A 106,119-nucleotide genomic window follows, 5' to 3' on the forward strand; every position below is an offset into this window, starting at 1 on the left:
TGTAACTATGTAAGGTGACAGATGTTAACTAGGCTTACTATCATAGTGTTAACTTGACAACGTATACAAATAGTGACTCATTATATTGTACACTTGAAACTAATATAATGGCATATGTCAATTATACCTCAGTTTAAAAGAAAAAAGAAGAAAGAGTTCAGAGAAAAAAAAAAACTCCCAGGACTTGATCAATCAGACTAGGGAAATAAGAGAAAATCATCAAAGGGGACTCAGATTTCTAGCTTAGGTGGCTTGGTATATATAATTCAATGTTCCATTATAGGAAACTAAAAGAGAAAAGCAACTTTCAGTAAAACAAACCACAATAGGCTCAGTGCTGCTAATATTGAATCTGTAATTGGACACTTAGGTTGGGGAGGAGGGGTTACAAATGAACAGCATACATCTTGATTTGAAAGATGTATCTTATTCATTTAAAAAATATATTTCGGAATTCTCTAAAGTTGCTAGGAATGTAGACCATTACATTTATAAAAATGAAAAATAAATGACCACTGCCCTTGAGGGACTACCGGTAATCCAGTAGAGAAATGGAATCTATCTATAAGCAAAGATTAGAGATTGGTGGAGCAAATTCTCAGAAGATGATGGGTTCATTCTCAACCTTGGCCACACATTTAGCATCACCTGGGGGAACTTCTAATGCTCAGTCCACACTCTGAGGGTGGAGTCTAAGCATCAGTGGTTGCTTAGACTCTCCAGGTGCTGACAATGTGCAACCAAAATTAAAAGAACAGTATCTTGACTCAGAAGAGAACACCTGGGATACCTCTTCCTTTGAAAGATTCGGCAACAATGTGGAGAACAGTGTCGAGAAAGACAAGAGGTGGAAATAAGGGAGTATGGTTGAAGGAGCTCCTACCTCATAGCTTGATGATTTATCATTCCTCTAAAAAGAAAAAGTGCTAATGGCTAAGAATAATGTAAGCATGTTAAGGAAAGTGACAAAGTTTTATAGAAGGCTCTGCAAAGAGTATGAAAAGGAGTTGATTAGAAGAAGTAAAAGCATTTCTAGGGAGTTATAAAGGTTCAGTGTAAGTAGGCAATCTTGCATTAGTAGGTAGTAGCATCCATCTACAAGGTTGTACAATTTTCCCTAACAACGGTGGGAGTCCGAGAGCAGAAACCGAAAATACTCATTTGGAAATGTAGATTGATGAGTCAGAAGGATGGAGGCCATTGAGAGTGCTGATTTGAGAGTTTTTTAAAAAGGAGAGAGTTAAAATGAGGCATGAAATTACAGGCCTTAATGATGATGAAAACAAACTAAATGAGCCAAGAGGAAAGAGAGATCCAATGAGAGGGAATTTGATCAAAATGAGAATTCCAATTTTAAATAGCAAAGTACAGAATGAGTTATGGCAACAGCCTCCTATCAGTTTTCCTACCTGTCTTTGACCCTCTCCAGTCCACCACCCTGACCAAAGAGTGATCTTTCTAAATTAACATCTGATCATGTCTTCCCACCCTCAAACTTCATTTTGACAGGGATTCAATCAGAAGCCAGCTCAAAGTCTTAACTATCACCTCCTCTATCTGGATAGTTAATACCCTACTCCTCCACATTCTTACTCTCATCCAATTTTATAGAAGCTTTCATGGTTACAGTTCTCATGCTGAGTTTTACTTTACAAACTCTTTCCCACATTACAATCTAAGTTCCTTTAAATCTGGAACCAAGTTTTAATCATCTTTAAATCCAAATTTCAAGTCTACCTGATAAATCTAACAAGTAGCAGTATCAGCTCTGGCATTTCTTGTCTTCTTATACTTGTATTATTGCCTTTAATGATGGTTTATTTGGTGAAAACTCCCTAGGCTGACTTCCTGTCAGGATGGCAGCACAGACAGGCATGGCTCACTTCTTCGCACAACCTCATCAAAATTACAACTAAAACAGAGAATAACCATCACTCAGAATCATCAGAAATCGAGTTGAATGGAAGTCTGATAACTAAGGAATTAAAGAAACCACATCCATCCAGACTGGTAGAAGGGGTGCAGATGTGGAATGGGCTAGTCCTACACCCATGTATGGAGGATAAAAATTCAGAAGAGAGATCTCAGGAGCAAAGAATCCAAGACCCGCACCAGTCTCCCCAGCCCAGGGTTTCAATGCTGAGAAGATAAATCCCCACAACTTCTGGCTGCAAAAACCAGAGGGGATTGGGTTGGTGGAAGAAAATTCTGGAGCCTCAAACAGTTCCTCTTAAAGAACCCACACACAGTCTCACCTACTCAGATTCACTCTGTTGGAGCTCTAGCACTGGGGTGGGAGCTTGAAAGGACCAGTGGTACACAGGGAGCAACTGAAGCATCTGGCATCAAGGAGAGCAGAGGCCATTGTCCCTTTGCTAAACTCACCACCCACGCACCACAGAGTTTGTAGGCTGGTGCCATATCTGAGACTCCATCAACCTGGCTAACACTGCATGACCTAATTTGGAGATCTACAAAGGTTCTGCTTCACCCAACTTACAGGACCAACCAAGCCTCTTTTCCATAAGAATGGCTGGTCTTGGCTCCTAAATCGGATCAAACAAGAAACAGCTGGCTTCGCTGAGCCCTAGTTGTGGCCAGATTGGAGTCACAGCTTGACTTCACCTGGGGATCTCTAAGCCCGGCATAAGTAGCAACCATCTCAGATTGCTTTGCAGCTCAGGCAGGGTGCCCCAGGCAACACAGAGGTGGGGGCTAACCATGGCCTGCACTATCCAGGAAACCCCAAGGCCAGCACACCCAATGGACAGCTACAGACCATGTCTGGGCACCACCTTGCTGCCCCTGCACAGCTGATCCTCCATGGAGGATGGAGCTTGGTGGTCAGTGGTCACAGCCAATAGTTGCAGCTGACTGGCCTGGGTAAATTCCTCCCATTGATTTTCTAACAGAAACCAATGCTCAGCTATAAGAGGAGGCTATACTCAGCCCATGTAAAGGGTGTACCTAAAGTACTCAGCTTGGGTAATAGGGGAGTCTGTGTGATTGGACCCTACAGGACACCTACTGCATTAGTCCAGTCCACACTACAAAGACATGGAGGCAAAGCAGCCTTACCTAATATGTAGAAACAAACATGGGGAGGCTGCCAAAATGAAAAGACAAAGAAACATAGCCCAAATGAAAGAAAAGATCAAAACTCCAGGAAAAAAGCTAAATGAGATGGAGATAAGCAATCTAATAGATGCAGAATTCAAACCACTGGTTGTAAGGATGCTCAAGTATAGCGGAAATAGAGTCAGTCAGTCTCCCTCACCAGGCCAATAAACAGTATCTGCATAACCTGGAGAATGGGCCTGATAAGTAGCAGTCCCATAGGTTCATGAATGGGCCCACATACACAGAATCATGCTTTGTTATATAATGCCTTGGCACTCTGTCTGCTTTGTGTGCATTTGGTATATAAGGGAGTTGGGACATCCCACAGCGTGACAAACAGCTTGCAGCATTCGTGCATCGCCCCACCCATGAATAAAGGCATGCCAAGTATTCCCACAGCTTTGCGAGTTTTCTTCCATCTGCCTGAATCCCAAGTGAACCTGTCAAGCCTTGAAAGGCTGCAACCAATTGGTGCTGTCAGCAGGATTCATCACAGTACGATATGGAGGAGCCATTGCCCCCCTGGGAGGGGGTCCTGGAAGGGTGGCTGGTCACGGAAATGTGGTATCTAGTGACAAGTCTCTTGGCAGCATGGGCCCCACCCTGGAATTGGCCTGATGTTAATGGTGCACCTGACACAGTAGAGGAGGCCCTGCAGGTGGTAGAGGAGACCCTATGAAAGCCAAGTGCCCAGGCAGCCACCGGGACTGTGGAATGGGTGTTTCTTTCAGCTCTGCAAGCTGAGATAGAGACTATTCTTTGTGATGCAGCAAAGTTACGTGAACTTCAAAGAAGAGAGGAAGCCTTGGAGGCCCAGGTCTGTGCGTGGAGGAAGACCTCTAAACAGCAGAGCAGCAACAGTCCCCCTCCCCCATCATATCAGACCAGTCAGAGGAGGACAGCACTGAGGAACAGGGTTACCTCATGACCCACCCAGTGGTGTTACAGGAAATGAAGTCACAGCAGACTCTGGTGCCTGGGGGAGACACAACTGGCCCCGCCCAGATGGTTGAACACATGACCTATCCGCCCTATACACAGGCTGAACTGGCTGATCTCACAAATCAGTTTTGCTAGCCACCCAGGGAGCCCTTAGCTGTGTGGCTCTTATGCCTTTGGAACTTAGGGGTGGACAGCATCATGTGCACTGACAATGAGATGGAAAAGTTAGTTTCCATCAATACTCACCCCTCTCTGCACCAATGGCTCTACAATAGCCAGTGGCACGGATGGGGGCAGGGATCACATTCTCTGTTGGAGTGGGTCAGGGCAGTTATCCGTACAGTCTGGGCTAGATGTGGGAGATGTGCCAGACACTGCGAGCAAATGGCAGTCCTTTGCGGACTTAGTGCAAATCCTGCAGAAAGTGGGCATGTGCAGGCTATGTTTAATCCCAATACCCAGGGCCCTGATGATGAATGCTTTATGGCAGGGATGCAGGATCTGCGTTGCAACACAGCCCTTCTGCCTCTTTTGGATCCCTCATGGAGATCTTGGCTTTGTATTTCGGCGGTTGTGTTAATGACATCACCACAATGGTGGTGAGTCTGGGGGAGGCGGCCACTTGCTAGCAGCATAAAGGAGTGTGAATGGTGTCCCCTGCTTCCTCTTTCTTGCAGTCAAACAGCACCCCCATGCAGGTGACCAGGACATAGATGTGGTCAGACCTTTTAGGGGTTGGAGTGGATCAAACTAAAACTGATAGGAAGCCAAATGCTTATTTATTGGAGCTCTGGAAATAGCCACAAGCTGACCAACTCCTCCTGAGACCCCAGAAGAAGGTGGTGGGGAGGAAGCCCAGGGGTGCAACCCGAGAGGCCCGTCCAGTCTGGCTGACCACCTGGCTATGTCAACCTCCTGAGAAGAGGTAGGAGATATCCTTTTGGACATTCAAATAGGGGAAAGGCTGGGGGACCCATCTACAGGGGATGGGCAGGCACTGCAGGCTGCATGTAGAATTGGCTACCCATTGTGTTACAGAACACACCAGGGCTAAGGGGGGCATGATATACAATTACCAACAGGACCCCCACTAGGTTCGCATTGTCCGCCGCCAGGGGAAAGATGTCTCTCAATGCCAGAGATTTGTGAAAAGGAAAGGAAATGTTTATTTAAAGCTATGCAGACTTAAAGTAGTGACCTAATGTCTTTGTTAAGATATCAAAGTCCTTTAGGATACTCACAGACATACACAGTGTTTCCTTCTCCCTCTGCCCTAATTTGGGGTACCGTATCTCAGGAAAAGAAGTAGATTCAGACTCCCAGCACCATCAGCTGTGTCACCATCCAGGCAGGATCTCTAATTAATCCAAACCCATGTGGCACCTTCTCATGGCCTACTGACAAGAGTTCTTTCACCCTTCTTCCAGGAAAAGTCTCTCTTGCTTCCCAGGCCATGTGGCCAAAGGGAGCACCCCAAAGTCAAGTGGTCTTCTTCTACCAAAGCTGTGGGGGTCCCCACACTGGCAAAACCACATGGTTCTCCCCAGCAAAGCTGTGGGGAGTGGGGGTTCGCCACTCTGGCGAAACCATATGGATCTCTCCACAATGGCTGTGAGGAGGGGATGTCACCATTCTTCCAAAGCTGAGTGGTGGTTCTCTCCTAAAGCCACATGGTGATTCTCCCCAGCAAAGCTTCGAGGGTTTAAATCCTCGCGCCAATCTTCCTCTGTACTCCCATTTCCAACTCCTCCCACAATTGGCTACACTTGCCAGCTCTCCCCTATCCTTCCAGCTTTACTGGGCTGCCATAGTGGGTCTGGGGAGGTGTGGCCCCATGATGTGGAGCCAATCATCTCCAAGCTCTCATGCAGGGCTGTAATCAGGGGGAACTGCCCCCAGTTACATCTTGAGTGGAAGTCCCTCCCTTCTCCCTGGCTCAAAGCATGGCCACAGCTGTTTAGCATATCTATGAAACCAGTTAAAGGTTATAGATATGTTAAATGACCATGCCAGAGGTTAGCTGAAAAGCTGTTGCTGTACCAAACAGCTTTGCATGTTCCTGTTCCATATGTCCCTTCCCCCAACTCAACCCTGTGGGGGAAGGGGTGAGGACATCCTAATATTTCCTGGACACATTGAGTTCTGGACCCTATTCCAAATCCCTATTTGGGGCCCCCTTTTGGCTGCACCCTGTTACAATTGGTCCCCTACAAATGTCCAGCAGGTCCTGGCTCTAGTGGACACAGGAGCAGAGTGTACCCTCCTATATAGTAACCCTAAGAAGTTTCCAGAGCCTGAGGCCTCCATTGATAATTATGGGGGACATAGTGTAAAGGTGAAGGCTGTGCAGCTCTCTCTGGGTATCATGTGTTTGCCACCCCCGTGAGTATACTGTTTGTGTATTCCCTATTCCTGAGTATATCCCGGGTATTGATGTGCCCCAAGGACTGGCTACACACAACTGCAGGAGAGTTTCCCCTAAGGATGTGAGTGTTAAAAGCCCTCCTGCAGGCACATGCTGACATACTCCCATACAGTTGTCACCCCCACAACAGGCAAAGGCAGTGAAACAATATCGGTTGCCTGGGGGATATGAAGAAATCACGGCAACTATAAGAGAGTTGGAAAGGTGGGGATATTTAGGGCCACTCACAGTCCCTTTAACTCCCCTGTGTGGCCAGTGAGAAAGCCTGATGGCACATGGAGAATGATGGTATATTACTGGAAGTTCAATAAAGTCATTTCTCCAATACATGCTGTGGTCCCTTCTGTGGTAGACCTGATGGACTGGTTAACTAATGAGCTGGAACTTATTGCTTTATAGCTGACCTAGAAAATGCCTTTTTCTGTATTGATATTGCTCTGGAGAGCCAAGATCAGTTTGCCTTCACATGGGACGGTCAACAATGGACATTTACAGTGTCCCCTCAGGGGTACTTGCACAGCCTGGCCATCTGTCATGGGCTTGTGGCTGAGGACTTGGCTAAGTGGCCACAGCTCACAGAAGTGCACCTCTTCCATTACATGGATGACATTTTGTGAGCCAGTGATTCTCTTACAGAGTTAGAGAAGTTGGTGTACAAGTGCTGCCACACCTGAAGTCGGGTGGCAGGGCAGTCAGCAAAGCCAAGCTGCAAGGGCCTGGATCGCCTGTCAGATTCTTGGGGGTTGTCTGGTCAGGTAAGACAAGAGACATCCCTGATGAAGCAATATATAAAGTTCAGGTATATCCTACCCCCAACACTGTGAAACAGCTCCAGATATTTTTGGACCTGCTGGGATACTAGAGTATTCATGCCCTACCTCACACAAGTAGTTCGCCCCTTATATACTTTGGCAAAAGAGGGAGCAAAATGGGACTGGACTCCAATCTCAGAACAAGCATTCCAAGGAGCAAAGCACACCATTAAATGTGCTCAGGCCTCACGTGCTCTGGATCCAGTAAGCTAGCTCTGTGAGCTGGATGTACAAGTGACATTAGAAGGCTTTGGGTGGGGTTGTGGCAGTGACCAGAACAGTTACACTAACACTTGGGTTTCTGGTCCCAACTATGGAAGGCAGCAGAGGTATTGTACTCCCTGATTGAAAAGGATTGAAAAGCAACTGCCTGCGGTATATGCTGCCCTGTTGGCCATGGAGGCTATAACAGGAACTGCCCCCATGACAGTAAGGACCCCTTACCCCATTGCAGGGTGGGTCCGAGACTGGATGGCCAAGGCTCAAAGTGGGACAGCTCAAATGTCCACATTGGCTAAGTGGGGGGCTTATCTGCAACAAAGGAGTACTCTGTCAACTAGCCCCCTATGGGACTGAGTTGCAGGAAGTGTTGGGCCCTGTCACCTATGTAGATGAAAAATCTGCTCCTGCCCCTATAGAAGAATTGGAAGCTAGCCCCTTCCATGAAGGGTGGGCAACTATTCCCTCAGATGCCTGGTACACTGATAGGTCCAGCAGGGGTCAGCCTGCTGTGTGGGCTGCTGTGGCAATTCGACTAGAAACAGACATGATCTGGTTTGACCCTGGAGTAGGTCAGAGCAGCTAGTGGGCAAAACTGCAAGCTGTGTGGCTCATGCCTGCCAATGAAACACCACCCCTAACTATCTGCACAGATAGGGGATGACATTATACAATAATATGGCATGTAAATAAATGGATGGTTATGCATAGGGCATTATGGGAGCAGGCTTTTTGCAAGACATCTGGAAATTAGGCCACTGGAAACAAATCACTGCATATCATATGACTGGGCATGCACCCCTTGCTTCTCCTGGGAATGATGAGGCTGACACTCTAACCAAGGTGTGATAGCTGGAACAGTACCTGCCGGCCTGTCAGAAACAGAAATTGCCCAGTGGCTACACCATCCTCTCTTTCATGCTGGACAGAAGACCATGTGGTCTACTATAAGAACTTGGGGATTAACTGTCACCTTAGCAGAGGTACAGGAAGCTCGTGAGGCCTGTGTTTTCTGCTTGCAAGAGCATCCCCAGAGGCCTGCTGGAACTACTGGGCAGGTGGTGAGGGGACAGGCACCACTGACCTGGTGTGAGGTTGCAATTGGACCCCTGGCTAGTTCAGAGGGGTATAAGTATACCATCACATGTGTGGACACGGCTTCTGGACTTTTAGCTGCTCACCCCGTATGGCACCCGGATCAGAAAGCGGTAGGCGTTGCGCTGGAGCCTTTATGTGCTGCCTGTGGGCAACTCTTGATCATTGGAAGTGATCAAGGGATGCATTTTACTGGGGCCTTGGTGCAGCAGTGGGCCCGAGACCTGTGGATTGACTGGAAGTTCCATGCAGCCTATTACCCACAAGCTGCCAGAATCATTGAACGGTACAATGGTCTCTTAAAGCAGAGCCTGTGAGCCACAGCTGCCACCACTATGCTGGGGGTGCTGGACAAAACACTTGTAGACTGTCCTCCAGACGCTAAATGAGAGGGGTCGGAGGGGAAGGCCCAGCTCCAGTGGAAGTGTTGCTCCACCAGACTGCTGCTCCAATTCAGCTGCAGGTACAGACTAAGGATGCTTTGCTGAAACCACACATGGGAAAACAAAGAAATGTTCTCTTGCCTGTACCTGAGGACCTGGAATGAGAGCAAACAGCCACTTAGATGTGGCCTTGGGAAATAAAAGCTCCCCACATGCGTTGGGTGGCTCTTGTTGCCCCTTGGGGACAAGGGGTGGAGAGAAACTTGCAAATAGTGCCCTGGGTGATTGGAACACGTCCCCAATCTTAAAGATAACATACCCAGGGCTAGCAGACCACAAAGTATTTCTCCGTGGCATCTTTGTGATATCCTTTTGGCACATTATGAGTTCTCCATTGTACCTGCAAGTAGATGCTAAACCCCCAGTTGAGGCGTGAAAGGCATGGTATTTGCACCCCACTGTCTTATCTGCTGACCAGAAAATTGCTTGTATATCGTCTGAGAGTTATGGTTTTCCATTGTTAGTGCCAATAACTGCTCTGTCTTTTCACCACTAGAGTGAGAAATAACACCTTAGTGGACTGGGTTCATACCTGTGCCTCGGTGGCTAACCAATCAACATGCTGGGTCTGTACTAAAATCCCTCTGAGCACATCTGCTGGCCTCCCATGGTGCATTTCTCCAACTTCTGTCTCAAATTGGACTTGGTTACAGTACCAGTGGAACAGTGCACATCCTTTATGGAATGCGACCCGGACTGACATCTACACTGAGACAATACAGCGGTACGACTGGCCCAAGCTGTTAGTCAGCTACTCCATATGTGGTAGCTCAGGGTGGCTCACAGCTGAGGCTGTGGAGCTGGCTGAACCAGCATCCTTTCACATTGAGAACTTCAAAGGACAAGCTCAAGTGGGCTGGACTCCAACAGGTCTGTGTCACACTCAGACTCTGAAGGATTCCTGGGAAGCACATAATGAGGCATGGGCTGCAGTTCCCACTGGGGCCCTCTGGGTGTATGGCTCACATGGGTGGGTGTACCTGCCCAGAAATTGGACTGGCCATTGTACCTGGGGATGGCCCTATTTGCCTGCTTGAGTTCAGAAAACTCTGGCAACCAAGCCAGTCAATTTGGAAGTGTTTAAAGTGAGCCACCGGGTAAAGCACATTCCCTGGTGGTATTACCCACTAGCTATTTTTTCTCCTCAAGCTGCTTCTATAGTCACTGAGACTGAGATAACTGTTTTGGCTTTGCACACTGCTTGTGCATTAAATGCAACATATGATTCCTCAAGCCTCTTAAATGAGGAAGTGTATCACTTAAGAAAAGTAGCCTTACAAGATCATATGGTCTTAAATATGCTTACTGCATCCCAAGGTGGGATTTGTGCCCTAGTAGGGGCTGAATGCTCTGTGTACATTTCTAATGTCCATCCAACATTAGTCAAGCTCTATGGGCATTTGCTTCTGAGACCCATGCTATTGAACACCTGACAGGTGATTCCCTGCATGAATGGTGGGCATCCCTAACCACTGAATGGCAGTGGGTCCTTGCTGTCTTGGGTGGCAGGACTTGTGTTTTGGTTGTTTGTTGCTGTAGTCTATACAGCTGTTGCAGTACATGAGTGCAGGGCTTTGCCCTCCTCGCCAAGTGACCCTTGCAGAAGATACCCTCACTTAGACTGTATGGTGAGGAACCCTGAAGGGGTGGATTGTAGCAGAAATTGAGTCAGGTAGGCTCCCTCACTAGGCCCAATAAGCAGTATTCCCATAGCCTTGAGAATGGGCCTGCATGTGCAGAATCATGCTTTGTTATATATCTTGGTACCCTGATGGCTTTGTGTGCATTTAGTATATAAAGGATTTGGGACTTTCCACAACATGATACGTGGTTTGCAGTGTGCATGCATTGCCCACCCATGAATAAAGGCATGCCAGTCAATAAAGGCAGTAAAGGTGTTCCCATGGCTCTGCCAGTTTTCTTCTACCTGCCCAAATCTCGAGTGAACCTGCCCAGCCTGGAAAGGCTGCAAGACATCAAGGAATACTGGTTATAAGGGTGCTCAGCAGATGGAAAGTGTCCATTCAGAAATAAAGGATACACTAACTGAAATGAAGAACAATTTACAAGACAACAGGGGGAACATTGAATGTGGGAGGTAAGGGAAAGGTAGGGCAGGGAAGAGTAATGGGGGGGGTATGGGGACAACTGTAATTAAACAACAATAAAAAATTATTTAAAAGAAAAAGAACAATTTACAGGGAAACAATAGTAGAGTGGATGGAGCTGAGAACTGAATCAATTATTTGACACATAGGGAAGCAAAAAACAACCAAGCAGAATGAAAAGAAAAAAGAATTTAAAAAATGAGGATAATACAGGCAGCCTCTGGGACAACTTCAAGAGGTCCAAATTTACATCATAGGGGTGCCAGAAGGAGAAGAGAAAGAAAAAAAATTGGAAATCTATTTGGAAAATTAATGAAAGAAAATTTCTCTAATTTGGTGAAGGAAATAGGTATGCAAGTCCAGGAAGCAAAGGGAGTCCCAATTATGATGGGTGCAAAGAGGCCCACTCCAAGACACATCATAATCAAAATACCAAAGGTTAAAGATAAGGAGAGAATCTTAAAAGCAACAAGAGAAAACAGTTAGTTACCTACAGGGGAGTTCCCATAAGACTGTCAGCTGATTTCTCAAAAGAAATTTTGCAAGTTAGAGGGGATTGGCAAGAAATACTCAAAGTCATAAAAAGCAGGGACCTATAACCAAGATTGCTCTTCCCAGCAAAGCAATCATTTACAATCAAAGGGCAGATAAAGAGAAAAAAACTAAAAAAGCTTCCCAGACAAGAAAAAACTAAAGGAGTTTATCATCACCAAGCCATTATTATTTGAAATAATAAAGGGACTTATTCAAGAAAAAGATCAAAACTATAAACAATAAAATAGCAAAAATACATATCTATTAACAATTTAATCTAAAAAACAAACTAAGCAAACAAAAACAACAGATAGAATCATGAGCATGGAGAGCGTTTTGATGGTTGCCAGATTAGAGGGGGCAGTGGAAGAATGAGTGAAGAGGTGAAGGGATTGAGAACTACAAGCAGGTAGTTACAGAATCTCCCTGGGTGTGTAAAGTACAGCACAGGAAATGGAGTAGCCAAAGAACTCATACACATGATTCATGGATGTGAATAATGGTGGGGGTAGTTGCCTAAGGGAATAGGGGTGCTGGGTGGAGAGCAGCAAAGGGAAAAAATCAGGACAACTGTAATAGCATAATCAATAAAATATAATTTTTAAAAAATCAAAAAATCCTTTCTAAACTATTTTTCCATTTTTGTTAATATTTATTTAGTTAAAACTAGACAGATAATATAATCTTCAAACTTAATCAGCCATACTGCATTATATGATCATATGCTGAAGCAAATAAGGGGAAGTACTTTCAACTCTTCCAGGCTGTGGAATTCCCACTCTTCCCTTAGCATACCTCACTTACTGTCTTTGACATGTCTATCTAAATGCAATGTGAAGGTACCAGTGTTGATCTGTAACTGGGCAGCAAGGGGTCCAGCTGCTTACTGTCATTTGTATGCATAACACAAAGATTTGTGGGGAAGGAAAGAGGTTTTTATTAACAGGGTACCAAATTTGAGGGGCCTGGAAGCATTCCTGTTCCAAGCCAACCTCTTGCACAAAACACAAAAATTCCCATGTTCCCAGAAAAACTGAAATCTAAAATCATGCCCAGAAGTTCCTCATCATTCCTTATCTGTCCTTTTGGAGCTGGAGATTTCTACACAAACAGGTCTCCATACTTAAACTCACTCTTTCTAGAGTGCACTTGTGGGTTTCAGCATCACCATGGTCTCATGCAGCTCCCTCCAGCTGGGTCATGAGCTGTTCATCTGCCAGGGCCACTCATGCTATTTACTGCAGCCTCCTCCTGTAGCTCCCTCTCCTGCTGGGCTGCACTGTGCTGCTTGGTTGCCTTGCTAGGCAATTCATGCTGGCATGGCTTGGTGTTGTCTGTGTTGGCCTCCTCCTGTGGCTGTTTCAATCTACCACCTCAGGGTTTCTCCCTGCCCTTCTGTAGGGGATGTGTTAGCTCTGGTGGATCAGGGTCTCTTCTGGATTGAGACCCTTTTGAGACCCAGCAATTTGGCCTGTCGCACCCTGTTACAAATCCATATATTCTTTTGATTGATGAAAGAAATTTACACTTAGTAGATTAAAATAATTACAAACCAAACTTCTAATATTTCTTTCTGAATGTCAGTGTATCATTTTGCATAGCCCATGAAGAATACAACACCCTCACTTTAGATGTCATTGGTCTAAATATGAGGTAATGAACTCCTTATTGGCCACTATTAAAAAATTAAAATACATATCATGCTACCTAAAATGCCATTTTAGTAAAAATTTATTTATTTTTTTAACTTCTAAAGGTCAGATTTATTGAAGTATAATTTACATACAATAAAATTCACATTTTTCAGTATTGACAAACACATGCAGTTGTCTAACCACTACCAAAATTGAGATATAGATCAATTCCACTGCCTCCCAAAGCTTCCTGCTTTCTATTTATTGTTGACTCCTCACCATACCCTGAATCCTAGAAAACTATGTGATTATTTTTAAGTATATTTTATTAATTATGCTATTACACTTATCCCATCTTTTCCCTCCCCTTTATCACCCTCCGCCCTGCACTCCCCTCCTACCAGAATCTCCCTCCCCCTTAGTTCATGTCCATGGTTTATACATATAAATTCTTTGGCTTCTCCATTTCCTATAGTATTCTTAACCTACCCCTGTCTGTTTTGTACCTACCAATTATGCTTCTTTTTTAAAATATATTTTATTGATTATGCTATTACAGTTGTCCCATTTCCCCTTCACTCCCCTCCACCCTGTACACCCTCTCCCACCCACATTCCCACCTTTAGTTCATGTCCATGTGTCACCAGTTCTTTAGCTTCTACATTTCCCATATTATTCTTGCCCTCCCCCTGTCTATTTTCTACCTACCGTCTATGCTACTTATTCTCCATACCTTTTCCCCTTCCCTCCTCCTCCCACTCCCTGTTGCTAACCCTCCATGTGATCTCCATTTCTGTGGTTCTGTTCCTATTCTAGCTGTTTGCTTAGTTTCTTTTAGTTTTGTTTTAGATGTTGTTGATAATAACTGTGAGTTTGATGTCTTTTTTTACTGTCCATATTTTTTATCTTCTTTTTCTTAGATAAGTCCCTTTAACATTTCATATAATAAGGGCTTAATGACGATGAACTCCTTTAACTTGACCTTATCTGAGAAGCACTTGATCTGCCCTTCCATTCCAAATGAAAGCTTTGCTGGATAGAGTAATCTTGGATGTAGGTCCTTGCCTTTCATGACTTGGAATATTTCTTTCCACCCCCTTCTTGCCTGCAAGATCTCTTTTGAGAAATCAGCTGACAGTCTGATGGGAACTCCTTTGCAGGTGACTGTCTCCTTATCTCTTGCTGCTTCTAGAATTCCCTCCTTCATTTTTACCTTGGCTAATGTAATTATGATGTGCCTTGGTGTGTTCCTCCTTGGGCCCAACTTCTTTGGGATTCTCTGAGCTTCCTGGACTTCCTGGAAGTCGATTTCCTTTGCCAGAATGGGGAAGTTCTCCTTTATTATTTGTTCAAATAACTTTTCCACTTGTTGCTCTTCCTCTTCTCCTTCTGGTACCCCTATAATTCGGATATTGGAATGTTTCAAGATGTCCTGGAGGTTTGTAAGCCTCTCCTCATTTTTTTTAATTCTTATTTGTTCATTCTTTTCTGTGTGGTTGTTTCTTTTTTCCTTCTGGTCCACTCCATTGATGTGAGACCCAGCTTTCTTTCCATCACTATTGGTTCCCTGTGTATTTTTCTTCATTTCACTTATTGTAGCCTTCATTTTTTCATCTAATTTGCAACCAAAATCAACCAATTCTGTGAGCATCCTGATCACCAGTGTTTTGAACTGTGCATCTGATAGGTTGGCTATCTCTCGGTCCCTTAAAAGGATGTGTTCTGGGGCTTTGATTTGTTCTTCTGTTTGAGCCATCTCTCTCTCTCTCTCTCTCTCTCTCTCTCTCTCTCTCTCTCTCTCTCTCTCTCTCTCTCTCTTTTTGGTCTGGTCATGCCTGTTATGGTGAGGGGCAGAGCCTTAGGTGTTCACCAGGGCTGGGCACCCTAGTCACTGGGTTGTGACGTTGTATGTGGGGGCAGGGTCTAGAGGGAACAATGGTGCTTGCTCAATTCTCTGTGGGGCCTCAGTCCCTTCTGCCGCTTCCCTCAAGCAAACTGGGCCCCTCTGGTGCCAATTCCCATGTGGGTGGGCTGGTGCACGCCATGGGACCCTCCAAGGACCTCTCCTGTGAGGCTGGGTGTCACTCCGTGTGCCTCAGCTCCCACAGGTGTCCTCAATCAGTGTCCTGAGGCTCTATTTCCCAGCTCTGGGATCCTGGGTTGCGCACACTGCCTCACTTTACAATCGCCGCCTCACTGGGTCTGGGTCTGTTGCTTGCACACTCAGGGTCCACCCACTGTGGTCTTGTGCACCCTGCATGCTTCAGGCACCCCCAGATGCCTTACACACCCGGTCCCAACTCTCTCTGCTCTCAGTGCCACAACCCACACCTGGCTGCCTGACTCTGCCCCTCCTACCAGTCTGGATGAACGGGTCTGTTTCAACTTCTTGGTTGTCCGACTTCCATTCAGATCAATTTTCTGTCAGTTCTGGATGTTATTCTGTTTCTAAATTGTTTTTGTCCCTATCTTGGTTGTGTGAGGAGGCATGGTACGTCCACCTATGCCTCCATCTTGGCCGGAAGTCCTGTTTATTTTTTTTAAGCTACAAACTTTTAAGAGAATTTCAGATACTCAGCACTTTGTATGAGCTTAAAAAGATTGCTTTCCTAACAACTTGCACTATTGTAATAAGAAGGCAGTATAGGGGAGAGAAAAAGAAAACATTAAAAGGTGATTTGGAACCCTTACAGAAAGATCAAGCCTACAAATTAGAATTCAGGTTACTAGGTACAGGCTGGAAGTGAACTTTTAAGTATACACTGGATCTCTTCTTGGCATTTTGTTGAACTTGTAAGTACTTATTCAATTTCTGTCTTACCATATTAGTTATAATTTCTCATGACAGCAAGAATTGCCTTTTTGCCTACAATATTCCTAGCCACAAGAATAATGCCATGTGGTACAGAATAGATGTTCAAAAAATATTTACTAAATAAGTGAATGAAAGAAGTAGTATAAATGAAGCCACAAGTAAGAAACTAATCACAGGGAATAGAACCAAAAAGAGTGCTAAACACTGAGCTTTGTGAAATCCCTACAGTAGAGCCACCAGAAGTGACATAAGTATAGAATGAGAAAGCCCAAGGGGTAGCAGGAAAACCAGGGGTGTGTTGATAGGAAGGGGTAAGTAGATTCAATACAGAAGTCTGAGAAAAGTTCATTTGGTTTATCAAGAAGATAACTGACAACCTCAAAACAGGTATAGTTACAGAAGTACAAATCAACTGCATGAAATTAGGCAGGAAATGGATAAAAATATAAAATCATATAAACAAATCAACAAACAACAAGTGCTAGCAAGGTTATGGAGAAAAGTGAACCCTAGTACACTGTTAGTGGGAATACAGACTGTTACAGCTGCTGTGGAAAACAGTATGGAATTTCCTCAAAAAACTGAAAATGAAACTGCCTTTTGACCCAGCAATTCACTGCTGGGATTATACCCCAAGAATCCTGAGACACCAATTCAAAACAACCTAGGCACCCCAATGTTCATAGTAGCACAACTGACAATAGCCAAGTGTTGGAAGCAACCTAAGTGCCCATCAGTAAATGAGTGGATCAAAAAACTATGGTACATTTACACAATGGAAAACTGTGCAGCAGAAAGACAGCAGGAACTCCTACCCTTTCAAAATAGTGTGGATGGATGTAGAGAGCATTATGCTAAGTGAAATAAGCCAGTCAGTGAAAGACAAATACTATATGGTCTCACCTATAAGTGGAATGTAATCAACAAAACAAATAAGCAAGCAAAATATAAATAGAGACATTGAAATAAAGAACAAACTGACAGTAACTAGAGGGGAGGGAGGAGGAGGGAGGGCCCTCGAAGTTAAGGAACGTGTATAAAGGAAACATGGACTAAGCCAAAGGGTGTTAGGATCGAGGGTGGGAGGTGGGAATGGGTGGGGAAGGGCATGGGAGGAGGGACGGGAATGGAGACAACTGTACTTGAACAACAATAAAAAAATAAATATAAAAAAAGAAAAGAAAATTAGTACACTAATCTTATGAATTTGTCCGTGAAGCAAGAGAAACAGTATTATCACTGTATAGGGTTCAATAGGAATAAGATTTTTTTCAAATCAGGTAGATCTCCACCTTTGAAGAAGAGAATCCAGAGGGTTTTTTTCTCTAATAGAGGATGTGGTGCTGTGATCCTTTTGCAGAAATGGACAGACTATGGCAAACATATTTATGGTAAAGATAGACATCTGCAAAGACAGTAAGTGCTTAAAATCTAAGTATGGACAATAAATGAAAAAGAACATTCCTAGTATATATTTCTTTTTACATATTTCTGAAAAAAGAGGCTGAGATGAAAAATGCATGTGTATTTTTGGTCTAGGAGATTATTTTATTGGAGTTGTCTTAGAAAGAAGTGGTTGTTTCTGTCACTACCACAAAGAATGAATGCACACAAACATATCTTTATGTTATCTGCTGTTCCATACGATGCCTTTAGGACCTCATCTTTAAGCCTTTAACGACAGGCACTGCTTCTGTTACTGCTGGTTCAGTAAAACACTGAAGCATGAATGTGAGCTCATTTCATTGCCTGTGGGTCCCACATTTTCTCAGCCCTAATGTAACAAAAGGGCATAGCCCACACACACAAAAAGTAAACAAACAAGTGTTTTCTTGAAATACAACTCTCCTCGCTTGCACGTATTTTAATTTAGTTCAAACACAAGCTGTAATTATGAAGACTGCTTCCTCGGAAGCAGTTACTCGGAATTACGGCTTTTTAAAAAACATTTCACATCATAACCTCATTTATTGAAATTCGCCATGCCTAAACCTTAAGGGTTAATTCTCTCGCGCTCACCATTTTAGAGTGTGTGTGTGTGTGTCCTCTACTATAGCACTTTGTGTCCCGGGCATCATATTTTGCACACAATAGGTACCTACGGCAGCCTGTAATCCGGAGTGTGCGTGCTACCTTAAATGAGTCACAAAGTCCTTGCAGCCGCAAATAGTTACAGAGCTTCCACTGCAGGTGAAGTCTCTTAAGGTTTTCAAGTAAAGAATCAAGAGCTTCTTGAAGGCAAGGACAGTATTTTTCAGCATGATATCCGCAGCACCTGATTCAGTTCTGGTACACAGTAGATACTCAGTAATACTAAATGAATGAAAACCGGCTAGGTAGGGACTTGAAATGAAATCCTGCTCAACAACATTCGCCGCGGAGTACCTTCCAGGCGTCAGAGATCAGCGGGCGTGGTTTCTACAAGATGACAGGGAGCTGTTCATTATAATTTCACAAATATTGCAGTTCTATGCTCCAATATCTCTATTTTTTAATCCAAACAAAAAGGGGGGTTTGAGTTGTCTCTGCTCTTAATTCTCAGGGACTTAACTACAAATGTGCAGGGTCGCTGCGCGCTCCTCGCAGCAAACGCGACCTTCCTTCGGGCGGATCCGACCGAGCTCGCACAGCGCCCCACGGCTTTGCCTCGACGATCCTGAAGGGGTCGCTGTTCCCGCGATAACCTCCTTCAAGGCTCCGCCCCGCGGCGGCGCTCGCTTCCTCCCGGCAGGACACCGACCCAGGCCAGAACGTCATTCCCTGTGTTTTCTGCTCGCCCTCGGTGGCCAACGCCCACGTTAGCGGGCGCACACCAGCCGAGATAGGCCCCGCGTTTCGACGGTGGCCGCTCGGTCGCGTGGCCCGCTGAGAGGCGCTGGTTCTCTTCCCTCGCCCCACCCTCTCTCCCCATTGACGGAAACAACAGCTGCGGCAGCGGGGCTGGCGCCGCCTCCCTCCACCTACCACGTCTGCCCCCGCCTGTCCCGCCCGGCGCCACAACCCGGCCCTGGCGCCTCCGCCTCCCCGCTAGGTCAGCCGGCAGCTCCGCCCGGCTGCCGCCCAGGATGAACATTATGGACTTCAACGTGAAGAAGTTGGCGGCCGACGCGGGCACTTTCCTCAGTCGTGCCGTGCAGGTACTGCGGTGGAGGACGGGGTGACGGCGCCCCAAAGGGCCAAGGAGGGAATGCAGGAGCGCGCAGCCCGAGGCGGCGGCGTCCTCCGTTCCCGGCCTCGCCGACGGCACGGCAGGCCTGCAGTGGCCGAAGGCCCGGGTGATGGGCGCGACCTGGGGACCCTCTGGGCCCGGCGGCCGTTTTTTGTACTCCTCCTACCCGACCACTGTCACCCGGGAAGTGTGGCGGGGAGGAGACGGGGTCCGGAGCTTCCTCCCGACCCTGGAGGACACCTGATTCGGGTCTGGAGCGAGGCACAGAGCCCCGCCCGCCTTTCTGACCCCAGGACGCCGGTGCTCGGGTGACCTCCCTCCCGGGGCGGGCGGAGGCCTTGAGAGTTCCGCTGGGTAACTGAGCGACACACAATTCTGGCACCACCCCCACCCTTTCCTCTCTCACCCTCCCGCAGTCTTCGAAGGAAGTTTTCTTTTCCTGCCCCTCAACCCAAAGAGCTGCCTGCCCAGTTCCTTCCAGCCTCTCTGTCTCCCGGAAAGGACGGTCCTTGGGCTTGGCCGTCCGCGGGAGAAATGGAGATCGCCAGTTGGCATCCAGAGTTTGCTAAGGCCACGGGCAACCTGGAGGTCGGGGGTTCCCACACATTCTCAAAATGGGAAGTACAGGCTGTAGGGCAAGGAGAGAGAGGGGGGAGATTCACGTAATGCCTATAGTCACTGTGGGATGTTTCAGATACACTTTTAAGGGAAAAAGTTAACTATCTCGTGGGGCTTCTCAATCAAGGAAGTGTCAGAACTAGAGAACTTGGACGGTTTTCTACAATCATCACCCACATTATTGCCAACTCGGTTAAATCTATGAACAGATGTAAATTTCACCACATGAATTATAAACAATCTGGTGTTTAAGTTAATGACATAGGCACAGTAACAACAACATGATTCTTTTGTAAAGAAAACAAAACTTTTTCTAATATGCATACGAAATTGATACTGAAATGTAAAGCAGTTGTATTGCTTTACTACTTTATTCTGGTTTTATTGGCAGAGTCTATCTTACATTACAGTATTCTTGGCAAAAAAGTGGTGGAACTAGAACAAGGTAATAGCTACCTATATTAATGAAGAAAATATGTCAAAACATTTTGCTAGAAATTTGACAGATTTATCTCCAGTCCTTTCTGTAATACTGCCAGATAGATGTTATTAACCTCCTTTATATATGAGGAAGCAGCTTCAGAGAGGTGAGTAACTTGCTTAACTTGCATGGCTAGTAAACAGCAAGTGCTGTCTGACCTGCTACTTATTACAAGCTGCTTCTCTCTTCGTGGATAAGCATTGCAGGTTTAGGATATATAGAATAAAAGACTGTTACAGTCTAGAGAGGGCTTAAAGATCATGTAGTACAACCTGAGCATTTCAGTAACACTTAGGTAAATAATGCTTAGGAGATGGGAAATTCTTTCTAGGTCTTTATTTCCAAGTTCCAAAATCTGCATGGTGAATAATAAGCTAGCTGCCTTAATCCTCTTCTCCCTCTCCTCCACTAAAATACAAGGTATATTATAAAGTCATTGAGCCTTGTAGTTAAAATAATTTTAAATTTAAATTAGCCAATTTCTAATAGTTCAAAGACAAGGTGCAAGAAGAATGAGTGAGTGAGGATCTGAAGTGAATTTTGATTTGTGACACTTAATGTTGACTGAAGAGAGACAGAGACTTTGGTTATTGTTTCAGTGCTGATTCCCTGTGATTCTAGATGCTAAATGCAGACTTGACACTATATAATGCCAGTCACTTAAATACAATTAGATATATTTTTAGGTACATAATCCACACTGCTTAAATATGACACATACTAGAATTTGATTTAAATTGTCAGTAGACTCAATTTAAAAAATTTATCAAAACTCTCAAAAGATATACTACTTTCCAGATGAATTTTAATTACTATTTCAAATTCTTTATGAGTTTTAAAATTCTGATCTAATCTGTTAGCTATCAAATAATTTTCTGTCTTAAATACTTAAAAGTGTGTACTCCATGACTGCCTGTTACTTATTTTGAACACTGATGATAAAGCAATGAATAAAATCCAGAAAACATCTCCTGGAGCTTACAATCTAGTAGAAGAGGACAGACTAGTAAATCCATCAGGTAGTGATGGAGAAAAAGGCCAGCACAGGTAGGTTAATGGCAGAAGCAGTGGTTGTTGCCATGTTGTATAGGAGTGATGGGCAGAGCAAGCCTCTCTAATAGGATCAGATTCGAAGGGGGCTCAAGGAAGTGACAGTTTACAGTTTTTTTGAAGGAAAAATGTTTTAGTCATAGGAAGCAAGTGCAAAAACTGAGGTTGCATAAGATACTAGGGAGACCAGTTAAGGAGCTGTGTACATAGGACAGGCAAAAGTACAAGGTAATATGACTTAAGAGCAATAACAGGCGAAGTGCAGAATTGATTCAGCATTGCTTGTTAGATTGGCTTTGAGTTATGAGAGAAAAATGAATAAGTCAAGGATGATTCCAGTGTTTTGTCTTGAGCCATTTATTTCAGGAGGAGCAGGCTCATTTAATGTGTCTTTAAGTTTCTACCTGTTAGAGATACATTCTGAAGTATATGTGTATAAACTATATCATGTCTGAAAATTGCCTTAAAATAATTTCAGAAGAAAAAAGGGAGGTAGTTAAAACGACATTGACAGAATGTTGATAGTTTGAAGCTGGGTTATGGGTTCATGAGATTTCAGTAAACTATTATTATTTTGTATATGTTTGACATTTTCTACAATAATTTTTAAAAATAAAATATATAAGAAAAAAGATGGTTCCAAATTTGTAACATGTGAAATTTGAAATACTGTGTAGTAATTTTCAACAAAACACTTTTCTCCCCCCTCCCCCCAGTATTTAGTCAGTAACTGAATTCCTACTCTAAATTGAGTTGACATCAGTATGGTGCCAAAGTGCCAAGTTTCATGCTAAGAATAGAGTAAAAGGTATCTCTGCCAATTACCCATTATAAGTAATAAGAACAGTAGGAATGGAATTCAGCATTCACATTTATACCTTAAGGAATAAGCCATTTCTGGTTGACCAGCTGCCATACTTGGTTTTTGTTTTTTGTTTTTTCATTTTACTTTAAAACTTTTTAAATCAAAACTTGAACATGTTTTTTTAAAAGTAAAATCAAACTATTAAAGCATATATATGGATTTCATCAGTCTATCCAAATCCCTGTAAAATTTATGTGGCTTGATACTTTAAAAAAGTATGTTATGGTAAAATGTATAAATGAATATACATGTTCATTCCTTAACAGTACATTTGGGTGGTTTTGTTGTTCTTAACTCTCTCAAAACAGTAGAATACAAAAACATCAGGTTATTTATCTTTGATCAATTGTTTATTAGTGTCTTGAAAGCCACTTATTAGTTCATGGAATCTGTCTTTTCAGTCCTTAGCTGAGCATTAAATACTCCCTTCTTGCCTTGTCTTTTCTCTCACTCATATATAATCCTATCAGGCTATTACTTAATTTCAAAAATATCTTGTACTTTTCTAACTCTAGTCTTTTGTTCATAAGGTAAACTCGTCTTGAATGCCCTTTGCTGCCATTCTGTATTGTCATTCTTGCTCTTAAAATATAACTTCAAGTCCACCTCAGACCACACGCGCTTGGTGTGAAATCCTGACTCATTTATCCATTCCATATGTGGCATTTTTCTCCTAATGAACTATTATGTGAGGTTCCTTGGAGATCTAGAAGTCTGTTACTCTGTCCAAAGATGGCTTTCACATCTTTGATAAGATTGTATGTCTAAAGAACTGACTATGCATCTTTCTTATTCCCTTCTTACAACATCCAACATGGTTCTTTTTAATTTTTATATCATTTTTGCCAAGCAAGGTAGTAACCATAAATTATATCTGCTAACCTTGAAGTTGATTAATGCCAGTGTAAAATATGCAACTGTTAAATTCGACTTATTAAGTACATCCTTAGGTGCTTGGCACTGACGAATTCAAAGATAAATGAGACCTAGTTGTTGCCCTCAAAAACGTAATAATCTAGTCCCAATTTGTAATAATTAAGTACTTTACTCTTTATAGTAAATATCCATTTTGTAAATTACTCTTCTCTTGCTTGGTTTAATATTTCAAGTGGGAACATTGTAAATTCAGAATTGATATTGAAGCAAAACTTTGCTCACTGTCTTTAAAATAAGAGTGTATACTTAAAAAAAACCTCTCAAACTAAATTGCTTAGGGAGGAGGTTTAATTTAATTTTCTAACCTTTCCCTTGAACTGACTACTAAAGTTACACTATGAACTTAATGACTGCCAGCTATTTTCTGAGGCAGGGATAGTCTATAAAATTTAGTCTTTGATCTCCCACTTAATTTAGCAAGTATTAATTGTGCATCTAAGCTGTAGATGTAAAGATGAATATGATGCCACCCTTAACTAGCTCCTGTCAGGTGCTATTTGGATGGAATTTCAACTTGCCCAAATACTTTCTCTCAAGCCCTTCTGAAATTCCATTTTCTTTATAGAATTTAAACTGCAAATAACTTCATCATGTCTCTCAAAGTCTAATAAATAATAAATGCCACATTCAAGGTCCATACATTTACTCATTATGTATAGCTAAAGGATTAAACTTTCTGTTCTCATGTCATTTTATTGTATTAATGAAATATTACAAAAAAGTTTCTAATTAAATGGTACATTTAAAACTAAAAGTTTCTTTACAATTAAAAATTTCTAATTGAATGACACATTCATTAAAATACATGCTTAAAATCAACTATAGTTTCTAATTAACAACTACTAACATCAAAAGACTACAAAGTCAGTAATAATTTTGGACTGAAAGATGTTGGAAACTAAAATTTTTAAGGATAAAATTCAAAGTGTTTGGATTTTATCCAAAAAGGAAGAACAGGGTTTTTGTTTTTGTTTGTTTTTTTTTTTTAAGGAAGAAATAGATTTTTCATCTTCTGAAAAGGGTGCCAGTATTATAATTTTGTTTGTCTTTAGAACCATGTTGTATGTTAATTATACCTCTCATGTACAGTAGAAGAAAATACATACTATATTCTCCATAAGTATTTATATTAACAATCTAAACCTCTTTGATACATTTGATATAGCTCATCATTTTATGCATTAGATGCATTCTTAGAAATGTTTTAGAGAAAGATGTATCTATTAAATATTGTACTATTTTGTTATCTTAATATGTCCTACCTTCTGATTAACAGTGGGAAAAATTCTTAAGCCCCACAGTGATAAAATCATGGGAATTATTAAGCCTTTACAAAACACATTTAAGTAATAAAAATTTATAATTTCAATTTAAATATATAACATTAGCAATGTGCGTATGTCTCCCTCCACCCCTTTTTTCTTTGTTTATTCTACATAGGATTAAGGTTACCCATAATTTGATGATTATTGATAATCATGTAGAAAGCAGACATAGACTGCTTCCTACACAGGGGCAAGGAAGCATAGAATATGCTTGGATAATGGTGAGAGAAAGTAATAATTTTTGGACAGCAAGTATTTACTGTACAGGTAGTATCATATAAGACTGTGATTCAAACAGATGTGAGATCAAATCTCAAAATTGACAACTTGGGCAAAATGTTAAACAGTTTCAATCCTCAGCTTCTTTATCACTGAATTATGATTCCTACCTAAGTAATGATTTTTTGAGTGTTTGATATAAATGCACTGCCTAGAGTATGGCATATTCTAATACCATAATAAGCTCTGACATTGGTAATAATACAGATGTATAAAAAAGGTCTTGTAAATGATCTTACTGAGAAAAAGAACTGTAAAACAAATTAGAGGATAAAATGACCATATATAATGTACTGAAATATGAAACAGATGTAGTTAGTTAAAAAATGCAAATAAACATCAGATAGAATTTTTTACTGGTAGTTAAATACATTGCTCATGTGGACTTCTCTACAGAACGGCTATTTTACAGTTTTTGTAATCAAGTTCTGTTTTACTCATTGCTTAAGCATTCCTTATGTTGTTTTTGTTTTTGTTTTTCTCCTTTGTGAATTAAAATAGTAAAAAACCTACTCACTATGTTTATAAAATCTTACTTTGTAAATCAATTTACATATTTTCTTTGTTTCTTGCTCAGGCTCATACACATAAATGACTTGTTGCGAATACTCACCTTTGCTCTATTACACTTTCACACCAAAAAAAATGTGTGTTTAATGAAACAAACCTGTAAGGTAGTGTCATGATAATCACAAAGAAATATTAAATAATTAAGCAAACAGGTCTTTGACCTGAAGATTGAAATGTTTTGTTTTCCAGCCCTAGCCCGATATGGCTCAGTTGGTTGGAGTGTTGTCCCCTAGACTTAGAGGTTGAGGGTTCAATTCCCTGTCCGGGACATACGCAGTTTGCAGGTTCCATCCCTGGTCCTTGGTCAGGGAGCACACAAGAAGACAACCAATCAGTATTTCTCTCCACATCAATGTATGTGTGTTTCTCTCTCTCTCTCTCTCTCTGTTTCCTTTCCTCTCTTTGTAAAAAGGCAATGAAAAAAATGTCCTCAGGTAAGGATAAAATTTTTCTTAAATGTTTTGCTTTCCACATAATCAACTTTCTAATGGTCAGTTCTTGGACTATTATTGGGAAGAAACTTAGAAACTTGCTCTGAAACCTAACCAATATCAGATACACTTAATGACTATTTCCTATGTCATTATTAATAAAAATTATTAATAATGTAATTTTAGTAATTTCAGCCCCTTTAGTAATTTTTAATTTTTTTTAGTAATTTCTAGCCCCTTTGTTTAATTCCACTGTGTTTCTAGAAACATCTATTAAAGTTTTAACATGATTTTATGAACTGAAAAAATAAGTCTGCAGATTTATACTGTTTGGATAATATTTCCCATTTAGCTCTTCTATAACAGAGACCATGTCTTCTAGTTTTTAGCAGAGTGCCTTGCACAAAGACTGACCTCATAAATACTGATTTTTAAATTATGGATCTACTTATTGTTGTATTAATCTGTTCTTGGTTATTTAGTATAAATTAAGAACTCTTACCAAGAAAATATTTTGTATGTATAAAGGTGGTGCTAATGATACTCTAGAAATGCAACTGGAAGACAAATCATCAGAGAGTACTCTTCCCTTGGATCTTTCAATAGCTCATATTGTATTCCATCTCAGGTTAGTTGTTACCTGCTCAGAGAGGCTGTTTTTCTTACCACTCACATCTGGTAATGCTCAAACTCTGGCACCCTCTTCCAGGCCCAGTGTGCATATCACTCTGCCTTTGAGGCCTTCTGATTCGCTTGCTCTTCCCTCTCCCTGCAGAAAGAATTCTTCCTTCCTGAACTACACTTGAATTCATTAATTCAAGCAATTAATCATTCAGTAACTCACTCAAGAAACACCTATGTTGGTCCTCTTTCTACCTTCTTTTTACCTCTGTATCCTTATTATCAAAGTATTTATTTACCTGTTTATTTTCTGTCTTCCCCATTAAAATGTAAGCTTCGTAAGAGCAGAAACCTTGTCTGTTTTTTTGGCTGCTGAAACCCATGTGCTTAGAATAGTGCTTAGTACATATGTGGGTGCTTAATAAAGATATTACTTGTTGAAGAAATGAACACAATGAACAAATAGATGTACTTGCTCATTGAGGTACTAAGTGAAGAATTTTGCTCTACTGGTAAGATCATCCTTTATAGACAATGTCCTGTGTATTTTGCCTTTTTTTTCTGCCTATTGGTTGCTTTATCAGGAAGATAATGTGTTTAACCATTGGAGGTAGACTTTGAACACAGAAAATTATAATTTATGCCTCTGTAAGCAGTGTATTGCTTAGAATCTCAGGGATCTACAGAGAAGATTAGAGTTCTTTTTTAAGAATGAGATTGCATAGTTATCCAGATGTCCTTGGGATTGGGGTTTGATCTTTTGCCCAGTTCCTCTCCTGTCCTCAGTTACAGTATACTGCAAGTTTGTGCACTTATGGAATAGCTTTGGAACTGCTTTTCTCAGTCCCACCCTTTGGATCAGGGCTGGCTACAGGCCAGTCTCAAAAAGACCTAAGACTACAAAACTAGTAAAGCTGTTATTTCTAGCCCCTGAGCAAGACCTTTGGTAGGGGTTATAAGCAGAAATCTATAAATAGCATTCTAGGGGACCTTTCAGCTAAAAGTGCTGTGATAATCAGTTGAAAGTCTTAGACCAAAAACAAGGATGCTGGGAGAAACATAAAACTCAGAAAAGTGGAGCAGCAGAAGATATCTTAAGAAATGAGAAGGGGAAGAAAAACAAAGTGAATGTTATGTTCTGTTAGCCAGAAGTGAGTCATGAGTAGTGAGCAAAGAATTAATGCTAGTCATGGTCTACCTATGTTATGCAGGGGAAAATCCACATATTCTAGAAAAAATATATAGGTAATAAGCAGCCTGAGCCATCACTTCTAGATGTGATTATCTAGAAGATGTGATTATCTTAAAATTATCTAGAAGTCTCCATAAAGTCTACATGGAAATCTTTTTGCTTCTTTTGTTACTTTATGGGCACTGCTGCCTTTCCTCAAAAAGTAGTGCAAGGTGATGTACACTGAGTACTTTTAACTACATTTTATGATCTTTAAAAGTTGTCTTTATAGTATGGTAAGGATATATTCTAAAAGTTAGTCTGTAAATCAAGTACTGGAACATGTCCTGAGAAATAACTTAAATGATAGTTGCCCAGAACATCTCATAAAAAGCCTATCTAACCAGGTGTGATTAAAGTGCCAATAATACAAAGCCACATTAAACATAAACAGCCCTTTTTAAATTCAACATAATAATTACCAGGCACTGAACAAAGTGATTTACATACATACTTTTAATTCATTCTCAAAGCACTATGAGATATATATATATATATATATATGTATAGTCTATACTCATATATATATATATATAGTCTCTCTTTAATGATAGAGGATACCTAAGAAAAAAGTATTTGAAAGCTTACTTGGGTCACAGCATTGCCACCAGGATATGAATTCAGATCCAAGTGACTCAAAGCTCTTACTGGTTACTACTATGCTACCCTAACTTTATAAGTCAGAAATATTTGTGTACTTTATATACCAGACAGTGTGCTAGATTTTCAATAGAATTCATACCATATATTTTAGCGGAACTAAGGATATGTGTTCACTGTAAGATAGGATCATAATAAGTGCTACAAAAAAGGTAGATATAAGGATAAAATTACTGTGGGGGCAAAAAAGTGGCATTCATATGCAGTGGTTTACAAACAGTTGTTTATATGGTTGGGATTGTTTGGATTTGAGTTTCTTTTTAATTATTGATACAAGTTCGTAAAATGTATTTGAGGTTAATTTTTTTTTTTAATAATCAATAACAGTTCACAGAAGAAAAGCTTGGCCAGGCAGAGAAGACAGAATTGGATGCTCACTTAGAGAACCTCCTTAGCAAAGCTGAATGTACCAAAATATGGACAGAAAAAATACTGAAACAAACTGAAGTGTTATTGCAGCCAAATCCAAGTAAGAAACATTTTATCTTTTACCTACTTTATTGACTAATCCTATTAAAAGATACTGTTAGTTTTTTTAATGTTGGAAAAAGTTTTCATTGCTATTAGAAAACACTTTTTTGGTTTGTGGCTTTGAGGTTTATGGTTATTTTTTACATGACTTGGTGAAGAAGAAGGTGATAAACCCTTCTTTGTGTATCCGCAAACAAATTGACAAATACCATTTTTCAGGAGTTTGTAGAATCTTCTGTCAAACCCAATTTCAAACAGTGACTTTAAATTTTAAGACTTATAAAACACTGTGAAAATAAATTAATTAATCTTTTTCATCTAAGGGAGAATTATCCCTAAATAATTAAGGGGAAAATTATAGAAAGTTAAATAGTTACCAATTATTTTCTTTTTTAAGATTGTATTTATTTTTAGAGAGAGAGGAAGGGAGGGAGAAAGAGGGAAAGAAACATCACTATGTGGTTGCCTCTCACACGACCTCTACTGGGGACACCTGGCCCGCACCCAGACATGTGTCCTGACTGGGAATCAAACTGGCAACCCTTTGCTTCACAGGCCAGCACTCAACCCACTGAGCCACACTAGCCAGGGCATATTTGTGTTAATTTTTATGTTTTTACATAAATTATTCCAATTGATTTTCTGACGACTCCAAGGTTTTCCAGAACACCCAACTAAATAATATTGCAAATCAGGTGCACAATAATTGTTTATTAATTGAAACTCACAAGTTAGCATTTTGTCCAATGTAGTATAGCTAATTAAACAGGAACTTGCTAGAACCAAGTGTATCTACACCCAGTCTTTTCACTATGGGCTTCACATATCAAAACTGAAGGACAAAATAAATATTGCATGCTTTCCTTCCCCTTTTCCTCAGTGTTATTGTGCCCATGGTGTAAGTGCCATAAACCATGGCACTTACTTTTAGATACTAACTTAAAATTACAGTTTTGTTGCTATTACATAAAACTCAAGCACTACACTGTTAGTAATTCTGTGCCGGTTTATTTAAACTGCAGTGACTTCTTAACTAAGCCTTTTACACTTTGAGTGAGGCCTAGTCTTTGGATACCATGTGGTATTTGTTATTCATTTAAGGCTATTTAAATTATATACCATAGAACCTAAAAAAATAATAATAGACAGTTTTCCTCTTATTCTTTGCTCTGTCCAGAGTTCCTCACATGTATAGTCTGTTCTAAAATATGCTTTCCAGATTGGCAAATAAATTCATACACCACTGGTAAAAGGAAATGATGTCATTATAAAGAAGTTACAATGGTTTATAAATACCATGTTATATTAGTGTTTTATGTTGGAAGTAGTAACAGAATTCTGTTTTTTGTTTGTGCTCTGGTTACAAAATTACTTAGATTTTGTGTTTTCAAACCCAACTCTTTTCCTGTAAGCCCTGTCATTTTTAGTATATGATTTTTCAGAATGTAGGGTTTTTCAGAAATATGTGTTGAATTGGAGCAGAATTGCCTACATATATTTAAGACTTACTGAAATGAAACATGTATTTAAAATATACCAAAGTCTTACTAACTGAATGAAATCAACATGAGATTTATACTTTTGACCAAATAGATAGAAAGCAGCAAAGCTAAGCATTACTCTCAGTCAGAAAAGGAAATTCTGAAATTTAGGCAACACCTTTTAAATGATTAGTTTTGAACTGACACTTTGGTTTTAACTAAGTTAATGGTTTTTAAATTCCTGCTTAAAAACTCTTCTGATGCTGCACCATTGCCACAAAAGCAGGCATTGTTCCAACAGCCTGTTATGTTTTTATAATTAAAACTTTTGCCAGCTCCTCAAGTGTTTCTCTATTGGTTCAGTTCATCTTTGAAATTTCAGTGCACTGTGTAAAAACTTATACTTAATACTTATGGAGGAATTATATAAGATGCTTAAAGGGACATATTTAACTTCTTTTTGGATTATAATTTTAATTTACGAGGTCTATCCAGAAGGTATCCAGCCATGTAATATGAAAAATAGAGATATTTATTGAAGAAGGCACAATATACAAGAAATGTACATAGGACAAGGACATCTCAGTCCCCTTCAAAGTAGGCACCTTGGAACCTCACACAGTTCTCCCAGTTGCGTCAGCTGCCCTATCATATTTCCTGAATCTCATCCAATGTCTGAAATCTCTTCCTTTTCAAAGGTGATTTTAGTTTTAGGAAAAGCCAGAAATCACAGGGTACCAAATCTGGGCTGTAGTGGAACTGAGTCATCTGGGTGGTACGATGTTTCACCAAAAAACAGCACAAGACATGATACATGTGCAGGCATATGGTCATGATGAAGCTGCCAATCACTGAGTGCCCATAGCTGTGGCCTTGTGAATCATACGAGTAGTTTCATTAGAGGAATGTTGAAGCTTAATGCAAAATTTGATGGGGATTCATTGCTCCACTTGCTCAGTCATTTTGAATGCAACAGCCACACAGTACACATGCGCACTCAGTGGCATCTGTGGCCCCCAATGACTAGTACAGTGAAGTTGTTCATACATGCATATTCCAGTCCACTCTCCTTGGCTGCCAGGTTACATTGATGTAGTGCAAACCATTCTTGTTATGTTAATAATGGCTGGACTTTTTCTAGACAGACCTTGTATATTTTAATCATTGTTTCTGGAAATATGGACTTCTTATTTGTCTCTGAAATACCTCGTTGTTACACAGCAATATAAATGTGAATTTCTTGAATAGTACACTAAAACGTTTATTCATATTTTTTGTTTCCATTTATACTAATGTTCAATAATTGCTTTAACCTTTGTCTTATATTTTAATCTTATTTTTAATGGTGAAATATTTTGAGTGAATACATGCTCAGAGGTATTTATATATCTATATACTTTACATATAATAAAATAAAGTTAAGCCAAGACATCATATTGCTGATCTCTGTAGATTATTCCAAGCCTGGATTACTTTATTCTTAAACCCCCATGCCTATATTTAGACTGTAGGAGGGAGAGAGAGCTTTTGAAAAGCAAAAGCCCAAAAAAGGTGTCAGAAATATGTGACTCTTGGTTCTTCTAGGTATCTTATATTCATATTTTCATAGTTGGGAATCCCTGCTTTTGAAATTATAAACATATCTTCATAATTATTAGACATATGAATGAGGCAAAGGCAACTTCACTAGATATTAAGTGAATACTAACCCTTTTTTGGAACTTAAAAATCTCATAAATTACTCATATAATAGTTTTATTTTAAAATATTTTTGTTCTAAAATATTTTTATCTTTTTTTAAATTTTTTAAAGCTTTTATTTATTTATTTTAGAGAGAAGCAAAGGAAGGGAGAAAGAAAGGGAGAGAAACATCCATGTGTAAGAGATACATAGATCAGTTGCTTCTCACACACCCCCAACTGAGGCCCTGGCCTGCAACCCAGGCATGTGCCCTGACTGGGAATTGAACCAGTGACCTCTTGATTCACAGGGTGGCACTCAATCCACTGAGCCACACCAGCCAGAGCTATATTTCTAAAATACTAAGTTTCTTAGAGCTCTATAATACTCTAACATATAAATAAAAAATTATATATTAAGATAAGTACTTGAAAGCATGCTAATTTCATGTTAATTTTACAGGGTGATAAATGGGTAGCAGTGGAACAAAGCACTCTGTTAAATAGTTTTGCTTTTTTGAAATTATTGGTGATTTTAAACCTTTCTTGTAGATGCCAGGATAGAAGAATTTGTTTATGAGAAACTGGATAGAAAAGCTCCAAGTCGTATAAACAATCCAGAACTTTTGGGACAATATATGATTGATGCTGGGACTGAGTTTGGCCCAGGAACAGCTTATGGTAAGCACGAGGCAAAAGATCTGTTAACAAATATCTTCACTTTTAGATTTTTATGATTTAAAGACATCATTAACATTTACCTAATATTAGTGGGATCACTTTTAACTTCAATTTTTTTATGTCAAAGTTTTGGGTGAAGTGAGAATTATGAGTTATAAGTAAGTATGTACAGTTCAGTTTAATATGTAATATACAGGGCCCAGCAGAAGTAACGCCTGCTTGAGTGTGGTTGGTAGGATAATAATATGGGTATAATGATTTATAGTTTTAATTTGAACATTTCACCTAAAATGTCATAGGGTGTGTTTGAGTGTGATATTGTTATATTAAAGAATTACATGCTTATGATTTTGTAATAAAAGATTTTGTAATAAAAAAAGGGCATTATTTGTGCTGGACACTGTATTTAAGGATATATTGTTCTGAGATTTCATACAGTCTTTCTAGGCCTGAAAAGTTAAATGAATCCTTAGTTGCACTCCCACTGAATCTTGCAACACCTCTGCTGTGGTACTTACAGCATATTGCCATTTTTGTTTACATGTCTCCACTATTTTTTTTTTTAAGTTTTCTTGAGGGCTTATTTAGTTCTATAGAAAAGTACCTGGCACATAGAACTGAGTTTGAATGGATCAGTAGTTCTATTAGTTTGAGGTTCAGAATATACCCAAACCAGGACCAGCATCTTGGTAAGGGCTAGGTTGGGAACCTGAACAGAGTATGAGTATGTGCAGGTCGCATCCCTGAGGATCCAGAGCTTCAGTGGACCGTAAGTGTTCCACCAGCATAACTCACTAAACTGTCTTATACAATATTGGCATTAATACAAAAATGTTAACAGTGGTTATCTCTGGATGTTTGTACTACATTTCATTTCTATTTTCTTCATACAGTTTATTTTTTATAATTATGTTTTACAGTTTCTCCAGCTTTGTTGTTATACCGACGTTTTTAATGTATAACTAAAGCTCAAAGTTTTATACAACTATCCTGCAAATTGAATTCTCAACATAAGACTATTTTAGATTTCTGTAGCTTTTTCCCTATTGTTCATGTCTAATAATTCTCTTTATTAAGACTTCTGCAAGAAATTGGTCCTTAAATGAATATGAAATGATAAATAAATGATTTTCTACATAAAGTCCTGATTTATGAAATAACTCATACATTCTAGAACTAAATGAACTTAAACTTTAGTAGTTTCCTTTTGTCAAATAGAAGTAACCTCAGTACTGTGTATTGAATGCCACTTAATCTAGTGACTTTAATCTAGATGTACAACTTTAAAATTTTTATGTTGTGTTCTTCAAAATACAATTTTTTCAGAAGTTGAAAAATAATTACAATTTCTATAGTTTTGTTTCTAAAGTATAGCTATGAAATTTAGAAAAACTTTATACATTAAAGAGAATTTTTATTGCCTGCTTGTGCCACAGATAGATGCTGGAATCATAAAGGTATAAGAAGGAAACCCAGCCCTTTTCCTTCACCAAATTGAAGGCTTAGTGGAACATGATCATTTGAAACGCTTCTAAATTTTTTTCCTTTTTCAGTTCACTTAATCTGTGTGCATTTCTAATAATTCTGTTGAATGTATCCTGATTATTGGAATTGGGCTTTGTGAATCTGTATTATTAATTGATAATTGGCTGACAATTGAGTATTCTAAGCATTGAGCTAAGCACTATACAATATAAATATTCAGTAAATCATCACTTTGTATTCTACTTATAAGGTAAATTCTGTTATCTGCATTTTAACAATAAGGAAACTGAGTTTTAGAGAGGTTACATAATCCACCCATGATCATACAACTACTAATTCAAATGTAGATCTGTATCCAGAAATTGAGCTCTTAACTACTACTTTATATTATTACCTTTTTGATATTACTACCTTTCTTACCAGTCAGATCTAATCTCATCCTAACATGAATTAAGGTCCATAAAATTAAAGTGTATTAGAGAGAGAAACTGGAAGTAGAATCTTGGTTTTGTGGTTCCCTTTTCTTTCACTCTGTTTTCCACAGTAGTCATCTTTCAAAACATGATTTTTCTTTAACCGAAAATACAAACATATACTGTTATTTATAGATACTTGAGATTAGTGCATAAATATTGAAACAGGTCAAATTTTGACTTGATCTACTTATAAAATTTTAAGCATTATACTTCTATAAACGTATCTATACTATCTGAGTTGTGACCGTACATACTTTTTAGTATATCCATCCTCTTTTGTCCCACAAATAGAATTAGTACAGTTAACTATGATAAGGAGTTTAGATTTGTCATTTTTAGGTCAATATTTGTCATTTTAAATTCACTTTTAAAATAAAACTGCCATAAGTACAGTTAATTGTATTTGATTTTTACTTAAGTAAACAAGTGACAACTATAAAGCAGATCAAATTGCTGATTTATCTTAACATGATTCTGTTTTCTGACATTACCAGACAATAGTAAAAAAACTTTTTTTCCTTTGTAGGTAATGCTCTTATTAAATGTGGAGAAACACAAAAACGAATTGGAACTGCAGACAGAGAGCTGATTCAAACATCGGCTTTAAATTTTCTCACTCCTTTAAGAAACTTTATAGAAGGAGATTACAAAACAATCGCTGTGAGTTGAAAAGTGTTTCCATTTTTAGTAAAAAAAATTTAGATAAATACTTACAGTTTTTAATGAATAATTTGCCATCCTCATGACTGTATAGATACCATAGATTACAAAATTTAAATAAGCTAGCTAGTTGTATATTAAACAGAACACAAACCTAAAAGAACAAAGGACTGTTGATGATATGGACTCCTTTTTTGTGTCCCTCTAGTGTTATTGAAATACCCTTATATCCATTCTTGTTTATTGCCAGCACTAAAATCTGCAGAGTGAGGTTTCTGCAATGATTATAAAAATATGGCACAAAATATCTTTGTAGTATAACCATGTAACTATACATTTAAATTGGGAGCCAGAAATCTAATTATTAGAAGCTATATTTCTGGCTTTTAGACTTTCTATTATTTTTCAGTTTAATTTGTTTTTTAAGTGATGGAGAATGGAGATTTAGGTGGGGCTTGTTTTGGTTTGTTTGTTTTTTTAGATTATTGCAAGACTTTTAAATATTAGGTCAAACTTTGCAGATTTCTTATTATAAAATATTGCAGAAACATGTTTATGATGAATTTGTCTCGAGGTAAAAGTATTTGGCCTGAGACAAAGGAAAAATCACCAAATTGAAATATGATTTAAAAGATAGTAGATTGTCAGTAGGATGACATTTGATGTATGAAATCTAAGAATTAATAAACAGTGCATTCTTATAATTTTATCTTTTTTATAGAAGCTTGACATTCCCATGAGGAATTCTAAGATACCATACAAATATTTGTTCATTATTTATCTATACATTTAAAATTCCACTTAGGAGTAATAGAGCTGCTTTTGTGATCATATAAGCACATGTGATCATACAGGGTATCAAGCATCTTTACCCTAGTCCCACACTTCCTTCAGCATAGGCACTTTCTAGATAAACTGTAGCAGTTTGAAGTTTTTCAGCCTGGGCACTTACGATATTTGGGGCCAAATAATTCTTTGTTACGGTAACTGTACTGTACTGTGGGATGTTCAGCAGCATACCTGGCTTCCCCCAGTGGATGCTAGTAATATCCTTCTGCCAGTTGTGATAACCAATAAGATGTTGCTAGATATTCCCTGTGGGGCAAAATTCCAAAATATTAAAATTAATACTCCTTTGTTTCTACTGTCACCTGCCACCTTTTCAAGATATCTATATGTTTCTATCAGTTTAAAATTGAAAACAGTAGGAAAAGGGAGTCAGATATTCAAAATGGTCAATTTAGGCCAGTTTTGTAATTATAAATCTTAGTTTATCAGATGATTCATATCTTTAATGGAATATAATACTTTAAAGGTGTATGCTTTTAGTGGATTTCAACATCATTAGCCTTTATCTTTTTCTTTCCTAAACTTACAGAAAGAAAGGAAACTATTACAAAATAAGAGACTGGATTTGGATGCTGCAAAAACCAGACTGAAAAAGGCAAAAGCTGCAGAAACTAGAGCTTCAGTAAGTAGTGTTTTTTAATTAAAAATGAAAAATTTAGGTTAATAACTTTCAAACTTGAAGAATATCTTACTAACATACCACACAAGCTACAGTATGTCATTAAGACTAGAATATGACTTCAGAGTGTTGTTTTTGTATTTTTAAACAGACTACCTGAACTCAATACATCCAAATCAGTGCAAAGTAATCATCAAAAGGCAATATTCTTATTTCAGTGATACCCGTGTTGCTAAAAAAAACAAAAAGTATGAACTCCTCAAGATGTGTCATGTTATTTAAATATCCTGACTCACCACGGATGGCAAATAGTTTTTTTGGAGATAGATTTATTATATTTAAAATAGAAAAACAAATAGTAATTAAGATGAGAATGAATCAGATTTGAGAAGGCTGGTGTGTGGCTTAAAAAGTATATGTGACTTCCATTCCACATGTGACTCAAACCGACTAAAGGAGTTGACACCAAGAGTAGTTCAAACAACATTCAAACAGTGACATCATAAACTTACAAGTGGCTATTTTGGAGAGGAGGAAACTTATTTGGGTAAATAAGTTCTGGTATATTTTTCATAAAAATAACCTCTGATAAAATTGAGTGGGTATATATTAAATATAGTAATTCAGTGATTATGTATATATGATTGTTTCAAGGTTTTATTTATAAGCTTCTTATTTAATCTAACATTTGTACTGTTTAAATCTTTATTCCAAAGTTTGAAGAGGTTAATCAGATATAAATTGAAACACCTTTAAGATAGTACAGTATAAACAACTCTGAATTTATTAGCTAGTAAATTCATTCTTAATTTGAGCTAAGGGATATGTTAAGAGCCTGATATCCCCAATGCCCTCTGTTCCCAACTCGTTACCATTTCCACCATTAAGAATCACTCATTGCCTTAAGGAGCATATTAGCACAATGCTGGTAAGTCTGTCATGGCTCTCTTGTTTTGGGAAAGAAAAGGTTGAGACTTGGTTTTGAATAAAATTTAAAATGGATACCTTGGTTTTAGACAGTGATGTCTTAGGAGATTACCCCAGTCAATACCTTATATATGAGCAAAATATTTTCTTCTATGTGGTTCCCCTTTTGGAGATCCTGAATTAATTATTGCAGGAGAAGAGCTATCTTTGACAGGACATAAATTTATAATTCACTATCTTCTCACAGTTATCCTGACATCATCATCAAGAACAGTCTTAACTTCCTTAAACAGGTTTTTTGTAGAATCAGAACTTTAAAAATGAACACTGTAGTTAGCAAGAGACTCAGGATATTTATTTCTAACTGCTAATAATAAATTTGTATAGTAAAATATAAATTGGTTTTTAAGATACTAATTTTCTAATCAGGAAAAATGTTAAGATAAATAAGGGTCGTACTTGAACAATGATTAAAATTTTAAAAATTTTTTAAATATGTCATGAAAAAAAAACATAAATAAGGATCATTTGGAAATAAACGTTTGACCTAGAACTGAATCTCTTTATTCAAATGGCCTACATGTTCCCGGTGATGATTGTGGAATAAGAATACCAGTACAAAACTTCCTTGAACAAGTGCTATTGCAGGATAACGATAGTCTACTTTTTTACCTGTAAATATGACAGGAAGCTCATAGATTTAACAATATGCAAGGTCCTTTGATTATTCTAAGTTATTTTACCACTGCTATTAAAATATATAAGAACTAAAAATAATAATAGACAAATTTGAGGGATGTTACCTTTTGGTATATCCAAAGAAGATCTTCTGTCAGTTTTTCTGTCCTGTGTATTGTTGAGGACAAAATTTTTTCTATGAGAATTTACATTTAAACTAAAACTGAAAGATTATACAGATGATTTTATTCAACAATTGCATATATACACAGCTTTTCTAGAATGTATGTATTGCATAAAACAAAATTTAACTGTAACCAACTATTTAAAATATTAGCCTAGACAAAATTTATACTTCCTGATTTTAGTTGTGTTCTCTCCCCCTAGATAACCAACTTATTTTCTTCAGAGACTTTATAGTAGCAAGTCTGAAATACTTTGAAAAGGAAAATTCCTTTTAGTTCTTTACTGCATAAAGACTTGAAGCATGTCTTTATTTTGTGGAGTGTTTTTCTGTATTTCTCTTTTGGTTTTTTTGTTTTGGATTTTTTTTTTGAGAGAGAGTACAGAAAAATAGAAACTGCTAGAAGTTTGGGGATTTGGGGTTTTTTTTTCCTTCTTTGACACATTTCCTGGTTTCTAGTTGGCAGCTGAAGTGGTTACTCTAACCTCAAACTTTCTTTGATTTCACTTATTTATAAATTTCCATGGGTTATTTTGTGACTAGTTATTCCTTTACAATTAAAGTTTGGGATGTGTGCATATCAGTACTTTTCTTTTTTAAGATTTTATTTATTTTTACACAGAGGGGAATGGAGGGAGAGATGGATAGAAACATCAATGTGTGGTTGCCTCTCACACGCCCCCCTACTGGGGACCTGGCCCCGCAACCCAGGCATGTGCCCTGACTGGGACTCAAACTGGCGACCCTTTGGTTTGCAGGCCTGTGCTCAATCCACTGAGCCACACCAGCCAGGGCTCAGTACTTTTTAAAAAGTATCATTTACTAGTTTTTGTGACCTTTTTAAAAATCTTATATTTACTGCATGTTAATTTTGTACAGGGTGCTTTGTTGAGGAGTGTTCATAAATAAATAATGCAAAATCTTTGCTGCCATTTGTCCACAATCTCATAATAGATTGAACTTTTTAATAATTTAGCCATAGCTATAAAATATTTATGCCTGTATCCAATATTGCTGCTTTACTAACATGTTTTATTAGCGTTAGTAACTAATGGTTACTAACTACTAATGAAAAATGGTAAAACAACATCAAAGGCATTTCTGAAATATACCAATTGAGAAGAAACAGAAAACCTATTTGAATGTTTCTCAGTGAACAAAAATAGTTTTGAAAAGAGTATAAAATTTATGTCAGAGAAACAAAGACACATATAACTTCTGTAATTAAATTTTGAGGCACTGATATTTATTAATCTAATCCTTGTCTTTTTTAAAAATTATTTTAGCCCTGACTGGTATGGCTGAGTGGATTGAGTGCTGGCCTGTGAACCAAATCATTGCTCGTTCAATTCTCAGTCAGGGCACATGTCTGAGTTGCGGGCAAGGTCCCTAGTTGGGAGTGCATGAGAGGCAACCACACATTGATGTTTCTCTCCCTCTCTTTCTCCCTCCCTTCACCTCTCTAAAAATAAATAAATAAAATTATTAAAAAATTATTTTAGAGTTTTGTTAATGGTAGAGAAAAATCTGGTTTCAAAACTCAACATTTTAGAGGTTTAGACCTCTGTTACTTTTGTGTAGGCAAATGGAAAATATGTCTTCAGGTAACATAATGCAGCTAATTCGTCTCTCTGCTCACTTAAGTATTTCCATAGCAGTCTAAATCTTTAATCTGTAAAATAAATGAATTTATAGTACCATCATATAACCTTAATTTTAAGGCACATATATTAGGATCTGAAGTTTACTAAAAATACAAGGGTTGACATGCCTTTCATATTTCTTCAGGGTGTGCCAAGATCTGGCTGAGGCAGATTAAAAGAGAATGTGGTTGATGGTATTATACATTCATAAAATAGAAATGATCTTTAAATAGGAAAACTGTGGGTAGGCATAAGGGCTTTCATAGGTGAAAATTTAATAAAAATAATAGATAGTGGTGGCAATTTTTGAAGTGATTCATTATCCCTAAATGATTCTAATTTAAAATCAAGCTAGCAAAACCATGTTTTTAATCTTTGTAATTTGAATCTTATGGCACATCGAATAGGCACCCCTATAAGCAATTCCATAGAACAATATAGTTTTTTTTAAGTAGAAAATAATTTTATCAGCTGTTTTAATACCTGTTTGTGTGTTCTTTATTGTGCAGAAATAACTTGTTTCACTGTGTTCATTGGTATAATGTGTTCTTTGTCTCTTACCTATGTATTTAAGCAACTAAACTCAGCTCGTCTTGAAGGAGATAACATTATGGTAAATTTCTCTTACATGCTCAACTTCCTGCATGTAAAATGGCTAAAGGTTTGTTGGCCTACTGTGTTTTCTATGTCTTAAATAAAGTGCCTTCTCTTGCTATCATCTGCATGTAAAGGTCTAAAATATTCATAGCCATGCATTTATTAGTTTAACAAAACATAGGGAATACCAGCTGAAGTATACTGGAACTAAAAGAAAAGAAAGCATGTGTTTTTCTGAAATTTGTGTAACTGACAGATTCAGCTATGCCAAATTCAGATTTTAGAATCTGAGTTTTCACATAAATTTATCATACCTTTTATACACAATAAAAGATGTTAATTTAGCTGGCACTTTATATGTTCACTTTGGCAAAGAAAATTAACAAAATTTACTTCCCTCTAAGAAAGGTATAAAATATACAGATTTATTTTGTTTTTCATCGCCTTTCATGTTCCTTTAACCTTCCCCCAAAGTCAACATAGAATTAATTTCTCTTTCAATTTCAGGCCAAGACAAACCCCAGTAGGTTAGGTATTTCTGTGGTGGCCATTCCCATTCCCCATAGAGTGCCAGTTCACTTAAGGAAGTTGCAGAATAGTGATAACCTTGGGCAAGAACTGAGAGTGAGAAGTGTTATATAGTATCCAGTGTATATATTAGGCTTGATTTGAGGAAATTTTAGAGTATTACATCTTATTATTTTTTTAACAAAATAGAAATATGAAAAATCTGAACATTGCCCAAATCTTATAAATGTTAGTTAGCCAAAAAAGATTTATGAGTATTTGGTATTATACTCCTAAATACAGTACATCCATAGAAGTGGCTTGGAAACTGCAGTGTACTTAATAATAAATTGGCAGATAACTGACTGCTTTTAGGCCTAATATTAGCATTGAACTAAAAGCAGCGGGGGTTGCAGGGGAGAATATATGAAGCCCTGGCTAAATGAGGGCTTTCCTTAGATAGCAAGAGAATGCATTCATTTATTTCCATTCTCCTATCTGTAGGTTAAATTGAAAGTGTAGGACTATTTCTTCTAGTCATTGGTAATTTAGTATATAAATCATAGATTTTCTTTTGTAAAAATATCCTAAACAGTTAGCAAGACTGTTTCATTTATTAGGCATTCGTTTTATTACTGATATCATCAATTTATAGTAAGATGTATTTAACTGTGATAATTTTAAATTTATTATATCTCTAGTTTATTGCCCCCATCCCCTGCCCCAATGGCTATGCCAGTGTTCAGTGTCCATTTATCCTTGCTTTATTTTAATTTCTTAAAGTTCTAGAATTTTAAGCCTAAGTGAAGAGTTACAAATCATATGGTTTAAACTTTTCATTTTATAGACAAGAAAACTACAACTAATACAGGTTAAATATTCCCCATTTTAGAAAACTGTTATTCTTTCCAACTCAAAGAATTAGTATAAGATTCAAAAATTCATAATATTTATATGTTTGAAGGCATACTTTCACAATATATTAAGTTCTAAATTAGTTACTACTGTATTTAATCTGCCAATGTTCTGGAAAAGGAGTATACCATTTGAATTAAAAATTCACATTTCTCTATACTAGTTGTAGAAAATGTTAAATTCCAACTTTCTTTCATACTGTATATTTCTCTCTAATTTTTAATGCTGGCTAGATTTGGGCAGAGGAAGTGACAAAAGTAAGTAAATTATTAAACTACAGAATTATAAAACAAAAACTTAATTGTCATTTATTCAGAAAATATTGGTCAGTAACCATGGGGCCAGTCACAGTCTTTGTTACTGTCTTACAAAATCTGAAAATGATTATGGAACACTCAGGTCCACAGAGCAATAGAACAATGCTGCAGAGATATTGTTCGCACATACTATTGATAACTGTTATATTAAGTGGTAATCTTTACAGTGCCTTGCCAGAAGACAGTTTAAATACTTGGTTTACTTGTATGACTATTAGTATAATATAGTTAACACCATGTTGTCTGTCTTCAGAGGACTGAATGTCATATGTCACAGAAATGAGTTTTCTGGGTAACTAAAGCTTGTTCTCCTAGCACCAAAGCTAATTTTTCTGGCATTTTAGTTGAAAAAATTTGTAAAAAAAGTATTTTACTGTTTCATTAAATACAGGATAACATATACTTAATTTTACTTAAAGTTAGGGTCTTTATTGTGAATATCCATTATGTGTAAAAATTGGATCTGTTGTTTGGTTTTGAAGTATGTTATCTTCTCCCTCAGTGTCATATTGTGACTTTAATTTTTTTCTTTAATTATATTTTATAGATTATGCTAATACAGAAGTCTTGATTTTTCCTCCTTTGTCCCCCTCCACACAGCACACCCTACTCCCTCAGGCAGTCCTCACACCATTGCTCATGTCCATGGGTCATGCATATAAGTTCTTTAGCTACTCCATTTCCTATACTGTACTAAATATCTCCAAGGCTATTCTGTAACTGCCTATTTGTACTTCTTAATCCTCTCACCTCCTCCCTCCCATCTTGCAACCATCAAAATGCTCTCCGTATCTATGATTCTGTCTCTATTCCTCTTGCTTGCCTAGTTTGTTTTTTCGATTCACCTGTTGACAGATTGCCATTTTATTGTTCATAGTTTTGTTCTTTTTCTTGAATGAGTCTTTTTAACACATCATATAGTAATGGTTTGGTGATGATGAACTCTGTTAGTTTTTTCTTGTCTAGGAAGCTCTTTATCAGCCCTTTGATTCTAAATGATAGCTTTGCTGGGTAGAACAATCTTGTCTGTAGGTCCCTGCTTTTCATGACTTTGAATATTTCTTGTTAGTACCTTGTAACCTGCAAAGTTTCTTTTGAGAAATCAGCTGACAGTTTTATGGCAACTCCCCTGTAGGTAACTAACTGCTTGATGCTTTCAAGATTCTCTTTTATCTTTAGCCTTTGGCATTTTGATTACGATGTGTCTTAGAGTGGGTGTCTTTGCATCCATCTTGTTTGGGACTCTCTGTGCTTCCTAGACTTACATGTCTATTTTCTTCATCAAATTGGGGGAGTTTTCTTTCATTATTTTTTCAAATAGAGTTTCAATGTCTTGCTGTTTCTCTTTTCCTTCTGACTCCCCTATGATGCAAATGTCTGAATGCTTGAAGTTGTCCCATCCCAGAGGCTACTTACACTATCTTCATTTTTTTGGATTCTTTTTCCTTCTTGCTGTTCTGATTGGTGTTTTTTGCTTCCTTATGTTCCAAGTCATTGATTTGATTCTCAGCTCCATCCACTCTGCTGTTGTTTCCCTGTAAATTGTTCTTTATTTCAATTAGTGTATCCTTCATCTGACTGGATTTTTTTTTTACATTGTTGAGGTCCTCACTAAGTTCCTCAAATATCCTTATAACCAGTGTTTTGAACTCTGCATCTGATAGATTGCTTATCTCTACTTTGTGTAGTTCTTTCTTGAGTTTTGACCTGTTCTTTCATTTGGGCCATGTTTCTTTGTTTCCTCATTTTGGCAGCAGCCTCCCTGTGTTTGTTTCTGTGTATTAGGTAGAGCTGCTTTTACTCCATATTTTGGTAGTGTGACCTAATGTAGTAGGTGTTCTACAGTACTAGTGTTACAGCTTCCTCTATCACCCAAGCTGAGTACTTGAGGTGTGCCCTTCTTGTGGGCTGAGTACACCTTGCTCTTACAGTTGAGCCTTATAGCTGAGCCCAATCAAGGCTCAGCTGTGCGAGGGCATGGTAGTGCTTTTTTTACTCAGGCCAGTCAGCTACAAAGACTGGCTGTGACTGCTGACCACCAACCTCGTCCTCTGTAGTGGATCAGCTGTGCGAGGGCAGGGTGATGCTCCAATGTGGTCCATAGCTACTAGGTTCTCCAATGCGTGTGCAGGCTCTGGGATTTCCCAGCTGGTGCAGGCCAGGGTCAGCCCCTTACCTGTGTTTTGCCCAGGGCCACCTTGCCTGAGCTATAAAGCAGTCTGAGATGGCTGCTATTTGTGCTGTGCTTGGAGATTCCTAGGCAAAGTCAAGCTGTGAATCTAGGCTGGCTGCTACTAGTGCTAAGCCTGGAGCCACTTAGCAAGAGGTACAGGGGCTGGGGGTTTACTGAGGCTGTCTGTTGCTTGTTTGATAGGTTTAGGAAGTTGTAAAGAATGAACAAAGACCAGCTATTCATATGGAAAAGTCACAGTTAACAGTTTGGGTGGGCCCATAAGTTGGGTGGGACAGAGTGTCAGGGGATCAACAGAGTTGGGCAGTGTTAGCCAGGTAGGTGGATAGAACCTGCCTTCTGGCTCTGTGGCTCTCAGGGGATAGGGCCGAGGAACGGGACAATGGCCTCTGCCCACCTTTCCATCTGGGAGAAAGCTGTCCACCTGGCTCACACCTTGATGCCACACATGTAGGTTCCTCCCTGTATGCCACTGGTGCCTTTCAAGCTGCTACCCCAGTGCTGACCTCAGGGGGAGTGAGTCTAAGTCCATGTTCTTTAAAGGGAACTGCTTGGAACTCCAGAAATTCTTTCCACTGACTCAATCTCCACTGGTTTTTGCAGCCAGAAGTTATGAGAGCCTCCCTTTCTGGCACCAGAATCCTGGGCTGGGGGGCCTAATGTGGGGCTGGGATTCCTCACTCCCGAGATATTCCCCCCAAATTTTTATCCACCACATGTGGATGTGGGACCAGCCTGTTCCACATCTCCAACCCTCTTACCTGCCTGGATGAATGTGGTTTCTTTAATTCTGTACTTGTCAGACTTTCATTAACTCAATTTCTGATGGTTCTGAGTGATGGTGGTTCTATATTTTAGTTGTAATATTGATGTGGTTATGTAAGGAGGCAAGCCGTGTTCCTGTGCTGCCACCTTGACTGGAAGTACACTGCTCTCAAACTGTCGCTTTTAGAAGCTGTCCATATGACTGCTACCAGCCTGTGTTACCATTTCTAATCTTTTTGGGCTGGGTAGCCCAGGTAACTAAGAAATAGTATAATAAATAATGACTTTAGTGCACATTTTTTTCAAATGTCATTGGAAGTCTTCTGAAGCATTTTTCATTTCTTTTTATGCTCAGGCCTACCAAAATCTGACCTCAGATGAAGATGTACTGGGGATTGAGGGCAAGTGGTAATTGTGGCTCCTGATTTTTAATAGTTTTATACACTTTAAATTTTCTATTTTCTTCACTCTGTAGGATCACTGACTATACAGTCTGTTCCATGCATAGCTTATGAAGCTCTTGATTCTGTGACTTGGAGATCCAGTGTGAAATTCTTGGCATACGCTCTCATCCCCCTTCATAGAATCCATTCATCAATTAGTTATAGTTTCACCCAGGCCTCTGATTTCTTCCTGAACACCTAGCATGAAAAGATGGCAGAGTAGTAACATGGATGAGAAAACAAGTTAACAAGAAAACCAGGGTCTCTTCACTTTGGTTAGCATGCAGGTGTACCAAAAAAATTCTGATTTGATTCTGCAGTCTCCACAAGTTTGGGAAATATTTGATGTAATGGGAAGAAATTCATGAAACAAATATTTATATTACTTGCGTATATAAGTATGAAGGAACTTAAAAAATATATCAAAATTGATTTGGGCAGTTTTCTCCTATAAATCTCACTTTTGTTATAATTTTAAAACGTTTAATTTTAAAAATTTATATTTCTGGAATATTTCAAGTGTTAAGCCCATAGAAAAAAGTAAGTAACACTGACCAAGTTTGTCACTGCAAATGTATGACCTAAATTTCTAGCTGATATCACAGACCAACAAATTCTTGCCCTTTTTCCAATTTGCTTTGGAAAAGAACTCTTCTTGCTTTTTTAACCCAAGTTACAGTATCATATGCTCTAGATCAGTTAGCCCTGTAGCAGTAATTCAAAGCATTAGGTCTTTTTCCTAAAACTCTACATCTAAATTGTAGAATTTAAGATAGGGAATGAGATCTTCTGCAGGACAGAATAAAAACCCTTTAAAGTTACTGTCTTTCTTTTAACCCTTTTTACCTGTCTAATATGGATCATTTTCTTTCTAGGTAAATTGATTACACCAAACCTAATTTCAGTTAACCTCAGCCTCTCAGATTATTTATGACGAATTATGTGTTGAAGTAGGAATGATTTGGGACTTTCATCTGTTTGCATACACTGAAACTTGTTTAAAAAAGAATTGAGATTCTTTTCCTTGCTGTCATTTTCATTTTCTAAATATAAAGTCTAGATGCTACTGAAGAATGACTTCCTAGGTTTTGTAACATAGTGCCTTTCTTCACAATTAAATAATTAAATTTTATTCAAACATGGAAGACTGATCTCTTGTCCTTAAGATCATTTTATATTTAGTGTTTTGGCTTTAAAACATTATTTCCACCTCAGACTCAAGCTTCTGGGTCACTTTTAATCTGCTACCCAGCATCCTTGCTTATACCTTGTACAGAAATATTGTCATTTAGTAAGCTTTTCTGCCCTTACTATTAAAGGCTATTAAAATCAAGTTGTACTTGCACAAAGATCTACACAGAACTCACCTCATTTACTTCCTGTGGATTTGTTATGGTTACTTCTATTAATCAAAACTTTTTTTGTATTCAAGCAAGCAGAACAGTAAATACTACAAATGTAACACCGAAGTGATTGGTTATCCTTAACATTCCCTTAGGAAAAACATTGATTTTTTTCATCTTCTGGGGTTTTTTTCCACTTCGGACTAGCTTCCAGATGAAGCTTACTTCAGCCCACTTATCAAAGCATCATGTATTCTGGCTTCAGTCTAGTAACACTTAATTTAACACTTAATAATTTAAGTTTATAAATCCAATCTAGTAGTCAATTCTTAGTCCCCTCTGCCAGCTCTGTTGCCAATGAAATGAGTAATTATAGCAACTGGTTATCTAATTTGCTGCTACTTCTGGTTGACTGGTTCACTAAGTTAATTATTGTCACCAAGGGTGAAGGAAAGGGAGATGGGGTGTGAAGGAAAAAGTTCAGTCCTTGTTTTTATACTTAAGTATTGTAATTACTTGGTTGGGAGTGGGAAGCTATTTTTTCTGGAGAGGTAGAAAATATCATTATAATGACATTAGCAATGATGATTCCCAAGGAAAGAAAGCTAACTATTTTGAGTGACCTCCTCACTTATACCAACCAACTCTTGCTAAAGGTCTAAGAAGATGGTTTTTGCGAGTATTTATTGTCTTTATGTCATGCTGATTTTTTAGTGAACTGTTTTGTCCCAGCACTAAACCTTCCTTAATGGTTGAAGCTAGTAGTGTTGTACTATTACACACACACCTTTTTCCAGCTCCGAGTTTAGGGACTTTATCTAGGTAGGAATATTTTACCATGAAAACCAACACATTAGTGCCTTTCTTTCCTAGAAAGCCAGTTTACTTCGGCACACCACTTATTAAAGGTCACCTAAAACTTGGCACCTAGGGTATCTTACAGATGATATTTCTGCTTAAAACATATTTCATGCAGAGTTTGGCAAAAAACTAAAAAGAAAGACATTTATGGAGAAAAAAGAATGCTTTGAAGGAACCTAAAAACTATATTTCTAGAAACAAATGTATGTTTGGTAACTAAACTCAAAAAGTTAAAATCCTGTAATTTCAGTCTGAAGTAGTTCTTTGAGATTAAAGGCTATCATTGACTTCAAAGTAAAGTAACTGTAGTAATAATTGAGAACTTTTAGAAATACATTGATTGTCCCACAGTAGTTTTTCTAGGCTTTAATGTGTATGTCTTTAAGCTTTGACATTAATAGAGTCTTTTGAGTCAAGTACTAGTAAGGAATCAGTTCTCTCTAGGTTGAGTAATACAGAAAAACTAAGGTCTAGAAACCAGGAACCAGTTTAGATACAAAGCACAGTCAGGGAATTGCCAGAGTATCATTTGGGGTTTCTTTGGGGGATTTTTATTTTTTAAACAGTCTTCACAAATGTATGTAAAATGGACTAAATCCTCTAATTGGGGTTCTAAAACTATGTTCTGATTTAAGTCTGAACAGGAATTAAGAATAACTCAAAGTGAATTTGATCGTCAGGCAGAGATTACCAGGCTTCTGCTCGAGGGAATCAGTAGTACGCACGTGAGTGTTTATTTATTGGAAATTCATTTGGAACAAAAGACTTTGATAATTCTAAGGCATTTTGGGGGAGAAAACCTGAATTTCCTTTTTAGTCATTTATCAGAAATTTAAACTGTGATACTTTTATGATATATAAAGAAATGTTTTAAAATTTTGCTTATACCTCATCACCTAGTTCTCTCACCATAATCAACCAGTTGTTGGTTTTTGTTTTCTAAAGAGTTTGTTATTTCACTGTTAACCAAGGTTCATCTTAATAAGTCTAGTGGTAAATTGCTAAATAGTAGTGATTCTCCTTGACTGCAGTGTTGTATTCTGTTTCCTCTTATGATTTACCACTTTAAATAGATTATAAAGCTGAAAAGTGACTGTCTTTCCTCTACAGGCCCATCACCTCCGCTGTCTGAATGACTTTGTAGAAGCCCAGATGACTTACTATGCACAGTGTTACCAATACATGCTAGACCTCCAGAAACAACTGGGAAGGTGGTAATTTCCTTTCACACATGAAATTTCTGGTAGAAGAAATTCGGATTTTTGCATATAAACTAATAATAGAAGTGAAGATTAGAAAACTTAAAGGCTTTTATTAGCTTGCTTAAAATCAGATTTTTAAAAAGAAAGTATGTATCAGACTTCTGAGGTTACAAAAACATTTTGAGCTCTTTTGGCACAGAAGAATGTTAAGAGGTATGAAAAGATAATTTAAGTGAATACCTTTTCAGTGTTACAGAAAGAAAGCTTTAAAAGTATTTGAAGTTCACTTTTCTCTTGAATATCTTTGCATTGGTTGAGGAAGATAAAGTAAATTGACACATAGCTGCCCCTAGAGATAAATTTGTACTTACTCACTACTCACTTGTTCACTGTTTTTTAAAAAGGGGGATTGGAATACAATGTAAGACTTCAAGTCCATTGATGTTACTACTTTGAGCATCATAATACACATTAGCACAAGATGACAAAATGTAAAGCATACAGCTCATTCATTCATTCAAATATTTATTAAATACTTGCCAAATATTTACTCCATATTTAAAGTTCAAATATCATTGAACTATTCTATATCATCAAAACTTGGCAAAAAGAAATGTTAAAATTGCTTATTACCCTTATGCAGCTCCTTATATTATAAGCTGACACTGGAAATACAATGATGTATAAGACAAGTATAGTCTCTGCTCTCATAACACAGGACATAGGTGGGCAGACCATGTGATAACTGGCAAGGTAAAAGTACAGGTTACTGTGAGGGACATCTAACTGTGACTCAGGTGGTTCAAGCAAAGTTTTACAGATGAAATTATTTTAATAAGAATAACCTAGATGGCCCTGGCTGGCATGGCTCAGTGGATTGAGCAAGGGCTGCGAACCAAGGTATTGCAGGTTCGATTCCCAATCAGGGCACATGCCTGGGTTGCAGGCCACGGCCCCCAGCAACCGCACATTGAGGTTTCTCTCTCTCTTTTTCTCCCTCCCTTCCCTCTCTAAAAAATAAATAAATAAAATCTTTTTTAAAAAAAAGAACCTAGATGAACACAGGGACAGGGATGTACAAGGAGGGGACCCCAAAACCCTGGGATTTATGTATTAAAAATTGTACATTTACTCTTACATGTTTAAACTTTAGTCACCTTCAATGGACTCTCCATTTGATGCAATGTTCCTATGAAGACATTTTTTTCCACAACTCCAAACAGGTTTTGAACTCATCAATGTTGATGCCTTTTTAGTACTTCTGAGGTTTTTTTGTTTCACCTATTCCACATCAGCAAAACATTTCGAGGACTTTTTCATCCAGGGAAACAAAAAAAAGTCACTTAGGATGAGATTGGGTGAATATGGAGGATGGGGTATGGGCGTCACACCATTTGTGGTCAAAAACTGCTAAATATTGAGCATGGTATGAGCCAGTGCACTCATAAATCACCCATCATGAAATATGCAAACACATTGAGTCTTCAGACAGCTTCTCAGAACAACACCAGGTGGTACACTGATAACAGATGGGTTCCTACAACACTCACCCAGCAGGGGAAGCCTGTACCTCAAGGGACCAGCCCTCCAGAAGATAATTCCTGGGTTATTTGGGTCCCCCTTCATATGTTCCAGGCAAAGGAAGAATACAAGGTGGAGCAAAAGTAGGTTTACAATTGTTCATATGGAAAAATAACACAATAATTAATAATACAAGAATAAATTTCCATATACTCAAAACTGTACGTGTATAAAAGGGGCAGAGGAAAGTGTGGCAAGTTCAGGGAACAAACAGGAGTTTATTCTGGTTGAAGCATAATATCCCAGTTAAGAATGTGATGAGTGAAAGCAGGGCCATGTCATGAATGCCCTTTAAACTAGGTAATGTAATGAGTTTAAGATTTATATAGTGAGCAACTATGAAAGCAGGGGAATGATATGTAACATTTGAAGAAGGAATATCAAGAGAGCATATTTCAAGGAATTAGACGAAAAATGCCCTTATAACTTGGGTGTTCCTTTCTGCATATTTATCTTTCAAAACTAGACTTAGAACAAAATCAGGCACATTTACAAAATCCATTTTAGATCTCAAATATGAGTTGCAGCGTAATACCAGTAGTTATTCTGATAGGATTTAGAGAAGGATTTACACTTGTGTTGTATCTGAAGTTTTATTAGTGGTATTAATATCTGAAAGCACATACCACTTTCTTCCCCACATCATTACAATTATTTTAAGCCCAAGGCACTTTAGCACTTCCTTTTCACTTTGTCCTAATAGCCTGGGAGTGTGGCAGAGGTGTTGCTATTGTTACCATTCGCACTTGCTTTCTGTGCTTAAAGCCACACAAATGCTTGGAACTCAGCCATTCAAACAAAATCTAGTTACTGCTGCACTTTAGGATAAGCACAAACATTACAAAGTGAAACTAGTGCTATTATTCTAGGAAATAATGTCTAGCTTGTCTTTTTGCCCTCGGAGAATATTCCTGGTAATGGCCAATGACAGAGTGTGGGAGAAATTTTAGGTCTTTAATTTGTTGCAGGTTATGCTTTTTAAGACAGTATATAGAAACATTCAAATGCAGAACTTGAAAATCATCCAGATCCACACTTATTTCTGAAGAGTAGAACCAGGTTGTCATGCCAATGACTCTATTAACAGGGTTAGTAGTAAGTGAATAACAGCAATCACTTACTAAGGGCTTTTCTTAGATACCTCATATGTAATAATGTTATCGTTCTCATACCAGGGAGGTAGGTATTATTATATAGAGGAGAAAACAAACACGACTCAAAAGAAGAGTAAATGTATATTATCTTTAAATAATTGGGAGTTTTTAACATATCAAGTTACACCAGGAAGTCTATGGTTTTTTAAATGTTTCAGTAAAAGTTTTTAGAAGGTTAAATTGGCCTTTCAGGTTTTTTGGTTGGTTGGTTGGTGTTTGTTTTTACCATTAATTCCCCAAAATTGACATAGTTAGACCTCACGGGCTAAACAAAGGCTAAAGATACTAATAAATTTGGTTAGAGACTTTAAAAACCCCTCTTGTGGGGAGAGAAGGCTCTTCTTCATCTTCAGAAATGTGTATATTTAATCACCACTGAGGACTGAGTTCACTCAGGAAGGGATGCTGGGAAATGTGTTCTTTAGAGTGACACCTGAATTAGAATTTAATTTTTTTATCATTAGAACTCTTTTTCCATCAGAGAAACATTTGCTTTTAATTTTTAAAAATGCATTATTCTAAGTATAAAGGATATAATGTAAACCAAACAGACCAAATCCCTGCCTTTGTGGAACCTACATTTTATCTGTGGGTAGAGGGGAATAGAAAATCAGTGTATATGTGAATATATTAGGAGGTGATAAATGCTATAGAGAAAAATACAACAGAGGGTACCTTGGTTAGGGGCAGAGGTTTTCAGGAGTTGGAGAAGATACAAAGAAGCTGTAAGAAAACCAAGTGTACAGACATCTGAGAGAAGATGCTCCAGGAAAGGGGTACAGCAAGTACACAGACCCTGAAGCAGGAATATAGCTGGTATGCCCAAGCAGCAGCAAGGAGGGCTCAGCTAGAAATGAATCAGGGATACGGAGCTGAAACACATAGGGCTTTGGAAGCCACTGTTTGGACTTGGGCTTTTACTCAGAGATGAGGATCCTTTGGAGAGTTTTGAGCTCAGAAGTGACATGATTTGATTTTAGCCTCCTACAGGATCATTCTTGCTGCCACGTTGTGGATAGATGTTAGAGGGCAGGGTAGAAGCTGGCAGGCCTGTTTGGAACCTGTGGGATGATTTAGTCACTCAGAAGGTGATTGTGGCTCAGGTCTGTGATAGTGGTCACTTCGATGGAAGTGGTCAAACCCTGCTTGTGTATTTTAAAATAAGTAGAGCCAGCAGAATTTGTTGACAGAGTTCATGTGTGTGAGGCTTGGAGGAGTCACGAATTACTGTAAGAAGGGTAAGCTGACAGCACACTTTGTCATTAAAATATTAACATCCAAAAATCTTTATCCACAGGGGAAGTTGGTAGAAAGTAAATACTGCCATCAAGTGGTGGTATTCAGGAGCTTTGGTTGCTTGGAAAATAAGTAATTAGCCATTTCCTTTTCAACAGTTTTCCATCCAATTATCATTGTAACAACAATCAGACTTCTGTGGCACCTGTACCATCTGCTTCATCAAATGTGATTGGGTCTTCTGCCTTGACTTCAACAAGTGGCCTAGTAATGACCTCTCCTTCTAACCTTATTGATCTTAAGGAGGGCAGTGGCAGCAGGAAGGCCAGGGTGCTGTATGATTATGATGCTGCAAACAGCAGTGAATTATCACTTCTGGCAGATGAGGTGAGTAATGTGGGTATAAGAAGAAAATTGTGTCATAGATTGACATACCTTCTAGTATTATAACAAAATGCAAATTCCTTACTATTTCTTGGAAGTGGTTTATCTTGAATGATTTCATAGACTTCAGATGTTTATAATAACATTTGATGGGACTTGAACTACTATTCTTTAATAAAATAGAATAACAAATATTTTAAGCCTTTAACTGATAAATAACTGGAAATTTCTAAAACTGCCTGTAAAATAATCCTTTAAGCAAAATTGACAAAATGTTGAAACTTCTTTGATAGTGAATATTTGAATTAAATACAAATCTAATGAGTTTTCTATGTGTTTATTTTTAATATAGTAACTGGAAACATTTTTATTTTGTAGGTGATCACTGTGTTCAGTGTCGCTGGGATGGATTCAGACTGGCTGATGGGGGAAAGGGGAAATCAGAAGGGCAGGGTGCCAATTACCTACTTAGAGCTGCTCAATTAAGTAGGTGGACTGTGGAAAGGCTATCCATCGTGACACCCTATTTATATACAATTAACTCTAAATAAAACAGGTTTAGTATCTTCCATGTTAATGTCTTAAGAGACTGAAAAGAGAATACCAGCCATCAGAAACTGGCTTTCTGCCAATAAACTTGCATGGTAACTATTTCATTACAGAATTTATGTTAGAGCTTTCATGCCAAGAATGTTTTCTTACAAAGTTCTCTTTCTACTGAGGTTTCACTAATAAGCAGCTTCTACTTTTGAGCCCCAACTTAAAGCAGAACTGTTTTCTACTGAAGTTTTCATTAATGGCAAGCTTTTTCTTCTATGTAAAATAAATTTATTGTGAATTGCTATCAGTGACTCATTTATTAGGGATAGCCAAAGAATAAAATTAAAATTTGTTTTTAACTATTGGTTTGAAAAGACATCTAAGATACAAACTTCTTTTATGAAGAATATGTTTCTGAATGTGTCAACGAACAGAAATGCAATTATGCCATGTTTACCTTGTTTTCCAACAGAAATTGAATGATTTCTGTTGGAAATCATTTTTCCAAGAGAACAATGTACCTTGTTTTGATAGGTTATTTGGGGGAGCTTTTGTTTATTTTATTAAACACTACTGAATGATTTCTTTTAAATTTAAGAACAACTACTCTTTGAAAAGCATTACCATACTTCTGTGGTATATTTGCAGTAAAGATTCTAAAACATCTGGGACACATTCAGTTCACTGAACAATGTTTTAAGGTTGTTCGGTTGGCACAATTTAATGCGTGACCAGAACTGGACTCATTAAGAACATACTGCAGTAAAGAGGAATTGTTCTTACTGAACAACAGATCTTTATAAAAATACAGAATAGTGCAACTCCATTCATCATAGAGTAAATTGTATACAAACAATCCACTTTTGGTTACTCTGAGCCTACTAATAAAATTTTGAAAATTTATCAATGAACTTAGGTTATCTTGATCAGGATCTCTAATTATGAAACACACACTAGTAAAATGATTAGTGACACACTTTGAATCAGAAAACTGCTATTTGGACCATTGCTATGAATCAACAGATCATTTCCATGATAGCACTTATGCAGTCATTCGGTCCAGGTACGATATTGACCAACTGGGGATACTACCCTGAAGAAGATGCAGAATCAGTGTTGATGATATCACAGAGGAAATATTGTGATTGGGACTGTAGGGAGTCACCTAATTTGGGTTTGATGAGTGGGAGATGATTTGGAGAGGAAGTGTTTCAGAGGGAAAAAGATATGCCAGGCCTAGAGCCAAAAGAGTAGCATATTCTGACTGCTAAAAGTAGTTCACTCTCTCAGACTGCATGTGAAGTACAAAGATGTAGCTCATGTCTTCAGGGAATGTTAATGTAGCAAAATGATAAATATTTAACACAAAGGATATTTGAAAATGGTGTTTAACAGGTCCTAATAAGAGCTTGGTAAACATGTCGATAATTTAGTTCACAGTCCAAACTTCAACAGTAGTTGTTACCCTTTTATTTCGGTGCTATGAGACAAATTCCTCTGCAATTTTATAGTTGTATAAGACACTTTGATTCATACCATGAATGGCCATATTCTTAACCCCAAAAGCTGCTCAAGGTGGTTAATTAACTACTGAACCAAGTGAGCAAAGCTTTTTTCCCCCAGAAAGGAAGTTCTACAGACAGCCTAGTTATCTGTTACACTGTATAAGTCCAGATGTAGGCTTTAAAAAGATCATTCAAAAAAATTCAGGTCAACTTAAACAGGAGCTCTCAGTTTCAATGGAGGTAGAGTAATGGAGGGGAAGGAGTATGGACACTGGAATGGAATGGTCCTGGGTTCAGACCCCATCTTACATACTGTGCTCATTAAACTTTGGTTCAAATCATATATAAACTAGTATCCTTTTTAGTAAAATGCAGATAATTATGTTATCTTGTGTGCTGGGCAATTTTTAGGGAAAGTTTTGGCACATCGTAGAAACATTCTCTAAATGCTATGTTCCCTTTATTTGCCCTTGTAGCTTCCTGGCCTTCCAAGATTAGGCCTCGTTTATGACTGTGCCAGAGATACCTCTTATATACATGTGGTCTGATGTCTTCCATCCTCCACCCTCCTGTAAATCAGACTCAGATCTAGTTTAACCTCACCACAGTCAGTGTAAGTTTTTACCAGAAACTTCTGCTTCCCAGGAAGTGAATATTGATTATAGTAACCCAGTAATGTACACTAGCCTTCAATAATATTAAGGCTCAAAGGCTTCTTGTGCCTTTGTCTATCACAAATCTACCACATGTGAACTTGTTCTTCTGTTTATTGCTTTCTTTATTTTAATGGGGTTGTGTGTGATTGTTTGTGGGGGCTGGTTGGTTTTATTTTGGTTTTGGCTTATATAAAGTCATAGGTTTAATTTTTACTCAGGTAAAGGCCCAAAACTGTTCTTAAGCATGAAAAAAAAGCTTGGGAAGCCTATTAATTCATGGTGCAATTTAGAAATATTTAAATAAACATTGTGCCTCTGAGCTTGGGTATAGTATATGCATTTGAAAGTTATACATGTGAATAAGATAAACTTGGAAATAATTGTAGGCTCTTTTACAAACCGAAAAAATAAGTGATTGGATTGTCTCTACATTTGTTCTCAAAGTAGTCTGACCTAAAAGGCCATGGTGTTAAGTAGCTTTTTATGGTGCTAATTAGAATTCATATTGTAGGAGATTAGGTCTCAAAAATGAGAATGTGCCTCATTCTAGGTAACATGAGAAATAAGAAACCTGAATCCAGTAGGTTAGAATCCATCCTCATAGTCTGCTGTTACTTATCACCAGAACAAACGAACAGAATGTGAATGTAGGAGCTGGTGATGAGAGGACATTTCTGAGATAAACTGGGGATGGCGATGGAGTGCGGGATGAGAAACAACACCTTTGTTTATTTAGGCTCAGCTTCACTCCATGCTTTGTTGACAGAGTTCCTCAAAAATCTCTACTGTCTCTCCCAAATGCCTGAAATTTTTAAACATGTTGCCTGGGTGAGGAGCCATAATAGATGGGTGGCTTTGCAATTTGACCTACAGCCAGCTTTGTCTCAATCCTTTCTCCGGATGAGTAGTAGCTCTTACCTCATGAGACTCGAAAGGGGAGGAGGTATTTTCGAGAGCACACCTACGATTTCCCCCACATTGTCCTGATTAGAAAGTTTACTTAGTAGGACAGTGGTTCTCAGTGTGAGACCCCAAGACAGGCAATGTCAGCATCACCTAGGAACTTGGTAATTCTTATTTCCAAGTACTTTTTCTGCCTTTATTTTACTGATATTTTTGTCTTCAAGGGGCTGTAGAACTAGTCTTAGTTCTTCGTGCAACATTTTTTTTTAATCCTCACCCAAGAATGATTTTTTCATTGCTTTTTTGTAAAGAGAGGGAGGGAGGGCCAGAGAGAAACATCAACGTGTTGCCTCTCGCAAGCTCCCCAGCTAGGGATCAAATCTCCAACCTTTTGGTGTGTGAGACGACAGTCCAACCAACTTAGCCATACTGGCCAGGGTACGTTTTTAAAATTCTAAGATAAAAACTGTCTTGACTGTGTTCTAGCACTAGTCAAAAGTATAATTATATAGTTAGTTTTATAATTTATTTGTTTAGTACATATCTATCACTTCAGAATGTAGGCTCCCTGAAATAGAGACCATAATTCTTTTGGTCACAGTTTTAGCACAAGACCTAGCATATAGTTATATACTCAATAAATGCTGAACAAAAGAAAAAAACGGAATTGCTGACCTTTATCCAAAATCTACCAAATCAGACCCAGGGGGTAGGACCTCGCAATTTGTTTTTACAAGGCACAGGTGGGATTGTTCCACTGTAGAGAACAAAGAAAACTTACCTCTCACCTCCAGACCTGTTAACTGACATCACTTGAGAAATTAGTGCCTTCTGCACCTGCACCAAAAACAGTGCTGTTCTAAGTTTAGAGGAAACTTGCTAGGTTATATTATAAGTGGGTATGAAGGTGGAGGTACCATTCCCTTTCCTAGCTAAGTAAGGGAAATATTGCTTGGAATACCAGTACTTGGTGGTTGTGGGGAGTTACTAGAAATGGATTTCTCAGTCTGAAGAATGGTAAGCACTACTACCACCCATGATTCCAGTCAGGATAGTGACAGTTTGACATCCAAGCACCCTGACAGCCACTAAGGTGGTATCAGATTAACATGTACATCACTGTGACTCAGGTTGCCGAGCTCTGCTCTCATTCCCACTTCAGAGGAGACTTTTTAAGAATTGTTAGTGCTTTTGTAATAATACAAGTCAGATGCATTGATGAAAAAGAAAAAATGTGAAAATTCAGTTTAAAAGGTAAAAATCACCTATAATACCACCATCCAGGGAGAACTGTTATTTAGGTCTATAGCCTCCCAGACTCATGCTTTTATAGATTTTTTTAAATGGGATCAACTTGTGCATACTGTTTTGTAACTTTTTCACTTGATAATACCCTGACTATCCTTTCATGTCAAATGTGTTGCTACATCTTTTTAGTGGCTGCATGGTATTCCATCATATGTGCCACATTTTATTAAACTACTGTTGATTTTTAGGTTGTTTGTAACTTTTCACTAATAAACTGCTTTAAAGAACATTGCGTTACTAATCTTTTATGTGTTCTTAATAATTCCTTAAGAATGAACACTTGGAAGTAGAACTGCTAGTGGAGAGAGCAGGCCAGTTTTAAAAAGCCTTTGTTACTGCCACTTTGACCCCTAGAAAACTTAACCAATTCACACTTTATCAGCAGTGCATGAAATTGTTTCTTTTTGGAGGGCTTCCAATGGAATGTTTTTAGAACCTTCAGTTTAAAAATAAAAGGTAAGAAGAAGATAAAAAGACCCTGCAAAATTGAAACCACGATCAGTCGGACCAGTGTTAAATTACTCTGGCATTGCATTGTTTACTGTTCTACCTTCTATTATGTATTTTGTCATACTTTGGGAATGTTTGTACTATTAGCCTGCTTTTATTCAGTCTTTTGCTAAAATAGTAAGAGCACAATCTTAAGCAGACTGGAATCTTGTGATTTTGATGTAGGCTTACTGTTGGTCTTAGGGAGCATAATAGGGAAAGCAGAAATGTGGGAGGGCAGGCAGAACACTAGCTCTCCAACTTGGTTGCCTGGCTTTGTGTCTGTCAACTCCTTTGAGCTTGTTGGCTTCTCTCTAGAAACAATATTGTAAGCCTATATGATAGGGTTGAAAGGATTAGTCATTTTATGGACAAAGTGCCTGCTACCTAGGAGACAATAACTTGCTAGGATTTCCAGCTGAGTGTGTTGGAGCAGTTGCTATGAACCTCTGTGGAGTAAATAGCACTGCCCTGGCCAAGTGAACTCTGCCTTGATAGCTGTCACAATAAATGGGCATTACCTCATGCATCCTGCTGCACCTACAAAATCTAGTTCTTAAAGATTTCCACACTCCACTAGTTCTCATCTTTCCATGCCCCAGTATTCAAGTAACCAAACAAGATAAAACTCTGACAGGGATCTAAGGGCAGTCTGTCAGAGTGATAATCGTTACTCTAAAATGGTGAGGGGGATGTGTCAGTTGGGATCTCCTGACAGCAGGGCTCAGCTCAATAAAGGTGGTGATAATTAACTAAGTCCCAATAGCATCTCCAGAACTAGAGAACGGAATTGATTAGTCCATATGAAAGAAGTTTATTTAGAAAAGTAATCCTAAATTCTGAATTCTAAAATTGTCTCAGCAATACATCCAAAAGATATACGTTCAGGGTAAATAGCTAAGTAATCATAGCAGACAAAGCCCCAGACAACCCATTTTCACATTTGGATGAATGCTGATAAGTTTATACCAGCATCAGGTTTGTTGATTATTGCTTGGAACTACTTAGCCAGTAAAAAGTGAGTAGTAAAAAAGTTAAAAGGGGCTAAAAATAAGCAAGGCTATACAGGAAGGCTTCAGGTTTGTGAGAGTAAAACAAATGACTGATTATGAGGTAAAGGAACTTTTCTGGAAGCCTGATGCACTATGGTTTGGGGCACATGCTTCTGCCTGGTCCCATGTTCTAGTGAAACGTGAGCTATAGTAAGTAGTCCCCAACATCCACCTGCTTTGATGCCTGCTTGCCTTTAGTCTATAGTTTCCTATCTTCAACTCCACCCCAGGACCTTCATTTGTTAGGAGTGAGCTCTATGAAAATATTCTGTACGCCCTCAGGCAGAATTCATTACTCATACATACATACATGTAACTCAGCTATGGCATTTCTAGCCTAGACCCACAATTGCTAACAGAGCTCAAGAACAGAAACTTAGTGTCCCCTAGCCCCTAGCATACCTAAAGCAGACTTTAAACAGTCCCCATAGCTGCTTACTGCATTCTAATTTCTATCGATGTCCTATTAATGACTGAGATTTGGTGTTTGCCCAAAGGAGCATTGCCCCTTTTGAACATCAATATAAACACATTTACTTCTCTTGAGAGTAAATCCCAGAATCTTTCATTATTATTACTTCACATTGACTGGTTCATTTTACACAATGCTCAACACTGTCTCTCATTTGACAGAACAGTAATTTATTGGGGAATGGAGTTTTTGTGGGTTATATCTATATCTCAAGTTAATTTAGTACCAGTCACCTCTATTAAGTCAGGATAGGCTGTTTATATTAAGCTTTTCCATATAAATGTCCTCTGTAAAATGTGTTAACTTTCTTGCCTTTCTCCTCCACCTCTCTCCCAAACTCCCTTTTTTGCATTCATATATGTATTCCCTCTCCCTTTCAAAAAAGATGGTTAGAAAAATGTATAGCACATAACAGGAGAGGAAAAATGATAGAGTAGTCAAAATTCATAATAGATCTTGCTCAATTGTTATGTGTGAGTGACTAATCTAACTCATTTTCTAGCAGCCAAAACTAAGAAAGAAGCAAAGCATTATCAAACTTCAAACTCACTGGTCACTAAAAGAACCGTGCTGATTCAGGTGAAGGCCCATCACTAGGGAGGACTCTGACAACACCAAGCACCAAAGCACAGAGAAGAGACTACAGCTCTGGCCCTGATTAAGATGAAATGTTACATAACTGCCGTATTGCAGTTTTCATCAGCCTGGGAGTACAGATGAGCACGAAGTGCCTCCCTTCAACATCCTGAAATACAGTGACAGAGACTTCACCCGGCAGGTCATGAGGAAGGGGAGATTCCCTTCTGTACAGACCTCTAACAATCTCCAGGGATCCTTAGGTCCACAAACCAATCCTCCTTTCTTCCTGCTGATGGAGGGGGGATTCAAGGGCCACCCACCTGCCACATTGCAGGACACCTCACAGTCCCATCCCAGTTGCCTCGCAACCTTTCTGTGGCCAGTCAGTGTAGCTAGGTTTAGCAGGCTCTAAGTTAAAATCGGCAGGTCGACACTGGCCTCTGATGCAGCATTCTGCAGACACTGGTATAAAATGCCATTTTAATTAGTATGGTTTAAGCACCAAAGTTGCTCATGATAACTCAAAGTCTTACAGCGGTTACATGATAGAGCTCTTTTCCTCTCCTACACAACTCGTGGAGACCCACCACCTGAGCAATCACATGGTGACGGAGATTGTCCCCAAACATCTGTGCTTCTTGCTAACCCCCAACCCCACTCCCTCCCTCAATGCCATCTACAGCCCCCAGCGCCTGGGTCACTGCTCCCTCAGACAGGGGTGGGAGTGAGAGCACTAGAGCATGACAAGAAGTCATTTCTTCCCTCCCTATGATGTTCCATCAAGGGCCCCCAAAAGCACACCCTGCTAAGCGCAAGAGTTTTTCCGCTTTACACGCACATGCTAGTTCTTTCAGGAACAAGTCCCAACAAGGATAGCGGTGGGAGACAAACTCCACTCCTAGACACTTTTCGGACCTGGAACCAAGACTCCACTTCATCCCACAGCCTCTCATGCAGCCACCAGTGTAGTCTATTTGTACCGTCACGTAAGTTCCCTCTTAGGGGCCGTATTAATCTATCCGACAGTCCAGCCTTGATTAGAACCACCTCACAGCATCCACATTTTTTATCATATTTGAACCTGAGTATTGAGAGCAATGAGTCCTATCCTATTGTTAGGCTATAAAACATTATTATCACTCTTCTGCTCAGACAGAATCTAATTGCAAAATCACCTAGCACAGAAACATTTTGAAATCAAAGAAGCAAATTTTTAAATCCAAACTCAGCCAATTATTAGCCATGGGTTGGGCAGTTTACATAAGCCTCAATTCCTGTTTCTTCACCGGTAAAATACAAATTGAAATACCTACTTCCCAGGTTTGTGGCAAGCAATAGTTCTCAAAACACGGCCCCCCCAATCAGCAGGATCAGCTCACTTGGAATTTATTAGCAATGCCAACTCTCAGACCCCTAGTGAATCAGAAACGATTTGCTTTGACATGCCCTCAGGTCATCCATCTGATGCATGCTGAACTTGGGGAATCACTGGTTTAAATGAAACAATGCATGAATGGGCTTGCCTCAGTAACCAGCACATCCTAAACACCTAACAATTTCTCTTGTTGTTGCTACCAGAAATTCTAAATGAATGAACTACACACCCACAAGCAAAATTCCATATATGTTTGCCATCACCAATCTTTTCATAAGAGTTTGGCAGCCGAAGGTTTGAAATTCTCTTATGAGAATAAGAAGTGCAAATCCCAATACTTTAACCAATCATGTAGAAAATGAATTGAAATAATTTTTACCAAAAATTAACCAACTTAAATCTGTACAGTCCTCCTATCTCTCCAAAAAGGAGCACTTGAAAAAGTGTCAAGGTTTTTCTCAAAACACAAAAATCCAAATTATGCTTGTATACATGGAAAAATTAGACAGTGAAGCTTAACTGGTATCTGCCAAGAATACCACATGATCATTTTGATTTGAAATTTTTCACAGCATATGTTACCAATCACATGTTGTGGTTATAAAATAATTTCAATCATGAAATTAGAAATGACTAAATGTATTTCATATAACTTCCTGATGAATGCCTCTAGATAAATTTGTTTCATAATGCAATCCTAGGACACTAAATGAATTTACCTTTACATAGGGTACTTGGACATAAACCAATTACAGGTTGCAGGAGACTAAAGTAATTGCAGTTTTGGAATAGTTCTTCATAAGCCATTCTTTCTCAGAGCATTTATATAGCAAGTCCAGTACAAATTAAATTTGTGGTTATGTACCCTCAGGCAAATTACTCACTTAACCTCGAAGGCCCACAGAGCCTCCTCTGTAAAGTGAAAGGATGAAACCAGATGGTCTCGAAGGTCTAACTCTCGCATCCTAAGATACTCCAGACAAGGTAAAGTTGCTCATGTTTTAATAGTAACAAATGCTAAACCTTAAATTATTAATTAACTTAAAGAGCATGATGGGACCATTTTCTTTACATTTAATTTCAGATAACAAAACTTCAGTCTAACTTTTCTAGAAGAGACTGAATGATAACTTGTGAGAAATTCCTTTGGAAACCCCTCTCGACCTGCACTGATGAAGCCTCACTGCCCTGGGACCTCCGAGCAGCCACTCTGTGCTCAGATTTTCTGAAAGGTTCTAATGAGCAATTAGGAACAGCGGCACTCACAATCTTAGACATGATTGAGTTTTTACATCTCCTTAAAAAAATTGCTAACATTGATTAAGCAGTTTACATGCATTACCTTTAAACCTGACCAGAACATAAGTATCCTTGACCCCTTTACAGAAGAGGAAACAGAGTGTAGGGATTCAGAGCTAGGTCTCATTCCTTGTCTTCCCAATGTCAAAGCCCAGGCTCTTAATCTGTGTCTAAAACATACACCATTTTTTCAATCCTCACTCAAGGACACATTCATTGATTTCAGAGGCAGAGGAAAGAGAAGAGAGAAACATCAGTCAGTTGCCTCGATATGCACCCCAGCCGGGGGCCACACCCACAGCTCCGGCAAGTGCTTTGACCAGGAATCGAGTTCACAACCTTCCAGGGTACAGGACAATGCTCCAACCACTGAGCCACACTAATGAGGGCAACACCAATTTTTTATGCATGCCCCCGAAATATGGTCAGTGGCCCATTATTTCCTGTACCCCTTCTGGGCTACTAACTTTTCTTGGGGGCATAAAAAGGTTCTTAACATAAAATGACTATAAGCTATGGCTTAACCAACTTAAAAAAAATCTGCAAAGTTTATTAAGCCAAGTAGGGATCTTTCAGCCCCACTCATTACCACCACAGCTGAAAGGGCAGAGAAGTCAGCCTTGGCTTAAAGCAGGGGTTCTCAAGTGCGCTTGCCATAATCTCAGGCCTGGGATCCAGCCGTCTTGTCACTCAACAGGCCCTCCAGCTGATTCTGATGCACATGTTTGAGAACCACCTGTTCAAAAAAGGGAAAAAACAGAGAGACTACCTTTTTTGTTTTTCAGTTTAAAACTGACTTGCTGCAGAGCCAATAAAAGAGAATGACAGTCCCCAAAATATTGCTGCAGCTATTAAATAAGCTAAATTGTAATAGTATTTGACTGGATACTGTTAATTAAATAGGTCATTGCTAATAAGTAATGTGGCGAGCAAGTAAAAATGCTTAGAATATAATTTTGCCAGGAACAAGGAAAAGAGCCCATGGCTTGAAAGAGTTTATTCCAAAATTTAGCCATAGGGGAATATATACTCTATAAATTTGTCTTTTTAAAAAGTAACAAATCTATATAATCTTTATTGGTCTTCCTAGCCAGAGTTTTAGTTTCCAAGTGGTTTATGTGCCTGGTTTGGTGGGACAAGAGAACAACATTAAAAATAATAGGGCCACTCATTGGCATTTATAATATGTCAGTCACTGTGTGGAGCATGTGACACGCATTTTCTAGTTCCATTCTTACAACAGCACTATGACATGGAGATTGTTGTCCTCACTCTGCAGATGGGACAACTGACGCTTAGATAAAAAACTAAGTGGTGAACCTGCTATGCTTATTTCAAGGTCCCAGAGTCTCTAGAGATGGTAAATCCTCTAAGCCTACCTCTCCCTTCTCTAACACTAACCCCCCCCCCCCACCCGCCCTGCTTTCCTTTGCTCCCAGGACTGCCAAGGCACTGGCGGCCAGTGCTCTTCCTTCACAACCCAGTCCCACTGTTACTCTACCCCACACACGACATGCCCATTGTGGCTCATTTTAAGCTCAATTGCTGCAAACTTTAGCCTTCCAACTCCCAGAAAGCTGATCTGGAAGGACTGCTGAGACTCAAGGACCCAGGAAGGCTGGGAGACAAAGAGTGCCTCCTGGGAGGAGAAAGAAAGAAAAGCAACAACAGCAGCAGGAGGTATTTCTTAATAGAATGTGGGGAAATGTGTCAATAGTGATACTGAACAGAGAGATACTAACAATTAGCCAGGAGAACTACTGAAAATACCATTGGTGGATAGGGAAATCATGGGAAGTATGGTCATTTTCATAAACAGCTTACCATATCTACCTCTCTACCACATAACAACTCAGCTGGCGTGCAAATTATTAAATGGGTTGGAATAACTTCACATATGCTTTGTTGGAATAGGGACTTCTGTACTGCTGTGGCAGTGGCACACTTGAGTTTGCCAAGCACACAGCACAGTTGTCTGCTCACTACCTCAAAGTTGCAAGAACCACCAGTCATACATGTATTTCCCTAAATTAGAGAACACGTTTCTACCAACCAACAGTGCATACATTCCGAGGCAAAAATATAAAAACTAAATCCCCTTGGTTTGGTAATGGACTAACATTGTACCGATCCATAAATGTGTAAAGCTCCTAGCAGCCTGGTGTCTACCTCAGAAACCCACCTGGATGTGGGAAAGAGATCCCCTTCCATTTGTGGTCACTTGCTTCATTTGGATAGCTTTGAAACCAAGGATCCTTATGACTTTGATTAAATGTAGTTTTAAACCCTAGCTCTAGAAATTATATGTCTCTGTGTATCCCTCAGAGACCTAGCTTTTCCCCCTGGATGCACAGCAACCCCGAAGGCAGCAGAAGACAGCAGCCTGGGCCTGACCAGTGGTCACAGGCTCCAGAGCTCTGGCAGACTAAGGATAACATCTTGACCTAAGTTGTGTTTCAGGTCCTGAGCCCTAAAGTGAAACACTCGGCCCCACCCCTGGCTCCTTTCCCATGAGACCAAACAGAGGGACACTGGGAAGGACAGAGCTGTCGTCAAGACCCGAAGACATGATTCATTACCCTTACCTCACCTCCAACCAATCAGCTTCCAGCATGACCCTGAACCCCTAACCCATGGTGCCTTGTGATTTTGCCCTATATAATCTGTAACCTATATAATCACACCATTGGGAGTTTGAGCTTTTGAGACACCATTCATAATAAAATAGCCAATGTTTCCCTGCTGTAGTTTTCATTGTTTGGCTCTGCCAGCCCCGGGAGGGGCCACTCCTTCTCTTCTCCAACAGCTTCACGTGGCTGATCCCAGAGAGGTGCTGGGCAGGGATCCCTTTGCCAGCCTTCCCCACCCCTTTCCCGGCTCCCTTTCTCTCGAAAGTCCTATCAACAGGGACCTTGCCACTTGAGACAAAAAAGTGAAATAATAATAGCTACAATGATGTAAGTGCTGTCTGCATGTCAGGCACTGTGCTAGAAGTGATTTGCATCATTATCTTATTCTAGCCACCTGTGAGGTGGGTACGGCCTTAGCTCCATTTCACAAAAGGGGAAAGGAAGGCTCTTAAATCACACAGCTAACAGAGCGGCAGAGGCTGGGCTTTGACCCACAGCTCCCCACTTCCAAAAGCCTTGCCTTGCTTTTGATTTCTACACTGAGGGTCCCCCTAATGAACTATTATACCATTCGGCCTAACCAATGTTTAAAATGAATAGGGGCAGAGACATACCCTTTTATAATCAAGAGAGAATGCAGCTTTTCAAGTGCAGCTAAACACCAGTACCACCAGCAAAACACATCATGCATTGGCTTGAGTCCCTCCTCTTCGTTTCTGCTTTGAGCTCTCAGAGGTTCGGGCTAAGAAGCTGTGAGATGGAGGAACGCAGGTTGGCAGGGGGATGAAGGCAATCAAGCCAAACAAACCCAGAATAATCAGGCTGGAGAACAGGCCATAATTGACTCCGAAATGGTCTCTAATGGCAAAGGCGGGGGTGGGGGAAGAACAGAGAAGGGAAAACAGATGCCCCTTGACGTTTTTCATCAGAAATCTAATGAACCATACTTCATGAATGCAATGGTGTTTTATGATCTGCTCTGCAATTCTTTAAAGTGTCTAGGTCCAGAGCCAGCCCTCTCTGTTTGCTTCCAGCCTGCTGCTGAAAGAAGCATTGCTGTTTGCCACTGAAGTTATTCTTTGGGGGAAAAAAATAGAGCCGTGATGGATGGCTCCTAAACTAACATTTGTTGTTGCCTCCCCCTGTTATATATTAGCTGAAGAGTCTTTTGGAAGACATGACAGAGACATTATATGTAAATCAATAACAATTTTTCTTCTGTATTCAACCCATGAATACTGACTAGCTAATTTTCATGACTTCTCTATGAGATAAGTGAGTTTTATTATCCTGTTCCCATTCAATTCTTCTTGAGCGTTTTAATCAGCCTAGGCAATTTTATTTTAATTCATCTCCATGAAACGATTTTTACTGGCACCCTACATTTTCATCAGATTTTCTTGTCATAACCAGCTACAGCTGGCACAAGCAGTCAAGTGCTGCAGAGTGGGGCAGACTGATGAGGGCGGATGCTCGAACGAGGCGTTGACACAGGCCACCGTGGATGGTTGGATGGCCAGCTGAGCGGACACGACCCAGCTGGCGGTGTCAGGAAGAAGGGTCTAGTTGGTGTCAGTACAATCTACAGAGATGTTAGCACAGATGAAAAGGCAACAGTCACAACAGTTGAGGATACAGAGCATTTGACAGATGGACAGGATTGTCCCCCAAAATGAGCATACCCCTTTCCCTCACCTCCATGGACTGCCTCACCCCATTAATGCCAAGCTTGGTCTTGTGACCTGCTTTGTCTAATGGGTGCTAGCAGGCACATAAGCAGAGGCTTGTAGTATGTTCAAACACTGAACTTTCCTTCCTAGGCTTGTACCAGCACCATGAGGAGAGTCTTCCCCCCATAGCACTAGTTTAAAGGAGATGAGACAGTGGGGCAAACCCGGACCACACCTCCAGCTCCGAGCAAGCCCGAGTGGATACACATGATTAAGTACATATACACAGGAAGTTCTTTGGAGCTTCAGGGCCTTGAAAAATGCTATCTCCTATGTCTACATTATGCTTGCCTGCATTCTTACAACAGAAAGTTCATGCCTTCTCATCCATCCGGGCTCAACTTCAATGTCACTTTCTCAGAGACCCCTGCCCTTACTCTCCTTCAATCTCAATTATGTCCCTCTGTTAATTCTTTCTAAACACACCTGGTTCTTTTCCTTCACTACCTTTACCACAATTTATTTGTTTAGTGTTTTTCATTTCCATTAGATTGCATTCCTTGAGAGCAAGGAGTATTCCTTTAACATCATTTACTTTGAGTACACACATAGTGGATACTTAGGAAATATTTGTAGAATTAAATATACCAAGCACTGTGGTGGGGGATGTGGCAAGAAATACTACACTGAGCCCTTCTCTTAGGGAGATTTGAATCTACAGGGCCGGACCAGGAGCCCCTGCACTGTGGTGAACTGGCACTACTTAATCCCCTTCTGCCTATTGTCAGAACTGACCAGAGAGATTGAGACAAAGTGATTGAGTGGCCACTGCTGCATAACAAATTATGCCCACATTTAGTGGCTTAAAAAAATGCAGATCCTCCAGGGGCTAGATAGATAATTGTACCTACGTCATTGCCGATCTCCCTGCCTCCACTTCCTGTGGCTCTGAGGTCTCCCCGAGTGAGGCTGTCAGTGCCTTCTCTTGGAAGGCAGCCTTCCCCCTCGAAGGTCTGCCTGCCCCACTTAGCCCTTCATAACCCGACCTTTTCCTCCTTTTGCCTCCATCCAGTCTTAACCTCCTTTGTCCTATTTCTTTAGGCTTAGAGCAACTCTACAACAAAACAGATAGATGTGCCTGGCTTTCAGAGAGATAAGGACCAATTGTATCTTAATAGGGACTTTCCATTCATTAAGTCTACAATGATAAATGCATGCCAAGCTTTCACAGGGGTACTGTGGGATATTTTCTGTTTTAGAGGGAAACACACAGACATGTGTCAGATTCTGCATGAAGTTCTACAAATTAGCTATTTGGACTTGACTACTTAATAAACTGTTAGATATGTATTTTGTCCTAGAAAGGCCCTGAAAAGAAATAAATGTGCCATGAACAGAGAAAGTTTGGGAAGTTCCACCATAGGCCAAAGAAGTTGGGAAGGGTGACACTTAGAGAACTTTAGCAAGCTCTGGGGAGAAGTATTTGTGGGGAGAAGGACTGTTTCAGGAGCCTAAGTCACACCATGTAGGTGAGTGTCCCCTCATCCAGTGGCTCAAGATGCCCAGCTTTGTCAACAAATTTCTGGTCTCATCCTAGTGACAGCTGACCCCAGGACCACATGCCTCCTAAAAGGAAAGCTTGATCATAGCCCTGGGGACAAAGAGGCATGTATATAGGGATTATGAGGTTCGCTGGGTAGAGATGGGGAGAGCCTGCCATTTAAGCCCTTCTTGTTGGGGGAATGAGCAGAAACCAGCCAGATCCTAGATCCATTTCCATATAGCCTGACCTCCCAGACATGCTAAATAGCCTCCCCTTCCCTCCCTGTGTCCAGATCCCATCTCTTTCTTTAAGACCCAGGTGTAGTACACCCACAACTAATATAATATTTATGCTAACTATAATTAAACAAATAAATGGGAAAAAAGGCCCAGGCATATAGCCTGCATATTGTTTACATGTCTGACCCTTGAACAACATGGGTGTGAACTGTGCAGTTTCACTCACACAGCTGTTCTTCAATCGACCTGCAAGGTTCAAACCTGCATGCTGCTTCAGGGTCAACTGGAGGTCGGGAATCTGAGTCTGCCAAGGGCTGACTTAAGTTACATACAGATTTTCAACTGCAGGGACAGTCAGTGCCCCGAACCCCTGTATTTTTCAAGGATCTAATTCATATATATGTATATACACACATATACACGTACATACACATACACACATACATACAACCCCCCCACACACACATATACACACACATACATATACACATATATGCACATATATATATACAGGGTGGGGCAAAGTTGGTTTACAGTTATAAGTACACAAAACATAAAATTTATTCTTATTATTATTAAGTATATCATACATAATTAGTATTATTATTTACTACTTATTACATTACTTTCCATACAAACAACTGTAAACCTACTTTTGCTTTTATATATATATATATATATATATATATATATATATATAAATAATCGTCATCCTGAATCTGAATTCTCCACTAGAGTATAAATGCCATAAGGGGAGGGACATGTTTGGTCCACTGCTATATAACCAGTACCTGTAAGAGTGTCTGGCACTCAGTAAGCCTTCAATAAATATATTGAATAAACACACACACTATAGTTACATGAGACAATGCCCATCACCCACTGAGTGAATGAACTTTTCCTCCATGCATCAAGAATGGCACTGTACGTCCCCTTCCTGAAAGAAGAAAATATTTAAGAAAACAGCCAGTCAAGTCACCTTCTGTGTGCTGTGGTACAGATGAGAAACTCTGAGTTCATGAGTGAATGAATGGATGAGACCTCCACTTCTTCCAACCCACCTTCTTCTCTGATCCATTTCAGGATCAGTTAATGTGTTGACATGATTAAGAAAACTTTTTATTCCTGCACAGATTTAGTAACTTTCCCCGAATCTATTAAATATATATTGGGTTGGAAATGGTTAAGAGTACAAGGCTTCTGCCTAATGATTGGTGTGCACTTAGGAGGGGGTGCTCAACCATCCCTGTAAGGTGACTTTTGGGACTCCAAGTTAATGGCTCTGTAAGCAGATCCAGCCTTTTAAAGATTTCACAAAGGGCACACACAATCCAGGCTGCCGTTCTAAGTACTGTCTGGTCCTGATAAGGCTGGCTGGGAACGCCCTGTTCTATCCTTTCCCCAAATCAAATGCTCTTTGAGAGCCAGCCAAGCATTTGAGACCAACCAAGCAGTACTAAGTGCATTATCTTGTCTAAGCAAAGCATGAGAAATAAATTAAGATTCTTGCTGACCTCACCAGCTTAAAAAATATCTCTGCTCTTACCTAATGTCTGGTCCATGTCCTAAAGAGAGTCTTCTTCCTTCCCTTAAAACTGTATTTAGCCTAAAGAGATTAGACAGTAAGTCCCATTCCATAAGCATGCTCCTGTTTAATGTTCCCTGGCCATTTTTTTAAATAATTTTATTTTAATTGTTGTTCAAGTCTCTGGCCATTTTTAAACCAAGCACTTGCAAAGGGAACAGAACTTTCATAATTAGTTTATATTGTATTATCCTAGGCGCTGGGGAGGCAGTTCCCTACGTCACGCAGGGCAATGATAGATAACTGAATAGAAAATCAAGGTTCTCTTAGCAAGGAAGCAAGGAACCAGTAATGTCCATTATGAAAGATTTCATAGAAATAACAGATTTTAAGGTGAAAATAATTTTTAAGTACTAAGTAAAAGAAGGAAACAAATTATTTCTCTAGGGTTGCACTTTCAGAATGTTCTATGTCAGCTGCAGTGACCCAACAATTATTACAGGAAAAATAATTTTTTAAGCCAAGTCATTTCCTGAAAGTAGGGCTTTTTAACTACTGCATGTCATGTATTTGCAAATCACAAATATCTGACTTCATTACCTAACAGCACAGTGGAAACTGGTGACAAACAGGTGTTCACAGGGAGCTGACAGTGCAACGCTGCGGACAAAGCCGGACAGCTGATTGGAGGAGACGTTTTCACCAGGCTGGAACGCCCTGGGGGACGGGCGCGGGCCCTGGTGCACGGGGCTGTTGCGCTGTTAGTCCCCTTTTCCTGGCCCGTTCCTCTTCACCTTCCTACTGAATTTCTTCTGTTTATTATTTCACTTCTTTTTTAAAAAATTATTAAGATCCTCTCACTAAAGAGATGTGCTAGGCACTAGTATGACAAAGATATACAAGAAATAATCCATGTTACTGAAGAGTTTACTGACTAATCAGGGAAGAGACCAACATGTAAATAAGTAATTGCCATGGTGAGAGAAACATTCCACAATGGAAAAATTGAAATAATTTTATGGGAATTAAAAAAGGTGAGAGATTAACATTGATTAAATCCTGCTTTGTTCATGTGGCTTAAAATCCAGATTTCTTCAAGGGGCTTTTGAAGCCTTTTCCAACTTTCTCTTTTCCAACTTGTCCAATCTGCCCTCCTTCTTCCCCCCAGCAAGAATGATATGAGATCTTTCCAGCCTGAGAGAGGTGGCCAGTGTTATGGTCCCTGCCATTCCACTGACTCTTATTCTAAGGTGACACTTATCACATTGCCATTGTGCCCATGGACACATTCCGTACAATCTTGAGGTCTTTGCACATGCTGTCAACATTGAACAAATAACCAGACATCCTTCTCCTGCCTTTGCAGTTTTGAGCCATTCTAGCGTGCTCTGACACCCAGCTGCTTTCAGTTCTGCAAATCTCCTCAGGTTGCTCCAGACTCGCCTAGTCCCCAATGCTTCCCAGAACAGTTGTCTTCAAGTCTTCTTGCATATTCCCTTACAATTAAAAAAATAATAATCTATATACACCCTACATAATTTTAAAGTGAGATCAAAAAATTTTCATCATATGTTTAATTTCCTACATATTCTGTGATGCCTATGGTCTCTGCATATATTTCTGTCAAAATCTGGAAGCTACATACTTACCTGGTTCAGTTTATACACAATATCTACCACAATAACTCAGCAAACCCAGTCTCATTGTCAAGTCAACTATCTCAATCAGAATCACTTTCTGTGAAAAAAAATCTTACTTTATTTTTCAATTCAAATAAGTATATTAATGCCACTCCTGTGACAATCATCTCAGTTTTTAATTCTAAGTAGAAGACAAATGGGTGCATGGATGGATGGGTGGATGGATGGATTGATGGATGGATGAGTAGATAGGCAGATAGATAAACAAGCCCTCAGAGTCTTAACAAGACTTTGTCTCTTGGATAAAATAAGGGACTGCTTCCTTCAATATTTTCTGCTGACACTCACAGGACTCCCTTTGGCAGCAAGACATCTGGAATTGCCCCTTTGTTTGGTGCCCTGGGTCAATCAGATTCATAAGACTTAGGATGGCCAAGAGATTTGTCTTTCATTTGCAAAGAAGGAGATTTAAGAGAGGAGGTGGGCAGACCCAGCAGACCACAGACTAGGCAGGAAAGAGTACAATTGGAAATCAAGGATCTAGAAATTGATTCCCATAAAATTAATTTAAGGGCCCCATGAAAGGTCACTTGTTCTCCTCCAGCGGGTAGCCCGAGGTCTCATGAGGAGGCTCAAAACCCAATTCCACACGTGGATTTGAGTGTATCAGAGCATTACAGCTTGCCAGACTTCTGATCCATATCTTGGTTTTAAGAAACTCTCTAATGGTTATACACTTAATTCCTCCAGATTTTCTATTGCCCATTAACTGTGACTTATTTTCATTATGTTTCCTGAATGAAGGTTAAACTCCTTGAATGAAGAGGCTGTGAAAACTTATTTTAGCTCCTCTTCTTCTTTCCTCTGAAAAGAAAATCCTGTCTGAGGCATCTCTTTCTTGGCTGAAGTTACCTGGAAAACTACCTTGGTGATTTAAGGGTGGGTTGGTGAGTGTGGAAACTGAATTTGGAGTCTGATGATCTTACTTATGAATGTTAGTTTAACCATAGATTTGAAGTTATTTCACGCAGCTGTGAAAAAGCCTGAATAGTTTCCCCTGCCCCAACCCAGACCACATACCGCTCCGTAGAGGTAGGAATATTTGTGGAAAAAATATGCTTCTTGTTCCAGGGAGATTTCAGCCTTCCATTTTATGAAAATCTCCTACTGGACTGGCTAGGAAAGTAGAAAATGTTGTATTTGCTGTAGTCCACAGTAGTGGGAGATGTCAAGCCATCCACCAAGTTAAATTCAGTTCATCCACGTTTATACATTCAGTGTACCTACTACTAAAATGAAAGATACAGGATTTTTGCCCTCAAGGAGCTCACAGATTATAGGTGAGGCTAAGGTTTATACATTCATTTGGAGTTATAGTGGCTGCTATTCTAACCACCTACCCAAGAACTGTCTAAAAGTGATTTTCAAGAGCCATTAGAAGTTGTCCATTTGGCTCCACTCTCTGGGTCTCACCTGGTTCTGGCCCAGTTCTACCCACCTCAGTAAGTATCCAAGTTCAATTCTCCCTTCAAAAGCAAATAAGTTCTCCCTGACTGGTGTGGCTCAGTGGGTTAGGCTTGTCTCACAAGCCTAAAAGTCCCTGGTTCAATTCCCAGTCAGGGCACATGCCTGTGTTGCAGGCCAGGTCCCTGGTTGGGGTGCATGACAGACAACCAATTGATGTTTCTCTCTCTCTTTCTCCCTCCCTTCCTTTCTCTAAGAACAAACAAAGCCTTTTTTTTAAAAGTGCAATAAGTTCATGAAGAACTGCCCAGTTGCCCTTTAGTGTTGCTTCATGGCACATTCCTGGTAAATTAATCTCAAACCTACTCTATCCTGATAACGAGATACTATCGCTACCATGCCATAAGCCAAATTTAGGTTTTTCATCTTGCACTATTATATATGGTGAATAACATACGTTAAGTGATTTCTGAAGTAATTTCTCTTTCCTACGGGCATGAGAAAGTTCGTTTTGGGACATGAATCTGGAGCTTTGGGACTAGCAGGTGCTCCCAGACTTAGGGTTCGATGTAGTGACAGTTGCTACAGTTTTCACCTGCTGTCCTTCCCACTTGGATGCCTGTTTATCCTTTGAAGGAGAGGAAGGTTTGAGGAAGTAAAATCTTCCTGTTTTAAGAACCTAATCAGAATCTGAATAAGAATACTATTTGGCAATACCTACAGGCATGGTTCTCTAAGGCTAACAAACACATTTTGATGAAACAGGTGAATAGTTTGCATTTTCTGCCTAGGTAACATTTTTTAAAAACTACTGGAGTCATAGTCAAAGAGTAGAATGGAAGCACTTATGACCCCAGATTCCTTGTTTAAAAACGGAGATTAGTACTGAAGGCAGGAAGAGATATTTGCACCTGAAAGCTCTGAAACACATATGAGTGAGCCAGAATTGGGGCCTTATTCTGGCTGACTTTTTTAAAAATTAAATTTATGGGGGTGACACTGGTTTACAAAATTATACAGGTTTCAGGTGCAAAATTCTACAACATGCCATCTGTACATAAGTGTATCAGATATCTTAGAGTAAATTTGACTTGATTCAAGCACAGTGGAAAAGTCGGGGGTGGGGGACATGTATGTATCAACTAGGAAAGATCTTAGCCTTCCACCAAATTAACAGTCTAGAAGCAAAGATGGGATTTCCCCACACTTTTTGAGGATAAACATGTGCATCCAAGGGGAAAAAAATGAAAGCATTCTCTTTGCCAGCACAGCAGCTGAGAAGGAGCCAGGTGCAAGCTCTGGCCGACCAGACAAGACTCATTTCTCTCCTCCCCAAAACTATCCTTTCCCAACTCCTGCACCCCATCCTCCACCCCAACACTCTTCTCCACTTCATCCCTATTAAAAATCAGCAAAAAAACACACAAAAAACTGACAGTTGCTATGATTAATGGCAACTAAATTAGAGCAGATGTACAACCTCCATACATTTTAGGTTTGAATCAAATTGACTGTTCTCAACTCCTCTTCCTAAAGCCCTACAGTAATCCTTCATAACCTGCCGCCCTCCTCCCTGTTCCTTTCCCAGCCATGCTAATTAAAGTGCCACAGCCAGGACTGAAGAAAGACTTGAGCTGGCTCTCTGATGGATCCCTTACTACCTCAAGCCCCTGCTTCCTAATTGGACATGCCTGCAGAAATCAACGCAAAGCAGCTTCTGTAGGAGCAGCTGCCAAGGCTGGTTCCCCTCCCACCGGTGCCCCTCATCCTTCCTCAGAGAGGGTATTTTTCTGCTGTCACATTCTCAGGCAGTATTTCAGAAGCTTACTCATCCCGCCACTCACTTCCCCCACCCCCATTCCTCTGCCCCCAGAACAAGACATTAGGAAGGAAACATGAGAGACTTTATTTTATCCTTATTGAACAATAGCCCTTACTTCATCTTGAGTAAGACAAATGTCCAACTTCACTTCTCACTTATTTGTAATGAGCTTCCTCTCCCAACTGTTTACTAAAGTATTAAAAAGCACTTTGCAGCACCTGCTGGTATATTCCATCAGAGGGAGTCAATGGAACAGATGAAGACATATGAGAAAGTCAGGGAGATAAGGTGCCTTTTGTAAAACTTCAGGTTGCAGAACTATTAGAAAGAACTGCTCCCCCAACCCCTACCATAAATTCAGTGGCAAAAAATGGTGTTTTTCTCTTTGGCAGCAAAGTGGTTTCTATAGGGCAGCACAGCACCTGGCAGGTTTTCCTAGGTCAGACCAAGGTGGATAACTAATTGCAGTCATTAACATCCAGGTGGTAAGAAACTGGCTGAAATGTGAGATCCTAATAAGCCACTAGCATCACTATCCTGGATGCTCTTTGTGGACCCTTCTCCCACCCACGGTGATGAAATGCATGTCTGTTGCAGCTCAGGCTCCCTCTCCAGCTGTTCCTGGAAGAGAGGGGGCACGTTGGGATGCTGACTGCTACAACGGTGGGTGAGCACCCGGAGCAGACCTGCTCAGGTTTACAACACCGAATGCTGTGTGACCTTACGCGAGTCACTGAACTTCACTGCCACATCATTTCTTCCCTCACTAAATAGGGAGGAAACATTTTACCCTGACAAGCATTCCTGTACAGGGAATGAACAGCCATCTGTTCAATGTGTTGAGATTTTTACATAAGAACTAAGTGTGGACACTTCATAACACTACAGCCACAATCCTGTTCAAAGCTTTTATTCGACAACAATTTGAGGGCTTACTGCACAGATACAGGTATTGGGAAGGGAGAGATAAAACACAGGAACATGAAAAGTGAAATAAAAGGCCTAATTATGTTCGAATGGGAAGTCAGATTTCTGCTCCTCGTCCCGGACCCTGTCGACGCCCTCTCCTGAGTACCTGCCTCCCTTGGAGTCTAAGGTTCAACTGTTCATTCTGCAGCTGGTCAAAGCCTTTGCTGCCTTCTGCTGTCATCTGCCTGTGTCTCCTCTACTGACAGCTTCAAAGAGAAAATTCGGTGCCCCATTCATTTCTTACCCCTAGTCCCTAGTGTCACTCCTGATACACCATAGGCAAGCAATGTTTGTGCATTTGTAAATGGACTAAATGCCGATTACAGACCATAAGTTTTGAAAGAAAGGCAGTTATGCTATGGTTGGAAAAGTCCTAAAATGGGAGCCACAGACCTGGGTGTAAATCACCAACCAAGCTGCCATTCTATAAAAGCCTGACTTTGGGCTCTCTGAGCCTCAATGTCTGTCCACATACGAAAAATAGGTATGCTAAATACCTGAACAGAACAGGGTTATTACAGGAGTTAAATGAGATAACATAAGCAAAGCACTTGTACATAAATTTTAACTTTCTTATCCTTTGCGCCTTTACCCCTTTAATGACTGGAACATAGCACTGGAGTTCAAGGAGAGACCCAAGATGCAACTACACATTTCTATGTTATTAATGAAGTAAAAAGTCATAAGCCACGGGAGTAAATAAATTCTCAGGGAGCAACAGAAGAGAAAGAGCCTGATGAAAACATTAAATTAAATACCAATTGTTGGGGACCGCCCTGCCTGGTCTCAGGAAGCTGTAACCCCCCGAGACTTAGGCTGAGTGAGAGACTTCCAAACCAGAAGCCACTAAGGAGACAAAACTTATTTCCCTGGCATGAACACTGCCTATTCTGTGCCTGGCCTCCTATGCTTGATCAGTTAGCCAATGACGGGTAAGATTTCCCATGGGGGGAATCGCCTAAGACAGGCATGATCATGTGGAGGCCTCAGGGGAGAGATTCGGCGCTGTGGAAATGAAGGGGTGATGGACATCAACCCCTGCCCCCTCGGCTTTGTCAAAGCCTGAGTCCTTGTTCTTAGATGTGAGAAATTCAAGTCTCCTGGCTGCCTTTGTCACCTCTGCCCAACTCAAGCCTTCGGAAATAGCAGAGGGGTGCAGCCCAGACCAGAGACAGCAGACCCCGGGATAATCAGGCCTGGGACATAGAATATGCAAGGTCCTATGAGATCTGTTTGCTGGAGGATGTTATTGAATTAGAATTTAAAGGCACAGACAGGAAACCAAAAACAGCCCTTTGGGCCCTGTAGTCCTATCAAATGATAAAACTCCAAACTCTGCCCAGAATCCCAGCAGGGGTTCTGTCAGCATCTTTGAAAGTCACCTATTTCTTTTGATCTTTTCTGCCAGACTGTGAATCCACAAACTAAGTCTGTATTCTTAATAAAAACCTGCTTGGAAATGGATGTGGGGTGTTCCCCACTAGAGAGAGTGGCCGTTCTGTCCCTACTTCCCCACAGGACCTGGTTGTCTCTGTGTATGTTTTTCTCATGTTTCAACGAGCCATCCGCAGAGTTTCAAGATCACTGCAGGCCGGTGAGCACATGACACCAATAATTACAGGGGATGGCGTAGATGAAAAAGTATTCTGATGCTGGTTAAAATGATAAGAAAGGCTTTATGGAGACTCCTGCAGGGGCATCAAAACCTCACACAGCAGGGAACAGGTAGGACTCACTACCAAATACAGCAACGGCAGCTGGCGCCGGGGGGTGGGGGGGGGCGGCTCTGAGTGTGGAGGGTCAGTGTATGGGAAAGTACTAAAGGGAAACAGCAAGGGGAGGGGCAGTCTTGCTAAACTGACCTAGGATTCTTCCTGCAGGCAAGCTGGGTGATCAAGGGGACTGGCGTGGAGAGGGCATAGTGGGGAGGAATTCTCCCAAAACTGACTAAGTAGGATTCTCATTCTCGCTGCAACTGGACTAGGCAGGTCATAGACAGGGCCCAAGGACAAAGCCTAGTTGAGAAGAAGGCTCAGAGAGGCCCAAATAACATTTTGTCAAGGTGGGAGACTTTGTCTGAGGGGAAATCATGAGCTAAAGGAAAGACTAAAGAGGACAGTGGGTGCCCGGGCAATCCAGGGAGAGGCTGGTGAAATCCATGGAAGGCAAAGACAAGGTCCGGGAAGATAAAGACTAACCTATCAACACATCCGTGAGCATTTTGGCTTCTGAATCTTAAGTCTGAGTCATTCATTAAAACTTTTTTAGGTTTGGTGATTATCAAAATTCTCAACACATTTTCCACAGTATATGTATCAATAATGAAAGATACACTTTATGGAGAAATAGGTAACTTATGAATATATCCTTCTTAATGTGTCCTATTCAAACCTGTACATGGACACCTGTTCTCTCCAAGCAAGACCAGACAAGAACGGTGACAGCGGTGGTACAACTTCCCTTGTTCCAGATGTGCTACTTCTATCTCCTCGTCTGGTTGCAACCATATGTCGCTCCTGGCTCATGCTGAGTCTGTGGTTGAATGAAACAACACTACTTTTTAAAAAAATAAACTAAATCAGAGGCTCTTTAACAGTATACTTGCCTCACTAATTATTTTGAAACTAAGATTCAATGTGGACCTAATGAGTCTGATCTGTTAGAACTTTTCAAAAGTATCGATTCAGATATCCAGCCTTTTAGTTACCCCTTCCAGATTTTTGTAACCTCAAAAATCCAATTGTCATGCCTCTGTGTCTCCATACTTCTGATTTTTTAAAAGTCAAATAGCACTACACTGAAGTAAAAATCCAGTCAACTAGTCATTAATCCACCCACCTTGTGCTATTTTTAACTGCTTGGGACCAACTGAACCAAAACCCTGCTAAACCGAGAGCTCCTTGAGGGCAAGGACTGCGCTCACTCATCTTGACCTGCTGCTCGCCCAGCCCAGGGGCAAGCGAACAGCTGCATCCAACCCACATTTCTCCCAGCCTGTGTTTCAGGAAGTCTTGTCCAGCTCTCTGGAATCCAGGCTGACCAGGTCTATAACTTCCCATGGTTTCTCATTAAGCAACCAACCTTTCTTTATAAATGCCCCATCTGTTCTTGCCATGTTCTTTTTGGCTCAGAGAGGTGCACTTTCTTTTCTTGGTCATTACAAAACATCTGTTTAATAATCATACTAGAATCCTGCCATACTTGTATGCAATATAATATTCATAAACAGTTCAGAAATATTTTTAAAGAACTAACTTTACTTCTAGGCTTTACAAAATGGAGACCAAGCTTTTCTGAGATTTTTTTTTTTTTACTTTGCTTTATTTATTTTTTCTAACATCACAGGATGGACCTAATCATATGGCTCCATGCAGTTACCTGCTTGCCCCAGTCTTGCCCCAATGTTCAAACAAAAGGGAGCAGCCGATGTGGAGGGTCATGTGGAGGAACAAGTTCATGGTGCCCACAGCACCCTCTGCTGCAGAGTCCTTGGTCTGTCCCTCACAGTCCTGCCCTGGGGCTCGAAGGCCATGTTGCTGAACGGTGATAATGGTTCTGCTGTTCCTCCTCTTCACTCTCAGATCCAGCCCAAGCCCTGTCCCTGTGCACTGCTTCGTCCCGGGCCCAGCCCTCAGCACCACGGACACATGCTGAGTCTCACAGCCAACGAGGAGCTCATGAAGACAGGAGCAGAGGAGGACACTTCAGCCAACTCCACCATCAGGTCTCTTTGGGAAGCCAAAGGTTCCTGTGGCCTAACTTCAAATTCCAGGCCTATCCTGGAGGCCTGCTCACCATCGGCAGGGAGTGACTTTTTTCTGGTCACAGTCTCTACTTTGTTTCTCTTTGGGAAGTGGAGAGAACCGTGGCCCTGTCACCCATCGTAACTCATGTTTATACAGATCATGATGCAGTTTTCAATAGAGTGGCAATAAATTCACACAATAGTCTAATTCCTGTTTTCAGACACAAAACTGCTGCACTGCAAAGTCAACCGACCACTCCCAAATCACCTAACTGGTAAGTGGCCAAGTGACAGACTCTACTGTCTGACTCTAATGCCTTGCTCTTCTCATCACACTACCTACATTACTATTTATTCAACAAATATGATGGGGGACCCAGAAAACTGGAATTTATATATAAAAAATTGTGTATTCAATCTTACATGTTTAAACTTCAGTCACCTTCAAAATACTCTCCATTCGATGCAATACTCCTATCAAGAAGTTTTTCCACTGCTCAAAACAGGTTTTGAACTCGCTGATTTTGTGCTTCTGCTGTTTTTGTTTCCCCTCTTCCACACTGGGCAAAACATTTCTCTTTGAGGACTTTTTTCATCAGGGAAACAAAAAAAAAACGTTGCTCAGGGCAAGATTAGGTGAATAGGAAGGTGGGCTATGGGGGTCATGTCATTTTTGCTCAAAACCTGCTGAACACTCAGCGAGGTGTAGGCAGGTGCACTTGTAAATTGCCCATCATGAAATGGGCAAATGCGTTGAGTTTTCAAAAAAAATTCACTGAAGCCAAATGCAGCCTCTCACAACAACGCCAGGTGGTACATGATACAGATGGGTTCTAGAACACTCACCTAGTGGGGGAAGTGTATACTACATGGGGCCCACTCTCTGGAAGATAATTCCATTTTGGGGGGATCCCCCCTCATATATTTCGGCTGTGATGATATAGGACTTGGGCTAAGTGCCAGGATATACTAGTGAACAAGCTGTGGGCTTTCAGTTACACAAGGAAGACACAGAGTAAACACATGCTTACCAATTGTTACACCTGCTAAGAAGAATTAACACATGGTTAAAAGTTTAGGCTCCTAACCCTATGCCTGCGTTTGAATTTATACCAGCTGTGTGATCTTAGGGAAGTTAATTAGTTTTTCTGTATCTTGATGTCTTCGTTATAAAATGGCATTGATACTATTAATCTTATAAATGCTGAGGATTAAATGGTTTTATACAGGTTATGTGCTCATAATCAGTGCCCCGTTAATATTAGCCATGATTACAGGAATCTCTGAAAGAAAGGGCATCTTAACCTATGGGGATGGGTGTGGAGTAGGGAGGTTGGTGAAGGTTAAGAAAGTGTTCATAAAGTAAATGGAGTTTAATCTGAGGCCTGAAGAATGAGAAGGAGTAGGGTCCATAGGCCTGGGAACATGAGAGAGAGGGGAGAGAGAGAGAGAGAGAGAAAAAAAAACACATTAAGAGCAAGTGTAGGGAGGAGAAGAAATCAGGTGAAGAGAAGAGCAAGTGCTTCAAATTCATCAGACTATAAACTGAGCTAAATGTTGCCATATGTCATAGTTAGGCCCGTTCCCAAATCTCACTAAAATACTTGTCAGGGTAAAGGATGGGGTGTTTATCAGGGAGAAAAAAAATGTAAGCTTTTTAGCCCTTGTCCAATATCTATTTATCTCCTCTCTTCTCTCTTCCTTCTTCTCCCTTCTCCCTTCTCTCTTCTCCCTCCTCCCTCCTCTCCTCTTGTCTCTCTCTCCCTCTCTCTCTCTCTCTCTCTTTCTCTTTCCAATACATAATGGAAAGAATACCAAACTTCAAAGAAAACACTAAGCTGATTCTCTGACTCCATCTTCTATACCCCATGACCCACCCTGGAAGTTCCACCTCCTCTCCAAATGCCTCTGATTCCTCCTCTGTAAAAACAATGACAACAATTTCTACTGCAAGCACTGTGAATTCACTTTAATAAAATATAAAATTTCTGTAAACCTACTAAGCTTGAATTCCCAGCTTTGCTATTATGTGACCTAGAGTAAGCTACTTAACCACTCTGAACTTCAGTTTTCTTATCTGTAAAGTGGGGATGATTAGGAAAATGTCTCATACAGTTTTTCTCCCTAAATATTTTTTAAAACTGTGAGATGTTTAAAGCATAACTTTATAACCTTGATATAGATTCACCAATAGTTAACATTTTGCCACATGTTTGCTCATTCTGTGTGTGCATTGCAGACATCACGACATTTCCCCCTTAAATATTTTAGAATACATTTCCTAAGAACAAGGATATTCTTCTATCTATTCACCAGTATCACAACGAAGAATTTACCCCTGATTTTTTTTAAAAAATCAGTTCATATCCGAATTTCCTCAATTACACACAAAGTGATTTTTGTGGCTTTTATTGAGGTTCAAAATCTGATCAATCTTCATGCACTGCATTGACAATCATATCTCTTTTGTCTAGCTTAATCTACAACACTTTCTATACTTTTTGGGTGTGCTAGGGAGGACTTTGAAGAAGTTAACATTTTTGAAGTATTCATGCTAGACTTCTTCAGAATGTTTCTGGATTTGTTTGGTTACTTCCTCATATTTAAATTCAGATTAGACATTTTTAGCAAAAACACTGAATATGTTATGAAGTGACATCAGCAAGATGACAGAGTAAGAAACCCCAGACCTTGTTCCCCATACAGACACTCACTTAAAAACAACACACAGTTAGCCCTGGCCAGTATGGCTCAGTGGGTTGGGTGAGGTCCTGCAAAGTGAACGGTCACTGGTTTGATCCCCAGTCAGGGCATGTGGCTGGGTCATAGGTCAGGAGCAATCAAGTGATGTTTCTTTCTTACATCAATGTTCCTCCTTCTCTCCCTCCCTTCCCCTCTCTCTCAAAATAAATAAATACGATTTTTAAAGAAAAAAAAACAATATACCATTTAAAAGCTTTATGAGAACTCTAGAAACCAATTTGGAAATAATAGTACCTCAGGCAAGTTCAAAGCCAAGAACAGTCAGCCACATTGAAATGGGTAAGAAAAGCTGTTTTATTTCAACTGCATCAGTAGGTCTTGTAATAATGAACCTCTTCAGGTTTCATTCATCTGGAAGCTCCCTTGTACGTGATAATAAAGCAACTCATCAGTTACAAGGGAACTCCCATAAGAGTATCAGCAGATTTCTCAGCCGAACTGTTCCAGGTCAGAGTGACTGGACTGATACATTTAAAGCACTAAAAGAAAAAAAAGTCAACCCAAAATACTGTATTTAGCAAAGTGTCCTTCAAAAATACAGGTGAAATAAAGACCTTCCCAGATAAATAAAAGCTGAGGGAGTTCATGATCACTAGACGTGGGGGGGGCGGGTGCTCTGCCCACAGGCCCCACCCTCCCCCGCAGCCATCATGGATGAGAATAAGTCTACCAAGACATGATCTGCTTGGGAAGGAAAGGTGGCCGATCTCTCAAAGGAGAAGGACCAAGAGCCTTTTCCTCAATGGGCTTTTATTGGGTTCATTTACACAAGAATTCAGGTAAAGCTCATTAATCATTACCAGGCAGTAAGGATCAAACAATAGATAACAAAGAACTCTGAGGGCCTATTTTGAGTCAGGGTCAGATAGCTAAAGAGCTATAAAACTTTGAGGAACAAACTTACTTCTTGTTTGGACCCTTATCATTTACTTGAGGGCATTCTAACCAAAGCAGGTTTCACAGGATTTTACATATTCTTTCTTAGGCCTGGTCATCTGGGGAACCCACCCTTTCCAGCACAGGGCTGCACCACCCTCTGTCATTGTTTCAGGCTTAGGTGGAGCAAGGGAAGTAAGGCAGCCAAGAGATTAGGAGATTTTCTCGCAGACAATAAGGACTCAGGCTATGTCAAAGCTGAGGGGTGAGGGTCTATCACCCCCTTTTGCTGTAGCCTCCAAAGTCCTTCCTTGGGGGCCTTCCACATGATTGTGCCTGTCTTAGGTTGTTCCCCCCTTTGGGGAATCTTACCCATCATTGGTTAACCAACCAAGCATTGGGGGCTAGTTATAGATGAAGTAAAAGAAGCAGAAGTGGCGCTCCTTCCAGGGAGATAAGCTTTTGTCTCCTTGGTGGCTTACAGTCCAAGGTTGCTCCCTCAGCCTTAGCCTTGGTGGGGGTTACAGCTTCTGAAACCAGGCAGGGTGGTTCCCAACAACTAGACCTGCCTTCACAAGAATTACTAAATGGGGTTGAAACAAAAGAATTCTAGACAGCAATATGAAAGCATATGAAAATATAAAGCTCTCTGGTAAAGGTATATATATATATATATATATATATATATATAGACACACACACACACAAATATATTATAATACCATAATCATTTAGCCATAGAATTTAAAAGATAGAAGCATAAAAATAACCATAACTATAAAATTAGTTCATTGATACAAATTTCAAAAAGATGTAATTTGTGACATTGATAACATAGAGTTTGGGGGAAGGTGTAAAGGATTAGAGTTTTTGCATGCAATTGAAGGAGATTTCAATACTTCACTTTCAATATGAATAGATTAACCAGAGAGGAGATCAATAAGAAAACTGAGGACTTGAATGACACAGAATATCAACTGAATGTAAAAGACATAATATTCACCCAACAGTAGAGTACACATTCTTCTCAATTACACAAGGAGCATTCTTCGGCATGGATCGCGTGTTAGGGCGCAAAACAAGTCTTAGCAAATTTAAGAAGACTGAAGTCATACCTGGTATCTTTTCTGACCACAGTGGAATGGAACTAGAAATCAACAGCAGAAGGAAAATTTAAAAAATCCATAAATATGGAGAAATTGAACAATATGTACTTGAACAATCAGTGAGTCAAAGAAGAAATCACAAGAGAAATCAGAAAATGTTTTGAGATAAATGAAAACAAAAACATCACACACCAAAACCTGTGGGATGCAGTAAAAGCAGTTCTAAGAAGGAGGTTTATGGCAGTAAATATCTACATTAAAGGGGAAGAAAAATCCTAAATCAACAACCTAACTTTACACCTCAAAGAACTAGAAAAAGAAAAACAGACTAAACCCAAAGTTAGCAGAATAGACTAAGCACTGGCACTAATAAGAAAGTCCCTACACTCAGAGGCTTCCAGTCTAGCGGGCAGACATGCTGTAAGTGGGCCCTCCCACTGCAGTGTAAGTGCTGAGGGCCATTCACTGTGCCAGACCTCAGGGGCTGGGGGTGGGGATGGAACACAGGAAGGGCACTCCCTGTCCAGAAGCCTCAGCCATCCTCCTAGGCTCAGCACTTCGCTCCTATACATCCTTGTGACCTCTTTCTCCTCCCTAATTTGAGTGAGTGACCTAAACAGAAAATAAACCAAAATAAATAAGATACTGTACAATTAATTAAAAGACCACTCATTGAAGTCAAAGAGTCAAATTATGCAGGTGCCATGGAAAAGTGGCAGTAAGCATAGGGAGGAAGGGCATAGATCCTAAAGTCAGAACCGTCTGTCTGTATCGCTAACTTAACCTTTCTGTGCTTCAGTTCCTTCATCTATAAAATGAGACATAACATTACTCCCCTCACGGGGTTGTCAGGAGGTTACGTGAAAAGTATAATAAAACATTGCCCTCTAGTAAGCTTAAGCACTAACTAGGTTAAGTACTATTTTGGGGGGGCCTAGGCATGACCCTTTATCTAAAAATTATAAATAATTTAAAATAGTAAGGCTCTGGCTTCCTATGGAGGCATGTGGAGAAGTTCTCTTGCTAAAATGTGGAGGCAGCTAATGTTCTCTTCTTCCCCAGTCACAGAACTGTAATCTTTTTATCCCTGGTTCATGGGTGATTTGGGCCTAATTTTCCGGCCCTTACTATGTCCTGTGGTAGGAAACAAAGCTTCTCTCCCCACAGCTCCCAGAAGCTCAGCAGCTTTCTCTTTTTCTGGCACTGCACTTATAAAAACATCGCTAGCACACCTTTCTGCGTCAGTTCAGATTTCCTCCTGGTACTGAAAGTTGCTTTATCAAATTTTGCCTGAAATAAGTAGGTATTCATTAGAAACTGAGATTTAACCAGGAAAGAGCTTGGTAGGCCATATTTAAAAATCAAGTCCTAAATCTGAGAAGGCACTTAAAATTACATCAAGTGCCTCTCATTGTCTAGATAGTGCTCTAACGTTTTAAAAATATTACCAGACATTTTGATAAACTGGAATTCACCAATTAAGAATTGATTCCCTTCAAAAGACTCTATTAATGTAATGAAAAGTCAAGACAGACTGAGAAGAAATATTTGCATAGTATATCTGATAAAGGACTTATATCCAAAGTGCCCAGTATCCAGAATCTGAGGCCTGTCTGGAAAAAGTCCAGCCATTGTTAATATAATAAGAACAGTCTGCACAATATCAGTGTAACCTGGCAGCCAAGGAGAGTGGACTGGAATGCACATGTGTGAACAACAATGACTTCACTGTACTAGTCAGTGGGGGTGGTAGATGCCACTGAGTGAGAATGTGTACTGTGTGGCTGTCCCATTCAAAAGGGCTGAGTGAGTAGAGCAACAAATCTGCATTAAATTTTGCATTAAGCTTGAGTATTCCTCCACGGAAAATTTTTGGATGATTCAGAAGGCCATAGCTATGGGCAACTGGTGATTGGCAGCTTCATCATGACAACATGCCCACTCATGCATCATATCTTGTGCAGAGTTTTTTGGTAAGACATCAAATCACTCAGATGACTCAGCCCCTCTACAGCCCAGATTTGGCACCATGTGACTCCTGGCTTTTCCCAAAACTAAAATCACCTTTAAAGGGAGGAGATTTCAGACTATTGATGAGAACCACGAAAATACAATAAGGCAGCTGATGGCAATTGGGAGAACTGTGTGAGGTCCTCAGGTGCTTGCTTTGAAAGGGGCTGAGGTATATTGTCCTGTGTACAATGTTTCTTGTATCTTGTATCTTCTTCAATAAATGTCTCTACTTTTCATACTACATGGCTGGAGACCTTGTAATGGCACAACTTGGGATGTAAAGTAAATTCAAAACTTATAACAAAAAAATGAACTACCCAACTTTAAATATGGGCAAAAGAGCCCTGGATGGCATAGCTCAGTGGATTGAGCGCGGGCTGCGAACCAAAGTGTCACAGGTTCGATTCCCAGTCAAGGTACATGCCTGGGTTGCAGGCCATGACCCCCAGAAACCGCACATAGATATTTCTCTCTCTCTCTCTCTTTCTCCCTCCATTCCCTCTCTAAAAATAAATACAATCTTTAAAAAAAAGAAAGAAAACAAACAAAAATTTAAAAAAAAAAACTCAACAAATGTAAAAAAAAAGGGCAAAAGATCTAAACAAATACTTCACCAAAAACATATATAAATGGCAAATAAACACAAGAAAAGATGCTCATCATCATTTGTCATTACAAAAATGAAAATTAAAACCACAGTGTCATACTACTACATATTAGACTGTTCAACATTCAAAAGACTAAAACTCTCAGACACTGCTGGTGGGAATGCCAACCTCTTTGGGAAGCAGTTTGGCAGCTTTTTAAAAAGTTCAACATATCCACACCACATGACCCAACCATTTCACTCGTAGGCATGTGCTCGAGATAAATGAAAGCATGTGTCCTGACATATAAAACAACATGGATACTAAGCTGAGTGAAAGAAGCCAGCCTGGGGGGAGAAAAAGGTATATCATGTATGATTCCAGTTACGTAAAACTCTAGGAAATCCAAAATAAACTTTTGTGACAGAAAGCAGGTAGTCCCCTAGGGATGGGGACGGGGCGGGTTGGGGGGGGGCCGGGGGTGTGGGAACGGCTGACCGCAGACAGGAGAATCCAGCTCCTCCTTCAGAGAGGCAGAAGGAGCTTTTGGGAGTGGTGATCCTGACTGTGGTGATGGTTTTCATAAGCATGTGCATATGTCAAAACAAAAAATTGTATGCTTTCATTATGTACCATTTATGGTACATTAACTATACCTCAATAAAGCTGTATTTTTAAAAGAAATATCAGAGGGCTTACACTACTATTGGAGAACAGGCTGGACTGTGTTTTCCTTTATACTCAACCTCTTTTGCCTAATATGTAATTTTTAATTCACCACACATAGATTACCAACCCACTGCACCTGTGCTTATACTGCTGGTATTGAACTCAGTAGTTAGTAAGCAGGGTTCTAGAGATCTGCTGCCACTCTCAGAATACATCTTAACAGCTGCCAGTGGGTGGAGGCCACCCAAGCCCGTCAACAACTGCTCAGACAGCTGAGGGAAGCCAGGGAGCTAGTGAGAGCTGGGGGCCGGAGCCCGCGCACACCTGCCACTCAGGGCCAGGGCGCTGGGCTCCAACTCAGCCCCCACTTGGGGTTGGAGAGGGATGACTTATGCACCATAATAAGGATGCAGAAAGCCCACTGTTTATGGCAGCTCAGCTCCTTTTCTCTCTTGTCCTCTTGACCTCTCAGCCTTTATAACCTTTGCGGAAGCCTGTTGTATTTATCTGACTGCCATTCTCTGAAACTTGCTCACTGAACGAGGGCTGGTTAGCCAGCCCTCCCTTTGTTCCTTAAAGCCAGAGAAAGAGGATCTTTGACCTCGGTTTCTAAGCACAGTAAACAAGGCCTCCTTGGCTGCCAGTAAGCTCAAAGTGCTCATTAAGCAAGAAGTTTTCTGGCCAGTGGTTGAAATGACATCATGCTTCCTCCTGGAATCCAACTAGAGATAAAAATCAGGTCATTCAATTTGCAGAAGGAAAATGCTCCCTTCTCCTACCAGCATTGAACAGTTGCCGGCTTTCAAAGAGATCAAGGAAGAGAAAAGTCTATTTGAACTCAGGTTTTCAGAATGTCTCTGAAACTACCCCACTTAATGCCTGATAATATGCAAAGGTTTTCCACTCCAAATTGCCCGGTGTCAGAGAGCAGGGGGAGCTCCTCACTTACCTTTTCTGAGTTTTCAAATTGAGTGTTTAACCAGTCTCTGCAGTGGGCCCTGGGCTCATTAGCTGACAAGGACAGCGCTTCGGGGCTCTCTAAGTAAGTACTGTGGAAGACAGAAACGTATTATCTTTATCTTTTGACACCATTAATCACACTTTGACATGGGGAAGAAAAAGATATTGTGATCTTAAAGAAGTCCATTCATATTCCTTTAAGATAAAACCGAAAAAGGTCCAGTTTTCAAAGGACGGTGATCTATGCCCTGTGTTACTCGTTTTTTAAGACCGATATAGAGATCTTTTTGACTCTGTTCGGTGATTCATGAAGCAGGCCACATCCAATCTATCAGATAGAAAGGACCTCTGAGGAGCCGCACAAGATAAAAGACTTTTATAGATAGAAAGCAGTAGAAACAAGGGAGCTCTACCAGGCAAAAAAGTAGATTGATTATTGCAAGGTCACTTTCCTGAAGGGCATGGCAGGGGCCACTCAGGCAGATGGCCTAACTAATGCTGATCAGGTGGCTGCTGATTGACTGGTTTAAGATTTGATTCCTGGGAGAGCCGAAACTGTAACTGAGTCACAGTTTGGCGATGTGGGACTTTGCCTGGTGATTCCATCGGAGGCCTATTGTCTGAGGTTAACACTAGTGTAATGATGCTTTCCCAAAGACCCTCTGTCAGTGAGGAAAGTCTGGAGGTAACACATTTGTAACCAGTTTCCAGGTCTGGAGTTTACAGGTAATTTCACAAAAAAAATGCTAGATACACCATACAAATGAAAACAGGGGGGAGGGAGGGAAACACTTGCATGAAGGGAAGTTTGCTTTTGATAATCTATGTTATGTTTTTTTTATTCTATATTAAAATGTGCAGCATTTCTTACTTTTAAAAGTGGCTTCAAAACACATTTTGGTGCCAAACAGGGAAAATTAATATTTTTAAATGCATTACAAACACACACATTTCACAAATTACTGTTCTGTCAGTAAAAATGTTGTCTTCATTAGGCCAGAGATTACGTATAGAAGACCTTAAAATTCTCCTGTTGATCAGAAAAATGATTCCAAACTTGGAAATGAGTAAAAGGATGATTGGGTGACCTTTTGATCACGCAAGGATGTTTTCTAACAGGCCCACCTAGTGTGGGTAGTGTCTACCACGATTTCACTGTTGTCAATTGATCAGGGCCCACTTAAAGTCTGTAATGTAAGAGTTTACCTCTGTAGAGAGCTGATAAGTTATGATGACATTTGTTCCTCTAAGGGATAATGTATCTCAAAGGTCGTGATGTTTTTGCCCTGCAGGACACTAACCAGTTTTATGCCTAATGTAGCAATCTCACTTCAGCACGGCTTTTCCTGCTGACGATATACATTAAATCAGCTTTGCTATCCTGCCAGTGTCCTCACAAATGAATTAAATAAAACCTTGATACACACTATGTATCATATGAGAATTATCTTTTTAACAGTTTGAAGAGTATGCTTTGATATTCAACCGCCACTTAGCAGAATCTGAAAAAGAATGATCCCGTACAGAACAAATAGGCCTGTCTTAGTTTGGGTTCCCCAGAAGTAGACCCTAAGACAAGGATATGAATACATACAGTAGCTGATTTTGGAGGTCAAGGACTCCTGGAAGGGAGGTGGGGATGTGACACAGGGAATGGAACTGAAGGAGTTCTGAACGTGCCACCCCAAAATATGCCACCTCAGCATGTGGATTATTTAGGGGGGATGTGGGGGCGGGGTGGCAGCAAACAAGACCCAACAGACTCAGAGGTCCCTTCCTTTATTTTGAACAATTCGGCCTTTTAGAATGCAGCTATCGGAATGCAGACCCACCCCCCAGACCAAGTTCATTTAGAGCTAACCAAATCTCTCTTCCCCGTAACAACTCTTTCCACATTTGAAGACCAATGCCCTCTTTCCTTCAGCTGTTCCAAGTGGCTGGGTTTTGCGTTCCTTCACCAGCTGCTAGCCTTGCTCAGAAGCCCTTAAAGCCTTTAAGTTGGGGATCCTGGAGCCTCCAAGGGAGTCAGCTTCCTCTGCTTCCCCTGCCCCTCCCACTAGTCTGGGGTGGCTCCCCCAGCAGGCAATGAGAGTGGTTTGGGCTGGGGCCTGGGAGGGCTTGACTGAGGCTGCTGACAGCCGAGCTAGGGCATGTCAGGGCTGGCAAGTGTCGAGCTTTCAGAAGCATATCTGAGGCTATTTCTCCCCTAGCACTCATTTGTTTGCTCTCTAGAGGAAAGGAAAAAATGTGACCACAGTTTTCCCTGTAGTCAGTATCTGGAACAAACAGAAAGGTCTAGCTGTTACCAAGAGTAATCTGAGGAGAGAAATCCATTTGTGGCTTGAGGAGCCATTTGCAGAGGGCATGAGTGTAAACACTCATTGCTTGGGTTCAAATGTCCAACTTGGTCTTCAATCTGCTTCTTAGGACTCTTTCCCCTCCCATGAGCTTTTTTTTTTTTTTTTTTTTTTTTTTTTGGCTGCACTCAGAGAAAAGGACAAAGTGAAAACATGGATGTGAGTGACTTACAATGGAGGAAAGCCCCAACTCACCAGGAGAGGTGACAGCTGAGTCTGTGCCTCAGGGCCACTGGGATCTGCAGTGAGATGCTTCTGGGTGCCAGCGCAAGCGAGAGAGGACTTTTTCGGATGACAGGAGACAGTGGAGGAGTTTTGTTTTGTTTGCAGCACTCTTGCTCCTTCTTGGCTTTTAAAAAAACTAAACATAAAACTGTTGAAGACAGGAATGAGGTTCTCGTTTACAAACTGGGTGATGGCAGGCAGGGCCACTCCGGTTTTCACAAGCTGGACTGGGGCCTTTCCTCTGGGTCCTGAGCACGTCCTGCCTGCACCGGCTTTCTGCACGGGACGCTGCAGTGTGTGTGCCCGTGGGCCTGCTGCTGAGGGTTTGTATCCCACGTTGCTCTACTTTGAAGCAAGCAACGACAGGGCTCTGGATGGAATTGTGCTCTTTAGGATGTACTCATGTCTAAATTTAGGTTTCTCCTTCACTAAAGAGTAGAAAATTGGAGGCTTTCCAAGTTTATCAGTGATCCTTTCTCACCCTCATCACTTTCAGACCCTTCCTCCAGGTACCTTCACTCCCCACTCCACATAAACCTATTTCTCTCTTTGCTCTTGATTATATTTAACATCTTAGCACCTGATATACCTTTTCTAATGATTTCTCCTCACGAAATCTGTGAGCTCTCTTACAGAGAGGAGGCTAATATTTATTGAGTACCTTGCCTGAACCAGGCATAGGAATGGCCATTTTTTACCTTCCTGTGTCTCTTTTACAACATGACTGTAAGATGTTTCCTCTCATCACTATTTTACAGATGAGGGATGTTAAGATGTTCACCCAAAATCCCAGAACGAATACGTATGGAGCCAGGATTTTTTACACAGCCTCTGGGGCCTCTCTCTCCACTATTTCATAGATTTTATTGTCTCTTCAGTGCATGTTAGATACGGGCCAACAGTCAATCATTTGTGTATTGACTACACACTTATCGTGCCTATTTAAAATCTCTGATTTGTAGTCAGCTAACAGTATTTAGTTAGGATAAGGATAAGACAAATGATCTTTGTAATGCCTAATGGTGTGCTGCGACTCATTTTACATTGTTTCCTTCTCTAGATAAGTTTTAATCCATGCCCAAGAGTTCTACCAACCTAGACTATTTCCAATGCCACAGGTGCAGACAACAAAACTGGATGATTCCGTCTCCGATCTCTGCCTTCTTTGAAGACTTCTTTCCTACTGTTTCTGTGAGTGATAGAAGTGGCTCTCAACTGTCTCACCCTGAAAACGAAGGATAGACAGTAAGTGCTACAACTTAAGCAGACATGTGTGTGGCTACAATTTATAAAACAGTTACAATGGGCCCTGGCTGGTGTTGCTCAGTGGGTTGAGTGCCGGCCTGTGAACCAGAGGGCCGCCGGTTGGATTCCCATTCAGGGCACACGCCTGGCTTGCAGGCCAGGTGCCCAGTGGGGGGCATGTGAGAGGTAACCACACATTAATGTTTCTCTCCCTCTCCTTCTCCTTCCCTTTCCCTTGTCTAAAAATAAATAAATAAAATTTTAAAAACAAAACAAAAACCAGTTACAATGGTTTCACCATTGTAGAACCTGCAGCTCAGAAGATTTTAACTCACACAGTTACGAATTCTAAGTATGCTAACTGTGCTGTAGCACCCAGGCCATGCTGAGATGCAGACCCAGGCCGGTCTGACTCTAAAGCCACGCTCCGAATCACTGCTTCTGGCTGCCTTATCGCCCCTGGGTGGTGGCCGTCAGCCTCAGGAGAAAGACACCAAGAAGGGTCAAACATAAAGCAAAATAGAACAGGTAGAAGAGGTTGACGGGCAGCACATGTAAGACTAGGGGGTATAGAAAAACATTTCCCATGTATAAAAATATAAAAATACTTTCTGAATATTAAGCCTTGTTCAAATACTTTTGACACCAGTGACTGATAGAAAACACATTAACATGAAGAACAGGCAGAGAGTTAATAATCTGAATTTTAAAGAGGCTTTTTTTCCCCTGACAGCTCAAAATTGTTTTATAAATGTTAAGGAAATGTTAATAGGTATCTGACATGAACGATTAAAGGGGAACTATTTAGTACTGCAAAATGAATTAAAGCTTTAAAATGTCTCTGCACAATTATAAGTGGAAGCAAAACTGCTAAAATTGGAATCATGAATTTGGAAATTGCTACTTCAAAAAAATTAAGAAATCTGAAAGTTACCCTCCCACAAATAAGATGCTCTTAACCCTCATAACTGGAATGGCCTGGAAGGGGGGAGGGTCGCATCTAAATCTTAAGAGGTATTGATAGAAAATGAAGGTTGAGCCTTATAAAAGGTGTTGTGATTTGTACAAAAGGAAGGGACAGCATCTTGGCTACTGTGGCCTGTCCCCCTTACTCCTCCCCTGGCTCCTCAGCCTTTCTCTTCCTTCCAGAAGTGCACTTCCTGCTGAGAGCAGGCTCTGCTTCTCCCAAGCAGGGTGACTCACGCCGTCATCGTATGTTTAACACTGTTTTCTAAAATTACCACGATGTCACTGAAGTGCTTTTGAAATCAGAGTTCTCCACTGAAGAGTGCTCAGGATGGTACGTACCCGATAACTTCCCTCTTCAGAAAACATATAATGAAGTGAGCTTGGGAAAGCAGTTAAAACACCGGGTATCTATTTTCTTCATCTGTGGTTAGCCCTACAATGTGGAAATATCACTGACACTCGGAACTTCATTCTGTTATTTAGAACAGAGAAAAAACTCCCATGGTTCATAGTTCCCATGGTTCATCTCAGAGTAGTTTACTTTCTCTGTCTTTGAATATAGGGGTTTATCCTCAGTTCTGAATTCATCTACAGGAACAAAAATTGCACATATGGTAAGTTCTTGCTTAATGAGGTCAATAGGTTCTGTGACTTTAAGCAAACAGTGTAAAATAAACTCAGTTTTTATCATTGGCTAATTAATATAAATAAGCATTAAGTTCTAGGCATCTCATCAACGTTATAACAAAATGACATTGAATGAAATGATGTCCTTTGAGGACCTGCTGCATTAATTAAATGTCATAATTTTTCTTTCCTCAAATGGTTATTTTTCATGGAGGTGAATTTAATCAAATATTTGATAGAGAAGGAAACTGAGATGTTAACAAGACCGATAGTCTTAAGGAGCTTTTGGGAACTGGAGAGTTTTGGATTTAATTACAGTAAAATAAATGCCATGGTGTTTGGGAAAGTGTTTAAAACTCTGTCAAACTGACTGTTACTGTCTTCTCTGATACCTCTCTGAAGACAGAGCTTGTTCATTTTGGGTGGATGGTTTAATAAATTATGACCTATCCATATACTGTGAGGTCATTAAAAATGAAGATGCAGAGAAGCCATTTTCATACCCTTTTAAAGGAGCTTTGTTACCCTAGTCAGAAATCTTATGTAGCACCTAAAATCACAGAGGCAATTAAAGGGAACAGCCCCAGTGTAATCAAGCAGGGGACCTGGGACGCAGTCCATGTGTTCTCTTGGGTGCTGTGGACTAGACAATCCCACATGCCAAGGACTTCCCTGGAGCAGTTTGAAAACCATATTATATCTCACAATGCAATTAGTAGTTGTCTATGGATAGTGAGATTAAAGGTGATTTTATTTATTTCAACTTTTCTCTGTGTTTTTAAAAATTGCCACAGAAATGTATTTTTATAAGGAGAAAAAGATTAATTTCTTAAACATACACATAAGGAAGCTCAAAAATGTATAGAACTCAGGTTTCTGTTGGGGGACAAGTGAGTGATAAAATAAAAAACTCCTTTTGATCACTCTGGAGTCGCTGGCGAAGAGAGGAATGCGAGAGAGACAGCTGGCCTTTCCGTGTTCACAGGCGCATGTTTTCTTTGCCCGCCCCAGAGACGTCAGTGGTGAATGGGCAGTGTTGGCTCTGTCTCTGGCCTAGATGCCCCACAGCGGCTCCCAGCAGATGCAGTGGCCACATCTGCTGTCCTGCTGTTTCAAATCCAAGCACAAGTCTGACTCTCTGGGAACTCCGGGGCTCCTGTTGCTTGGCTTCCTGTGCACCAAGCGGGTCACTTTCAAGGGTGCACTGTGCACCTCCCACAGTGCTCTCACCTGCAGCCTGTCCTGCCCTTTCTTTGACTAAGATGCCACCATTGCCTTTTAAACTCTGACTGTTTGCCAAGCCCTTTGTTCAAGCAGAACTATCTCATCTCAGTGCTGTTTCCTAGGCCATTTCCCCCCACAAACTGAATTCCCAGCAGGCCCCAGATAGACCTCATGTAACGTTTGATGGGGCTTAGGTCAACAGTGAGCTCAGAGAGGCAGTGGTGTGATAAGGTCACCCCAAGAGCAAATCCCCTAGCGCTAGCTTTGGAGTCCAGTAGTCAGACAGAAGTCCCTGCTCTGCTGTTTACTTACTGCATGACGTCTTCCAGATTACTTAATCTCTCTAATGCTCAGGTTTTTCATTTTTTTAAATGAAAATGAAAACACTTGCCTTGCAGGGTTGTTTCAAGGGCTTACTATAAGGAGTTCATGTAGAACCCTTAGCACAGTGCCTAGCATATAAGAAAAACTGAAATGATAACTATTTTATTATTATTATCATTATTTTACTATTTAGAGTCTAGAGTCCAGAGCAAAGAGGGAGGGACGGCGGGCTGAAGAAGAGTGCTGGACTAGTCCAGGAGATGTTTGTTCTAGTTGCTGTGAAATGAAGGCGCTTTGCTGTCCTAGAAGAGGATCTCCCAGGCAGGGTCTCAGCGAGACACGGACAGTCCACTCAAGGGGTGATTTAAAGCGTTTCATCGAGGGATTATTTAGAGAGTGTGGGCACGGTGAAGTGAACCAATGTGAGACAGTGAGGTATTTGGGGACTGGCCACAGCAGGCAGCATTGCCACACCCCCCTGAAAGGGGCAAGGGTAGGGAGGTCACTAGACGTTGTTGAGAGCCGGAGCCCTGGAATAGGAGCCAGCCCATAGGAGCTGCGATCATGGAGGAATTCGGGCACAACCCAAACCCCAACTCAGCAGGAGGGAGCAAAGGAACACACTCCAGACTTTGCTCTCCTCTTGACCTCCAACCTCTTGCTGGTGTCTCATGTTAGCAAAATCCAACGGGAACCCATTGGGCACAGAAGCCAACTTGGTGCACAGAGCAGGACAGAGATGAGTGGAGGATGGCTGTTGAGATGCAAACAGAGTAACTGGCCCGGCAAGTTTATAATTCCACAAATGTTGAAACATCCTTCCCTGCCTAGCCTAGAGGATTGTGACGAGTAGGTGCAGTGGCCAAGTGATAGATGCCCTAACTCTGCCAGGATAAGTGGGAGCCCAGGTTGCTGAGGGCTCAGGAAATGAGGACCCCAGATGATCCTTCACATGTGGACTATGAACCTAAGGATGAGCAAGAGGCAACTTCAAAAAAGCAAAACCCAAACTACAAACCAGACAGGTGGTCCAACAGAGGTGTCAGCTGGAGAGAGCAAAAGAGAGAAAAGGAAAAAGGAGGCCCTTAGGTGACTGGGTCCATGATGGAGTTCAGCATAGAGGTACTAGCTGAGACTGGGGACTTTCTGAGATGCTGAAATGCATTCTTCATGGATCTTCTATGATTCCAACATGGGTTGCATGCAATTTATTTGTTCATTCATTAATCCATTCATTCAACAAATGGGTATTGATGTCCTTGTCTGTGCTAGGCAAGTGCCAGGTGCTAAGGATAGAGCATAGGGTAAGACACAAATCCTAATCTGAAGACACTCAAGTCTAGTGGGTTCAACAGCTAATCACAGCACAGTATGTATGTACGTATGTAACAATCTTCAACCTTTCTCATCTCACAGTACTCATAAACTCATGACTAAAATTCTGTGGCACACCAAAAAAATTATATTTTTTGCTGCTCTGATGAAAAATAGGTGTACTTTTGATTAATTCACACTGGATGGCTATTTTTGTGTTGAGTGTTGCCATTTTTTATACCTGACAATCTAAGGGAAGAGAGAGAGGCCAATGCCCCTGACTAAATAGTCAGGTCAGGTATTGTGTCTTTCATTTGTTTGAGTCTATTATGTTATTTTTATAACTATAAATATGGCTACTTAGCACAGCAACTATCTAAAAACAATTCTTGGAAAAAATGGGAATAATATAAACAGACATAAAATTAAATAATAATATAGGTCTAAAAATTCTAGATTATATAAATGAAAACAATGATAGTGGGTTGGGAAGGAACTGAGGATAAATTTTGAAATGCTATTTACTCCTCTCCTAGAGGAGGAATCAACAAAAATAATTTCACTTAGTACACTGATGAGCAAATACAGTTGCAAGTACAGTTTTTACAAGGAAGAAACAATCACTTAGGGGAATATAAGAAAGTGTTATACTCTTCACTTAACAAGAGGAGGAAAACAGCACAGAGGATAGAGTTTATGAAAATATTTTGCATGTTATTACTAGCACTTTTTTATATTTTAGAAGTTTTTCAATATTTAGAAATTAGGCACAGTGGCAATGGGAAATCATAACTAATGGCCCCCCAAAACCCACAAAGAACAGAAAGTACAAATTAGCAATAGGTATGGCATGTTTTAGAAATTCTTGTGGCACACCAGTATGCCTGCCACGGCACGCCGGTTGAAGATCGCTGTGGGTATGCATGCACGCAGGATAAGCTTCCCTGAGGGGTCACAGAAGAGGGGCACCCAGCCTAGGCTGAGTGGGGAGGCAAACCCTTCCAGGGAGGGGACATCTAGGCTGACTCTGAAGGCTGAATTAACAGAGAGAGCAGAGTGAGGGGAAGAGGTGGGGACAGCTAGAGGTCGCTCTGTGTATTTAGGGAATTGCTACTAGTTCCATATGGACAAGTGGGGAGCAATGAAAGATGAGGCTGGACAGTAGGCAGATCCCAAAGGGCATCGTTTGTTAAGGTGAAGACAGTGGAGACAGTGGACAACCAACGAAGCTTGTAGGCAGGGGAGTGACACCACCAATTTGAATCCCAGCAAGTTCTTTCAGTTTCAGTGTGAAGAGCAGATGAGGGGGCAGGGGACATGACAGGGGCAGGAAGACCAGCAAGTTGGGTGAGTCAGCAATATGGGGGAGATGAGGTGTTCCAGTGCCCAACCCAGGGAGGGCCAGTGGGCAGGAGGGGACAGACCCAAACACATTCAGGGGAAGAGCTGGTGGGAGATGACTGTCTGGATGGCACTGAGGTTGGGGCCACAGATGGCTGAGGCACAGCCAGGCGTGGGCCATGCAGGGAAGTAATTCTGCAGCAATGGGTTTCTCTCTTTAGTGGGTCTGCATGCTTCATAAGACGGAGAATAAATCATTGAACAGATTACACTTCATATGTATGTGACAGGGCTGCTGACATAGTGGGGAGATTGTGCCCTCACCCTGTAAGACTGGGAAACAGCAAATTAAATAAAACAAAATAGGTTTTGTTATCTCAAAACCTCTCAGAGGCCTTAATAGCCTAGGGCCCTTCATGTCCTAAACTTGGAATATAATCTGCTCTGTTTCTCATGTCTACTTGACTCTTGCCTCTCACAGTGCAATATGTATGTATAGTTCCTGTGATGGTGTTTCTCAGGACACTTTTACTCACAGTGTGCCCCGCAGATCAGCGCTGGCTCTCAACTGTTAACAGTCCAGGAGGACAGAAATCAATACCGCTTCTAACAGCAATTGTGTGTCTCTGAATCTAACAATTAAAACATCTAGGCTTGTATGTCTGCTTTTTAATATCACTATTCCTAGTGATTTATTTTAATTTGACAGAAGTACCAGTCAACAAAGAATAAAAATAATTAAAAAAAAAAAAGAACCCCAAAGCTAGTCCTTTCCCAACAGGTAGTTTGAGAAGGAGTAACTCATAACACACTGGGGAATGCATAAGCTCAGGGGCTCTCCAAGTCAGCTGCCCATTTTAACCTCCCGAGGAGCTTTTTAAAAAATGCAGACCCTGGTCCTCACTCCCAGGGATTATGATGTAATTCTTCTGCGCAGCAGCCTGGGCACTGGTATTTCTTTAAAAAAGATCCCTAGGTGATTGGAACATGTGCCAAGGTAGAGAGCCACTGTGCATAGGCAAAGCATAGGCAACTGTCCTTGGTTTCACCCCGACCTGCTTAGGACCAAGGGTGGGGACAGTGGTTCTCAGCCCTGGCTGCACAGAGGAGTCACCAGGCTACTTCTGAATGGACTTGTGCCTGGGCCTCCCCTAAGCCAACTAAACCAAAATCTCTGGCAGTGGTTCACTGGGTGCTGGGATTTCACTAAAATGATCCTTGGGAGCCAGGGCTGGGTGGGACCCACTGGGGTAGGAAGTCTGGTTGCAGATGAGACAGCTAAAAATGGTGAGGTCTGTTCACTGCTTTCCCCAGGGCCTGGAGTCAGAGCTAACCCTTGGGACTTTAACTCTTTTATCTTTTCAGGGTCTACACAGCCAGGAACCCGAGGCAGTGCTGGGGATGTTGGTGTGGCAGGGACGTATCCTAGGCCTCCTCACTGAATCTGGTGAGAGACGGAGAGGTCCTGGCACCGAGAGCATGCTGCGTTCCTGCACTGGGCCCGGCCACTCCTGGCTCCTGGATGCTGCCGTAAAGTCCAGGAGGCAGCACCGCTTCTGCTTCTTTTCCACGGAGCCAGAGTGACCCCCCAAGAGGCTGGTTTTCTGAGGGAGAGAAACAAAGTGTGGCTCTTTATGCCTGACGCTGTAGGTCTTCGTGCCAGGCAGCCACTTCCAGCCCTCGTGGCAGCAGTGTTTCAGCAGGGCCCGCGTCCCAATGCGCCCTTGGAAAGAGTCCATCAGCCACTGGGAAGAACACTTTCACTTGGGGGAGGCACAAATGCGTTAGGACTTCATTTCTGAGAGGAAGGCAGAGAGAGGAGATGGAAGGCATACGTACAGTGAAGACTGTCTCTGATTTGCTGGTGGTAGCTGAGAGCAAATAATTACAGCTATTTAAAAGAAGGCTTTAGGAGGATGATGGCACAGGCCTGGCGTAAAGGAATATGCCCACTCTGTTGGCGCACTGCTGCATGTGGTCAGTTACTTCTCACAACAAAACTCGGGAACACTCCATCGTCTCACTTATGTGGCAACTCCAACATCAATTGTACCAAATGCTGCAAGGACAGTGATGTTTGAAATTGTCTTGAAATCTGACTTTGATTGAAATTCTTAGTTCAAAAAACCCGTTCGAAACAACATTAGACTCTAAAACCAAACAAATATTTAATGACAACAAAAGTTCAAAAATGACAAGATCTTTTTATCTCAGGGCACTCAGGCTTGGAGAAGGGAAAAGCAAGTTATGTAGTTTCTGGTTGAAAACTGTCGCCTCTAATATGGGTTGTGTGGACACTGGTAATTGTTTAGGTGAAGACCCCTTGGTTGTGTTATAAACTGTTCAGTAGTTACAACTGTGTTATCGTTGCTTTACGTGGCAATCGTTTATTCAAAAGTATTAAGGATCTCTGTGAGCTCGGCCCTGGAGGCCAGTCCTCTGCGAGCAAGTCGGACATGGCTGTTGTCTTTGTGGAGTTCAAATTTTAGTGGAGAAAATAACTGTTAAACAAATACTTCATTCCAATGGTGGTAAAGAGGTCCATTAAAAATGTACATGACTGTCTTCCTCTTTCTTTTCCTTCCCTGAAAAAAATATTGCTTTCCTTCCCTTCCTCCCTCCCACCCTCCCTTCCTTTCTCAAAAAACTATTAGGCAGGCCCAAACAAAGCAGGCAGCTGCGTGGAGCAGGCACGGGGTGGGGGTGGAAGGGGGAGAAGGGGAAGCAGTGGGGTGGGCAGGAGGCAGCCTGCGGAGGAGGCGGGCCTGAGCAGGGATTGTAGCCTGCGCAAGAGGACAGCAGTACAGTGGGGTTGAGAAATCAAGTACATACCAGAAGATTGAGCAAATAAATAAAAAGGCTGCAAATAAATCTCAGTCAAGTTTCTCCCAAGGGCAGCACAAATAAGGAAAGAAGAAAACCTTAAAAGTGAACCCTAAGTGGGGAAGGTTGGGTGGGTGGGCTGGACTGGGAGTAAAAGGGAGAAAACTGTACTTGAACAATGATTAAAATTAAAAAAAAAAAGTGAACCCTATGCTGGTAAATTGAAATGGCAGATATTTTTATGAACTTTTAGTTTTCAATATATACTGATAGAGAAATAAAGAGAGATTTAAATGTGTGTGTGTGCACTTATTTCCTGGCTCTGCCTGAAAGGGCCTGGGAGCAGTGACAACACTGTAGCAAGGAGCATACATACGGCCCAGATCTTAAATTGTAATCTATTGAAGAAAATAAGGAGCCTATGAATCCACAGTGATATAAATAAATAAACAAATAAAGGGAGAAAAGAGAAAGGTCCTTCTTACAGTAGAAAGCCAACCAACAAATGTAGAAGAAATGATAGGATTAGAAAATCACCACTTGGCATGAGTAATAATTATAGTAATAATCAGGCAAGAACCATCAATGGATGCTGACACTCATGGGGGAAAGTGGGATAAGTAATTGGAGTTTACATAGACTCAAAGTATCTTCCCACAACACATTTACTAATTGCTGTGGTAGGTGGTGTAATGACCCTTAAAAGATGTCCACATTCTATACCAGAACCTATGTTCCCTGACATAGTGAAAGAAACTTTGTAGATTTGATTAAGTTAATGATCTTGACACGGGGAGATTATCCAGGTGAGTGCAATAGAATCAACAGGCCCCTTATAAGTGAAATGGAGAAGCAGGAGAGCCAGAGAAGGAGATACGGTGATGGAAGCGGGACTCAGGGAAAGATTTGAAGATGCTACACTGCTGGCTCTGGAGATGGGAGGAAGGACCATGAGCCCAGGAAGGCAGGTGGCCTGTAGGAGACGGGAAAAGCAAGGAAACATCCCCCACTAGAGTCAGAGGTAACACAGCCCTGCCGGCACTCTGATTTTAGATCCACGAGATTCATTGAACCTCTGACTCCCAGAACTGTAAAGTAATAAATTTGTGTTGTTTTAAGTCACTCAGTTTACAGCAATTTGTTACAAAAGTAATAGGAAGCTACTACAATTACAAAGGCAAAAAGTAACTTCACAGTAGAGAAATATGGCAGATATTATCTCAGTGAAAGTGATAGAAATTAACACCATCAAAAACAGACAAATATTGCATGCCACGAGAGAGAATACAATGAAAAGATAGAGCATCTGTCCTATTTTAGGCAAAAATGCAGAAACTAAGTTTTATTATGAAGACATCAGACAAATCCAAACTGAGGGTCATTCTATGAAATGTCCTGTCATTTTTTTTTTAAATACCAAGGCTCTGAAAGCCAAAGAATGAGTGTGTAATGTTCCAAGTTGAAAGGTACTAGAAACACATGACAGGTGGAGCAACATGTGATCCTGAACTGAACCCTGTGCTACAAAGGAGCTACTGAGACAATTGGGCAACTTGCATGGAGTCTCCTGGAGAAGTATATATGGGACTTCTCTGTACTATTCTTTGTAACTTTTTCAAGACACTGTTTCCAAACAGAAAAAAAATATTGTCAGTAGATGATTATCATGGTAACACAGTCGTGCGCAAGTTGTTAGTGTGGGTGAAAGGACGGCAGAGAGGTTGGTGGAAGATTGGGGGAGGACGTGTGTGGGGATAATAAGTTTGAGAGGTGTCCTGATTTCCCCAGCACGGTGAAATTCGCCTCCATGTTCCTGAATGGCAATCAGGCGCCGGCCGTTTTTGCCTGAGCGCCTCAGCTTTGAACCGAGGCCTGCAAAGTTGCCAGGGCTGGCTGTCTGTTAACAAGACCTCCAGAGCAGCTCCTGAAGATGCCTCGGGAGGTAGTACTGAGGAACCGCTGGAGTCTCATTCGGCAACTTGGAAAACTTCAATGTGATGATTTTAACTTAATTTGGCCAGCAGATGGCAGCAGGCAATTCAGAGAAGAAGGAGAGAGAGCCCGAACTGGGAGGTCTGAGGTGGCAGCTTCAGCGTCAGCCAGGAGAGGGCAAAGTCCTGGCTGACTCATTGAGTTGTTGGCAGTCTTTGAATTAAAGGGCTCCCGCCAGACAAAACCTTAGGCAGTCCAACCTCACTCTCTGGAAATAATGGGGGAAGGAGGAGGAGGACCAAGAGAAAGTCTTTATTGTGTTTCAAAAGAAAGCAGCTTTTATTTCTTTCTCATAATGCAAACGACAAAAAAGAGAGGCCATTATTTAAGGGACTGTGATTTAGAAGTCTTAAGGGTCTCAAACTTTGAAAAGAAAGAGTTGGACTCACAAGTCATGGGGCCTACAGTGGCATCAAGTATTTAGATAATAAAAATAGGGCCTGGATGGATTTATCTGTGAAATAGGGAGAGGGGGCCTTTTGAGGATTTGGTGAATGAATGTATGCAGGGTGTTTAGAACAGTGCTAAGCATTCAGCAGAAATTAGCTGCAGTTATCATTGCTTACTGAGCACTCACCATGGGCCAGGCATCAAACTAAGTGTTGTATGTGTGTTGTATCCTTTATTTCTTATAATAGTCTTATATAGATCTCAATTTTTTTAGATTCAAGCTTAGAAAATTTAAGTCATTTGCTTGAATCCGTTTAAGCATTTACTGAATGCCTCCTAGGGCCACTGTGAAGGTTATCAGCTGGGATAAGGACAGGTGTGGTTCTTCCACCTGGAACTGGCTGTCTAGTTGGGTGCCATACAGCTAGTTAGGAGCAGAGTCAGGATTTGAACCCAGGTCTGTCTGATTTAAAAAGCTTGCTTTTACTGCCTTCTACAATAAAAAAAGACCTAACTTATTGAATCCCTGACTATTTTGTGCCAGGAAGTTTTCATATATAGTTTTGGACCCAATGAGGCAGGAATTATTGTTGTTACCATTTTACAAATGAGGAAATACTGATTTGTCCAGTGCCCATGCTGATAGGGAGTGTTCAAGGATCTTATGTATTTGAAGCCCATGCTCTTTCCATGGCAGCACACTCTACTGGCCTCTTAGGATCAGAAGACACCTGCACAAGCATCGCCGCATTGTGTTCAAAAGTTACATCCATCCAAACGCTGAAGGCTCATGAAATGAGAAAGGTATGTATATGGGTGGTAAGAATTCTCTGAGATCTTCAGATTCAGCGCTTTGTGCGTGTTAGTGAGACAGCTGTGCTATTAGCATTACAGGTTCAATCTTGGAATCAAAAGATCCAAGATTGAGATTGCTGTTTTTCATGAGCTGTATGACTTTAGGCGAATCCTGTCACCTTTCTGGGACTCCATTTACTTGTCTGTGAATTATAAATAATGATATGTACTGCATTTGATAACAATAAAGATTTGATGAGTTAATTTATACAAAACTGCTTTGTAGAACTTAAAGGGCAATCTAAGAATCATGCCAATCCTTGATGAAAATCTAGTTCAAAACCTGATATTCAAGGTCTTTTGCAGTCTGATTTCAAACTGT

General features: G+C 40.3%; 1 protein-coding gene across 3 annotated transcripts; it reads left to right on the forward strand.

The window, feature by feature from the left end:
- The first annotated feature begins 18,923 nt into the window (after window positions 1-18,923).
- SH3GLB1 (SH3 domain containing GRB2 like, endophilin B1) lies at window positions 18,924-54,572 on the forward strand. 3 transcript variants are annotated; one of them, XM_028511730.2, is made up of 11 exons: window positions 18,924-19,284; window positions 28,711-28,852; window positions 32,567-32,695; window positions 35,183-35,316; window positions 36,695-36,787; window positions 40,791-40,877; window positions 42,469-42,492; window positions 48,791-48,880; window positions 49,266-49,366; window positions 53,487-53,715; window positions 54,091-54,572. In XM_028511730.2, exons 1-11 carry the CDS (start codon window positions 19,213-19,215, stop codon window positions 54,196-54,198), a joined length of 1,209 nt encoding a protein of 402 aa, XP_028367531.1. In that variant the 5' UTR covers window positions 18,924-19,212; the 3' UTR covers window positions 54,199-54,572. The 3 variants fall into 3 exon arrangements, with proteins under 3 accessions (XP_028367531.1, XP_028367534.1, XP_028367536.1); XM_028511733.2 differs by having other exon boundaries at window positions 18,927-19,284; window positions 40,791-40,829; XM_028511735.2 differs by lacking the exons at window positions 40,791-40,877; window positions 42,469-42,492 and having other exon boundaries at window positions 18,931-19,284.
- The last annotated feature ends 51,547 nt before the right edge of the window (window positions 54,573-106,119 follow it).

The sequence above is a fragment of the Phyllostomus discolor genome, chromosome 5, assembly GCF_004126475.2.
Source record: "Phyllostomus discolor isolate MPI-MPIP mPhyDis1 chromosome 5, mPhyDis1.pri.v3, whole genome shotgun sequence".
NCBI classification, from domain to species: Eukaryota; Metazoa; Chordata; class Mammalia; order Chiroptera; family Phyllostomidae; genus Phyllostomus; species Phyllostomus discolor.

Excerpts from the sequence above, each read along its gene's own strand:
- SH3GLB1 (XM_028511730.2), top strand. The coding sequence starts at position 19,213 with ATGAACATTATGGACTTCAACGTGAAGAAGTTGGCGGCCGACGCGGGC. Across the intron at positions 36,788-40,790 it reads CTGCAGAAACTAGAGCTTCA|CAACTAAACTCAGCTCGTCT; the intron begins GTAAGTAGTGTT and ends TATGTATTTAAG. Across the intron at positions 42,493-48,790 it reads GGGCAGAGGAAGTGACAAAA|TCTGAACAGGAATTAAGAAT; the intron begins GTAAGTAAATTA and ends TTCTGATTTAAG.